The 144,179-nt window shown below is 31.8% G+C and overlaps 10 protein-coding genes and 2 pseudogenes across 17 annotated transcripts; 5 read left to right on the top strand and 7 right to left on the bottom strand.

Annotated features, from left to right (window-relative positions):
• Nucleotides 1–22,857: 22,857 nt before the first annotated feature.
• LOC114400465 (zinc finger protein WIP2-like) lies at nt 22,858–25,826 on the bottom strand. The gene is made up of 2 exons (XM_028362921.1): nt 25,079–25,826; nt 22,858–23,610 (listed from the first exon to the last, which is right to left on the bottom strand). The coding sequence occupies exons 1-2, from the start codon at nt 25,685–25,687 to the stop codon at nt 23,170–23,172; spliced, it is 1,050 nt and encodes a 349-aa protein (XP_028218722.1). The 5' UTR covers nt 25,688–25,826; the 3' UTR covers nt 22,858–23,169.
• Nucleotides 25,827–37,129: 11,303 nt separating this feature from the next.
• On the bottom strand, nt 37,130–47,671 carry LOC114400464 (1-acyl-sn-glycerol-3-phosphate acyltransferase 2-like). Its single transcript, XM_028362920.1, has 11 exons — nt 47,373–47,671; nt 46,985–47,107; nt 44,473–44,512; nt 44,237–44,310; nt 43,897–43,956; nt 43,178–43,255; nt 42,818–42,976; nt 40,976–41,101; nt 38,149–38,241; nt 37,806–37,892; nt 37,130–37,651 (listed from the first exon to the last, which is right to left on the bottom strand). The coding sequence occupies exons 1-11, from the start codon at nt 47,451–47,453 to the stop codon at nt 37,409–37,411; spliced, it is 1,164 nt and encodes a 387-aa protein (XP_028218721.1). The 5' UTR covers nt 47,454–47,671; the 3' UTR covers nt 37,130–37,408.
• Nucleotides 47,672–53,608: 5,937 nt separating this feature from the next.
• On the top strand, nt 53,609–56,758 carry LOC114400232 (adenylosuccinate synthetase 2, chloroplastic). The gene is made up of 4 exons (XM_028362571.1): nt 53,609–53,994; nt 54,748–55,440; nt 55,695–56,006; nt 56,210–56,758. Exons 1-4 carry the CDS (start codon nt 53,713–53,715, stop codon nt 56,378–56,380), a joined length of 1,458 nt encoding a protein of 485 aa, XP_028218372.1. The 5' UTR covers nt 53,609–53,712; the 3' UTR covers nt 56,381–56,758.
• Nucleotides 56,759–57,582: 824 nt separating this feature from the next.
• Nucleotides 57,583–60,570, top strand: LOC114399948 (annotated as a pseudogene).
• Nucleotides 60,571–61,893: 1,323 nt separating this feature from the next.
• On the top strand, nt 61,894–70,237 carry LOC114399949 (DNA-binding protein SMUBP-2-like). 3 transcript variants are annotated; one of them, XR_003663871.1, is made up of 16 exons: nt 61,894–62,091; nt 62,200–62,304; nt 62,583–62,651; nt 62,916–63,005; nt 63,134–63,217; nt 63,536–63,700; nt 64,522–64,709; nt 65,093–65,165; nt 65,764–65,817; nt 66,019–66,276; nt 66,912–67,118; nt 67,292–67,395; nt 67,555–67,610; nt 67,716–67,860; nt 68,015–68,149; nt 68,241–68,671. XR_003663871.1 is itself a non-coding variant. In XM_028362179.1 (16 exons), exons 1-15 carry the CDS (start codon nt 61,999–62,001, stop codon nt 68,415–68,417), a joined length of 1,947 nt encoding a protein of 648 aa, XP_028217980.1. In that variant the 5' UTR covers nt 61,898–61,998; the 3' UTR covers nt 68,418–68,431; nt 70,102–70,237. The 3 variants fall into 3 exon arrangements, 2 of the variants coding, with proteins under 2 accessions (XP_028217980.1, XP_028217979.1); XM_028362179.1 differs by lacking the exon at nt 67,555–67,610 and adding an exon at nt 70,102–70,237 and having other exon boundaries at nt 61,898–62,091; nt 68,241–68,431; XM_028362178.1 differs by lacking the exon at nt 67,555–67,610 and having other exon boundaries at nt 61,898–62,091.
• LOC114399951 (dehydration-responsive element-binding protein 2F-like) lies at nt 69,968–71,391 on the bottom strand. The gene has a single exon (XM_028362180.1). It carries the CDS (start codon nt 71,036–71,038, stop codon nt 70,190–70,192), a length of 849 nt encoding a protein of 282 aa, XP_028217981.1. The 5' UTR covers nt 71,039–71,391; the 3' UTR covers nt 69,968–70,189.
• Nucleotides 71,392–80,871: 9,480 nt separating this feature from the next.
• On the bottom strand, nt 80,872–93,643 carry LOC114400323. Of its 2 annotated transcripts, none has more exons than XM_028362733.1 (23): nt 93,260–93,642; nt 92,959–93,166; nt 92,749–92,830; nt 92,017–92,296; nt 91,326–91,428; nt 91,084–91,232; nt 90,238–90,414; nt 89,023–89,225; nt 88,770–88,913; nt 88,608–88,696; nt 87,874–88,018; nt 87,668–87,714; nt 86,747–86,802; nt 85,619–85,782; nt 84,353–84,540; nt 83,660–83,720; nt 83,501–83,573; nt 83,017–83,118; nt 82,801–82,897; nt 82,600–82,719; nt 82,271–82,497; nt 81,818–81,958; nt 80,872–81,325 (listed from the first exon to the last, which is right to left on the bottom strand). In XM_028362733.1, the coding sequence occupies exons 1-23, from the start codon at nt 93,524–93,526 to the stop codon at nt 81,143–81,145; spliced, it is 3,306 nt and encodes a 1,101-aa protein (XP_028218534.1). In that variant the 5' UTR covers nt 93,527–93,642; the 3' UTR covers nt 80,872–81,142. The 2 variants fall into 2 exon arrangements, with proteins under 2 accessions (XP_028218534.1, XP_028218535.1); XM_028362734.1 differs by having other exon boundaries at nt 81,114–81,325; nt 83,660–83,714; nt 93,260–93,643.
• Nucleotides 93,644–95,466: 1,823 nt separating this feature from the next.
• LOC114399320 (putative pentatricopeptide repeat-containing protein At5g52630) lies at nt 95,467–97,555 on the top strand. The gene has a single exon (XM_028361496.1). The coding sequence runs from the start codon at nt 95,519–95,521 to the stop codon at nt 97,265–97,267; it is 1,749 nt and encodes a 582-aa protein (XP_028217297.1). The 5' UTR covers nt 95,467–95,518; the 3' UTR covers nt 97,268–97,555.
• Nucleotides 97,556–106,202: 8,647 nt separating this feature from the next.
• LOC114398980 (zinc finger CCCH domain-containing protein 30-like) lies at nt 106,203–109,257 on the bottom strand. 3 transcript variants are annotated; one of them, XM_028361077.1, is made up of 2 exons: nt 109,130–109,257; nt 106,203–108,856 (listed from the first exon to the last, which is right to left on the bottom strand). In XM_028361077.1, exon 2 carries the CDS (start codon nt 108,833–108,835, stop codon nt 106,832–106,834), a length of 2,004 nt encoding a protein of 667 aa, XP_028216878.1. In that variant the 5' UTR covers nt 108,836–108,856; nt 109,130–109,257; the 3' UTR covers nt 106,203–106,831. The 3 variants fall into 3 exon arrangements, with proteins under 3 accessions (XP_028216878.1, XP_028216876.1, XP_028216877.1); XM_028361075.1 differs by lacking the exon at nt 109,130–109,257 and adding an exon at nt 108,936–109,088; XM_028361076.1 differs by lacking the exon at nt 109,130–109,257 and adding an exon at nt 108,936–109,065 and having other exon boundaries at nt 106,203–108,859.
• Nucleotides 109,258–113,651: 4,394 nt separating this feature from the next.
• LOC114398832 (pyruvate dehydrogenase E1 component subunit alpha-2, mitochondrial-like) lies at nt 113,652–120,223 on the bottom strand. The gene is made up of 3 exons (XM_028360956.1): nt 119,933–120,223; nt 119,715–119,867; nt 113,652–113,870 (listed from the first exon to the last, which is right to left on the bottom strand). Exons 1-3 carry the CDS (start codon nt 120,221–120,223, stop codon nt 113,652–113,654), a joined length of 663 nt encoding a protein of 220 aa, XP_028216757.1.
• An 872-nt stretch (nt 120,224–121,095) lies between these two features.
• On the top strand, nt 121,096–125,031 carry LOC114400865 (annotated as a pseudogene).
• Nucleotides 125,032–138,467: 13,436 nt separating this feature from the next.
• LOC114400199 (guanylate kinase 2-like) lies at nt 138,468–142,464 on the bottom strand. 3 transcript variants are annotated; one of them, XM_028362532.1, is made up of 11 exons: nt 142,249–142,464; nt 141,627–141,668; nt 141,401–141,508; nt 141,202–141,275; nt 141,001–141,127; nt 140,496–140,858; nt 140,262–140,383; nt 140,040–140,175; nt 139,906–139,951; nt 139,709–139,811; nt 138,468–139,629 (listed from the first exon to the last, which is right to left on the bottom strand). In XM_028362532.1, the coding sequence occupies exons 2-11, from the start codon at nt 141,627–141,629 to the stop codon at nt 139,512–139,514; spliced, it is 1,200 nt and encodes a 399-aa protein (XP_028218333.1). In that variant the 5' UTR covers nt 141,630–141,668; nt 142,249–142,464; the 3' UTR covers nt 138,468–139,511. The 3 variants fall into 3 exon arrangements, with proteins under 3 accessions (XP_028218333.1, XP_028218334.1, XP_028218335.1); XM_028362533.1 differs by lacking the exon at nt 142,249–142,464 and adding an exon at nt 142,210–142,228; XM_028362534.1 differs by lacking the exon at nt 141,202–141,275 and having other exon boundaries at nt 142,249–142,463.
• Between the last annotated feature and the right edge of the window lie 1,715 nt (nt 142,465–144,179).

Genomic DNA, 144,179 nt, shown 5'->3' with positions numbered 1-144,179 from the left:
TAACTATTCTAATTAAATTGAGCAATGTGTAAAACGAAAATATAAAGATATAATATGCATCATTGATTTAAAAAGAAATTTACGAGATAATTTAATCAAGGTAAATAATTTTTTTCCTTTAATCGACTATTCAGGAATCATATGTCCAAATTGAAAACTTCTCTTAATTGATTCAACAAAATTTATGAGTTATTATAAATTTTTTATTCTTTCAATGAAAAAAAAATTGACAACTTCTGCAGACAGAGTTTAAGAAATCCAATCTTAGCTGGTGTATCATAAATGTTGGGTGCCAGATTTCTCCTGAAACTGTAACGTAAGAAGCTCATTGAGGACACAATACCACCTTGCATCGACTAGCTTTAATTAGTCTAGTGGGGACTCAAAAGCCTTAATCTAAACGACATCATAGTAATCGAGAATGGTTAATGATTTAATGTACCACTTACCAACTTGACACAGATGGCCTTTTTTAACATATACCTAATACCCCTAACAAGTTCTATATATATAAACTCAACTCTTGACTGTGTCATTGAACAACTCAAAATTCCAAACCAGTTCAATCCTTTTCAGTCATCTCTTTGGTCACGTTTTCACAGTAACATAACATATTCTGTGGAAATATGGCAAAACTTGGAGACTGTGCAGCTCATTTTTTTATTGCAGCAATGGTTTTGAGCACGTTTTACGTGACCAAAACTGTGGCACAATCAGAAATTGCACCCACATCGCAAATGGAGACTGGTGCAGGGTTTGCTTTGTCTGTTTCTGGGGTGACCTTATGTTCTTCTGTGTTGGTTTCTATTGTGGCATTTATGATGCAGTGAATTGCAAGGCATATTGGCTCCTATTCATGTTTGATTGGTCTTATCATGTACGTGTTGAAATTATATTTTATGATGAATTTAAAGGGTTGTTTTTGTTTCTTTACTATGCTTGCTTCTTGAACACGGTCCTGTCGTTTTTGGCATTGTAACCTAGTACTAGCTTTATGATGAGTTACATGTTTGTAATTTTCGCCAAGTACTTAACTGGTGCATGTGAATAGATATGTTGTAATTATATATTTTGATTCCATTATCTATCAAAATAAATAAAGATTTTTTCTTTGTTTTTATTAAATTCTTGAATATATGGATTGACTTCTACATTGTTGTGCTGCTTCGAAGAATAGTCCATTGTAACTAAATTTAGTTAATTAGTTAACTTTGAAACGGTAGTTCATGGTAAAAATTAAATTATCATGGCGCCTATCAGGATTAACGATACAAATGGTTGTTGACTGAATTAATGCATGGTTATTATTGGTCATAGAGTGAATCACATTTGCCATAATTTCATTCAAAATGACTTGTATAATGCTGCCTTTACAACTCAAATGTTTATCTTATGAAAGGAAGCAATTTGTTGTCCTACGTTAGAATGTTTAGTTGTTGTTCTACTGTTATTTTCGACATTTCACCATATTTTCCTCTCATCGTGCCCTCGTGTTTAGACCTGACTAACATCTACTCTAGAGATTGAGGCGTTTTTTTTGGTCTATAAAGAATGAGATTTGAACAATAAATCTTTAGCTTATAAAAAAAGAAAAAAGAATGAGATGCTTGAACAAATCAAAATGGCCTTGCTCTGATTCACTAAGTACGACTTTTGCAAAGTTAATTTTAGAATTTACTACCTCCGGTGTTTTTTTATTGTTTTTTTATAAGAAATAAGTTTTAGTGTAAAATACACTAAAATTTATTTCTTTTAAAAAGGACTGAAATAGTATTATGAAATTCACATTGAAAAAGGAAATAGACGTTTTCCCTAAGAAATTAGAATAATTTTTTTTCCGTAAAATCTAAAATTATCTTTTAGAAATTTAATTGTAGAAATGTTTATTTTTAATCATGTAATTAGGATATTGGTGAGATTTTGAGGTACTCTCTCAAGCTTCAATCTTCAAAGCCAGCTATGGAATTAAACTTCCATCCAAGACTTTATCACATTTAAAACTTTTATAAGCAGTTTACAAATTATTCTAAAATGTATTAAACTGTCTTTTGGAATTTTAATTTGAGAAATGATTTACTTATTAAATTTCTCAAAGAAAATATGAAAATCACTTTCAAAATAAAAATTAGGAAGAGTTAATTTCGAAAAAAATCTAGTCTAAATAAAAGTTATTTTAAACTACCTATTAAAAAAAAGAGGATGATGTACAGAGCAACCACCAAGAAACATTCATGCCCCACCCTGATCTTAATTGGGCCTATCTGTTAGCAAAGCATTTTTTAGGGTCCACGAAAAAATCATTCCTAACCTATTCAGTCTAGTCTTGAAAAAAATGAAGAGGAATGAAACTTAGACGAAAATAAAAATGGATCTTTTACGGTCTCAGCTCAAAAACAATAATAATAAAAAATGCTATCACAAACATTTGACACCTCTACACAAACATGTTACAAATTGTTATTAGCGATAATAAAAAAATGCTTAGGAGTTGAAGTTTCTAACTAAACCACATGCTAATTAAGGGAATTACTTGATCCATTCTTATGTGACAATTATCAAATGGCTCACTTCATTTTCTCATATTAACTAGTCTCTTGCTTTAATTATCAAATGCCTCACCTCATTTTTAACGTAAATATAATTCTGTTGTACAATTTTAACAATACAATTATAATTTTGTTAAAAGGGTATTTTTGGAATATATTTTTTTGACACATGTGGGGGATGAAAATAACAATTGAGAGGTGAGAATAACAATTCCTGACAATTAAAAGAACAATTTTCTTCATTCAGCCAACCAACACTTGGGTCCAGCCATACATGCATTTTTGTTAAAATGAATACTCACCTACTTCATGTCTGCAGATGAAGAGAAAAATCCTGGTAGTAGTTTTCGGCACCTTAAAATCACTTTATGTACCTTTTTTACCTTCTTGATTAGCTAATTTGAAATGTAAAATTACATTTTGAATTGATTACACCTTTTACATTTTACATTTCGGATTGGCCAATCGGAAAGGTAAAAATAAAACATTCTGGATTTGTGTAGGAAGCAAATTTTGAGGTGCAGGAAGCAACTCCTGAAAATCCTTTACATAAAATGATACGGCCCAACCGCAGGGAATAAACTTCTATAACCAAGAAGACGATGCAACTGGTGCAATGCAAACCCATTCAGATAATACCACGACACAAGCATCAAAGTGGGGACACATGTTTTCCATTACCAACAAAGGGAATAACCCACACTCACTGAACTATTATGCAATATCTTAATTCACTGTAGAAAAAAAATTGTTTCCAACAATGACTTTATACAAGTCTAATTCAATTGGTTGAATAAAAATGAGTTATGACATTCCTTTATTGGCTTTTATTCTTATCTATAAAAAAAAACAATGACTTTAAACTCTCCCAAAATCCACCATGCACGTGATATTCGGGGCTCACATGCACTGATTTGATTTGGCCATAGCCCATCATGTGCCTTGTACATGTCAATTAAATTCAATTGAAATCTAGGAGAGGATGGTTGTGAGATGTGACCAACAAATTGACTCCAATCTGCAACCCCCCCAATGCCAAGCTATTTGAGGCAAGAGATCCCCCATTTCCTAAATTTGCATTTATGATTGTCATTAAAGTTGGCACATAAATTCCCTAGACATCCCCACTGAAAATCAGTTGATGTAGTCACGGATGGTGATTGAAACAACATCAACAACTAGCTATCCATGCATGCGTCAAAGAGAATGTCAGTTTAAATGGGTTTGGGATTACAATGTGAAAATTAGTATTTATGTCTAGTAAATATCATAAACTTGTCGAAGTCATTCAATTGGGAACTAAAGCTGTATCTATGTTAAATCTGCTTTCCCTCATAAGGGGAAAAAAAAGGAGAGGTTTTGATTGGTGCTCGAAGATCTATTGATAGGGTATGGAAAAAGAGGGGAGATAAAGATACCTTCAGTTACGGAGCGAGCAAGAGAAAGCAAAAGACCGAGAAAAAAAAAGGGGTGCATCCACTCAACAGCCCAGAGCATTGGACAGAGCGGCAAAGAAAGAAAATCAAGCAAAGTTTGTTGTACCTCTGTTATCGTATCTAGCATAGCAAAAGGAATAGATCCTTGTATAAAGCACATGCTGTATATGAAGATGGTACCATAGTACACATACTTTGTTGCTACATAATCATATAGGTGGGGATGCCTTGCCTTTTTCAATATACTACTATCATTCAATATAACAAAATTGAGGATGCATCTTAAAAAAGAAATTGTAAATTACATAATTATTAATAAAAAATCAATAAGATAAATTATATATACATGTAAAGTGATTAAGTTTCAGATCGAGGATTAATTTCATAATTAACTCAAAGGACTGAAACATGTAAAATATTTCGAAATCTTACTAGAAAATTAAAAATTCTAATTACAGTGATTGAATCAAATGTATATATATATATATATATATATATATATATATATATATGTAAAGTAATATGTATGTATTTATTTTATCTAAAATATAAATATGAGAATTGAACCGAAACCATAGCTAGCTTGAATGGAAGACTCTTTAAATGTGTCAATTGTTATTAGAATAGTTGCTTTAGTGTGTCTTTGGGTAGCAACATCGTGAAAAAAAATATGACCATCCCAATATATAATTGCTTCTCAAAATTTATGGTGACACCATGATTTTTTTGTCCGAAAATTGATTGTGTCATGTCTAAACACACACTTTAGTGACATAATTACTAGCACAAGGCAGGCACCCAATATATTGATCAAGCAAAAGAAATACTGTAGTAAAATGAAATCCAAATGATGGCAATGCCACTTTAATCAGTTTATTGGGAAGAGGAGGAACTCCCTAGCAGCTAGTCTACCTTGTTGATAAATACTCCTAACTAACCTAATCAAAGTGTTGGATCTGAATGCTCAGAATTCACATCAAGAGGGGGTATCTGAAAATCACCCGACATAGCACTGACCAAGTGAGGAATAATATGAGGTAGGGGAGATTGAGTTGTGTTGAGGAGTGATGGCAAGGCATGGGTATGGTGCTGAAAATGTTAAGAAAAATTGAGGACCCGCATCACAGCTCAAATTTCAAAGAAAAAGACAAGGTATAGATAGAGAGAGATACTCCTACTTTGTGTTGTGCACCAGAATTTCTTTCTTACATATGTGGTACGAATAGGTTGGCTTTCCCTAAACAATGCATGAAAAACATCCCATACATACGGCACACACCACTTTTGGATAAGGTACAACTTGGTCTCTTATCCTTCTTGCTTTGTGTTACTCAAGGGGCTCACTGTCTTTCTATTCCGTCACTTCAATAAAGTAAAAGGCCATTGTAACTTTGTTTATGTATATACCTTTAATTTGGCTCAATATTAGTACTATATCAGTAAACTAATTATAGGTTCTTTATACATTTGTAATGATTTTCTAAAGAAATCTAATTGCTATATTTTATGATTACCAAGACCTTAATTGTTGACTTAAAAAAAACCCTTAATTGTGCATAGTTAAATACATTATATATTCTCTTAAATATAAATATGTTAATATTTTGTGATAAGAACAATATGTAAATAAAATACTAGTAATGTAAAGTATGAATGACTATAAAATTTCATAACTTATTAACTTATAACTTGTTTTAGTATATGAAAAATATCTCTAAATTGATCTGGTTAATAATACTTACCTAATTTGAAAACTCCCAATACTTAGTCTTATTTTTCATTAATAATATTTTGTATACATTATTCACACATCTCATTATATTTATATAGTTTTATTTAATTATATTTTAAGTCTCTACAAATATGTTATATTTAGTTTTAACAATTTAACTAAAATACAATTATATTATCATTCAATTATATATTTTCATACATAATTTTATAATAATTATTTAAAAAAATTATCTAGAATGTTTTCATAAATTTAATATAATTAATTAAACTATTTATTTTTTCATGCTTATACTTTATTTTTGCCACATCATGTATATGCCAGGAAAAGTACTTGCTAAAAGATGCATATTAAGTTTATTTATTGGTTACGTAGTGGACATTTTGGTTGTAGTGGCCAAATGCACTTATCGTACAGATGACTTTCGCGTACCAATCATTATTAGATGCGTTTCTTTGTTAAAAATAAAGCTCTTAACTGTGATTTGTACATACTCCCACCGTACTTCTTATACTTTTTAATTATTCTGTCTCTTAAAAAAATAAATAATTTAATTAATTATATTAAATTTATTAATTATTTATCCTATTATTTTATAATTATTATTTATATTTTTTATTCACTTAATTGTTTCTCATTAATATTTGAAGAGAGAATAATTAAATAAAAATATATAAAAAATAATTAATACATCTAAAAATGAGAAAAAAATATTATAAAAATCAAACAATTTTTTTTAAAATCATATAATTAAAAAAAAGAAAGGAGTATTAATTAATTAAGAATGAGACATGTATTACTTGATGAGTACTCACTTACTAAGTAGGCTAGTTGGCCTTAGTTATAAATTATAAAATACTTCAAGCTTAATAGAAAAGATTATCTTTTCTTTTCTATTTTACTCTCTTTTTCATTATTAGAATTTTATGAAAACTATGATATTTTTCTTCCTAAACTTGAACATAACGTATATTATTTATCTAGTTATTTACTTTAAAGCGGGGCATCTTATGTTGCAAGTACAACAAGGGAGTGCCCACCGAAAAAAACGCTCACAAAAAGAAGTACAACATGGGAGCGTTTTCTGAATGGACATTTTTGCAGCTAAGAAACTTACTTTTCTAGAAAATTATTTCTAAAAACACAAAATTATACTTGAGAATAATTTTACACCAATTATTCAATCTCGTAATCTCGTTCTTAAATCTTACACAGAAAAGCAGGATAACAATATTTGTCATTGGATAAAGATGGACATGGTTTGACATCCTTAAAGGGTATATACCCATGGAGAAAAGGAAAGAGATTAAAAAAGCCTGAGTAAAAGTAATACATGTGATGGAAAATCAAGAGAAAGATAAAGAGGGATGTAAAGTGAGTAACAAAATTGGTTTATGAAAAAGTGAGGTTGCATTGTTTTTATCATAAACACATAAACATAAAATATTTATGTCTTAGGTGGCTCAAAAATAAACTATTAATCATACAGTGATGGTTCATGATTGTGTAGATAGAGTTATTATTTTGAGGGGCAATACTTTTGCTGCAAAAGGGGCAACCGAGTGGGGGAATGAGCAAGGAAATTGCTAAAAATAGAAAATGGCTCATTAATAATTAGGAAATTGATAGCTGACTAATGTGCAAAGACATTAACTTTGGTTCACTGATGCAAGACTTGTGGGATATTGTCCTTTTTGCCAACTAAGAGAAGCTTAATGAAATGAATGACTTATGGCCATTGGTTTAACCAGAGGAGAGAAGCACCTATTGACACCACTTTGTTGTTGCTTACCCTCATTTTGTTCCCTTATTTATGATCCTATGTTTTTGTAGGGTCTTGTAGGCATGTGTTTCTGCCCTCTGATTCAATCTCTACAATAACCATACGTACATGAATATTAGTGCTATGTTTCTGTGTAGACTAAAAATCCTATCCAAGTTCTCATTATGCAGACAAAATCAACTGGGTGTGTGGGGACTCCATGTGTCAGCTTGAGACTGTGGCCTTTATTCTATTTGTCTGGAAGATCATTTGAAAGAGTTAATTCATGGACCAAATCAGAAAAGATTTTGTTACTGTATAATTTATGTGTACACTTGTGTGTCTATATATATATATAAATAACGTGTGTTTGAATACGCAATATGATAAAAGTAAAATTGACTTCTTTTTTTACGGTTACATTATAGTAACCTTTTGTTGTTTTTGATTTTTTACTGTCTCACCATAATTTTGACTTCAAGAATCGATAGAAGGATATTCAAACACACAAGTGGTTAAGTGTTGTATTTTCATTAGAATAATTCTTGATAGAAAAAAAAGTGAATAAAAACTTCTCTTGAATATTGATTTATTAATTATATATATACAATGAAAGTGATCTCCTTTTTATTTGGCAAGACGGCACATTACTTAGAATGTTATGAGAAAGAGTGCATAACATACACATCAATCACATATAACCAGTGAATCAACAAGAGGAATTGCTACGGTTTAAAGATGTTTAATGTGTTTGCACGTTTTTCGCACACATTAGTCATTTCAATATGAAAGGGGCAGCTTTCCCTCACACTTTAATAGAGCCAGACATATTGATTAATTAATTTATTTAGCTTTCTCCAAACCTGATTAAAATGAAATTTCAGTATATAACATATACAAAGCGTGTTGACAATCAACACTTGATATTGATAAATTCTTCTTGCCATTAAAGTTACTAAAGATCATACCTCTATCAACGGGATATTTACCATAATTAGATCATACAATTCTCCCAAATTACATTGTTTCTATAGATTGTATGATATGTAATTGCATGCTTAGTCAACTCTTACATATGGACTGTTGGGAAAATATATTTCAAACTTAAGTAAAGCATTTTGTTCAAATTAGACTGTCCAAAGCTGAAATAATAATGCTGCCTAACATTGCCTGGTTGGCATGATCTGTGTCTTCTATCTTGCTATTTTTTTCCACCTCAGAACACATCATTGTTCAAGTAACTAAAAACCCAAGATACAAACAAACTTCCAATGTGTAAAGTAGGGAGCTATAATAAGTAATCTGACGCACATAATCACCTAGCAACCTAGGAAGAAAACCAAACAAACAATAAACTAAACAACCAAACATTACATGTTTGATCCTACACCCCTAGATTATGTCACTGCATTGAGAAAATTTTACTCAGCTATAAAATTAGGTTAGTTGAGTGATTACTTCAAACACCTAATTAATTGGGTGAAATCCAGCCTTGATGAATCTCTTTCCAAACCATAGTTTCCACACCATAAATGTTCCATTGAGAATTGGAGATAAAGAAAATTGCATTCATTGAAATAAAGATCATCAGGCCCACCGACTGAACTACCATAATTGATTTCCGACAATATTCTTTGAGGAGGCAAGATGATCACATGATCTCTGCAAACTTGTGTGTTTATGGACATAGGGTTTCAAGATCTATCTAGGGGACAGACACATAGTCAAGATGATAATTAATATTAGATCTGTCAAATAAATAAATAAATAAATTTGAGACTGAATCAGATTACAATTACAATAGGAAAGAAAAGGAAACCGACAACACAAAATATATGGCAGCTTCAAATTGCAAACCATAAGAAGCTAATTACCTCTAAAAAAAACCTGCAATCTTACAGGAGATGATACGCAAAACCTTCGGTTAATTAGCTTATTAAGCATTTCTGAATAGCCCCATATTAATATTGAATACACTCTAATCCTATACTCAAAATGAATTAGACTTAATTCTAAAAATTAGTTCATAGACCTAATTGGTACCATAACAACAACAATTTTTATAGTTTCTAATAGTGTTAGAACATCTATAAAGAAAGTTGCTTAATAGTTTGTTTTAAAAAAAATATTATTTTTGTGGGTTACATATGACTTCAAATTATTTAAAATTGGAAAGTAATTGTTGCTCATAATTATTTAACTTTTTATTAAATAAAAGAGAGTGAAATAAAATATTTGTGAATTAAACAATTTATTAATTAAAATATTCATTGGAGAGAAAATTAATTAAGTTACTTAAATTTAAAATTGAGGTTGTATAAATTGAGGTGTTTATGTGCACATCGTTAGAATTCCTTGGTAGAGAACGCTCAATGCTTTTATTTCATTTTTTAATTTAAATTATTCTTGCTACCTCACCGTTTTTGAAAAGTATACGTTTTAGTTATTCCTTACATATGCATAGTGAGAGACCAAAGTTTAGGGTTTGAATGTATGTCAATTCACTTTAATTACGCAATTACTTCAAACACCAAACGTTTTTGTCCCAACTGTCAAAGTACATTTTGAAGTAGCCACTGTTGTTTATGGAACACATACGTATCAAATAAAAATTATTGATTTATTTATTAACTGACGGTGATCCAAGAAGGAAGTTTGTGACGTTACTTGCCCCCATAACCCTTCCTTCCCCACCCCCATTCAAATTTTATTTTTGCACGTTTCATGTCCACTCCTCCATTTCATAGTTACTATATATCATGTTAGTTTAAAATAACTTAGCATTAACATATTGATTTAAGTGAAACTGAGCTTAATTTCTTTAAATAAAATCTTAAATTTAAGTTTTACAAAAAATGCAATTGAGAAGTGTGACTAATAATGATTAATCAAATTTTTAATAAAGATTATTTAATGTGCTATTTGAACCCGTGTTTAATATGAAAAAGGGAAAAAAAGTAATGAAACAAAGGGATTTCATCCGTTGTTTGATATTAATTATGAGATGAAAAGAAAAAGAAAAGAAGCTTTCCTGCCTTGTATAGAATGGTCCAGTTGTTTCATCCGTTGTTTCAAATGGTCCAGTTTTTTCATCCATATAGAATGGCGTAGTAAACCCACCTTGAGTATTATTTTGGTCAATTAAGGATTTTTTTAATCAGCAAAAAAAATTCATTAAATTGGAACCTCATAATAAGACTTAATTTATCATCATATTTTCGAGAATAATTGATAATACAAAAATACATAATTTTTTACTCCAAAGAATCGTCATATATAGTACCTTTTAAATACATTATGTATATTTTAGTTCTAGAACAAAATAATGTAGTTTTGCTTTGTAGAGAAGATTCCTGTTAAGTTTTAAAGGATGAAGATCTTTAACACCATTTTTATTATGTTTTAGGTCTACTCTAGATATCCTACTTATACAGAGGATTTAAAAATTCTAGCAGATTTTGATCATTCTAGACTCTTGTGATGATTTAGGGATTTCTATACTTTTCTTTTTCTTTGTTTATGTACTCCCATGACTAATGAGTTAAACTTTTCTTTTAGTTAAAGGGTAAAATTAAAGTCATGTTTCGTCAAGGATTGTGAAGTTTAAATGTTTTCTATCTCCTTTTCTTTTTATGTATTTATATTTTTATCGTTCTTCACATCAAACATTATTCTATTAATTGTGCAAGTGACCAATTGTTCAATTTATGAAATTTAGTGTGAAGAACAAAAAGAGATCAAAGTTTTTTAGACCTCACAATCCTTGAGAAATCATAACCATTTTGTGCTTTGATTATCCTTGAACCAGAAAGATTTTTTTTTTAACACCTCATGCATGAAAGTCATGGGAGCACATGCGAGAGCAAAGAGAAGAAAAAAAAAATGTAGAAAATCCTAGTCGTCACAAGGATGACTATTAACTCATTGACAAATACATCAATTTATCTCAAGAGATAAAATATTCAGAAAGTCCAAATGTCGAATTCAATTTGCAAGCAAGAGATAAGTAAATGAGATAAGAAATTTAAATGTAAAATTTAAAGAAGGTAAGAGACAAGAAGGATAAGAAATTTAAAATAGAAGATTAGGAAATAAGATAAAAATTTAAAGAGATAAGAGATTAAAGTAAAAGATAAGAAATATAGAAGATAAAAATAATGATGCTTAAAGATAAATTCAGAATTTCAATATGTTGGGGTCTAATATGTCAAAACTACTTGTGATGCAATGTGAATCATTCTCTCTGTCTAATGATATCCTAGTTTTCACTCACATCTATTATGATACTCTATCTTTGGTTTTCTGCATGAAGAGCCTAATTTATCTATTCTTATCTTCCAAATTTATTTGCAAACGCATTAAGATTAGATATGTACAAAATGAGCTAAACGAATATCAATCTATTTCTAACAATGATTTCATTTAGATACTCTTTTCCAATTCTTTGAAAAATAATCATTTTTCAATGCATTATCCCTTAAACACTACATGGATGACCAGACTATAATAAACAATTAAGCACAGAAAAGAGCAATAAAAATAGAATTACATTAAATAGATAATAAGGAAGAGTTACATTATAAAAGTTGGTCTGTCAAGTTCCCAACAATGTGATTTAGCCTCTCGTTGCCACGAAAGTCTTTACATTTTAGGAGCTGATGTGGATAGAAGAACGGAAGGGATGGATAAAGGAAGAAAAAGAAATAATGGACATCGAAAGAGGGTTTCCCCTATTTGAGATACTCGAACTTTCACACTAAGCGCGCCTTTGGGCTTATTCATGGGTCTTCTTTGCGCTAAGCGTGAGCTGGCTACTCAGCGAGGAGAGGCACTAGACTTGTCTTGTGTGCTAAGCGAGCGATCTCAATCTTCAACTTTTCTTCAAGGTTTTTTCTTCTTGTTTTTGTATCAATTTTTCTCCAAAATACTTAAAATCTTCTTCTTTAAATTTCTGTTGATAAAAAATTACAAAAATATTAATTTATTCATTATTTCATTAAAAACAACAGTAAAATAAAGAAATTGTAATCATTTTTAATCAAAATTGACTATCAAATTAATTCAAATTTCACAGTTATCAATGACTAAAGTAACAAAAATTTCTTATTTTTAAATCCTTATTATTAGTAGGTTTCTAAAGTGAACTTAAAACATAAAAAAAAGGTTAAAAGAAGACCAAAAGACAAAATTGATGTTAAATATTTTCTTGATGTTCCATTATGTTGTGCCATTTTAAAATCTTTCTTATTTTAATTCCTTAATTAATCCAATCAAGTCTTGCTCCAATAGTCGAACACGAATTTTTCCTTTTCATGCAAAAAAAATAATAAATAGTGAAATGAATTAAAAATAAAAATAATTAATTTTCTAAGAATTTTTTAAAATGTCCTAGAACTAATTATAAAAAAATATTCCTAAAGAAATGCAAAAAAATTGTTAGTAAACTACGATTAAAATGCAATAATGCATCACTTACGTAACTTTGGAGGCGTTTTTTAATAGAAAAATTATAATATATAATAGAACAGTCTTTTGTTATTATCAAAATTGAAATATCTAAGATTCAATTGAAAATTAAACCCAATAATTAATTAATTATTGGCCGATGTTTGGAGTGTTGACAAACATAAAAGAAGTTAATTATGAAGGGATTCTAACTCAATTAATATTAATTGAGCGTAAGAAATCTCTAGTACATGCTTTTGATTCTTATAGATAAAAAAATATATAAAAGAAGTTGCTAAATTTGAGGTTATTTGGGTTCTATAATCATTTTTTTATAGCATTAGAAAATAAGGTTACATATGTAGTATTTTTTTTTTCTTCAAGAAATTTGTATTACCATCAGATAGCTGAGATATCGAATCTGTAGATATCTTCTTCTTTTTTAGTAGTTTTATACACAACATGTTTCCAACAATTTTGAATGTAATCCTCAACTTTAGCCTATGATCACGACGTGAGCTGCTGGGAGTAAGTACTTCTAATATTACCTATGTAAATCACAAAAGAAAAGAGACTTTTTTGTTATGCATGCAGCAGTGGTGATGTTTACCTTTCGTTTTTTAATTTGTTCCTCTTCTTTTCATTTTTCGTTTCAGGTAAACATCTAAGGATAGGATCCTTCTCGGAAGCTGGTGAAAGTTCTCTTTTTGAAAGGAAAAGTTCCCCCTTTAAATTTTCTTGTTGTATTTCTGAGAAAGATATGATGAATATGCATGCATGGCCCCGCCGCGGGTAACATTTTCAGTTTTTAAAGAATGAGACTTACCCCACCAACCCAGAGCATTCATCCAACAAATCAATGCAATTAATTAAGCAGTCAAAACTTGATCCTATCCAAAGCCTTAATCATAATCATACTTTCTTTTCAATTAATTATGTGTCGCCACCCCATACGCCAATTTATCAAGTGGCATAATAACACTTTAATTAATTTCTGTACTGATGAATATAATATGGTTATTTAACTTACTTCAAATAAAATTGGAGTTAAATAATCCTATTCAAAAAATTTGGGATTAAGTTAGACAATCCCATATAAAATGTGTAGATTTTATTTTACTCTTTTTTTAAAAAAATTTACAAGTACTTTTCACAACAAGATAATTTTATTTAAATTATTGCCGTTGAATATTAAATGTGAGTATCTTTTTCGTGAAGAATTAAAAATCGCTTTATTTGAATTATTTTAATCATTCTGTAAAAGATAATCGTGTATATCATTTTATTTGAGTTGTATTAATTTCTGTTGGACATAATTCTCTTTGGTGAAGAATTTTATTAGGAATGATTATAATGTTGGTAAAATTAGGTGAAAACTGAAAAATTAGTTAAAATTTAAAAAATTAATTTATAAAATTATAAGTATTCAATAAAGTTAACTATTAAAGTAATTAAAAAGTGTAAAATGATAAAAAATAATAAAATCATAATTTATTTAAAAAAATATTCAAGAAATTTAATAAATATATTAAGAATAAAAATATAAAAAATTAAAAATTAATATTTTAAAAAATCCTACCTGAAATGAAACTTTTTAAAATACTAAAAACTAAAAAAAATTATTTACCGAACAGTTAACTAAATAATAAAAAATATTTGAAACTAATTGAAATGTTTTTGCCCAACATTACAAAAAAAACCCTCAGGAGCTAGATATTTTATTAATTTAACACGAATGTTATATTAACCGAGTGATATGTTGTCTTTGAAGTAAAGAAAATAGTGAATTATTCTATAGAAAGATACTGAACAGAAGCTTTCACATAATGACGCATCTCCTGCAATAATTTTCTTTTTTCCGTTTGAGTCTCTGTACAAACAATAACTACAAATTAAAGTAGTTCCCCAAATCAAAGAGGAAGGAAAATTCTAAATAACTGCGTAGAAGTTTAGACAAAATGCCAACATTGAATAATGATGCCAACTGGTTTGGACTTTAATAACCTTATTATCAGCTGAGATCATTGACATATATGTGATATACACATGCATGTCATTCCGAAAGTAGAATAACAAGCTATACTTGCCCATTAAGTATAGTCATATCAAGATAGAGACAGATCATATACAATGTAATGACATTCTCACTTAGATTTCTATCTAGCTAGCTAAAGAATAACTAAACTAATTAGTTTTTTTTCTTTTTTGTTTGTAATGTTTTGACAATTGATCCTGTTTAATTTATATAAGATTTTACTGCCAAACTGAAAGAGAAACATAAGAATAAGGATGTTTATGATCCTATATATATATGATGCTTTTCAAGTTTGGAAGTACTTCTCAAAGGTTGTTCGAGTGGGTTGAACTCATGAGTGCCCTTGCTGCGGCTTTCTTTAACTTTTGTTTGTTTATCTCAAATAGGATCTTCATCAGCAACTAGACCTAATTGATCACACCCCCATGTTCCAAATAAAATAAAATAAAAGATATATAATTTACACCTATCTGATTCGATGGGCATGAACTGATGAACGTCAAATGCAACCTTTAATCACTCCAAACCTTGAGAAAAAAGGAAAAGGAACCTGCTCTCAAAAATCTCTCTCAGACGCACGTATGGTGACAAGTGCTTGTGTGTGTGTTTTGTCGAAGCATGGTCTCTTACTTCTGCTTGAAGTTTTTTCTACATATTCCCCAAACAAAAAATGCCCTATACCCACAACTTGGGGAATCCCAAGCATCAAAGAGAAAAGAAAATGGTCAAAGCAGCAAAGCATTTGTCATTTGGATAACGCAATTGAGAAAATAAATAAAAAAGAATGGAAATAAGAAAGTAAACTTAGTTCTCTAGGGTACAATCCAAAAGAAGGATTTTTGGTGTTTCCTTTTGTGCTTTGTATATATATTTAAATAAATTCATTTTTAATTTTTATATATTATATAGAAGTGTATATATATATTCCTTTCAAAGTTATCGTGATTATGGGTCAAAATTATTTCTGCCTTTTTCCCTTTTCCTTTTATTGATTTGGGCCTCGCTAACAAAGTTGTCTCATCTACTTTGAGGATCAAAAGTACCTCAAATTAGCCGTCTTAGAGTGGTCCATTTATTTAAAAGATCATATATTGTGTTCCTACCCGAAGGCATGGTAATCATTTCATTTAAAAACAAATATAATTCACAAAACATGAAGATATAGTTTTTATGGATTATGACGTTCATGCATTGCCTTTTGATCTCATTCTGATTGGTTGCATATTTAAAGGAATCAATAAGGTAAAGTTACTTAGTTAGTCCTTTTTTTTTTACAAAAAAGAGTTCATTGTTGTACGTAATACGCATTTTGCAATATGTTAACCCGAAGTTTTTCCATCCCTATTGTCATATCTGCTCTAGGAAGTGTTTCTAATAGTAAATATTTAGTTAAAGGCAAAATTGCATTTTTGTCTTCCACTTTAGCTCCAATTTCACATTTGATTCATCGGTAATTTAATTCACAAATTTGATCCCCTATTTTATAAAATCCTGCGATATTGGTCCCAGACGTCTCAATTGGACATTGACCGTTAAACAACGACGTTGACTGCCACATGTCAACGTTTGAGAGACATCTTGAAACTGCTTGCATTTTTTTACCCATCTATGGTAAAAAAAAATTACGCTGAAAAAACCCTTAAGCCAATTTATTTACAAAACCCTAACCCTAAAACCAATTTTTTAGAAATCCCTAACCCTAAAGCTTGGTTTTTGGAAGCACAAACTGCAACAACAATGGAGGAGAATTGAAAACCAGGGTGTGGTAATTTGCGTGGTTGCTGTAGTTCAAAGCCCAAAGGGCATGAACAACAACAACAATGGAGGAGAATTAAAAACTAGCAACAGGGCCATGATAGCGTTGTGCCAAGGCTCAAACCACCAGAAACTGTGCCACGAGGTTCTATCATCTTTGAACAGCACAAACCCAATGGAGTACATCGCAACAGTGGTGAGAACCTCGATGGACAGCATGATCAAAGCGTTTAGCATGAGCGACAGGCTGACGGTGGAACACGGCAATAGTAGCGCCGGAATGAAGATGGCTCTAGAGGATTGCAAGGACTTGTTGTAGTCTGCCATCCACAACCTAGAGGCCTTAGGCGTGTTGGTCAAAGAGAGCAGCCTACAAGACGTTCACCAGCGCACCGCCGAGCTCAGGAACTGGTTGGCTGCCATTGTTGCCTACCAGTAATCGTGCCTTGACGACTTCGACATCGACGTCAAGAAGAAGGTGCAGGAGCAGTTGCAATCTAGGAGCTTGGACAACGTTGGGAGCTTGGACAATCTGGTAGCTACATCGGAAGGTTTTGGAGCTGAGGCGGTAGAAGGAGTTGCAGCGACAACAACACCAACAATTGATGAGTCAAAGTTCAATTTTGCACCAGCTTAGGGTTAGGGATTTCTAAAATTGTGCTTTTAGGGTTTTTTAGAGTAAAAAAAAATTACCACACATGGGTAAATAAAACGCAAGCTATTTCAAGGTGTCTCTCAGACGTTGACACGTGGCAGTCAACGTCATTACTTAACGGTCAACGTCCAATTGAGGTGTCCGGGATCAACATTACAAAATTTTATAAAACAGGATGATTAAATTTATGAATTAAATTACCGGGGGACCAAATACGAAATTAGAACTAAAGTAAGAGACCAAAAATATAATTTTACCTTAGTTAAATTATTTATCCCATCTTGCCTTTATATGTGTCATTGATATTTCTTATGAGCAAAATTTTATCATTAATAAATATAGTACAAGGAATATATACTCTAACTCTTCTACATACCACTAACAAGAAGCATAATTAAGAACAATGTTGTATATAAATAAGAAGATCGATCAATTCATCAATATGAAAAAGAAAGCAAATTCCTTTAATCCCTTCTATCTCTCTAGAAAAGAAACTACATGTCAAATAATATATAAGACCCGCAATATTTCTGACCCAAAATCAAGCTCCCATCTTGAAAATAATGATCACTACTTCACAACCACAAAATGGAAGAACTGTAGAAGTTGCAAACCAAACATTATATCTCACTCCACCCCTCTCTCTTTACATACACACTTGAAATTAATGAAAACATTCATTAAATATATGTTTGTTCTAACGTGTTGATTGGAGCGGAGAAGTTCAAACTCCTCAAGTAGGAACGGACCGACAAAAGTAAAGTTTTATTATATACAATCATCTTATACTATTCAAACAAAAAAACCTCTTGTAAAAGTATAGCCGTAGTATTTTTAAAAAAAGTCAAAGATACGCGCTAGTTATTTACAGTAAAGTTTTGTTTTGGTCTTTGATTTGTATGTTTCCTATCCTGCAATTATGTTTAGATTATTTTTTTTGGTGAACTTAAATGATGATTAGATTGATAAAAAAAATTACATAGCGGAAGGAATGAAATAGAATTATACCAAGTTCAATTATTTAGGTAGTTTATAAACATATTGAAGTGTCCCCATTGAAATACATTTTATTTCATTTTAATTATCTAATAATCTTTCTTCCCCTCCCCTTCCAAGGTAGAATGGAGTATTTAAATAATAGCGTGGTATTGTTCCTTTCCATTTTACTCTCAAGCATGTTGTTCCATCGCATTTTATTTTACTCGAGATTTGACCTTAGTATTTGAACTATATATTGCATATGAAAAATATTATTGCAAAGGGTATCACCTTTGACACCTAGCCATATTGTGAGAGATTATTAATATCATCTTTATCGGCTGAAAAGATTGTGAGAAGCTAAAAAAACATGTCTGCAGCAAATACTTTGTTTTTCATTGGATGCAAATCTATCTAATTCGACAAACTAGGGTGCCGTATGTATAAGCATGCACCTAAAAATTTGAAAACATTGTCCTTTAAGAATACAATATGGTATATAGTTATCTTGTAATTTTTTCATTAATTGGGAGTTGATAAATAATATTAATAATAATAATTAATATAATGAGATAATCGTTCTTTTAGAAAATATTTTCTTTCAGTGTAAGTGCAGAATTCAAAAGGAATAATGATAACTATTTTTTTTTTGCTGAATGAATAATGTTAATTAATAAAACCTCATAGTTAGACATTACTATTTTTTTTAAAATAGTACTATTTTATTTTTATTAGCGCCAAATGATCCTTTCTATAGCTTGAATTACTCACTTATGCGTGTATACAAGAACCATCAGTCGCTCTTAAGGTGGGGATTTTTTTATGCTCTTATGAAAGGGAAAATTCTCGTCTCCATTATAGTTTGAGCAACTTTTATATATAAAATAAAGAGCTAGTTATTCGAGCCAAGGGAGACAAAGATGTCCCTACTGTATTGGAATATGAATGCAAAAGGAGAATACACCATATAACATATCCTTGCGTGTTGGGTTGTTTGGTCTCCTTTACATGGTCATGGCACGGTATATCATGGAGCTGCAAAACTAGCTCCCCAACACTGTTCACATTAAATCAATTATTAATTCTAATATTTTATTGGTAGAAGAGATTTGATGAACAATTTAAATATTTTCATACTTTTTTCTCATTCTTCTTTCATTTTTATTAATTATTCTTTCGGCCCCTCTTTATCTTTTGTATCAGTTTATCGTGTTTTATTTATTTATTTATAGAATCACTCATGGCTTTTATTAATTACTTCTCTGTATTCTCTTCCTCTATTTCTCTCTTTCTCTTATTCAACTAGGTATAAAAAATCATTTTTTCCTAATTACTTAATTCATTTTAAATTATTTAATTTTTTATGTTAATGCACGTCAATTAAAATATTTAGTTAATGTACAACATTATCATCCTTTAACTAAAATATCCTTATTAATTAATTAGTTGTAGTAAAGAGAAAAATGAATTATTAATAAAAAGAGATCATAAGTGAAAAGGAGAGGCAATCCGAGACACATAATCATTGAAAATATGGTTGGCATATTATTTTTTTACTAAATTTTAAATTTCTAAAAGTAGAAGTTTTTGTTTATTTTTTAAAACGAAAGAAAGTCTGAAGCAACAATGATTTTAAATATAAAAAGTAACTAAAGAAAACATTATAGATATATGGGTACAGTGCATGTAAATTGACAAATAAGGTCCAATAGTTGTTCTTTGATCTAAAATATTAAATGATGCATGTACATGCATGGATTTATACATACGTTACGTACTTATTATCTATTTCAGCTCTTTAGTGTTAACATTTTATTTATTCTACGTTCTTTTCAAAAAAATAAATTGAAGTCATGATTATTGTCGATCGCTCGTTTGTGACCTTGTTTCGTAATCACACTGCAGGGCATATTGGGGGGTATGGGTGGTTTTAGGATAGGGACTTCCCATAAAAGCACAAATGCCACGCAAAAAAGATGATGGTGAGAGATACACACCACACTCTAGAGAGAGAAAGAGAATGAGAGAGATAATCTGATGGAGCTAGGAGAGTCTCAACAGGTCGATATAGTGGTAGGGTTGGTCTCCACAACAAAAGGGTGGGAAATTGATGGTCAATAAATGCTTTAATTACAGTTTGCTGTTGAGTTCATCTATTCCCTGCATTTCTTACCCTCACAAAAGAGTTTGTAACACCACATGCTTGTCGTCTAACATGGGACAGTCGGTTAGTTTTGAGAAATAATTCTTCAATATACTCAAAATGTATATTCACAAAAAAGGTATCTAGTCTAATTAATATAGGCGCTAATCTCATAAATATGTACATCAATTTATAATTACAATAAATAAAATAAAATAGTATTAGACAAACTTTAGTACAATACTAACATTCTTATCGTATTAAAACAGCATTTCATCTCAATAATTGCTACATACTTTATTTACAAAACAAATTATATATTTTGATTAAGACAAGTTTTGTCCTACTTAAGAATCGAAACAAATTTACATGTTTACAAAAAAATATGAGGAATACCTTGCATAAAACTGCATTTTGGACTATATAATAAATAATTTTATACCACTAAATGTGTTTCATCTTACTCATGATGTTAAATATTTGGTGAAAAATTATTGTTTATAATAACTATACACAATATTTAATAAAATATTAAAATATATTAATAACATTTATTTATTTATATTTGATGATATTTTTTTAAATGTTATAAAAAAATATTTAATAACTTTTTTTACTAAGTGTTAGATAAAAAAATTATTAAAAATAATGTAATTTTATCCAATTTGATTATTGGCTTGTCTCCTATAAAGAATACACATGTCCTCTTAAAAAAATAAATAATTTTGTTAGAAAGAGAAAGACAAAAACAATTAATATCATCTTAATTAACCGTACGACCCAATAATTATAATTTTTCTTCTCTAACATAACAATGTACTGTGTCTCAAGCAAAGAGAGGATCCGTATCGAACGAAATTAATTATTAAGGCCATTCGTTGCTGTGAAGACAGAAGAGAAGGTATATATAATTCGATCGATCAGGTAGTGAAAGAAGCAGCCATGCAGCTAGCGCAGAAGAGAAGTTTGATTTCATTTCACATTGCTGCTGTGAATGAATTGTACATCACGGTATACATGTACGTACCATGTGGATGGAAGACTGCACCTCAATTAGAGCAGAGAAAAAGAGGTCAAAATTTGCTGAAAGGTCGTTTCAGTGTACAGTTTGTTAATTTATCCATCAGATGGAAGAGAGGTGTGTGTGTATGCACTGTAGGGGGCATCAGTATATGTTGCCAACCAGCACAACTTGGGCTCCACACTCTTGCAGTTTTCATCTCTCTTTCTCTCTCTAACCAAAGCTGCAAATGAGATCCACTTCATTTCCTTGCAAACTTCACTGGACCATTATGATATCACCCATCCTACCTATATATCTTCTGATATATCCTTTCTTTATAATAATATGTATTTTTCCTCTTAAAAAGCTAATCATTTGCTTTTGAATTTTCCAAGCAATCTAGCTAGGGTGAATCTCAAATGGTATATGTTCCATCTATCAATAAACACGTACGCATATATATATCTTCTCCACTACCAAAGCAAACAAAAATAAAATAAAAAGGGCATCATATTAATTATCACCACCCCAACAAAAAGCTGACGTATATTTCAGTTTCACAGCGTGAAAAGGCTATCTAATCACCTAATACAATTAGCCATAACATATACTCTCTCTTCGTTTCCTTGGGGAAAATAGAGGTTAAACCCTCACCCTTTTATTTGCTTTCCACTCATAAGCTACCTTCACTTTATTTGTCTTTCCCGCAGACAAATATTGGATTAATTATATTGGGGAATACGTACCCAAGACCATCTTGAGAGAAGAAAGCAAGTTATCGATGCCATAATACCTGTCAAATGCCCCACAGGTATATTTTGTTCATGCACATGCATCATGTCCCCCAAAGTTTAATTTGAAGGGGCTTATATATAGTTTTGTATTTGAGAAAGGGGGAAAAAGGAGAGGCTTTTTCTTCATCTTGACCACTTTTCCAATGGATTACGGTTATGGTCATGGTTGGGTAGTGATTACTAAAATTGCCAGTAAATGTAACCAATGTAGCCGCAATTATAATTGTGATATGATTTTAGAGATTTAAGAAATTGTGAATAGATCATAATTTAAAACAATAGATGAATAATAAATTGAAAAAAAAAATAATACAGTGTACAATAATGCACCTTGTATACCTACAGAATATATAATACAATATGTAGATATAAAGAAAACACACGTAAATTAATATCTAGTGACTCTAGCTGTTGATAGCTCGGCAAAACGAACCCACACTGTATAAAAAAACATAAAATAAATTAATTTAAATAGAGCTTTAGAGGCGCTACTTTATCATTAGGCTCTAATCAATGAGCTTAAGCTATGCTTTTGCTAAAGATAGAAATCAAATAAGAATAATACTAAGCATCTTAACAAGAGAAGAGAAAGATGTCTTATACACTAGAACAAATTGAAAAGAAGTTGGATATATATTTCTAGCATTACCAGCTATGTGTTCAGTATCCAGTCTCTCCTAGTCCTAGCCAAAATTGCCAACAGAAGAAAAAAAAAATTAAACATATTGGCTTTCCATTTAAACCTGGTGCTTATATATAGTGCTGAAATAGCTAGCTACGAAGCCAAATTAAACTTTATATATATTCATCCCCAATCATTCCACAAAATAACTAGGATAATTCACATTAATTTATAATTAAAACCCATGCAGTATCATTCATTAATCACTGGGTGGAATCATCATTATCTTGCTCTACTTCGGAAGCTGGCTCATCTTCTTCTTCGAATCCATCGATGCCATAAGCTGCATGGCCACTCCCAAAGGCTTTAATGTGGTCTTTAAGGGACCTCTTGTGCTTGAAATCGGACCCACAAATACAGTACCAAAGCTTGCCACAGTTCTTCTCATGAGTTCTCCAATCTCCCCTCACAGCAAAGGCCTTGCCGCATTTCCTGCACATGAAGGGCTTGATCCCATGCTTCCTCTTGTAATGCGTTTGGAGTGTTCTAAAGTCTTTGAGAGGCTTTGCTCTTGGATGGTCAATGTTGTTTCTGCACCCTGGGGCACAACAATAGCAAGGAAGCCTCAACATGCCTGTTGGTTGGGTTCCCCTCAGAGATTCAGGTCCTTTTCTGTACTGTGATCCATGCCCCCACATATGCATCTGAAACCCCCCAACCCAAAAAAAAAAAAAAAATTATGGACACCCCATAAAAATTAAAGGTTACGAGCAAACAATTTAAGCTATTATACACCGAGTTAAAAGGTTGACATGAAAGAAGAAGAGACGAGAATGAAAGAATAGAGAGACGAGAAATCGTGAGTTTAAATCTTAAAAATTTGACAACTAAAATTTGCTGGAAAAAAAGCATTAAACACAAGCTTGAAAAAAATTAGCTAGCTTCACTTAATTAATCTCAAGGACTTGTATCATACTGAATTTGTAGCATAATAATAAGATATAACATTAAGGTGGTAAGGTTTAATTTAAAGAATAGGATTTTTTTTTCAAATTAAAGAAGACTACATATTTATGAATCATGAAGCATTTATGCTGGAGCTGACATTTATATACTTAGATAGCACGACCTTTTCAAGGAACACAAAAAGGCCATCTTCGTAAAGAGAAAAATTAATAAAATTTAGAGGAGTGGTGGTTCTTTCATAGTTTTGTTTGCAATGGAAAAATAAGGAGGACAAACGAAAAGGGGAAAGAGAAAAGTAGAAGTAGGCTAGCTATGTCCCATGTATGGGGATTTTCAGGACCAAAGAAAGGACCACAAAGAGAAACGAAATTGGTGTAATTATCTGAGCGAGTTGGAAGAAACACTGCAAGATTTTCAGTTTCTACCAAAATATATAAGGAGCACAGACTTCAATGCACTGAAGACACAAGGAACATGGCTTGAGTTGTTTAATCAACGAAGAGGAAAGGTAGTAAGGTACTGATCCCAGTCTCAGTCTGAATCAGGAAACCAGTTGTTCATTATTTAACCAAATTATATGTATCAACTCGCTTCACCATGCAAAAAAAAACAACCCAAATTAAACATTTTAAAAAAATCAAATAAAATTCTGATTGGAGGAGAATAATATCATAATTTATAACCCTGGGAAAAAGGGGTAAAATAAATTATAAATAGAAAAATAAAAGAAAAGAAAAGAGAGGAAGGGAAAAGCAGAAGACAAGAAGTAGCATAGATTACTAGCCAAGCTTTCCCTCTATCCATCGAAGCATCAAGGAACCGTTAGCGGTTCAAATCAAGGAAAGAAAGTTATAGAGACAGAAAGGGAGAAGCAAAAACAAAGCAAAAATTCTTTTATTTTCTTCTTTTGGGACCTTGAATCAGAAAGGAAGTAGTGGAAGACGAGCTTATGAAAAAAAAAAGTAGTGGAAGAAGAAAGGGATACAAGAATTAGGAAGGGTGATGGTGGTGTGTCAAGATTTTAAAAAACAATCTACAACCACAATATCAAAGATTTTTGGAGTGTCGGTGACCGCAACTAAGGTTGCATCGGTCGTATCTCTCAGTAATTTCTCATAATATCAAAGAACGCGATGAAACTGAGACTGTGGTCACAATTTAAAACCTTGTGTGATAGGTACTCTTTGGTGTGTGTAATATATATACCTGCATGTTGTTGTATCTATTGAAAGTTTTGCAGCAAACAGGGCAAGAGAACTGGGTAGGACCAATGAGAATCTGGGAAGGGGTAGGGATCCAGTACTGACCCTTGTTGAGTCTGAAGCCGCCAGCAGAAGAATGATCCTCAGCAGCACCATCTCCATGTTGGTCTTTGTCAGTGATCTCAGAGGAAGAAGAGAGGACAGAAGCCATCTCAGCAGCACTAGGGCTTGGCAAACCTATGTGGAGTGCAACAGTGACATTAGTAGTGCCATCTTCATCATCTTCTTCCTCTTTAAGGTGGATCCTCTCTTCCACATCCATGGCTGCTCCAGTGCAATTAGACAGGTCCTCTTCCTCCTCCTCTTGCTTTGTAGGACTCAGCCTCAAGAGGGGTAGTTCTTCTCTCAAAGGAGGTGAAGGTGGCAAAGAAGAAAAAGTAGTAGTAGTTTGGTGGTAGTGGAAAAAGGTGGGGGTGGTGTCGTTGGTTTTGGTGTGGTTGATGAAGTTGCGGTGGTGTTGTGGAGAAGGGTTTGAAGAAGGGAAATATTGGTTGTGGTTGAAACGGAAGAAGGGTGAGGAAGAAGAGAAGAAATTGGAGTAGGGGTCAGCCATGGGTGGAAAAAGAAAGAAAGATGTGTGTGTGTTTGAGGAGAGAGTGGGAACAGTTTATGGCTAGTTGCCTTTGCTTTTATAGAGAGATAGAGAGAGTACAAGATGGCTGAAGGGAGTGGACGGTGGAGAGAGAGAGAATGTGAAAGAGATTGCGATATCAGACATGAGGAAAGTGGGAGAAGGAAAATAGATGATAGGAATAATAATTGAGTTTAATGTGTATACCCAATCCTACAAAATAGTTTTATAATATTATTTAATTATAAATTCTTATTTTAAGATAATTATTTTAAAAATTAATAAACTTAAATTGTTTTTTATTAAATAATTGTATAAATTTTATACACTATTAATACATTTTTTTTCTCATAATAGTTTATGAAAGAAAAAAACACTGTCGTTTTAATTAAACTTTGAATTTGATAAATATAAAAAGGATTTAATCACGTAAAAGTATGCATGTAGGAATTTAATGAGCATTTTCAGACAAAAATAGAAAATACAGAATACGTAAATTCTGTAGAACGCCATTACCGGCAGTTTACGGTTAAAGGCTACCATACTACTACGTAAATTTAGTAATACCCATACTATATGTTATTCAATTAATTTTTCATTTGTTTCATTGCCAAGAGTCAGCGATCTCCCTCGCGACTGGCGAATATTGTCACTTCGAATCACTTATTCAATAAATGAAGTGCTTATTTTGTCCAAAAGTAAATAAATAGAAGTGCTTATATATATATATATATATATATATATATATATATATATATATATATATATATTTTTTTTTTTTTTACTGCTGATAGAAGTGCTTATTGGTAGGTTGAAAATTAGGTTTTTTTATATTTTGTTAAAATTATTCTAAGCTGGCTTTTTCTTTTGTTTTTTTTTAGAATATCTTCTAACCAAATAAGTAAAGAAATTAATCTCTTGAAATATCATCAAATTTTAAAATAATTTTTTAATAATACTTTTTATACACGTCAATTTTGAAATTAAGTTTAGGATTATATATACATCTGAATGTATAGATTAACTCTCTCTTTTTTTTTTTTTATTGTTGAGAGCGCATGTGTAGATGGAAGGCAACTAGCCATGACACAACAACAGTGTAGATAAAAGTTAAAATTATAAAAGAATCTAAATCTATATAAGTGGTACTTAATTAGTCGTAAAAAAATTAAAAGACAAAATATATTTTTAAAAGAAACTTTAACTTTGAGTAAGGAAAAAAGTTGGATATTAAGTTAAATGATTGAATTTGTCTACTTAATACAAAGTTTAGCTTCTAACTAAGTTTTGTCTCTGGAATTTTTTAGCTTCCAATTTTTAATCCTTCAATTTCTTTATCATAACTTTTAGTCTTTTATTAATTTTTTTGTCATCACTTTTAGTCCTTCTAAATTTTGTTTATTTTTAATCCCTCATTTATTTTTATTATTCAAAATTACTCTCAAATATAAAATAAATAAGGGACTAAAAATAGATAAAACATGAATTAATTTTAAGAAATAAAAATACATAAGGGACTAAAAATAGAAAAAAAATTAGAGGAACTAAAAATACTAAGAAAAATTGAGGAAGGACTCAAAATTACCCAAAAAAACTTAAAGGACAAAAAATTAAAATTTGAAAAATTTGAGGGACTAAAATCCTAATTAATCCAACTTTGTTTTTTTCTTTTCATCACTTGTCAGGGAGGAGAGGTTATAGAAACTTCAATCCATCTTTGAACGTTGAAGACTCTTAGGGTCTTTATAAAAGTTGAAATTTTTAAGTGCAAACTTTTAATTTAAGAATTTATAGCAAAAAATAGTAATTAATAAATAAATGAGAAGAAGATATAAGGTTGATTAGGTGGTTATGAAAAAAGAAAAACAAAGAAGGATCAAGTCTTCCATTAACAAATTAACGGTTAACATTTGTTGATAAAAAAATAATTAAAAAAAATTAATTTTTATTCTATAATTTATTCTCTATCTCCAATATTTTCTTTTTGTTGCATCTCTATCTTCATGTATGAAAATACAGTATATATATACACACTTATATACCTCTAAGCATTAATTCAATCAAAGCATTTGTTTAATTCAACAATGATGAATTGGAGGGAAAGTAAATTATAACTTCAAAACAAAATTTATCTATTTGCATTCAGTAACCGAAACTTTAACGAGAATTAAATCTATCAAACTGTGTCACTCTAACTTTAAGAATTAATTATTTTTCATAACTTATTTTTTTAAAAAATCAATTTATTATTAAAATTTCCTTTTTCCCCTCAAATCTCATTTTTAATTAATTTTAATTTTTTTATACATTAAGCTTTTCTTATTCCGTCAAATTTTAGTTACTCATTATCAAGTATTTTTTTTCTTTTTTAACTTTATTTTCCCCTAAATTTTAACTATTTATACTTTTACTTATATATATATATATATATATATATATATATATATATATATATATAATAAGAATATATTATATACATATATTAGATATATCTAAGATAAGGATATAGAAATTATGAATGTATGAGAAATAATCTTGATTAGCCCAAAATTAAGTTGTTTTCCTATGTTGATATTGCTTCTCTTTCTCCAAAATGCCATCCATTTCATGTATATGATTCACTTTTTTTTTTAATGAAATTGAGAATATATAAAAAGTTACTTTTCATTCTAACTATTGATATTCTTGAAATGTAACCGTTAAAATTAAGTACACATTACAAGTATTAAATTTCAAGAAATTCAATAATTAAAGTAAAATATAATTATTAAAAAAATATTCTTTAAGTTGATTTATATATATAATAAAAATTAACCATAAATGTAGATTATTAAATCATATATAAATGATTAAATTTTTTAAAAATATACAACTTTTTTAAATGGTCAGTGACTCCAACAAGAAGAGATCAAGAAACTTGTCTTGACACATATATGGGTGAGCATGGCTTATTAATTATTATAGAATCTCAATATATTTATTTCAAAACTGAAATGATATGATTCTTCAACAGGGATTTATCCAGTAATCAAATACACATCCTCTTCATAAGAAAAGCAGCTCGTTTCCTAATCAATTACACCGCTCCAAACAGGTTGTTTGATTTAAACAGATGAAATTCACGTGGGACACGATATAGCTAGCTTAATAATACTAATAATGAGTAATGACAAAATTGCTATAATAATTAATGCTACTAGTTTTAACTAATGATTTTAAATCGTAGTTCGCAATCATAATTGCGATTGTAATATCAAAGATGTTTTGACATTTCACAATTACAATTATAATTATAGTTATATTTTTTCATAATTATTCACAATGTAAAGATTTTTTAGTTCACTGCAATACAACTACAATCATCATCGCAATCGCAGTTAAAATCATGTTGTAGCTCAATTTTACATCTCCACTCTCCTCCCCATGCAGCAGAAAAAGTACAAACAAAAGAAATTACAGACTAGTCATCCCTCTGCTCCAATATCGTTGTGTTTTCTTTATTGAGAGATAGCTGTGACAAATAACAATGTTATATCCTGGCCCTCAACCTCTCCTTTTCCCTCTGATGCAATTTGTTACTGGCAACATTAATCAATTATGCTTGTTAACTTCACCTATTGGCCCACTCCTAAATGCAGTAGTTGGAGATTTAAAAGCACTCTTAGCTATAATTAGGAACCGAAAATTAATAATAGGCCAATGCAAGAGTTTTCTTTTCACATGCCTCATTTTTTTTTTGGTATTCAAGGATATTTTTCAATTAAGAGCCAAAAATTAATCTCTCAGAGTATGGAAAACTATTTATAAGGCTGATCACATGACTAAGAAGTATGGTTATCGACCAGCATTTCCTGCAGTTAAAAAGCAATGTGTCATGTATCATCCAAAGTTGCACAATTTTTTATGGTTATTATTTAATTTTAATTGGTAGAATTTGATGAACACCTTTTATGATTTCATCCACACTACATGGTTATCAGTCAACCATATTAATATTCTTTCTATTTATAAGATCCAATTTTTTAAATTTACTTATTCTTTTATATAGGACTCTAATCCATATTATTTAATGCATTAATTATTTTTAGATTAAAAATATTCTTAATCAAATAAAAGAAATATTATATTAACATACATTTAAAAGAGAGAGAAGCATTAATGATAATAATATTTTTAAAAAATATATAAATTTAGGAAAAATTTATTACTATAAATTAAATTAATTATTTTTCTTAATTTTAATGAATTAGGTAAATTAATTAATTTGGTCTTATAAATAAGAAAGGAAGTAGTATAAAACATGTTAAATTTTCCACATGGCTATTGCAGCTACATTAATGCCTTTTGTCCTTGAGAGTAGAATTAATATTGCCACGCAAATTTAGTTCTATGATGAAAATATTATGTACATATAGCACAGTGTTTCATGATATGATTAGTTAGTGTCATTAGCATATTGATTAAAAAAAATTAAAAAAAAAGAAATATTTATTAGGAAAAGCATAAAAAATATAAAAGTAAATATGGACAGTTAATTTTACATATCTTAATAAAAAAAATTTAAATTTTTTTTAAGCAATGTCTTAAAAATACTGATTAATATTTGTCTTAAAGAACATAATTTAGTCATGAATTATTGATTAATTTAAAGAAATTTCACTCATCCCATTCAAACCAACACAAGAGCATCAAACTAGAATCTGTTTCTAAAGAGATGACAGAAACCAGAGCACATGATACAATCTTGTGAATTTGTAAGGACAAGAAACAAACCAAGTTATGCGCCCAACATTTCCATTAGTGTGCGCACACTGGTCGGCCAAGTTACCTATGAGTTCATACCCTTGCCTAATTATAATACTACTATTAAATTAATATTATGAGTTTTTAATGGACTAATATTAAGTAACTAATTTAAGGGGAGTAATTAATAAATTATTCAATGCATTAAAAATTTAAAATATTTTGTTTTTATTTAATATTGTTTACTTTTTAACAATATTATCCCTAGGACGGCTTTTCCTACAGAATTATTCGTTTGTGAGCCAGCTCGTAAGATAGTAGTAATAGAATAAACAAGTATGTAAACTGTAAAGGCATTGGGATTACATATTGTTAATTTAGTAGGGGGAAATTTTCATCTGATTTAAATAAATTGACATCAATTTCATAAGCGCGGGAATATACACACACTTACATGACTAAACCTTATGTACGTGTATAACTAAGTTATTGAATGTTGCCATCACAGTTTAACAATCTCATAGCTAGATGTTTGCTGTAAACATGCGTGGAAGAGTAAAAGCAGATCTGCTTGTGAAAGAGAATGATCATTATTTGATTGCAGCTAAGGACATATTGTGTGACATTATTGGTACGTTTCTGAGTCATGAGCTGGGTCTACTGTGTATTGACATGGAGTAGTTGGAAGGTAAGAAGGCATGCATGTAAGATGGGTGGTGTAATATGATTTACAAATGTACATATTCTTATTTTTTTTAGTATGAATGCATTAGAAAAGTTATATCATTGATATATTTTAAGTTAAGATATTATGATAAGAGATCAAATTATTTCAAAAGTAATTTTATAAGAATTATTTTTTATTTAAACTATTTATTTTCTTAAAATCTAATAGTTAAGATTAATTAGTTTTTATAATCATTAGGTTTTAAAAAATAATTAAGATAAAGAGTTACAGTTTAAATAACTTAATCTCTCCTATATATATTTCTCAATTAATACATTTTTTTCTCTCTTGTTTTTGAGCGACAATAGGATAATTCAAAATACATTTTCTCTCTAATTAATTACTTGGCGATCTGGATATGGCCTGGGGAATAGTTGGTTACAATAATATTACTCCAAAAGTCTAGGCTTTATTCATATTAATCTTTCTGTTCACTTGGGGTGGACAATCCTCACAATCTTATGCAACATTGGATATCAGGACCACAATTCATCTTCTCTTTCTTTTTTTGGTTTTCATCTTTTTTTCAAAAATATTCTTCATAACTATGTGTTCAATTTAAAATGCTCAAGTTTTTTTTAATACAATGCCAACAAAAACGAAGATCAAACCTAAATTTTGGTACATCTACGGTACCCTAATCATCCTCCCTGCCACTAGGCCAACCCTAATAATAATTAAAGATGCTTAAGTTGGGATTATATTATGTTTTCTTCTATTTTACATGTCCAATTAATAATAATTAATAAACATAACGATTCAACCAAAAAAGACTAATTAATTATACTTTTTGTCCCACATTTTTTACATTTTTACAAATTTTACTACTAAATTATGAAATTTGTATATTTTTGTCGATCAATTTTCAAAATTTTGCACATTTTGTTAACAACTTTTTTTCACATTTTACCACCTAATTTTCAAAACAAAAAATCTTATTTATAATATATGGGAGCAAAATGTGTAAAATTTAAAAAAATTAATTGCAAAATGTGCAAAATTTTAAAAGTCTGAGTGATAAAAAGTGTAAAAAAAATGAAGCTACAAAATTTTGAAATTTAGATGATAAAATATGTAAATTTCATAATTTGATGGTAAAATTGATGAAAACATAAAAGATGAGTGATAAAAAGTGCAACTAAAGAAAAAAAAATTTCAAAACGAAATTATTTCTTTCATTCTCTCTTTTTTTTAAAACAATTTATTTCTACCATTCTCTAATACTATTAACTTATATTATATGTGGTACACAATTAATCTTATATATATTGTAGAAAAGGGTAAATTATCGTTTATATCTTTAAGTTTGTCCAACAATAAAAGATTATAGTTGATGTCCTGTGTATGTTTTTAATTAACCTTAACTTGTGACACTCCAAACCTACGGTTGAATTTATATTTAGCCATGTCAAAGCGTAGTACATCAAATAATAATAAATGTGATTATTTTCGAACAAAAAAAAACTATATTCAGTTATTTTCAATCAAACACGATTACTACTAGTATATATATATATATATATATATATATATATATATCTGAAATTATATTTCTAAAAAAAACTTGTTTGACTAAGGCAAAGAGTGCTAAAATTATTGTTCATTAATTAATATGTGGCAGCTGTACTAATAGCTACAGTCCACCATTAATAACTCCCATAGCATACTACTAGCTAGCTAGTATATCTTAGTACGTACATGCATGTAATATACTTATTCTTACCAAACAAAAGCACTTAATCAACTTATGGTACTCTTTGTGCCTTTATATTAATATACATACACCAATTTGCTGATTAAAGAAAAATAATTCATTGATATACAAACCGGAGTATAATTGTACAATCTTCAGAGAAAGCTCTGTAGCATTTACGGTGCCTATGGTTCTAGTTATATTAATATTACTCGAATATGCTATCTTCACCTTGTCCATTATTAACTTCTCATCACACAAAAAAATTAAGAGGGAGGGGGACTAAGCAGATATTATTGAACAAACCTATAAATTAAACTCATTTTTTTCCATCTCGGTCTAACTGAGTCATGAGAAGATATATAGCTTGACGATACTCAAAGTTGGCCCCTTGAAAATCTTTTCCAAATGTGAAAACATCTACTAGCAGTTTTTTGAGCAAATACATCATGTGAACACAAATTCGTTCTTTGAGAACATGCATAGACTGGGGGAAACACTATATGCATAGGTTTGTCATTCCAGCAAAAAAAAAAAAAAAACATTGCAAATTTTCTTACTATTGTTTTGAATATGTTTGAAGAGATTTAATGATTTATGGACTCTAGCGTGGTTTTGTTGCATTTAACAAAAAGATAGAGGTAAATTTTGTGCGGGTAAAAGGGGACACAATTTAAACAATTTTAGCACAAAAAGAGTATGTGTTGACCTCATCGAGATCCCATGCATATTTCATCCTTTATATTTCCAAGACAGCTCGAGTGAGTTTGCATTGTAAAATGAGTATCAGTAATTAACTAAACATCATTCTCTGTTTCCATGCCCATGTCTTCTGAAAACTTCCAATATCTATGCCCTAGCCTGCAATTGTCAATCCCTATAATCACCATGAAGAATAAATAAGTAGTGGAGTACTATTCATATTTTAAAAGCTTGGTAATTGAAAGAAAAAAAAATACTATTTAATGCTTATTTTAAAATATAAAATAAACTATATTAAAATAATATTATATTTTTTGTAATTATTAATAAATATTAAAAAATATTAAAAAATATTTTGTATCATATTATTAGTTTCTCAATTTCTCCCTATTCTTGTAAGTTCCACTGAACTGATAGGAACTTATAGTATTAATATTATTTTGTAAGGCCTGCATAATTTTTTTAAACCATATATATATACACGGTGCCTACATAGTTAATCAAAAACTTAAGATAATATTAAGATAACTTTAACATTGACTTCACTACAGACTTTATTATGATTTTAATGCATTTGAGCTTTGAATCGGTTATAACACTCTGTTTGTGCAAAAATTTGCAAAAAAAATTAAGAAACTTCCCTAAAATTAAATACTTTAACACTAATATAACTAATATGGGCACCTCCACGTTAGAGATTAGTTTATCCAATGTGGTTTGACTGCAATACAAAGTAAACTGTATTATCAGACAAACTTCATTTACAGTGTCAAGGATTCAAATTCTTGAGTTATTACTCTTGGGAGGACTTTACTAATTAACCACCAGTACTTTGGGCTCAATTAAGTGTTAGTTTCAATGTAATGCATGTGAAGAGATACTTGGTAAAAAATAGAGATCAATTAGAATTGATATGTGCCATTCAAATTTAATGATAATTGCTTAAGACTAAAAATTATATACAAATAGAAAGTTCTTATAGTTGGTTAAATAATATGGATGTTGGAATTTTTACTAACCAAAAGTACGGAATATGTGGTAATAAACAGTACTAAAGCATCAGTAATAAGATGTTATAGCTCCTTAATGATTTCATTTTGATAAAATGCTCTATTTTAATTTTAAAACAAAGTCTTTTTCTTGCAATGATAGTCACTTGATCACTTCCCTTGATGTCCAATAATTTTCTATAATATATTCATCTGACTCTAACTGCTATTAATGATTATTCTGACATAAACTACACAATATATGAAATGAAAGAATAAATAAAGTGAAGAATGGACTCGACCCTAATGTACAGTCTGGAGAGTCTAAAATTAGGACAGTTGGTGGCACTTAATCTTGGAAGAGAGACGGCAGTTAAATATTGCAAGCATGATGCATGATTGAGAGTCACTGTTCGTACAAAGTTGTGACATCATTTTCTCTCTCTCTCCATGTTTAATTGAGTTCACTGTGCATGATGGTGAAAGATAAATCTATCAGGCATGCATCACACAACTTATACACAGGGCCTGTTTGAAGATTGAACATCAATCTCTGAGTTTTTCAGCACACAACATTATTACTTTTTTGTCCATTCATGGATGAACGGATTAACACTGAATTGATGTTTGGTCAAGTTGACAATACAATCCAGATTAGTCTCTATTAATAATGATTTCCATTCCACCCTACAAATACAATAATAAGTCTTTATAAAATGAATTGAAATATATGCAAAATTCAAATTTCCATTCATAATTCGCATATTCTGTTTTGAAGCTGAATATATATACTTTATTAGTACTTACAAAACTTCGATAAAAAAATAAATAATAAAAAAAAGTTTCTGGGGGCAGGGGGAGATAACAGCAATATTCAGTCATCAATGAGCCTCAGGAAAGTCCAAAAAAGATGTCACTTTCATCAGTTGCTTTGAGCTTTTGATGGAGACCACAAAGTATTAAGCATTCTGAGATCATAATTGAGATATTGTCACTTTGTGTTGTTGTGTCCTTTAAATATATTGGCAGCTACAAGATGCACATAAAGCTGAATTTAAATGTATTCACTTTCCTATGCTGATTTGGAGATTGATAGGAATGAGTTGGATAAGGACTAAGTTGCTGGGAAGTGGGCCTATGGTCCAATCTTTATATGGGTCTTTCAACAAACTTTCTGAATCATCTCTTTACGGCGCAAAACAATACGAAAGAAGCAAGAGAGGAAGACACTGGGCAAATACAATTTTCTTGTTTAATAGTGGAATCATAAGGAAACTTCTTTTGTTTCCGATTGCCAAGTACCACATATATTCTAGTGTCTTAAGTAGTAAGTACCCATGATTAGTAGATAATCTCTGTAAATTTCCCTTAGTCATCACAGTATTGATTTTACTCACTTGGCCCCTTCAAAAAATTGAGTTATGTAATCATTAACGCAGTATATTATTTTAACAATAAGATGATAATAACATTACATCCTTTACTCACTGCTACTACTTGGGTTTCAAATATTAATCTGCAGAATGTTGATTTTGAATCCGATTGTAAGCTGGTTGTTAACAGGTTCAATGCAGTCAACTATTGGATGTTCTCAAAACTCAGAATTCGAGATCGTTATTCAACAAAGCAAAATGAACCTCAATCTTATCTAATATTCAATTAGTTTCATTCGAAGGCAAACCAACTAAGTTACTCATCGTTTAGCATGGGAATCTAGGTTTTATGTTAGTCATCATTTATTTTTTATTTCAATCCAAGTTGTATTCACACTATTTACTCATCATTAAGACGGTTGTCCATTTTGCATAAACAATCACAATATATCGTACAGTCAAGACTAATGTAATTTCTCATTATATACATCCATGTGAGTGGGCGTGTGTTAAAATATATCCTCTAAACAAATTCTAAAAAATAAAAACACTTATTTACGATTAACTTAATAGCATTGAATACTTTCTTTATTTTGAAGACAATGCATAAGTTTTTCAATCAGTAATATTGATACATAAATCACTCAATTTTAAACACCTCATCAACATCTATTATTTCTCCCATCTTATCACATCATAAACTCTATCATTCCTATATTTTCTCTCTTTTTTTACTCTCTAGGTTTTAGATAACATATTGGGTGTTCACCAAATATTTTCCAAATTATTATTATTATCCATTCCTTAATCTTAAGGTGCATTTTAACAAACTTATACAACAGAAATAACACATATTACAATGATAGTTACACACTAGGGTGTCAAAGTGTCATTAACATCAAAAACCGCAGTGGTCTAGAGGCTAGAGCTGAGGAAAATAATGATAACGCCACATTTCCTGCTTATGCCTTAAATTAAGGTACCATGTTACCATCCTCAATTGAAGAACTAGACAACCCCAGCTATTGGATAATAACAACCTGTGTAGGGTTTTTTTTTGTGTGTATAATGGCAACAACAAAATTAGAACCTAAGACTTAGGCCAAACTACCCAAACCTCCTATCATTAAGATGACCCAAGTGGGTAACTGTGTAGGTTATCCAGTAATAAACCTCAAGTGCATGAATAGCCAAGAGTAAAATAAAAGAGGCGGTTGAATTTTTCTAGGCCATCCTAGATTGTCGATACAAAAGATATCCTAATTAATTTAAAAACAATGAATCGATAAGCATTCACAATACTACATATATAGAATAGAAACATACCATGATAAGATTTTGAAAGCAAAATAATGAGCATTACATGAGTCACTCATCACACATAAATGCAACTTTAAGTTCGCCAAAATATGATCGTAGATGAAGACCCTATCTTTGTATAGAAAACTTTTGGGGTCTGGGAATCAAGTGAGTAATCTACTGTTGTTTGTCATTCCTAGCCTCTAGTTGTCCCCCCTTGTTTTTTGACTTTGCCCGGGCGATCTTGGCAGGGTTTGAACGCTCTGACTGTGAGAATTGAATCAGAATTTGCATAAGTGCAGTAACAACTGCCAAACCAAAAGCTGAAAATGCAACACCCTTCCAGGAAGAGAGTAGCGAAGACCGTTGTAGGAACTTTACAGACCCCGCAACAACCAGACAAACCCAAGATATAACTACCTGCTCCCAACATGAAATTCATGGTTCGTTAGGAAAACATCCATAGATTGACCGAAAAAAATGAAAAACATCCATAGGCAAATGGGATACGGAAGAAAAGAAGGTATGATAAATAAGAATTTAAAGGATTAGTCATGTTGAGAAAGTATCTCACCAGAAGAGACTTTATTGGTCGACCAGTATCCTGCAAATCTTGATCACTAAAAGAGTCCTCAGCTATATGTTTGTCTAACAAAACATCCTAGTTTGCCAACAGGTAAAAAATAAAATAAAATGAGTGATATTGTTAAACAAAACACAATAAGATATAGAGAAAATCAACTGTGCAAGTAGAACATTGTGCACAATTTTTTCAAAATCTACTACCATTAATGATAGATCTACATATAGAAAAAAGAAACAATTAACTCACACCACATTAACCAATATGTGGATCCTGTGATGAAAAAAAAATAGAGATAATAATAGAACAGTAAAAAAGTTCTTTCAACATGCACCTTGGCCACAAATATATCTCGACACCATTGAGCAACAGCCTCATCTGTTTCTGGCAATTCCTTCATTAAATGCCTCTTGATATGAACATGCACCTGTGGAAGGAAATATTACAGATCCTCTTCATGAAGTCAATCAAATTAAAGCATAAAATTAACATAATAGAGCCATCCAATCCCTTCAGCATCAACAAAATAGAAAACCTCAAATATTCCAAAAGCCAAACATGAAAGAGACATTTAAAATCATCCAGCACTCAAGTATCTGAATAGAAAACTAAAGATCTTTAAAAGAACTAGTGTTTTTCAAACTCATGCCCAGAGAGTGCCAAGTCACATCTCTTAACTCTTATTTTCCTCAAGCAACAACAGTGCCTAGAAATGCTGTGGCTTAACATAGAAATCAAAAAACAAGAAACATATTCCAAATTCTTCTGATAGAACTGGATCGAGATAGAATAAAAAGCAAATCGTAAAGCATAAACCAATCTGATCAGTACCAGTTTGATAGAAAACCAGTAATTCAGAATGATACAGTGGGAACTCTCTCCCTCTCTCTTAACTCCCTGGAATTCAAGAGACCTCATTCTCTTCCTTCCAATTTCCTTCTCACAACTCTCAACTGACTTTAATTAAATCCCCAATCTACTTTTCTTACCAAATACTAGCTACTCTGTTATTAATAGAATTGGCCCAATTGGGTCCCAATCCCCTACTAACCCCCCCATATTCTAACTAACCTACCCTTTTAACCCTAGAGTCCCTTGTCTTGATGTGCTTTTCATGGCCTCCATTTGCCCAAAGCAGTTATAGAAATATGTAAGTATTAAGACCACTATACAAGTGTCAAAATCAACCAAAAAACTAGTACTAAATATTAAGCACAAATAAAGGCACGCACTGACCAAGGAAATCATTCCTTTCAACCTATCTGAAATTCCAATTTCTAATCCAATAAGTGTTAATTTCAGAAGTTACTTTCACCGTCGACAAATTACTTAATCAGAGAATAGTGTAACACAATAAACTTACTGAAAGCATAGGGACTATTGAGTTTAAAAAAAGGAAAGTCAATCAAATCACAAATGTGCTATTTGTTGGAAAAAATATCCAACACCAGGAAAACCACAACAACTGTGCCCGATATGTAGGAAAATAGGTCGAAATAACTATAATTGTTGAAGGATAAGGGTTATTTGGTTAGGATTAGGATAAGTTTGTTTAATCATTATGTTTCTGCTGTTTATCCTTAGGATTAGGACAAGGTTGTATTATCATTATGTTCCATTTTTGTTATATGAATTAAGTTATCTTTTTTTTTCTCTTTCTCTGTCTATATTTTATAACATGCTTCTGCTGAAATAATGATAAAAAATTATCATTATTTCCCCCCACTTTCTATTTGGTATCAGAGCTCTGGAGCATACCTAAGCCATGGAGAAAATGGGTGTGTCAGGAGCCAATCCTGGCTCAAGTTCTTCTGGACAGACAGGGTACATCATTTCTACCACTACTCCAGCAGCTGGAGATGATGTCCAGTCCTCAACAGGATCTACTTCCATTCAATTCAGTGTTCATAAATTGAATGGCAATAATTATCTAGTGAGCACAAACGGTTAAGCTGGTAGTGGAAGAAAAAGGAAAGCTTGGGCATCTTGCTGGTTAAGTAAAAAAACCATAAAAAGATGATCCTAAGTTAATGGTATGGAAATCAGCAAAGTCCATGGTGATTGAGTGGTTGATTAATTCTATGGAATCTGCAATAGGAAAGCCTTTCCTATTCCTACCAATAGCCAAGGAAGTGTGGGACTGCGTCAAAGAAACTAACTCTGACATTGAGATCTAACCGCTTACTACAACGAAATGCTGACACTGAGGCAAGAGCTCGACCTCTCTTATGAGGACAAATAGGAATGCCCTGCAGATAGTGCAAAACATCTAAAGAGTGAGGAAAATCAAAGGATCTAATGCTTCGTGCGGGTGTAAATAAAGAGTTAGATGAGGTAAAGGGTGGAATTCCAGACCATAAACTCCCTCCCAATATGGAAGAAGTGTTCTGAGAATTCAGAAGAGAGGAGGCAAGACACAACATTATGCTGAAGAGTGAAGAAGCAAGAAACTGCATCTCATTAACAGATAGAGAACTCAGCCCTTGTATCTAGAGGATCAGAACCAAATGGAGATAAGATGAAAAAACTGTGGTGCGAACACTGCAAACCATGGCACACTAGTGAGACTCGCTGGAAACTACTAGGTAAGCCACCAAATTGCAAGGGAAAAGGACAAGCATTTCAAGCCATAAAATGAAGTCCGAGGCCAGCAATCTTCTCCTGGAGACCTTTCATTCACAAAGGAATAAATAGACACACTGGTGAAACTTCTACAGTCCTCAAATCCATCTGTAAAACCACCTTCTTGCTCCTTAGCCCAATCAGGTAACTATCTACATGCTGCCCTTGTTAACAACAATTTCCTGGATTTTAGACTCTGGTTCTACAGACTCATGACTGGATCTGCCAATCTGTTTGTTTTATCATTATGTTTCTGGCTGTTTATCCTTAGGATTAGGATAAGATTGTATTTATCTAATATCTATCATTATGTTCCAGTTATATTATATGAGGAGTTGAGATAAGTTAGGGGAAACTTTATCACTTTTTTTTCCTCTCTCCTCTCAATCTATATTTTGTAATATGTTTCTGATGAACTAATGAGAAAAAATATCATTATTCTCCCTACTTTCTATTATAATATTCAATGACACTCACATAATATGGGCAGAGAAAAAATTGATGGAGTTATTTCTAAATCTTGATTTTGATTGCCTTACCACTGAAGGTTGTCCCTTGAAGAGTCTTAGCATTGTAGGAGCAGGGGAACTCTTAGGGATAGCTACTGTTATATCATAAATGGCAGGAACAAATGAGCGCATATGACTTACTGCAGAAACAAAACCCTGAAAGAAACACAACAGTAAATATTACACTATAAATATTACAGAGTAAAAATAGAATTACTTTCCTAATTCTTGTAGCATAAGTTAATACATGAGAGCTAACAAACAGTTTTACATATGTAGAAGACTTTGTTCTGGGGTAAGTAACAATGTGGGCCTTTTAAAAGCAGAATTTAATATTGTCACATTTATGGGTGACAAATATCCTTATATCCATTCCTAATCTGTATGGATCCAAATTCTGAAACTGTTCTCAAGCCAACAGTTGTAATGCTTTCTGTTAGAAACAGTGTAAATAGGATAGTTATGGTATGATTTTATATTTTATATATATTATTATCTAATTACGGTAATTAGGGTAATTGTATAGTAAAGCCTTGTATTATCACTACTACTATTTATTACTTAGTGTAATATAAATAGTATCCACCGGTCAGTAATTGGCATACAAATTCCATCATATGTCTCCTGGGTTCTTTTTCCCTCTCAACATTTCCTTTTTGATAGATTATAAGATAAATGAAATTGCACCGCTCTTGATTTTGTGAAGCAAAGAAACCCTAGATGTAATTCCTAGGTTTCTCTAGTTCTCTTCTAGTTCTGTTTGATTTCCTACACCACCCTAACAAGTTTTCCTCTCAACATTTTCTTTTTGACAGATTATAATATAAATGAAATTGCATTGCTGTTGCTTGTGTGAAGCAAACAAACCCAAGATGTAATTCCTAAGTCACTCTAGTTCTGTGTGATTTTCTACACCATCCTTATCTGTTTTCCTCAAAAGGAAATTAGAATAATTCAACCCAACAAAAACCAAATAGTTTCTTTCCTGAATTTTCTCGGATGCCCATCTAAATCAAGACTGTATTCCCGAAGGTGCTGTTCAAAGCAGGGACGGTAGGTAGAGCAAAATAGGGGCAGCCACCCCCTTGAAAGAACAGAACCTTAATATCTACAGTTGAAAAACGAAAGCATTTGCCTCCGCTACATAGGCATATTACCTTTGATATTTGAGGTAGTATTTCAGTCTTGGTGGTCAAATTGAAGTTTTTAATCATTTAGGCATATGATATTTTATTTTTCATTAGACTAAATTTTATATGTTAAATTTCCGCCCCTTGTAACAATTTTTTCTGGTTCCATCCCTGGTTAAAAGCACCTACCTAGAGGGCCACCCAAAAAAATCTAACCTTGAGCCAATAAAACCATAATCCTTATCCTGTCTTCCATTTTGTTAGCCATAATCTACAGGAGACCAAAAGACACAGCAACCAATTATACAAGATGTTCAGAGATCAAACAGAAACACTAATTAAATTTAGAAAACTAAGGAGCTCATATATACCATTCTAATTCTTATAGGTCAAAATCTATCGAATTTAGATATCTTGTCTTTGACTACATCTCTTGGTCAATTTCTGTATAGTCCTCAAAACATTTCTCAAATCAATTAATCATGTCCACATGAACCTAGAGTGACCAATTTGAATTAACCTTTTTACATACCCATACCAGCTAGAGTGATATCAACCTATTACAAGAAGTGGAAGTGTAATATAATTTCATCAGCGGTACTGCTAAGATTTGCAAGTCTATAGTAGCTGCTAACACAGAATAATTGAGACTAATACCTAGACCAGAATGATTAATACAGTGTAGCTTCCAATCCATGGAAGGAAAAGCAAGGTAAAGAGGGCAGAAAAAATTATATTTCACCTTAGTTCTTGGAATCAAAACATTTCTGGGAACAGACAATCCAGTGGAAGTTGCATATTCCTGAGCAGCTAATAGTTTGGCCTGTGTAAAGCGTGTTCCTTCTACAAAGAGAGCCAACCAAAAGGGAAGAGGGAAATCACTCAGTTGCTGGATGCCTGACTGCAGATATGGTAACAAAACATTCAAATGAGATTCCCAAATGAAATCAAACAGCTAATGCACCGAGAGAGAAAATTTACAGCCATTGAATGTATTGCTGCATAAGTAAGAAAAAAGACATCAGTTTGACAAACACAAGCATGTATCCCTTATCTTATGAGCATAAAACATATAAATTAATTATATTTTAGCATGTCATACCTTTAATGTGCTTTCATCCTTGGCCCAACTTCTCTCCAGAAAAAGATACTCAGAAAACCACATTGACCAGCCAATGACCTGCAAATGTAGAACTTAGCCTCTATCCTAATTTGAAGGTAAAATAATTGGGATTATAAGTAGAAAATTATACTTGTAATGTTCAACTCATGATAAGATATGAAAGAAAAAGAACTGAATATAATTCTGTTTTAGGGTTTAGGCAGCGGCCACGACAGACTGAGCAGTGGCATCGGAAACATAGTCCCCAGAGATCAGAAGCTATGATACCAACTTTAAAGAAAAATAACTGAAATATATTTTTGTGTGTTTGCAATACAAGCTCCATTCCCTTTTTGTAGGCTAAAAGGATAAACCTATTAAAGGAAATAGGAAAACTACCCATAAAAAAGGGAAATAGGAAAAGTAAAAAAGAAAATAAATCTATCCAATAATAACAAATATACGGCAAGATTTTATTCTATTTACAAGAATAAGTATAAGCCAAAATTATTCCTAAGAGAGATTAAAAAAACGAGTATGAATTTATATTAGAAAGCTTACAATTGATGTTATGAAAATGAGAGAAAGTGGAATAAAAGAGAATCCGGTGTTACTGTTTCCCCAAATTAAGATCCTCTACAGTGCAGGGTGCACTTTTGGTGATTTATTCATAATGACTGAATAAATTCATTTTGAAACTATAAGTCAGAAGCATATACCGGCAGAAACTTTGAAGATTTCTTCATCACAGCTAGAGTGCTGCCAAGACAACCTGAACGCTGTTGAATGATATTGAATAACCAATCAGCATTTGAAGCAAAAAACAAACAAATATGTCACAAGAAATAGAAGATAAAATCAAAGAGTAGCATATTTTATTATATATAATAATAACACATGCATAAGTAACCCTTAATATGTGTCCTTTTGTCCTCACATAATATCAAACATTCCAAACTTACGAATAAAATAAATTACTTGTATTAATACACAAATGAATTTGTGCTAATTTGCTTTCATTGAAGATGTGGAAAATATCAGACCAACTAAGACAATCACCTGAGCTGAAACCCATCCAACAAGCCAATCAATATCACTTCTGTGATTGCTTATCACAAGTGCATGCTCTTTACCTGATAATACAAAACAGAACCAAATTATTATATGTAAGCAAATGTTGTCCCAAGAACCTCCCCCCTTTTCCTTTCTAGAAGATAAGAATACATGTACAACACACGAAAGAATGGAGGGAGTAAAGTGCTTAGTGCTAAATCATAGGCTAACAAAAGACTTACCCATTAAATGAAAGGTTTCATGATCTGTGAATATTTGGACCTAGAGCCAGAAAGTTCCAAATGTAAGAATAAATTATACAAAATGCAACAGAATAAACCATTAAATTACAGTTCATAAATTACGATTTTCAAATAACCAATTTTCTTTCTTTGATAACATCGTGCTTTTTGAAAGTACAAAACAACTGATCTCAAGAGAATATATTTCTCAAATTCCATGTGTCATGGTAGCAATCCACCAACCAACTAACTCAATAGCATCCTTTTAAAAGGAACTGATTTCAAAAGGAGCTCTTTGAGCTCAGGCCAGGCTAGGCTTTTTAAGAAAATAAACCAGGCCAAGGCTTTTATCAAAGCCTATCTAGTTAAAAAGGTCAGGCTCTGGGCTATTTAAAAAGCCTTTTAGACCTAACAGGTCATCCCATTTAAATAAACAAAAATAAATATTTCTTGTTAGTATTACTATTATTATATTATATTTTTTATAATGTATTAAAATCTTACATTTATTTATCCTTTTAAATGTTAAGCATGTTGACTTACATAAATAATCAAACTTAAGCTTACAAGTTTATTGAAATTTGAAAGATAAATTTTATGTCCTAATTAGAGTTCTTATTGCAAAATATGTTTTCAAATAAGTTATCATGAATGTCAGCTTAAACCTTAAAAATATGTTTATATCATAAAAACAAATTAGACTTGATTCCGATAAAGCCTAACATATTTGTTTCACTTGTAAGTTGGGCCAAGCCTTTAAAAAAAACCTATGACAAGGAAACAAGTTAGGCTCAGGCCATGTATTTTTAACCAAACTCAGGCTCAAGTCTAACCTGGTGTAACCTATTTCCACCACTACTTGTGATACAAAAAATAGAAAAAGGCATTATCTCCTTCAACTAAAATTCAATTAAAGTCAAGAAAATTGTAAGCAAGAAAAAGGCTTCATTTCGCAAGAAAAAGTTATGTCTAGGAATAACAAATAATAAAAACCTATATTGAACATAGAGAAAAATGTAAATCTATACGCTAAATTAAATCATGTTTTGTAAGTAGTAATATTCAGTATCTCTCTAAATCTCTACGTCTTCCATAATTTCTCCTTTTTTATCCAGCTAGGCTCGTAGAAAAGGGGGGAAGTTTAATCAAGAAAAGGGGATGGGGGTATTGGAACAGTAATAAGGAAGATAACAAATCCTCCCAATCCTAACCAATCATATGGATTAAAGAGCTATATAGTATCACGTAACCATAGGATCTTCCCTCTACTTTTTCAGCCAAAATTTAAAAGATCCTAGAGTTTCAATGCACAGAACCACTGATGATTAAATGAACTAAACATCCATACCAATCATTCCAAGCCCAAGAGAAACCTAAGAATTAACCAAATAGGCAATTATGCCCAAAAACTTCAAAATTTCTAACTTTGATCAATTAGATTGCTAGTATAAAATAAAAACCTGCTAGAGTAGCTTGATTGAGTTGGAAGTCTATTCAAGTCAAACATTTTTTGTTTAAGCTTAAAAAGAAGTGACTCTAAGACATGCTTGTTTTCAGAACCTTTTTCTTCAGAAGCTACTATTTTTAGCTTTGGAGAAACACACTAAAACAACTATATTTGAGGTCTTCGCTATTTTTTTCATAAATATAAAACATTTTAATTGAAAGGTAGAAAAGGCACAAACAAAGTGACCCTAATTCTGAAATTTGATTCACTTTTAGTACTGCAAAGTAAAAACAATGAATGCAGTTTTATCTCCCATTGAAATATTTGGGACTAATTATGCAACATTGTAAAGCCCATACGTAGCATATCGTTCATTGTAAGTCACACATGCACAAGGTAGCCAGATTGCCCAGGTTTGATTTTACAACACCACCCATCCAAGGAGAGGGAAGAGATGCACTATGAGAATAATGTAAAAAACCCAATTCCATATCTCTAGAATACCACATAGAGCAAGCAAATTGCAAAACAAACTACGCACTGGTGGATAACTGCCTAAATTTGAAGACAACAATAAACACCTGGATAAATCTTCTCAATAAGCACTTATACCACCAGACAAAAGAAAATAATAAGGTAAAATGAATTAAACATCTCCCATAAGTCAAAATTAGCTTACAGAGAAGTTAAAATCAGTTGCGGAGAAGATAAATGAGAGTTCTTCTATAAATTAGGTTATGCATAAGGTAATTTTAACTTACGGGAGAAACTTAATTCATTTTATCTTATTATTTTTTTCTCCTATGAGAGGGCGAGCCCTGGTGCAGCGGTAAAGTTGTGCCTTGGTGACTTGTTGGTCATGGGTTCGAATCCGGAAACAGCCTTTTTGCATATGCAAGGGTAAGGCTGCGTACAACATCCCCTCCCCCATACCTTCGCATAGCGAAGAGCCTCCGGGCAATGGGGTACGAAGTTTTTATTTTTTTCTCCTATGAGTGTTGATCGAGAACTTTATCCAAACAGAACGAAAGAAAATTAGAAAAAAGTTGGATCATAGTTAAACACCTTAACTCCTGCCCACCAATCAATAAGCCATACAAGTTCCAGCCACAAGAGTTCCGCCACTACCCGGTTGATCCGTCTGTACAAATTCTTGGACACCGGCCTTACCACGACATAGCATATTGCCTGAGACAATGAATCAAAAGGTCAAAGTCAAGCAAATTAATGGAAGCTAGCTACTCAAGATATTTCTTAGTTTCTTTTATCATTTGTGGCATGAAACCAAAAAATGTGAAAAAACTTACTACGCACTCCATATCCATCAGTAGAAAACTAAATCTAGTTGTTATACGGTGAACGGAGAGTAATTAAATGCTGCTATGATTGTATTAATGAAGAAAGAGTTCCCATTTGCATGTTGATGAGCGGTTAGAAAGGGGAAGAGAGAAACCTGAATGAGATTAACAAGGAGGCCGGAGGCGAAGAAGAGCAGGCCCAATGGCACCACCACAGCCGCTGCTGCAATAGCCATGGCCAGGCCCAAAGGAGCAGAACGCAACACAGAGAAAGTGAACAAATGAAATGATTTATGAATAGTAGTACTACTATTGAGATTTGATTTGGGAACTGAGAGCACACACAGCAGCACCCAATGGAATCGAATTGTCGTTAACAGAGAGAACAACGTTCTTTTCCCTCTTTTGGATTTTCCGCAAACGGAACCACACACTCTGCCTTTCCGGTTCTCACTTGCCACCAATTTATTATACCTCTCTATTCTTTTCTTTTCTTTTTCCTCTCTAATTAAAGATAAAAAGTTTGCCATAGGCGCTTAATTATAATTTATCTTATTTAAAATTGTTTTGCAATATCGATACATAAGTATTAAATTCATAAATAAATATTTTACTGAACAAAATAATACTACTATAATTTTCTTAATCTTTATAATTATTTTTATTTTTTAATCCTTGGAAAATTCTTTTGATCATTTTAGTTCGTGAAATCTTTTGTAATTTTTTTTATCTTCATCATTAAAGAAGTTTCATTAAAAGATGGTTTAAAAAACAAAATTTCATATCATATCATGCGTCGCTCACATATGCAAATATGATATGTTATCATGGCAATGTGTTGTTCATATAGACATAAGAATTAAGATTATGTTTAACTAGTTGAAAGCTCAAAAAGTATTTGACAATTATAAACTGAAAAATTAACTTTTTAAATTATAAATATTTAATAAAATTAATTGATAAAATAACTAAAAAGTGTAAAAAAAATAAAGTCATAATTTATTTAAAAAAGATTATCAAAAAACTTGATAAATATAATAACAATAAAAAGGAAAAAAAAAATAAAAGGTAGCAACTAAAACGTTACTTTGACTTAGCATTTTCAAAAAATGTTGAAGCTAATAAAGGAAGTTTGTTTATTGAACAACCAAGCAAATGTTATATGAGATAAAATTAACTGAAAATAACTTATTAAAATTATAAGTGTTTGATAAAACTAGTTGATGGAGTAATTGAAACGTGTAAAATAACACAAATAATAAAATCATGATTTATTTTTAAAAAAATAATCAAAAATTTGAATAAATATATTGAGAATAACAACAACAACAACAACAACAACGCCTTATCCCACTAGGTGGGGTCGGCTACATGGATCAACTTTCGCCATAATGTTCTATCAAGTACCATACTTCTATCCAAACCATTAATTTCGAGATCCTTTTTTATAACCTCTCTTATAGTCTTTTTGGGTCTTCCTCTGCCTCGAATAGTTTGTCTTCTCTCCATCTGGTCTACTCTCCTCACTACAGAGTCTACCGATCTTCTCTCTACATGCCCAAACCACCTAAGTCTATTTTCCACCATCTTCTCTACAATAGGCGCTACTCCAACCCTCTCTCTAATAGCTTCGTTTCTAATTTTATCCTGTCGAGTCTTACCACACATCCACCGCAACATCCTCATCTCCGCTACACCTACTTTATTCTCATGTTGGCTCTTGACCGCCCAACACTCTGTTCCGTACAAAATCGCCGGTCTTACCGCAGTCCGATAAAACTTTCCCTTTAGCTTGATCGGTACCTTTGCATCACATAACACCCCCGATGCTTTTCTCCATTTCATCCATCCTGCTTGAATGCGATGATTCACATCCCCTTCAATTTCCCCATCATCCTGTATTACAGACCCAAGATATTTAAACCGTGTGACTTGAGGGATAATATGGTCTCCTATTTTCACCTCTGAGTTAGAAACCCTCCTTCTTTTGTTGAACTTACATTCCATATACTCCGATTTGCTTCTGCTTAGGCGAAAGCCATGTGTTTCTAGAGCTCGTCTCCAAGTTTCCAACCTCTCATTCAACTCCTCCCTCGACTCTCCAAGGAGGACTATGTCATCTGCAAAAAGCATGCATCTCGGCGCTATCTCTTGGATTTGTTCCGTGAGGACATCCAGAATTAAGGTAAAAAGGTAGGGGCTAAGGGTTGACCCTTGATGTAAACCAATTGTGATGGGAAAATCGTCTGACTCTCCATCCTGTGTCCTAACACTAGTCGATACCCTATCATACATATCTTGGATAGCTCGAATATATGCAACCCTAACCCCTTTCTTCTCTAGAGCTTTCCACAAAATCTCTCTAGGCACTCTATCATACGCTTTCTCCAAGTCAATAAAAATCAAGTGCAAGTCTTGTTGGGCCATGCGATATTGCTCCATCACCCGCCGTAATAAATAAATCGCTTCCATGGTCGACCTTCCCGGCATGAAACCAAATTGATTCTCAGTAACTTGAGTCTCCTTTCTTAATCTCCGTTCGATCACTCTTTCCCATAATTTCATGGTATGACTCATGAGCTTGATTCCCCTATAAAAAGTTAGAAATTAACATTTAATAGTGTTTTAAAAAATGTTATAAACTACTAAAAAAGTTTGTTTGTTGAACCATCAAACAAGCTTTTTCATTTTTATTATTTAAATGTTAAATTAAATATTTGAAATAATATGTTTAATAACTTAGACTATTTTATTTTAAATATTTTTAATTTATATTTTAAAGGCTGTTATCTATATTTTAAACCATTTATACGCATATGTTAATAATATATTTTTAACATAAATTTTTTGCCATCAGTCTATATTTAAAAAATTCAATATTTATTATATAGCAAGTTGTTTGTGGAAAAAATTAATTAATATTAAAATAAATTAATAATTGAAACGCAATATTAATTAATTTTCATAAAATATCAGTTAGGAAAATTTACCCTTATATCATAGTTTTGAAATCTCGTCATTGAGAGTAATTTTAAAAGTTACTAGCTTAGCTTAGTTTCTCGAGTTTTACATATGTATTAAATTCATATTTTATAATTTATAAAAGTAACTTTTATATTATTTAAATTTTTAATATATTTTATTTAGTTTAAATTTTATTAAATGTTTATTAGTAGATATGCTAATTAGTATTTAAATATATTTTATATATACACTCTAAATATATAAATACCAGATTGAAGATGTAAATTAATTTCAATAAGTTTTGGTCTAATTTCCTCTTCTTTTCTTAAAAAAATATATATATTTTAGTCTGTCCTGATTGTCCAAGATAAATTTTGAAGTTCTATCAGATATAACTAAATTTCCAGCTTAAAGAAAATATTGTGCAATAAACTTAACAACATACTGGTGTGGATGTATGATGAGGAAGTGATTCCTACTTTATTTATTGCATTATTTGCTACTTGATTTTAGGGAGAAACATATTCATGAAGTTGAAGTGATTGCACACAATTTAATTTGACTTCATCGAATGCCTACTACTATAAGATTATATTTTAACAGTTTTACTTTTTGGTCTACCTACGTTGAGACTATTAGCACGTACCAGTTTGTTAATGAAAACTAATTTTTTAAAATTAAAAAAAAACTACCAATTTTTTAATTAAATCTTTTCATTATTTTTAAATTTTAAAATCTATCTGTTTAATAATTAGAAATTTTCTTTTTAGGTTTTCAACTTACTGATTTTTTTTCCAGTTTTTAAACAACTTTTTAAAATAATTTGCCTCCCTTTAAAATAAATAAAGCGAGTTAAGTTTTAATTGCGTTATTTTTTTTTAAAAAAAAGGAGAGCAACAAAATAACTAATTTCTGTTTTGCTTCTTTTTACTTATCATTTTCATCTACTGAAATTTAAAACTACCCATATTGTTAATTTTAAAAATCTACAACTTTATTAGTTAGAACTTTCCATTTTTTGTTTTCAACTTGCTTAATTTTTTTTCATTTTTAATTATTTGTCTCCCTTAAAAAGTAAAGGTGAGTAACAAAGATAAATGTTAGGGAACTTTAAAAAATTAAATTTGATTTATAAATGATAATTTGTGACTTTTTAAAATTCAATTTGAACGGGATAAGAGAAAAATAAAACTAAAAGGATAAAAGACAAAAGCACCAAAAATAAATGATGGAAAAGAAACTATGAAACTAATTTCATGTTTATAAAGAGTTGAGGTATAAGAAATAAAATAATTGCATATATAAATGTAGATGTATTTAGAAAATAGATTAAACTAAAATTAATAAATACATTAACTCATAATAAGATAAATTTATGATTTATTAAATTTAGCGTAATAAAAATGCAAACACACAAACATCATAATAATTTTTTAAATTTATTTTCATTTTCATTAAGTCACATATTTTATTTTAATCTTGTATGTTGAATATTTATTTTTTTCTTTTAAATATGTTTCTTATTTTTAATTCCAAGTTTAATTTGATTTAACAATTAGACTAATTATTTTTCTGAACTATCTCAACCCATTATCTTTTATCTTTATCAATATACTTAATTTTCTTAACTATTTATTTTCAAAATATCTTTTCTCTTTTGAAATTATATAAGATTAAATTTTATTTGTGTAACTACATTACTGTAAAATATGCTCTTTTCTCTTTTGAAATATCATTATCATATCTTATTTACACGACAAATAAGGAATGGATTAACATCGAATAAGATAGTTACTATCCTATCCACCAAACGACCTTAAATACACAACATTCCATTTGTTTCACAATTATCATAACTTTTTTACACAAACAAAGATGAACTAATAAATATAATAAAAATAATACTTTCTAGTCTTTGGCACTTTAAACATATCACACGTACCAATAAAAATAATTAATTTTATCGATTTTCAAATGTTACTAATGTAACAAATTTGCTTGTATTAATAATCATTATCTTGGTATAATTGATGTGAAAATATTAATGTTTAAAATTATACATTATTATCAATAAAAAACATAAATAATTAAAGTATTTAATAAAGATAACCAGTGAAAAAAATTAAGTAATTCATAAAAATTGTAAAATACTTCATTAATTTCCATTATAATTGTTATCTTAAATTATTTTATAAAATAAAATACTGTTTAGTATGAATAAAAATCCATCTTCTAAAAAAAAATGACAAAAATTCGTACAAAACACACGAATGACATGAGAACTTTATTTCTAGGATATGATTTTAATTCCAAAACGTAATGCGGTCTTCCTTTATAAGCCTTCACTTCAAAAGTCTCCTCCTGAATTGTTAGATTGTGTTTGGTTAATTTACATTTGAATTCATGTGAAATGAAAATTTTAAAAATTAACGTAAATTTTACACCACAACGTTATATTTTAATCAAATATTTAATTATTATTATATTTTTTATCTAAATTTACTTTCACACTTTTTTCACTTTTTAAAACTAAAGACAGCCTTAATATCAGGACATCAAAGGTGCCACCATACAAATCGAAGATAAGTATGTTTTTGTTGAGTTTTGGTGAACCTTCTTGTCCAACCCATTATTTCTTCTTTTTTATTAAAAAAAAGCCTCAATTGCTGATTGTGGTCAAACCCATTAGCCATATATAGCAACCTGTAAGCCTTCTTGTGTTGCTAGCCAAACACGTCCATGATTTGATTTTCCGTGGAACAATTGTTATTTGGATTTTGTTGAGCTAATTTCCAGGATTAACGGAACGAGGGATCTATTTCAGTTTTATTTATTTTTCTTTTAACATTTTAATTTAATTTCTTTATAAAATAATTTCACCTGATCTGTTTTCAAATTTTCGTTCATTTCGTGCTCTAAGATTTCGTATCATATAGCAGAACTATTCTACAAATACCAAGAAAGAGTATTTTATAAAAAGGAAATAATTTTACAAAATTATTGTTTATCATCGTTAATTCATTTATAATTTCTATTGTCATTATTATCATTATGGTTATAAAAAGAAAATAATTAACGCTACGTTAAAAAGATAAATTAATACTTATTTTATTATTACTTGGAATCCATTTATTTGTTAACATAAATGTTTATTTTAATAAAGTAAATAACTTTTTATTTCTTTGTCTAATTTTTTTAATTAAAAAATAATTTTTAAATTAAGAAATAAATCTTATCTTCTTCTTAAAAAAAATATATGAAAATTATTTAATTTAAAATTAAACAAACCCGTCCATAATTTATCTTGTTATAATACGAAATTTAGTATAAGAAGAAGAAGAAGGGAATAATATCTTACTGTTGCTCGCGGTAGAATCCATGACTTAGAAGTATCCTTGTCAAAAAAATAAAATAAAAAAAAGTTGGGCTGATTGAAGTGTAAAAACACAACACAACGCAGCCTTTGTGTTCGCGTCTTTCACTTTCTCTCTCTTGTCTCTTTGTATCGTGCGTGTGTGTTTAGCATTCACAATGAACAGCATCTCATCACTGACCCTTGATTCTCACGCAATATGCAACACTCAGCGCCCCATCTCCCTCCGCCAAGTTCGCCCCACTCGAAACGTCGTCGTATGCTCCGCGAAGCCCGTCGCGCCTCCCCCCACCAAGCTCGCTGCTGCCGACACCTCCGGCAGCCGCATCGGGGCGCTGAGCCAGGTCTCCGGCGTGCTAGGTTGCCAGTGGGGCGACGAGGGCAAAGGGAAACTCGTCGACATATTGGCCCAGCACTTCGAAATCGTTGCTCGCTGCCAGGTACTGCCAAAGTTCTCTTCTTTTTCAATTTTCATGGCTTTTGTCTTTGTTTCAAATCGTGGGTTGTTCGGAAAGTCGATGGAATTAGTGTGTGTGTGTGTGTGTGAGTGAGTGTTTTGGTGGCAGTGTTGTGTTAAGGTTGATTGCTCTGCGGTTTAACTGAATCAGTGTATTTTGTTTGTTTGTTTTTTTTTTTTTAAGGTTTTTGATATTTTAATTTATTATGAGAAGAACACTAGATTGAACCTGGAATTGGGAGGCCTGTCAATTTTATGCCTGAGATTACAGAGATGTCGTTTTTGTTTCTTTCATTATCGAATAATGTTTTATTTTAGCTCTTCCATGTTAGCAAAGGGTAGTGGTTTGACACTTTGACTTTTGAGTCCCTGATGTTGCAAAAATAAGGATTAAAATGAGGGAAATGTTTGCAATATTCTCTAACACATTCTTTTGAACACACTTTTTACTCTTGGTTGGAATTTATTGGTTGGAAATCATAAAACTTTTGGGTCTGGCTTCTTATTTAATGAGTACTACACATGATTTTATAGTTTCAAATAAATTTTAACGGAGTCCATTAGAGAGTGTTTTCTCTTGAAATGATTGACCCTTGGTAATTTCAAGGGCTATAGTGGCAATTTTGTAATTTCGGATAGCAATGCTATTTAGTTTAGTGATTATTTTGGTGTATTGTGATAGGGTTTTTCAATTGTTATTTTGCACTGGTAATTTGTGATTATTATGTGTTCTCAGGGTGGAGCTAATGCTGGGCATACTATCTATAATGCAGAAGGGAAAAAGTTTGCCCTACATCTTGTTCCTTCTGGTATTCTCAATGAGGATACTCTCTGTGTTATTGGGAATGGGGTTGTAGTGCACCTGCCGGGGTTGTTTAAAGAGATTGACGGTCTTGAATCAAATGGGGTCTCTTGCAAGGGAAGGATATTGATATCTGATCGCGCTCACCTGTTGTTTGATTTTCATCAAGTAGTGGATGGGCTAAGAGAAGCCGAGCTTGCTAAATCTTTCATTGGCACCACCAAGAGAGGCATTGGACCCTGCTACTCCAGCAAGGTTAACCGTAATGGCATCCGAGTGGGTGATTTGAGGCACATGGATACTTTCCCTCAGAAGCTTGATCTTATATTGTCAGATGCAGCATTGAGGTTCAAAGATTTTAACTATGGTCCAGATGTGCTCAGGGAAGAAGTTGAAAAATACAAGAGGTATGCCGAGAGGTTGGAGCCCTTTATTGCTGATACTGTGCTTGTCATGAATGATGCCATAGAACAAAAGAAGAAGATTTTGGTTGAAGGAGGACAAGCTACCATGTTGGACATTGATTTCGGAACTTATCCCTTTGTTACTTCTTCTAGCCCATCAGCAGGCGGGATATGCACTGGTCTTGGTATTGCTCCAAGGGTAGTTGGTGATTTAATAGGAGTGGTACGTGGATATTTTTCTATTTTTTTTTTATTGTTTATTGGAGTTGTTGGTAATCTTTTTTGAATTTTGTCTGAACTGTGTTACCCGAAAAGAAGTCTGTGTTTCTTATCAGTAATTGTTCCTTACTGCTAAACTTTTAGCTCAGGAACTTCAAGCTGTTTCTGTGCTTTTGTATTAAAAAAAATATAATGTCAACGAATTAAGCATAATTAACACAGGAAGAATGGTTTATTAATTTTATTTTGGTTGTACAGGTGAAGGCGTACACAACAAGAGTTGGTTCTGGTCCTTTTCCAACTGAAATTTTGGGTTCAGGAGGTGATCTCCTCAGATTTGCTGGGCAGGAGTTTGGCACAACTACTGGCCGTCCTCGACGGTGTGGCTGGCTCGATATAGTTGCTCTGAAATACTCATGTCAGATCAATGGTTTCTCATCGTTGAATCTTACCAAGCTGGATGTTTTATCAGATCTTGAAGAAATACAGTTGGGTGTCTCTTACAAACTTGCTGATGGCACCCCAATCAAATCATTCCCTTCAGATCTCCGTCTTCTTGAGCAACTGAAGGTAACTTTTCTATCTTTCCCATCTACACCATTATTCCTCCACCTTCACTCTAGTTTTGGATCACATGACCAAATGCTTCTATTTAATATATGACTAATATAAACCAACATGGGAATTAACAGGGTTTTCAAGGAAGGTAAAGGTCCTTAATTTTTGGGAATTTGCGTTGCATTCTCTTACGGCTATTTGTTTTCATGTTTTAGGTGGAATATGAAGTACTTCCTGGATGGAAATATGATATTTCTTCCATAAGAAACTATTCTGACCTTCCAAAAGCTGCTAGGCTGTATGTGGAAAGGATAGAAGAACTTGTGGGGGTCCCTATTCACTACATTGGTATTGGGCCAGGACGTGATGCTCTCATATACAAATGAGTTCACATTGGATTTGCATGCCTCTGTAGGTAAGTTGAGGCTTTTTGCGGTAGAGGTGTCGATTCCCGCTAAGTTTCAGTTTTTTTGGGATATAAACACATTTTTAGTGACTAGTGAGGATCAGCTACATGATGTATTATTATGTTGTTAGCCATCATCATTGGCATTTTGGGTTTTTATATGAATTTGATACAAGGTGTTTGCAGTCTAGTTATGCAATACTTGTCGGAATGATGAGTATGAATTAGATGTATGATGCTAACATCTGCCCTTGTCGTGGTGGTATTCATGTAGCGGAAAATAATGTTGTACTAGTAACCCACCCAAATGCTTTTAGCTTTCAACTATCTACAAAATTGCATCATGGTTTTGTTGCTCTATGCAATCTTTATTCTCGCTTATCATTGCTTCGTGGAGAAATGGTAAGTTATTTTTGGCTTTTTATTTTTTAAATGAAATGAATACATCGCCGCTGGAAAGGAAAGGAAATGGAGAAGAAATATTGACCAAAGTAGTATGGTAAAAGTGAGACTCGCTAATATTCAAAATTTTCTCTTTCTTTCCACTCCATTTCTTCTTTACGGAACCAAGCCTAAGTGATTGGTGAATGTAACAACATTGGAGGCTAAGAATCTAGAATCAAGTGCCCAAGGATTTTTCTCTTTTTTTTGACAAAAAGTGCCCGAATCTTAATTTATCTCTCTATTATGTCACTGGTCATGAGTGTTTTTGGCCTGATTTATGATGGGGATAATGTTAAAGCAGCGGGGGGTCCAATGAAAAGGAATTCCAACACAATTATTGCGATTCAACTAGTTAACTTAAGCTATAACATGCAATTTTTTATTTTTTTGTAGAATAATATGCGAAATTCTAATCCATTAGTATTATTGAATTATAAAGTGTCACTCAAATCAAATAAATATCTTAAAATGAATCCTAAATAAATGCGTTTTCTCATCATGCATCAGTTTTATAATTTTCAGAAAAACCAATCAAAACCCGTGATTAGGTGCTGTTTGTCTTTTTGGCAGAGTAAACTTTATTTAATCATAATTCATTGTCTTTACATGACCGCCGCACATAAAAAATAAACTCATTTTAATTAATAACTTTTAAAAAATGTATTGATCCATCTTCTTTTTAAGAAGAGAAACCCAAAAAATCCACTACCTACTTTTCTTGCCACATTAGCTGAATAGTGATGTTGACTTTTTCCAATTATTATATTTGTCATGAAAAAATTGAATTAAGTTGAAGAATGAATTCTGCTGTCAATTATTATATTGCGGCCGGCGTGACAAGTATTTTGATACAGACTAGAGATATGCCGGGGCAGGGACGCCATACTAGCTTGAAGTCACAAACCAATCATGTAATACCATCTCCAAGTCCATACATACACTATGCATGGATATTTATTATTTATTGTCTATGTTATTGTTAAATAAAGATTTGAATGAATCTCACAACAAATGGCTCAAAATGAAATGAGCATAACATAACCATTCCAACATGTAAAGGCATGCTGTATTGTACTAGAAAGTTTCAAGTTTCTCTATCTGTTCTGCAACTGCAATCCTTACATAGCAGCCAGCAATGGAGACACGGGCCAGTAATAAGAAAGCATCACATCTCCCTTTGCAGCAATTCATTTCTGTTACCACCCCTCTTCTTGATTTGGAAAAGGTATCTACTTTGACTCTCCCTCTCTCCTATGGTCTATTAATGATATCAGTTGCTTTTCATGTATGTTACTGTCTAGTGCCACTTGAATTAGAAGAGTGATGATAAAGGTCATAGGTTGGAAAGAGTGGTTTATGGGATTTTTTGTTTCTGGGTTAGGAAGCTGAGGTATCAAGCTCAGGAGTGTCTCAAGAGAGGGTGGTCATAGAAGATGCTGAGAAAGATGAATTCAAAGTCAATGACTGTCCCATAGAGCAAGTAAGGCTAACAGTTCCAATCACTGATGATCCTACTCAGCCAGCACTGACATTCCGGACATGTGTTCTGGGGTTGGCATCATGTGTACTACTTGCCTTTGTAAACCAATTTTTGCCTACAGAACCAACCCTTTGAAAATCTCTTCGGTCTCGCGCCGATTATTACCCTCCCACTTGGGAAACTCATGGCTGCAACCCTTTCCACCAGACCAGTCCGAGTGCCATTCACAAAAGGGTCTTTTTTGTTGAATCCAGGGCCATTCTCTTTGAAGGAACATGTGCTGATCACCATCTTTGCTACCTCTGGATCTAGCGGTGTTTATGCAATTAACATCATCACAATTGTTAAGGCTTTTTATCATAGGAGCATCCATCCAGTAGCAGCTTATTTGTTAGCACTATCAACCCAAAGCTTGGGTATGGATGGGCTGGGATTTTTAGAAGATTCCTTGTTGACTCCCCTTATTTGTGCAGGTGTCTCTATTCAGGGCATTTCATGAAAAAGAAAAAAGGCCTAAAGGAGGAAACACTAGGCTGCAATTCTTTTTCCTAGTCTTTGTAGTGAGCTTTGCCTATTACACTATTCCAGGGTACTTTTTCCAAGCAATATCAACTATCTCATTTATTTGCTAGATTTGGAAAGATTCCATCACTGCTCCATAGATTGGTTCAGGCATGAACAGCCTTGGCATCAGCTCATTTGGCCTCGATTGGAACACTGTTGCCGGCTTCTTAGGCAGTCCTTTAGCTATACCTGGCTTTGCCATCATCAACTTGTTGATTGGATTTGTGCTGGATATCTATGTGGTGATTCCTGTTGCTAATTGGAGCAATTTATATGATGCCAAAAAGTTTCCCCTCATTAGTTCTCACACGTTTGACTCTACTGGTGCAATATATAATGTTACTCGGATTCTAAATCCCATAACTTTTGAAATTGATTTGAATAGTTATAACAATTACAGCAAGATCTATCTTAGTAATGCATTTGTATTTGAGTATGGATTGGGCTTTGCAACTTTGATTGCCACTATTTCGCATGTTGCCCTCTTCCACGGGGAGATGATTCTTCAGGTGTGGAGGAAGACAACAAGAACACTAAAAGAACAACTTGGAGATGTCCATACAAGAATCATGAAGAAAAACTATGAATAAGTTCCTGAATGGTGGTTTGTCACCATTTTGATTCTTATGGTTGTTATGGCTTTGGTTGCTTGTGAAGGCTTTGGCAAGCAACTCCAACTGCCATGGTGGGGAATTTTACTTTCTCTAACAATTGCATTAGTCTTCAGCTTGCCAATTGGGGTTATTCAAGCCACAACAAACATACAAACGGGACTCAATGTGATTGCAGAGTTAATAATTGGATTTATTTACCCAGGAAAGCCCCTTGCTAATGTAGCCTTCAAGATTTATGGACATGTCAGCATGTTACAAATTAGGCCACTATATGAAAATTCCTCCTAAAACTATGTTCATAGTGCAGCTGGTAGGCACAGTTGTTGCTTCATCTGTCCACTTTGCCACGGCTTGGTGGCTTCTCACGTCTATTGAGAACATTTGTGATGAAGCATTGTTGCCAAAGGGTAGTCCATGGACATGCCCTGGTGATGATGTGTTCTATAATGCTTCAATCATATGGGGAGTAGTAGGACCAAAGAGAATGTTCTCCAAGGATGGTGTTTATCCAGGGATGAATTGGTTTTTCCTTAATGGTCTACTAGCACCCCTTCCAGCGTGGTTGCTTTCTCGCAAATTCCCCAACCACAAGTGGATTCAACTCATCAACTTTCCCATCATCACTGCATGTGCATCCAATATCCCACCATTCAGATCTGAGTTATATTACATGGGGAATTGTTGGAATCTTCTTCAATTTTTATGTTTATAGAAAGTTCAAGGCATCGTGGGCTAGTCTAAATATTACTTTCTGTCTCTGCTGATTGTAAAGTCTAATGGAATGTTGAATAAGATACACAGGTTGAGAGCAGAAACGAACTAAGAATCTGTTTTACTTTGATTTATTTGTATTTAAACTATCACTATCAGTACTGATTTATTTGTATCTTATTTCAATCTTCCATGCCTCAATAGGCAAGTTGAAACTTGAAGTACTGATTTCAGAGTTTTGGGATGAAAATGAATTTGTAGTGATTAGTGAGGATTACTACTTATTATGTTGTTATCCATCACAAATGACACTTTGGGCTTCTGAAGAAATTCAATACAGGATATTTTTCGCTTTAATTTTGGGTAAACATAAATCATATTTACAGTGATAACAGCTGCCCTTGTTTTGTTACTCAGCAGAAATAATAATGTTGTGCTTGTAGTAATGATCTATAAGCTTTCGCTTTCTCTAAAATTGTTGTCTTTTGTTGCTCTTAGTTCTCACTCATACCATCAATTTTACTTGCTTCAGCTCATATTAAATGGCGTCTAATCATTGACATTCAAATTGATTAGTAGCATGCTCCCTTCTTGGCTTCTTACTGCTTCCCTGAGGAAATGGTTTGTTTGTATCTACTACTATTGCTTAAGATGAAGGTTTTAAATTGCAGCTGTGGTCACAGTTTTGGCACAATTTTTAAAATTGGGAGAAATTGTGGTTATGGTTTTGTTGCGATCCTTAATTTTGTGAGAAATTACGAATATATGTAGTCACAGTTTTAAGGTAATCTTTGACATTCTGAGAAATTGCGGATAAATGCAACTAGGATTGTGGAGAGCAAAAAAATTCTTAACATCACAGCCAGAATCACATATATCAGACTATTTTTAAAAACCTTGCTTAAGATTAAAGGGGGAGGGTGGTTGTTGATTAGGATTTGGATGGTTATCAAGTTGCAAAGCCATGACAAAATGTTCACCAAGACAAAATTAATTGTGCCAAGATCAGCCGAGATTCTCATAAAGTTTGCTTGTGAAATGAAGAATTAGAGCAACTTTAATGGAGCAACAACAACTCTTCTTATTTAATTTATAAGAGTCAAAAGAGAATTAATAAAAATCAATGTCAAATTGAAGACGTGTAGTGGGGAAAACAATTTTATTGAGCTTTTTACATCCAGTTATCTGAAGAGAAAAACAATCACATTTTAAATAAGATTTTACAAATTTTGATATGGCTATTTATTCAATGTCTTTGTAAGTCCATAGAACAAACATTTATTTTATTAAAATAAGGTCCAACAAGCATATTTAATATTAAATTTGTGACGTTAAAATATTTTAGTTATCAATTTATTTTCATATTAAATAGTACGATGGTATTCCAATTGTTTTTTGTTCAACTAGCAAGATTAGATATTCCACCATCCCATTCAGATAGGTTATAAGTTTTAGTACTTAATTTTTTTTCAAAATTTAATTTTTAGTTTCTAAATTTTATTCGATCGGTTAAAATTTCTTAACTTTTTTCTATTAAAATTTTTATTCTTTAAATTTTTATTTGAATGGTGAAGATCCTTAAATTCTTAAAAATTTTAATTTATTATTTTAATTTATTTATAAAATTTGGATTTTCGACTACTAAGAACCAAAATTCGAAAAAGTTTAGGAATAACAACTTGGTTAACTCAATTGAAATATTAGGCATGTGTATTGCCAATGCTTACTTGTGTGGTGCATTTGAGTAACGATAGATAGCACTTAGCATTGACACTGAGTGTGAGAATGGCAACGGGAACGGGAAGTAAGAAGAAGCCATCACCTCTCTCTTTGGAGCAATTCATCTCAATTACCGCTCCTCTTCTTGATTTGGAAAAGGTACTCTTTCTTCTTCTCTTTTTCTATTATCATCTCAATTGTTACAACCATGAAATCGATCATAACTTTCAAAAAATGGTTTTTTCTTTTTTTAATCCTTTGGCTTAGGAAGCTGAGATTTCAAGCTCAATCGCCACTGGCGCGTCCCGGAATTTGGATACTGCTCAAAAGAGGGGTTCCACAATCCTCAACTTGAAGTGTGTCGATGTCCAGGTTACCTTTTTTCTTTTATATATTCCTGCTCCTATAATTCCTCTTTTGTTATGAACTGCCATATAATTTGTATTTCAAAAATATCAAAATATTAGATAAAGTGGAATTTTATGTTTATCTTATTTCATTAATGTTGAGATTTCAACAGTATCAAGGAAATGGAGCTAGCTAGCTTAGTGTACAGTTGATTTTTCTTGTTTTCCTGTGCATTTAAGTAGTACTTGGAGCTTCAATTGATCAATTCATATGTTGTGTTCCCTTCTTTATTCTGAAAATAGACAGGGCTTATGGGGAAGTCTCTGATCGAGTTCCAGTCAACAAAAGGAGATGTTCTTCCTGCACACAAGGTAAAGGATATGGATTCACTTTCTTTTATCTGTTCACTATCAAACTGGCTATACTGGTTGATCAACCCAACTTTAAAGTTGTGCATTTTAGTCTTGTCTTGTATGAACCTACTTTTATTGTATTTTTCTCCCTCCTCCTCCCTCTTGATATTCAGTACAAGTACTTACCTAAAAAACATCTTGTATTACTGATAGGACTTTCTCTATTTATTCAATGCATATTGTATTACAGTTCAGGTGTTAATGCAGTTTTCTTTTTTGCAGTTTGGTACTCATGATGTTGTTGTTTTAAAACTCAACAAGGCTGATTTAGGTTCTCCTGCTCTTGGACAAGGTGTTGTTTACAGATTAAAGGTACCTACCTTATTGATTCAATTTGTGAAAAGAAAATAAAATTGCTCATGCTGTTGGCTAAAGATGATGGTCCCTGGACACCTTTTGGATATTACTTTGACTTACTGGTTTGATACAATTACTAACAGGACTCATCAATAACTGTTGCTTTCGATGATATACCAGAAGATGGTTTAAACAGTCCCCTAAGACTGGAAAAAGTAGCAAATGAGGTATGCTGCTGATAAGTTCATAAATAGGTGCTTTTTATTTCTTGTATAAAATAGTTATGCAGGTTGATTATAAATAATTCAATGAATACTGTGATGTTCTATGAATTTTGCTGGAATTTAATTTTAGATTTGCATAAATACTGATATGCACTGAGAGGACCCTAATATGTAGCTTTTGCTCTCCTTTTGGTTAGTTAGCTTGTTGTTTTCTGTTGTGTAGAAGTAATAATAACATGTAGCTTGGCATTTTTACCTTTTTTTTAATCAATTTCTGGCTCCTAGGTTCTTATGTGCTGCAAATATTTGTTGCTCATGTAGGTGACATATCGCAGGATGAAAGACGCATTGATACAGTTGAGTAAAGGAGTGCACAAGGGTCCTGCCTCTGATCTGATTCCTGTCTTGTTTGGGGAGAGGCCACCAGCAGTGTCCAAGAAGGATGTATCCTTCACTCCCTTTAATAAAAATCTTGATCACTCTCAGGTGTGTAACCAAATTTCTTGCTCAGTCACTTTATTTGTTATTTTTTTTATATTTTTTTCCATTTAGTTTTATACTTTCTGTAATCTATTTTCATTCAATGTATCATTTCATCTATGGTTGCTTGTTCCTTTATAATTAACATAAAGCTTTTTTTTTGGGTACAGAAAGTACATTTCTGTATTAGTTCCACTATTTTATGCCTATTGCTGTCAATAGGTCTTTTTCTTTAGGGAAACTAAAAGAATTGTGATTTAGGGACTCCAAGCAAAATTATTTTCAGTTTAGGAACATTAACCACTCTACTGATTATTAATGTTCAGAAAAAGAATTGGAAATATTTACTTCATTAATCACTTGAGTACTCAACCATTCTAGATATTTTTTGTTCAAGCATTCTAAATCATGATTCTAAAAAATATTTCATAATAATTATTTTGCATTTTGGCACCATTCTCAATTTTTGAAATTTCCTATTATTTTTAAGGTCTTAACTGGATTACTTTAAAACCTATGACAAACATCACAGGAATTAACAGAATATAACTTTAAGGTTCTATTTGTTGTGTAATCATAACTAAAAGAACTCACAATTTTGATCCTGAAGTTACATGAATTTTATTTATTACCACCATATAAATAAGCTAGAATATTACAGATTTCTAGGGCATGCTCTATATAACTATATTATAGTCAAATTCGAGTGGCTTGGGGTTGTATCAAATCAATTAACCAATGCAGAATATACAAGTAGGTCATCTTTTTCTGCTTTGCACTTCTGCCTCGTGCTCACAAAATTATGTATTTCTGTTTTATCTCCAAAGAAAGAAGCAGTTTCGAAAGCTCTATCATCGAAGAACGTGTTCTTGCTGCATGGACCACCTGGAACAGGAAAAACTACAACAGTTGTAGAAATTATATTACAAGAAGTGAAGCGTGGATCTAAGATTCTTGCTTGTGCTGCCTCAAATATTGCTGTTGACAACATTGTTGAGCGGCTAGTTCCACATAGGTAAAATATTTTATTATCTGTTTGACCCTATAATAATTGACTGGTTTTAATCAGATTGAAGCACTGTGACTTGCTATAGTAGCTTCAACATCTGACAGCGTAGATAAACAATGTTTTGTATTGTAAAACATTTGTCCATAGAACCAGTAATTTAGAAGAAAAGGAATACGTTCTTACAAAATTCACCCTCTTCAGAAAGTAATATGTCTTGTGAAGTTTATAATTTGGAAACTATTTTTTTAATGTTCCTGTTCTTATTTACTTTTTGTTGTTTTTGCCCACTCTGTGGTGAGATGTGCTTTCTCCTTTTGGTATGGTTTCATCAGGTGTGTAAAATCATTTGTTGATACTTGATACTCATTCATGATGACGTTTTCTGCTAGAGTTAAGCTGGTGAGACTGGGTCATCCTGCACGTTTATTGCCTCAAGTACTGGACAGTGCACTGGATGCTCAGGTACATTGTGACAACTTATTTAAACACTAAACTATTTCTATCCCATATTTTTATTACCATTCCACAATAACATCAGTAAAATGTCCAAATTTATGTCAGTGTTATATACATATTCTCTAAACAAGGCAAAATTGTCATCTCAAAAGAGCTCTGCAATCTCTCTAGAGATCCATGATAGAAAACCCCCATTAATAACCATGGTCCAATCACATAATAAGCAAGAAAACAACTCTGTCCCACACTAGATGAGAAGGGGGGGAAATCTGGTTAAATTTTTTGGCAGTTTCCTTGCACAAATGCCAAATTCCCTACATCCAAAACACAATGCCAAAGAACATTACATTCCTTGCCACAAAGCCCTCTAATGAGAAAATAATAAAAAAACCCAAAGACTCTGGACAGATAAATTGCTCTCTGGAAATGATAGCCAATTTCACAACTACCAAGCAGCTTAAAAATGCAAAAAGTTTTCTTTAAGCAAAATTCTGCACAAAGTGTCAGATGATGGATCGAGTTACTTAGTATTTGGCATTCTTCAAATTTATGTCATAGATCACACTTGTTTTCACCATTCCATATTGAATTTCTCTGATATTAGGTACTACGAGGAGATAATAGTGGTCTTGCAAACGACATTCGGAAAGAAATGAAGGTAAGTTTTAGAACAAAAGTTACAGATCTGAATCTTAACTTTCATTTTATACCATTTACCAGCATTGTTAATTTCATCTAGCTGATGTTTCGGAGACTGTTACTTCAGATGCTAGCATTGATGTCAGCATTACTTCATGTTAGCTTAATAATATAATTATCCAATGTTACTTTTCACATGATATAGCCTATTTTTTTTCAGGCATTGAATGGAAAGCTACTGAAAACCAAAGACAGAAATACGAGAAAGGACATACAAAGGGAACTTAGGACTCTATCCAAAGAAGAACGTAAAAGGCAGCAGCTTGCTGTAACAGATGTACTTAAAAGTGCAGATGTAATATTAACTACTTTGATTGGGGCTTTCTCTAAGAAACTAGACAGCACTTCATTTGATTTGGTGATTATTGATGAAGCTGCTCAAGCACTTGAGATAGCATGCTGGATACCTCTGCTGAAGGTAGTGTGAAAAAGAATATAAGACTAGTGCATTCAGATTTCAGACTTCTTTTTATCTTATGATTACAAGCAAATGTCATGTTTTATTGCTGTTTGAACACTTCATATTACCACCAGTGTGGTAGGTGGGAGAGGGAGGGAAAATGAAGAAGTGATATTGTTAGGAACCCCTAAAAGATATTGAAATAAAAACAAGGTTGGTTATTTAAGACAATAAAATCGCACCAGAATTTGAAAACTAAAAATATATTTAGTTTTATTGCATCAAGTACTATTACTGATCCTGAACTGATTTTTCCTTTGATGATGATTATAAGAGAAATAGTGTTTTCCAACAGTATCCTCCATTTCTCCAATAGTGTCGTATATGTATAGTGTCCTGGACTCAACACAACAGAATGTATAAAATATATAAATCAAATATCAAACTGAACTGAATTAAATTGAAAGTTTTATAAGGAAAGTTAAATACCAAAATGTACTATCTTTTACAAAAGAGAAGTTGCTCTGGAATGGAAAAACTTAAAGCTTGGTACTACATCTGGGTTTGATTCAGCATTAAAATATATATCCTTCTAATCATTACATGATGTTGTTTTGATTATAATGAATTAAATGAAGAGTTCATTGTTTTAGGGTTCAAGATGTGTACTTGCAGGGGACCATCTTCAACTTCCTCCAACCATTCAAAGTGTTGAAGCCGAGAAGAAAGGCTTAGGAAGAACGCTCTTTGAACGACTTGCAGAAGTGTATGGAGATGAAATCACATCGATGCTTACTGTCCAGTACCGTATGCATGAACTTATCATGGATTGGTCTTCTAAAGAGCTTTACAACAGTAAGGTACTCCCAGTTTTTAAAGTGTGTCTCAAGATTGCATTCATTGTAAAGCAATCTTTATATGCCACTACAAAGCATAATTTATCAATCCTGAACTGCAAAATTCTATTATGTTGGGGGGGTGGGGGGTGTAAACATTTTATTTGATCATTATGCTTGGCATTTTGTGATAACAGATCAAGGCTCATCCTAGTGTTACTGCACATATGTTATATGATCTTGAGGGTGTGAAGCGGACAACTTCAACTGAACCAACCCTCCTTCTCATAGACACAGCTGGGTATGTTGGATTATATCCTTGTTGAAAATTCTATCTTCTCAGAACTGCTTGATTAGGAGGGACATGTGGAATGAAGGCATGCCATTCTCTTCCTAATGAAAATTGATATACCATCATTTCGTTTATAATGTTTTGGTGTTTTGAATCATCTATATTCAGAGATGGGTATACTGGTTTCTTCTATCTAATCAAGAATTTAGCATATGACCAAACTGGTATGAGGAAGCTTAAGAGAAAGAGTTCATTATATTTCATATGAATTTAATATAGATGGTTTGATATTCAAATGTGATCAAACTGCTTATGTTGATGAGATTCAGATGTGACATGGAAGAAAAGAAAGATGAAGAAGATAGCACCTTTAATGAAGGTGAAGCTGAGGTTACTGTGGCTCATGCAAAGAGACTAGTGCAAAGTGGGGTGATTCCTTCTGATATTGGAATTATTACTCCATATGCTGCCCAGGTATGAAATTGTTCTATGTATGAAATTGTTCTATGTGAAGTGTGAACCTTTTTTATAATTGATCTGCAGGCCCAAGCTCTTTATTCTAGTGTTTTTTATGAAGGATGGCAATATGGTAAATGTTTTTCCTAACTCCTGGTTACTAGTATGGCAGGTTGTTTTACTCAAGATGTTGAAAAACAAGGAGGACCGGCTGAAGGATGTTGAAATCTCAACAGTTGATGGTTTCCAGGGAAGGGAGAAGGAAGCCATTATTATATCAATGGTTCGATCAAATTCAAAAAAAGAGGTATTTCTAACAAGCCTGTTATATATGCCTTATGTGGCTGATTTTGGTAGCATGCTGTGAAGAATAAGAGAGATTTGGAAATATGTTTCAGGTTGGCTTTCTGAGTGATCACCGGCGAATGAATGTGGCTGTGACACGGTCCAGAAGGCAATGCTGTCTTGTCAGTGACACAGAGACAGTCAGTGGTGATGGATTTCTAAAGCGATTGATTGAGTATTTTGAGGAGCATGGTGAATATCTGAGTGCATCTGAGTACCAGAATGAGTAGGCCAGATTCACAAGGTTAAGATTTCTATTGTTGCACTCGCATGTGATCAATTAGTTGATTTTGCTAGTAGATCTGTGAAGGTTTCTAAAATCTTTCCTGAGCTATTTGGAATGGAAAAAAGATAATTTTTATAGAACCATTTTATGTAGAAGAAAAAAATTATTGGTATCTAGTAATGTTATTACTTTGATTTTGTTAACAAACAATATAACTTTCAGAATAAGGTGGAGATGGATTTGAGTCCCTTCTCTTTACGTTTCTTTTTTATATGTAGTATATGATATGATACTTGTAACCATGCCAGTTTTAATTTAAAATACTTCATCGAAACTTATATTATCAGGGAAATAGATTGCATGATTTTTAATCTTACGAAGCAGAGGGGGACTAAAGACATTATTAAAAGGGATATCATGGAGAATAATATCCTTAAAAAAATGGTTTTTTTACTGAACCCAATTGCGTCTAGCCAACTTTACCAAGTTGGATACGATTATTATTATTAAAAGAGTAATAGGAATACATTCTCTATTGAGATATTTTTATTTGGTTAGAATTTATTAAAAATTATAAAATTAAGAGAGAAAAATATTAAATAAGATGTGAGATCCATTAAATTTTATGATTTTCAATAAGTTTCAAATCAATGTGATATACTAAGCTATCGATTTGAGCTACGGGTCATTATATTTTTGGGTCAGTAATTATTTAGCCTAACTCTGTCCTTTACGGGTTGTGGGTCAAACTGGCTGGCTGAACCACCATGATGGGCCATCATATTTTTGGGCCTTTACTTGTTTGCAAGTAATTTCTGATGGCCACTGCTTCTTGCACTTCCCATTTGCTTCCTGCACTCACTTTTTATCTTCCGGGATCAACTTTCTTTTTTGGCTTCTGGAATGACCAATCAAGAAAGGAGAAAAACATTCCTGAAAGAGTGCAGTAAGCAACTTGGGAAGTGCAGGAAGCAACAATCATTGTTTAGTTAACTCAACCTTTACGGGTTTGGGGCCGAATAAGGTTAGCCATGGGTCCATGTTTTTTGTTTTTTGAAATTCACTTGTTAATTTCTTAACAACATAAATGATATTGTTTATGTACAATGATCATTTTTTAAATACATTATACTATTTTAATAACTAACGATAACATTATCATACTTTTAAATTAATCCATTAAATATAGTTATTCAATACGTAATATATTCACAGGTCGCAACTTGATGAATTTCATTAAAAAAATCAGAGCTCAATATAATAAAAAATTAGAAACTCATTACAAAATAACGTAGGAGTTTATGATATCACAAAAAGTATAGAACATCACAAATAAATAAAAGCTCAATTTTTATTTTTAATTTTTCTAATCAGTGTCAGGCTACCAGGTTGGGATGGGTTGTGCCAAAATGTTTTTGAGCTTAAATTTTTTTAGTCCAACTTGTATTTTATATTGGGTTAATCGAGTCAGTCTATTGCGTTTGAGCCATTTTGACACCCCTATGATAACAAAGCATAAGGAGGAGGTAACAGAAGAAAGCTAAAAGTTAACAATTCCCTAAATTGCTAATAATACGCAGACTGATATTATTTTCTCCATTTGCTGTCACAACTACTGAAATAAGCTCCTTTCTCACTAGTAGTCTTCTATTCTAGCTACTTTCTTACTCTTACAGTGCTGCCGACAGATTGAAATGCTGCAGACATATACAGGACTAGAGTAGTTGGATAACCAAAACCTTGTGATCTATTGCTTAGGCTTATATGCTAAGTTTCTTAAAAGTTCCAAATGGAAGTTGAGAAAGTTAGATCATCATTTGGCTCATATGCTTCAAGCTGAGTGACTTCTGATTCCTGAATACCTGCAAGTCCATGCATCTCAATCAATGCCTCCCAGTTAACACTCTTGTCAGAAAACACTCCCAAATGATCACAGTCATCTGTCAACACAGCTTCACGCACTGTTGAACTTCCTGAGCTATCAGTTCTTTCTGACTGTCTTTCTTCTTTAAGTATTCCCATCTGTTGAAGAAACTCATGGAGGTCTATCTGGGGTTTCTCCTGAAGATCTCCAAGCACCTCCTCTGATGATGTTTGAACATCTTTTGGAGGATTTTCATCTTCTCCGTGATTTTTGCTGTCTACATTCTGAATTTCTGCCTTTGGATCATTGGATGAACTAGATGAGGATTGACTCACAACTGAATTTCGCTTAAGCTCTTGCAGCCTCTGATGGATTAAATGAACACTAGGTTGAGCATTTACATTGAGTAATCCACAGGAAGGAAACATTGAAATGAAGTTCTTGGAAGGGAACCATTTGAACTTTCCTGACGTGATAGTTGAAGTGGACCTGGGTTGCAGGTGGGGGAGATTAAGGTATGCATCTGGACCATAGAGTCTCCTAGCAGCCTCATCATAAGCCATGGCAGCTTCTTCAGCTGTGGCAAAAGAACCAAGCCAGAGCCTGGTTCTCTTCTTTGGCTCTCTTATCTCAGCAACCCATTTGCCCCAAGTTCGCTGCCGAACGCCTCGGTACTCGCAGGAGGCGTTCTGGGGCCCGCCTTTCCCCCTTGTTGGCCCTTTCTTCCATGGCTTCAAAGGGGACTTCTTGCAAGTATCCATGGTTCGTCGATATTGGGATAGTTGAACTTTGAACACTTGAAAGTGGTGCTGTGAGTACTGAGTATGAGTATCACACTGCTTGGTTTGGTGATACTTGGAACTGCATGTAAGGCGCGGGATATGTAGGAGCAAGGAGTGTAGGTTGGTGTAAATGTTTTCACGTTTAGAGAAGTAGCAAAGCGCATGTGACCGTTATTGACTGTGTACTCGGTGTGATTGTTTCAAATCCTGTTTTTCTTTTTTAATTACTTATCAATATTTTTTTTGGTCGTCTTCTTTTATGTTAAAGCCTTGGTACTGCCACCACCGGTTGATGTGTATTAGTGTATATGCATGCATGGTCTTAACATGTGGTAGTAATTCTAACTTTTGTTGACTAAAAGGGGAATGTTAAGCGAGCATTTTGTTCCTTAGAAAGCCAAAAGGATTCAATGGAGGGTGATGAATCTTGATAAGCATGTAATATAAATTTATTTGATGGTCGACTAAACCTTTACTTTTTTATTTTTAACTCTTTGATTCATTATGAAAAAGAGATTATGATTGATCCAGAGTTCGATCAGGACATAAATAAAAATTGATCAATAATTATTTCTAATAAAAATCAAATTTAAGTATTGCTCAAATAATTTAATCTTAAGCCCATGCAAGATATTATACACTTATGACTACTTTTGAGTTAATGCATTACCTTCTAATCATACTTGATAGCCCATGCAAGATAATTTAATTAATGCCATACTTGATAAGCCCTTAAACGTTGTCTTTCATTGATTAGCCATTTTATTTTACATATCCTTTTTTATTTTTGTTAGCCACTCACGGGTCAAAATTTATCTGGAGCTAGGTGCATGGATGATCCATTGAATACTACTTATTACTCAATTAAGACAAAGAAATAAATATAAATATGTACCTCTTACTATGAGGATAATGATTTATGCAAATCTTCAAAGCTTAATTGACCAATGATTCTGAATTGAATGATTAGTGGGATCAAGTTTAAGAGGATTTGGAGTAATAGTAGTACGCCTCGACGTTGACAATGCCTAGCGCAGGAGAATGTCCTTGAACTATAAAATGACAATCCTATTGCGTCCAAGGGTTTGGTACTTCCGTACCTACCCCAGTTGGCATGATTGTTACACAACAAAGCTCCTATTTGGCACCACAATAACCTTATTCTATGTTTTTATATAGATGTAGATTAAAGACAGTGATTCTGATGATACAAGAGATGGGAGAGAGAAAAAAAAAGTATTGAATTAATTAATGTTGTTGAGGTGGCGACTAGAATATTTGCAAGACTTATTTTCCAAGTGATACAGTGATTGTCTTGAATGAACTCTGACACTCATCCTTGGATTCCATATACAATAGAGTTGAATAATTTGTCCTTGAGGAGAAGTGTTTTAAATAAGATCCACCTCAACTCAACAACACTATGCAATTCACGAACTATATTTCACATGTTGTCCTGCCATACACGGCCTGATTCTCGAGACTTAGGTCACCTTTATCCCATGCTTGCTCTCTAATCTCTAATTGCATGCCATCGTGATTATCACTCATGCCCCCCAGAATGTCCATATCATATACCGAATGATAACATTAACATGGTTACATTGTGATGAGTGATAGCCATAGCGGCTAACTAAAAATATTAATGTGAGTGATAAATGATGATGCAGTTATATGCTTAGAAGACAACATTAATGATTATGACATAGTTATCCTTATGACAAAGAAACCAGCTGGCAATTAAAGGAGTGGAGAAAATATCAGAATATAAGCTTAACATTGGTGACGAAATATCATAATTAAGGAATACGTGATCAACAATCTTACAAAAGCAACCAAACCTACATATTGTACTAATCATTTGAATATTATGTAAAGGTAAAACCACAATAGGATGCTCAATTTTGTAAAGGTAATACCTTAAGCTAATTAAAATGAACTGAGGATACAATCAAATGTACATGAAGTTTGAGGGTGTTTTGTCTCCTCCTAAAAGAAAGGATAAAAGACTGCAAGCAGCACATTAATTCATTTTATCTTCTTGCCTTCTTTCTTTACAAGTGTTTATGGAGAAATTTATTTCAACAGAGTCCGAGATGAATGAGATAATCTTCCCCAGAGAGCCTTTTTAAATACATTGGGGATACCATTGATATGCACACACTAGCTTGGTTCTTTTGCCACAGCTGAAGAAGCTGCATGGCTTATAAGTTACAGACCCAGAAATTTTATATTATGGGAGCAATATTTATATTATGGATTGATTTTTTAAACTATATTTCAAATTATGAGAGCAATTTGTAAGTATAAATATATACTATATTGAAAAGAAATTAAACACTAGTGGGAACAATTTCCCCCAAACACTACTAAGTAGATTCATCCCTGCTTATCGTGTTGAGAGGGATGATATGCACACACCTCAAGTCCTGATATAAAAAATAAACAAAAGAATGTGCCTGGTCCATAGAATAGGCTGCATATAATGTTCAATGTCATCATTGGTTACATTCAATGTTGTATTTTAGCAACGTTCAGCTCCATATGTATGTTGAGGCATCGTGCTGATTGTGATTGACATATATACTATTGAAATTCTGGATTTATTGAGTTTGAGGGCACTGGGTCAGCACGTTAGCTTGATTCATGATCGTAGGCCCAAATCCACTAGAGAGGGGTTAAGAACACATTTCATGCTTGTATCTAAGGGTGGGAATAGGTCAGGCCAGACCAGGCTTTAAAAGGTCTGAGCCTAGCCTACGATTAATTTTTGAGGCCTGAGCCTGGCCTATAGCCTATCAAAGGCTTTTATTTTGACTCGGTCTGACCTTTTTAAAAGCCTAGCCTGACCTGGTAGCCTATTTAAAAACCTATTTAAAAATCTTCTTCACATTAAATCTTTAATATTCTTAGTTGTTTTTATCAAAAAAAAAATAACACACCTTCTATGATAGGCTAAACAAGGCCTTAATATATAATTTGCCTTAATTTTTAATCTAACGTTAATTTAGTTGGTAGTCCTAAAAATATATTAATAATATAAACAGAAATCACCAAATGATATCAAATAATCTAAAACGAAAGAAAACCTCATACATGATATGATAGGATATGATTTTTGTATGGGAACGTAATAAGATATGGTATGATTTTTATTTGTTCTAGAATACAGGAACGTAATCACAGAAAAAGAAAACCTAATAGGAATAGAAAAAGGAACTGTTAATAAGAAAACTAATAAAAATAATGAGAAATATAAAGGAATACATGACTCACACCTTGTAATTATAGGAATGGAATCTACTAGTTTTTTTTAAAAAATATTTAATTGTATCCAAAAAATAATATATATATATATATATATATATATAGACCGGCCTATCAGGCTTATAAGGCTTTTTAATAAGCCTAAGCCTGACCTATTTAATTTAATAGGCTTTTAAAAAAACCTGAGCCTAGCCTTTTAATTGAATAGGCCAGGCCAGACCAAGCTTTATGTAGGCCAGGTCGTAGGTCCTTATAGGTCGACCTAGCCTATTCTCACCCCTACTTGTATCCCATGAGATACTCTTCACTTGATTTCAGCGACAGCCCAACACATTCGTAAGCCTAAAGTGAGTTTCAAAATAGGATTTTTTTGTTATGTTTCTGATTTTTTTTTCTTTTTAGTCATTTATATTTTAAAATTTTCATTTTTTCTTTATGTTTACGAATAAACTCAAAATGATCCTTCATCTATTAGATGATGATGCCACATTAATTTTATTATGAATAGTACTATTTAGTATGAAGTCCATTTTGTGAAAACAATATCAATGCATTTTTTTTTATAAAAATCTATTTTATATTTTTTTTACTTTTTACTTTTTATTGTTTTAAAAAAGGGTTAACCGTCCACACATCTATTCATATGATTCGTGCAAAAATAAAAAAATTGTACTCAATAGCAGTGCTCTTTATTATTATTATTATTATTATTATTATTATTATTATTATTATTTTATTGCATTTTCTTACCGTTTAAAACCGTCAAAAAAATTGCTTATCTGAATTATTTGATATGGGTATTAAATAATTTAATTTTATATGGGGTATTACATTTTATAGGCATTCAATGGCTGAAACTAATACCTTGACGTTAGTAAAATATATTAGCATAGGGACTAAACTTATGGATATTTAATACTTTAAGAACCATTAATATAATTTCATTATTTTAAGCACTACAGATGAGAGGAGAGGAGAGGAGAGGAGGCCGTGTACAGATATTTTATGATGTAAGACGAAAATGTTAAATAGTCTTTTTTTTTAAAAGAATTTTAAAGAAACTTAGTATATTATATAAAATATTAATTTTTATATTAATTTTTTAGTTTTTTTAGCTACAAAATCACTTATCAGAGTTTTATAATCAAGCAATTCTAACACTTCACTTTCAATAGATAAAATAACTAATTCATTAAATCTATCTTGTAATATTGTTGATTTTAGATATGATTTAAAAAAATTTAATTTTAAAAAATTTCTTTCATCAATAACAACTAATTTAGAAATTGTCAATAAAATTCTATAAACTTTATTTTTAAAAATGAATCAAGAGTTTTTCAATTTATTTTCATCTGATTTTTTTTAATTTTTAGAAATCAAATAAAAAATTGAACATGATTTCATATTTGAAAATGTATTTAAATTGACTTTCAATTAAACATGTACATTTAAATGCGGAATGATTGATACAAATAGAATTTTTGTTAAATGTATGATCTTGACATCAACATTTACACCAAATATTTTTTTTCTTCACATATATCAATTATAGATTCATTCATTAAATTTAAACTCTATATTAATTTCAATAATATATTTGTATAGAGGAAAGAGGTAGGATGCAAAATAGATATAAAATAATTTGCTTAATTTTTTTAAATAAATAAAAAAATATACTTAAATTATTTATAATAATACTTACATCTATATTTAATATTTGTGGTCTTATTAATAAAAATAATACCAAATAATATATCATACTATAACTTAATTTATCATTTAATAATTAAAATTAATGACAAATATTTCTTTAAAAAATGCATAAAAATATTGAGATCCTAAAAAATTAGAGGCCCAAGACCGATGCCCCAGTGGCCTAATGGCTTACACGGCCTTGTAGGAGAGAACATAATTTCTGAAAAAAAAAAAAAAGAGAACATAATACTTAGAAACGAAATTGATATTTTATATATTAATAGTATTCATAAATTTTTTTGAAATAAATTATTTTTATATAATAATACTAATTAAAATAAGAATACTTCATTTTTTAAAAAATATTCATTATATTATATTATACCTTTATTTCAGTTTGAGATGAGATAAAAATATATTTTTATATTATTTTTACAATTACTTTTTACAAATAGTAATAATAATAGTAATAGTTAAACTTTTATATACTGTCATCATTAAGAAAATTATTATTAACTAATTATTAATTATTCTAAAGATGATTTTTAAAGTACTGTTATTATAAAGCCCAATCATCTTATTGTAGATGTTAATCTATTATTATAGGACAATATAAAAATCTTTTACAATACATTTAAATTAAATTCTAATAAAAATTCTTAAAAACATATTTTATTTATATAATAATTTTTTATATAAATACATTATTCCAACAGCATAATTAAACTAGTTATATTATTTTCATTTTGTAAAAAAATGTAAATTCTTAAACAAAATTATTATATATAATGTTGGTTTTTTTGTATTTTTTATGAGTAAAATATGTTTGAGATTCTTGTAAAATTTGAAAAGATTTAATTACTCACTTAGTCTCTATAATTTTTAAATTTATCCATTTTAATCTTTGTAGTTAATAAGTGAATGTTGTAGTTTTTGAAGTTTAATAAGTGAATTTTTTAGTTTTTAAAATTTATATTTTAATTTTTAAAAGGTTTTTATAGTTATTTTTTTTAATTTTATTAGTTAATGAATTTTAACGACAAAGACCTTTTAAGAATTAAAAGATAGACTTCAGAAATTAAAAAATTCACTTAAATGATTAAAAGAAATAAGTGTAAAAACTATAAGAATTAAATGAATAATTAAATCATTTGAAAAATATTAATTTTATTTTTATAATTTTTTTTATTAATTTGATTCATATAAAAATAAAACATAAGTAATCTTCATAAGTTATTAGTCACCTTAGAAGACTGTCTAAGGAAATTATCACTTAAGACATTAAAAAAATGTTTTATTTGTATATAAACTAAATTAATAAAAAATTATAAGAATACAATTAATATTTTTAAAATTTTATGATACTCCATACATATTTTCTTTTTATTTTATGTTATGTTAAATCATTAATAACTCCCACCCGTAAGAATTGTAATAATCATAGAAGGACGAGGGCGAAGAGTGGGGAATATGGCAACCTGCAATCCGTTGTCATCAGCAACAATGTCACTGCATCAGCAACATTAAAATAGGTATTACTTTTGTTTACTTCTAATTAAAATAAGAATATCTTAATGTTTGGCTTTGCGAAGATGTCCCATCTGCCACATCTTCCCTGTGACCCTACTTCTCATCACCAAATTTTGTATTAATGAGTCAATAATGACACTAGGACACTAGGACCCTACTTCTCAGCATAATTAGGATATGATTTAAGGTGGCTAAAGATCAAACAAATAATTTCTTGATGAGAAAGTAAATTAATTAATCTTAGAAAAGTCAGCTTCATTATCCTAATATTCACACACACACACACACACACAGAAAAATCATTATCGTAACAACATACTACTTACATTTGCTACGCAATTGGTTGGTTTCCGTCAGTTTGTTGAAATAGTGGTAAGTAACAACAAACCGGTGTACGACTCAACTAACATGTTTGAATTGGATTTTAGTAAATGCATGATTCAACTCAATTAATTTTCAACAAATTACTTTAATTAATTTTTTAAGAAAAAAAATTAAATCTAGCTCAAATCAATTAGTTTACAAACCATTTGGATTGGATTGGATTGTTTGAATTGGATTTTAGTAAATGCATGATTCAACTCAATTAATTTTCAAAAAATTACTTTAATTAATTTTTTAAGAAAAAAAAATTTAAATCTAGCTCAAATCAATTAGTTTACAAATGATTTGAATTGGATTGGATTGAAGGGTCAAAACATTTAAATTTATATATTATTTTTAAAATTTAATATTTTTATAAGCTAACATTTTTATTAAATAAAATATTAAATATATTATTTATAATTGTTACATGTAATTAAATAATTTTTAAAAAAATACATGAAGAAATTGTATTATTATTAATATCATCATATAGACTAACATATTATGTTAAATATGATTTACAAATTAAAATATAATAAACAAGTATCACATTCACAAAGTCAAAGATCTAAAAACTAAAATTATTATATTATAATTTTTCACAATTCCAATATTCTTAAATAGATAAATTAGTAATTTCAACTAACAGCCATTCATGGTTTAGAATTTATGAAACTGTTTTGAGTTTTTTTTTTCCTGCTTTTAGTGGGAAAAGAATCTAACTAACCACTCTTATTGCTCCAATCATTTTTTTTTTTATTTCAACAAGATTTAATTTAGGTACCTTAAGGAATTCAAGTTAAATTTTATCCACAGCAATAACTTGTTGGTATACTGTTTAAGTTCGATCAGATTGCAGAAAAAAAATGGTTTTAGATAATTTAAAATTTACAGAATTAATTTTAGTTTAAATTAGTTAAATTAAAATGATTTTTTTTTATCAAAGTTCCTATCTCAAAAACAAAAGTTATAATAAAACTTAAGATTAATAATGAGATTAACATGCAAGTTACATTTTTCAGTTTTAATTTAACGTGTGTGATCTTACGACCAAACTTGGTTTTGATACAATGCTGCAACTAACCCAAAAACTTAAAAGCCATTGGCCCTCGACGTGCCACACATGCACCAGCCACCGTCCAACAGGAGAAAAGTCATGTAGAAAAGACCAACCACACATCAAAACCAAATAGTCAAAGGAAACCCCACAGGAGAAAAACACAGATATTCTCCCAACTAACCCATTGTAATCCTAGCTGAAATGGAAGTCATCAATGTAAAAACTAAAATCTAAAATGCATTTAATTCTTCAAACAGAAATTATATTTATATAATATTTTCATTTAAAAATGTATACAATACAAAGATAAAGAGAAGAACATAAATAAGGGATAAGATAGTTAGAAAAAAGTGTTGCATAAGTTGTACTCCTCGTGATATAACTTTTCTTCGATACCAAAGAATTAGATAAGCATTGGCATTCGGATATACATAGTTTATGCATGGAAACGTATAAAAGATTTTTACAATATCAATTTTTTTTATATAGAACACATTTTTACAGAAGATCATCTTACTTCAGTAGAATTATTATAAATAATAAAATTCTCTTATAATATATTTAACACAATTCCGTAGTTGGTGGTTTCACTATATCATATAATTGCAAATTATTATGTGTTTATGATAAAATTTTATAACGTTTACAGTAATTACTCACAATTCATCACAACGAGATGATTTCTTATGAATTTAACTGTATTTTTTTAATCAATACTGCAATTTTCCTTGTCAGCATGTCTTTTCGCTTACGACAATCGAAAATTTGATTGGAGCTCGTCTCAGTAAATCCTATGGAGCGAAATTGCAGTTGGCTCAAACCACAACAATCAAAAACCCAAATTATTCAGCGATGCAATTCAAAAACACAATATTAACCAAGCCAATAAGGGAGAATATCTAACAAGTTAATGATTTTTATTCTTTATTCATCAATCAATCACGTCATGGCAGCAACAAATTGTTACACAGCAAACCCCTAAAGTTTCAAATTCTTTTTGGATCCAATCAAAGAGAGAGAAAAAAGAACAGAGAGAGAGAGGATGTGATCTACCAGGTTACGTGGATGATGGAGTTGAAGATGCGAGAGATGGCGAGTCTGATGCGAAGAAAAGGGCGAAAGGAGAAGAGAGAGAAATCTTGCAGAAAGATCTGGAGGGTGTGGACGAAGAGGTTGAAACTGCGTATGGGAGGAATATACAAAGTGAGAGGCAAAGCAGAGAAGGCCACAGCGAACGCCAGTTGCAGCATTATTATTTTTCTTGTTTTGGATTTTGGTGAGAGTGAGAGAGCGAGGAATAATGTTGGATTTGGATTATGATGAATCAATTATTTCGTTAATGAAGATGATGGAATCTATATTGCTAATAAAATAATATCACGTCATTTTGGATACATAGGCAAAGCAATTGTTTTCTGATAAATCATAAATGGTTTTTTATTCGTAAATGAAGACATTTTTATATTAAAGAGGATATAATATATATTAACCATTAAATCTTATCATGCATGATTAAGATTAAAATACGCTCTATTCATGTGAATTTTTAAAGTCATGAGACTTTTATTTTTTAATGATCGTGTGACTTTGAAAAGCTTTTAATCTTCATCATCCATATAATTATATTGCCAAAATTTATTTCTTACATTCTCATATAAAATGTCTTTCTCACTAAATATACCCCATCAATCCTCAGAAAAATAGTGTGACAATTTCTTGTCTTTTTCTTCCATACCACACTCTTCATAAAACCTTGTTTTTCCATAAGAAAACTATTGGCAAGTTGAACTCTTGCATAATGCTGCGATGTAGCTTTTCATTTCATCTTAAATGTTTCATTTTCAAAAAGGAGCAACAGGACAGTAATACACGATATAAAAGAAATAATATAGTCTGTACCAAAAAAATAAAAATATGGATGTGTACATATCCCTGAATTTGACATTAAACTGATATTAACAGCTATTGTATACAACATGATCATGGGAATGCATACTTCCTATGACTATTCAAGTATGCAATGAAACCTATCTCAAAAATATTTTATCTGCACATACAAAAGTGAACTATGTACACTGAACAAATAAATAAAAAAAGGGGAGAAGAGTGATACCACAACTAAATGAGATCTTTTGTAATAAACTTGAAAAAAAGTTTGTTGCAACTCACGGAGAAGATATGCATGCTAGCAACTTGCAGCATAGCTGTTGTAACTCAGGTGAAGGATCTGACGAAGATATGGTTGAGAGTACAGACCTTGCTTGTAATAGTCCAACTGATATGTTTTCCAAAATCATATCTTCACTGGCCATAAGTGATGCTATTAGCTTTGCACCTGCCATCCTTTCCTGTTGAACATTAAAAATGCATCAACATTGTACGACATTTTCTCACACGTCAAGAGAAAATAATATGGCTCCACTCAGAAGAAAGCCATATCAGCTTATATATTTGTCCACTTTTTACCAAGCTGTCATCCATAACCTTTCTCCCAACATTTGGATTGCCTTAATTCTATTGGTTACCTTCTTTTTAATTTAAAGAAATATTCTCCATATTTTCCACGAAGTCACTACATATATAGGAATAGAATAACAGAAACTTATTAAATGTTCAGATAAACGTTATTGCACAAGGTCAGTGAAAATCTTATTAAATGACCTGGTAATTAGTTTCATGCCACAATCCAGACAGACAGACAGACAGTCACCACCAATATGTTCAATACAAGGACCCCAAGATCTAGCAAGTAACATACATAAGAGACTTGTGCAAAATTGTTTATTCTGATAACTTTACATATATGGTATTATTAATGTAGAGGAGCAAAGGTAATTTACCTTGTCTGACTCCTTCCTCAGGGCTTTTAGTGCCATTCTGAGAAGGTCAGATGCATAAGGAAGAACTGCAGATCTTAGATGATAGACGGCAGAAAATAGGACCTGGGTGCATGCTGCTCTAATCTCTGACTTCGTTTCAAACTGTTGACCAAATATAGTTAGTTTCATAACTGTTGAAATAGGAGAAAACAAAGGGATAATTGACTGAAAACTGTGTTTGAATACCCAGCGGATGCGGGTTTATATAGGTTTGGTTACATTAATTATACATAAATAGAGGATGTTTTGTTTCCTCTAAATCGAAGATTATGTGCCTATAAACCGCTATTATTAATAAATCAGAATATCATATTCTGATTTTCAACAATAACCAAGCAACATTGAAGTTTCAAGAACTAAAACTCTATTAAACTCATGCTATCAGGCAATCTAGATCTAAATATGTGCTGGTACCTCAAGAGAATGAAGGAGAAAAGGAATAACTTGTGCTGCAAAGGGCTTCTTGCAAGATTCTGATATCTTCTGGCAAGTGCTAATGAGAACATTACCCATACACAGACAAAAAGAAAGAGAAACAGCAGCAACAAATTCTGAGTTTTCATCCCCAAACTCTGGAGTTGAAGTTTGTTCATTCTTGTTATTAAAGAACTGATTGATCACATAGGTGACAACGGAATTCCCTGCAGCAGCAGACTCAACAGATTTGAGATGAAGCCACATTCAACTACCCAGTAGTATCATGCATTCATGCTTATATTCAGGAAAACACACATCAATAATACCTTTCTTCCCAAGAGCCCTTACTGTGTCTGGAATGGAATTGTTTATTGATTCCTTAGCTTGTAGCTCAGCACATATCATCAATGCTAGACAATCAATGCACCCATGTTGTGCTTTAGAAACTGAGAAAAAGTAATGTCCATCACAATTAGTTTTGGTTTAAATTAAACTGAAAGAAACATAGAAACTAAATACTTATGGACCTGAATCAGCGTTCAGACAAGGCCATAACAGTACTGTTTCAATCATCTTTCTAATCGAATACATTGAAGGATGAGAAAGTGACTCCCAGCCTCTGACCTATAAATCCAAAAAACCCACCTTACTGGAAGCCAAATTGAAACAGATAATGCCAGAAACTGAAACAGACTTCTAAAAAGCAGCACACAATTTAAATAATGATGGAGAAAAACATTTACCATAAGAGATGTGCAGATTGAAAATAAACAGGCCTTTATCTTCAGTACATTCTTAGAATCAACAGCCCTCTCTAACAGGGAGCAAACAAATGGGAGTAGAACCTAAAGAATCAGAAAGCGTAGAAAGGTTAAAGTAATAGTGCTATAAATAAACTCCCAATAATAGGTAACAACTAATAAGGTTAACTGTGGTGCCAGATTCAGATTGGATGTCTGCCATAAAGAGAAACAAGTTTAATATAAGGATTTATACATTTTACGATGTAATAATAATTATAACCAATTATCGAAAACTGACAGAATTAAGAACTCCATCAAAACAAAAATTCATACAAGGATTGAGTAATTGCATCTAAAAGTTTTCAATCATGTTGTAATGTTGTATACAAAACAATGTCAAAAAATCTCTCAAACTGAAATGTAAATAAAACCAAGGTTGTGCTTGTGGATGTCTTTCCAGAAAATTCATAAAAGAAAAAATTACTTGTGGATGAATGCGTCCACACAGCTCAGCAGAAAGCTTCCGAACTTCTTCAAATTCAAACTCACAAAAGGCCCTGAAAATAATGAATACCATGACATGCATCAGGTTCCTGTAATGTTTAGTAGAAGGAGACAAAGGCTATGTTCTTTAAGGGTGAACCTGTTTAGAAGGAAAGCAGCGATACAATCATAATCAATATCAGTGTCCCTGCTTCCTGCATCTACCTCGCAATGAAAAAATATATGCATAGCTTGTAATAACTTCAGAAGAAAAATATAATAATTAAATGAAAAAGGACGTAATTTCTAGACTGATAGAGACATGCAGTAGTCTATGCACAATACTCAAGAACCTGAGATTATATATAGGATTGAAGTCCACAGTCATGACTTCATATAACTAAGAAAGAGAGAACTTAAAAATTTCAATGTGGCTGTGCTGTCTCTGTTCAATCATCTTTCTTTAAACTACAAGTCTACCAAGTGTAGGTCCAGTAGGGGATATATTTATTTAAACAATTTAGCAGAATATCCATAAAATGTAAAAGCATAGTCCACGAGCTTTATAAAAAAGAATCACATAGTTGGTACCTTTCTATCCAACTTTTACAAAATTTCAATTCAGTGGGCTAGCAACCAAATTTGGGCCGTGCCAAATTCATGAGCATATAGAAACAGGGACAAAGCCCTGATTCCACGAGCTTTTAATTCACACATCAGAAGATTGGATAAACAGACTTTAATACCAGGTAAAACTGACAGTATAACTATTAACAAAAACAAAAATAATGAACTCAAAGCAAAGGTTTAAAAGACCATCAGACAGGCAGATACACAAGACAGGAATATATACCCTGGATTATATTTTGACTGAGATGTCCATACATAATTGATGAATTGAGGTCATTGAAAGTTTTCAGGGGAAGAATCTTAATTATGAGCAAAGGGCATAAATGCTCAAACAGAGACTGCTGCATTTCTTCAAACTCATCACAGGTGTAGGTTCTTTGCTCCCATCTTGATAAGAAACTTTCATCAATCCTGCAACAGAATAGAGAATGTATCAGGAAAGAAACTACCACCAACAAATTAAATAATTATGCAAGCCTTTGCTCACACAATTACTTTACATTTAGTGTTTACTCATCAATTTTTGATTTAATCAACACATGAATTTCTCCCACTTTTGAGACATATAGACACACTCACTGATGACAGAATATATGGACAAAAAGATTTTAGTATTGCAATAATCCAAACGAACACACTCTATGATTATGAGTGAGATTAATACTACCTCCATCCTTATATATAAGACCCTTTCAACTAATTCAAACCCTTTAAGAAAAGTGGTTAATTTAGTTAATCACATTAAATTTGTCAATTATTTATAGTGCTCTTCCAAAATTACCCTTCATTTCTCTTACCACTTAAATTGCTTCCCACCAAGGAATAATTAATGTTTGGAGAGAGAATACTGTAATTATTTAAGTGTATTATAGGATAAAAATAATTAATGCACCAAACTTTTAAAAGAGGGTCTTATAAAAAGGGACAATCAATAAAGTGAAAAGAGTCTTATATATAGGGACATAGGTAGTATATCTCATTTGACTTTAAAAAAAAAAAACTTTACAAATGCATCCTAATTTACCAATGACAGACAGACTATTCTGATAAGAATGAAAAGAGCATACAATAACAGCACAAATTTTCATTTTGCTTTTCATACATTCACAGCTTTGCTAATAAGATCATAAATTTTTTAGAGATCACTTAGGTCTCAAGAGTTCTATTATTCTATAACACCAACCAACCAAGCCACATCAAAGAATTATGTAAGCCCCCATGCCCATCAGCTCTATAAAGTACAGCACAATTTGAATATCTTCTTTGACCTCAATCAATGTGGAGTGCATCAGGTTTCTTTATCATCCATTGGCTTTTCAAATCTAGATTTCTTATAATATTTGACACCAACATACAGCTCTTTGTTTTTACAGTTAAAGCTTTTGAGCTCATAATTATAGATAAGAGGAAAATATAACAGCTATACTGTTTATTTTAAAAGATTTAAGACAGCATTTGATCTTTAAAAAAATGTACTAGAAATACTCACTTCTTCTGTTCTTTAACGTGTAGCAGAACATGATGCAATACAAGATCAGCAACATTTGCCAGGTTTTCACTTATATAACTCAAAAATTTGACAATAGTTGCATTTGATGGATCTCCAAACATCTTGTCAACCAGTGGTCCAATTAATAAGTTCCAGTCTTGAACCTGATTGGAATTAACAAATTAAAATACTTTTGCTAATATGAATTCCTGTATCATGGTCAAGCCACAGGTAAACAAGGGGAAATAGATATATCAAAGGTAGTGAACAGTCATCAATCAAGAAAAAGAGTGTCAAACCTCAACTCCAAAAACTGAGTTTAGTTAGAGAAAGAAAGAAACCATTTTGGACCTGTACCCAAGAGCTTAAGCTTCGGCATGATTTGGTTCTTAACATGGGCAAGGGCAACTTCTACCAAACAGCTAAGAGTTTCATTGTAACCTCCCCAAGTTTCATAATCAAATTAAACTTTAACTAGGTCAGGAAGGCTAGTGCTATGTCATTGTCCATGCTTTGAGAACAAAGGGTTTTCATGTAAGGGGGGCAGATCAGAGATAAACAATCATTCTTAGGTGTACACCAAACAGATCATACTTTTGGGATTATTTGGGTTTTAGACAGATTAAAGAGGAATCTAGTAACACAACATTGCTTTAGCAAATTAGCAGGCTTAAAATGTTGAAATAATCTGTTAGTATTTATCACTATTATGAAGTCTTAAAAGTCTACAATTTCAATTAACCAACTCGACCATTTTACTTTTCAACTTAAAAAATATATCAGTCATCTATTTCTTGATGAGATTTCCACATTGACAAAAAACAAAGGAGAGAAAAAGAAAAAAGAATCATGTCCATAACTGTTGATTGGGAAGTATAAAGTTATGATGTGAGACATGCACTCTAAAGGGTAAAGTACATAATAGTTATAGACGTTGATTGGAAAGTCAATGGTCATAATTGTGATAGAGTACATGCACATGTATAACAAATTATGTAGTTAAAATCTCAATTGATGATTCTCCAATCAACAGCTATAACCCCATACATTTATTCTGAACTTTAAAGTGAGCCAAATCCCACAACCATACACATAATGGATGCAACCATGCTCAATCTATCATCTTACACTTTTAGACCATACTGGAACCAGTTTGAGTACTTGGTCAGCATCCAACTTTGACCCTGACATCAAATAAAAAACAAATGAGAACATAATGGATGCAGTATTTTTAACTAATAAGAATATAAAACAGAAGTGCATAACTGAGAAACTGATATTACAAGTTGCTCAATATTATAGTCACAGTTGTGAATAAGAAAAATAATAAGAAATTATCACAATTTGAAGTGAACAGTATTGAGTGTGTGTGTGTGTGCATCTTGAAAATATAACACATTGAAGTGACATGTACTCGTACAGTTTTATACATCCTTATATAAGCCAGTATTGAGAAAAACTCAAATCCCACATCGGTTAGAGATAGTGTCAAGATAGAGTATATAAGTGAGGGCAACCCTCACCCTATGAGCTAGATTTTGGGATTGAGTTAAGCCTAAACCCACATTCGAAGAGCCAGTTAAAATCAGTTAGCACCAATAAAAATTTGGCAATCTTACACGATTATTTAAAATGCAGAATGTGATTTTCATATCTATGACTTCTGGATAGCAACAAGTGGATGATCTTGCACTATTTCAAAGGGAGAAACTAAGAAAGCATTACTTTCCACAACAAACTGTGTTCAAAAACTTGATGAACTTTAGCTTTAGAAGATACAGCCATAAAAAAACTGCTTGAAATTGGTATGGAATTTTACAAAAAAAAAAAAAAAGATCTACAAATCAATGGCATCCAACTAACAGGAGATTTTCATGAAAATGCATCCTTGAGAAGTTATTAAACAGTATAAAACTAACCTACTATTACACGTGTCAATAAATGCTCAACCTACCTTCTATAAATGTTGATATAGAAAATAGAATTAGCAAAGCAATGAAATGCATAGTCTGTCAAATTGTGATGTTGGAAGTAGGAAAAAAATAATACCTTTATCTCCAGTAGACTGTGTAAGGTCTAGGCTTTTACTCATGTTGCTGGAAGGATAAGGAAGCCAAAGTTTTAGTCAAGCAGTGATATCTAAACGTATCAAAATATTCTTAGTTTTTAAACTCCAGCTCTAGAAACAGTTTCTATAAGTTCAGCTCCAAACTTAAAAACCCAGTAGAAGGAGGAGCATAGAAAAGGAAACATACCTAAGACAGTCAAGAAGCAAGAATATTATTTCAATTCTCTGGTTGTGATGTTTGAGGACCCCAATGATGGCATCACTAGCAGATGATTGGCTCTCATCTGGAGAGTAGACAAGACCAACCAGTGCAGGCAAGTACAATGGAGGGTCTGCAAAAGTAATTCAGCAATGAAAATGTGTCACAAGCATTTGCATAGGCTAGTCCAATTCCAAACATTTTTGTTACAATATATTTTCAGGATCACCATAATGTGGTACGGAATTCATGCGAAAACATTACTGCTTAAATACATATATGTAAGTCAAAGTAAAAGAGAGGAGCACAACAAATAATGACAATGAATGAATCATTTGAAAGAGGAAATAAAGGAAGAGAGAGAAGTAAAAGAAAAATGCAAAGAAGCAATCAACCTAAAAGCTTAAGCTATTAGATGCAAGCTTGGAAATTGTTTTTAATCACACATGTTAAACACACCTTGTCACCTCCTTAAATGAAAACTCTTTAGACTTGAGGTGTGAATAAAGCATGTGCCCACCAATATCTTTTGGTTCAAATTAAATTTTAAAACAAATAAGATGGTGCTTAATCATTTGGTCGAATGTCCAACACCATGTCAAGAACCAATCATCCCTAAAGCTCCAGCCAATACAAGACCCAATAATACTTGATAATTTATGTAACCTATAAGAAATATTAAAAAAAAACATTACACCTTATATTTCAGTTTTAATGCTAACCTATCATTGGAAGTAATTTGGATGCCTGCTCACGAATCTTAGTTTCTTCATCTCCAAGCCGCTCTAGCAATTTGTTGGCCATATCTTGCCTAAAATACACATTTCAACAAATAAACATACAAACAACTAAAAAATACGGTATAACAACATAAGCAATCATACCAAGCAGAAGAAGGCATTAAATTTTGTGACTTTGATGATATATGCAAGACTTCTGATATAACATCCATAGCATTTCTTCTCTGTGAAATGTTTCCAGAAGCAAGGCGCTTTAGAACTTCCATAAGGCACTGATCACCTTCGCTCCTGGAGGATCATCACACATATCAGTTCTAAATTTAAAAGGAAAATATTTCAGACTTAAAAGTGCTCCTACTTAGTATCATAAGACTAAGAGAAAGAATTAAATGACTACATTGAGCAGTATTCTGCTATCAGCATAACAACAGCTTTAGCTGTACCATCCTGCTCATCTAGAAGGTGAAGCAGAAAAGGTATCACACTATTTGCCTGCCTATTGTCAGTAAGTGCATCTTCTTGTGAGTAATCTGGCCTCAGAATGATAGCCTTGAATATTGAAACTACCCCAACTATCACATCTTCATCAGTGCAATTAAGCTACAGAAAAAAAAGGGAAAAGTAAAAGCTAAGTGGTCACTCTGATAAGAGAATCTATACCCAAACTACTAAACACAGTTTCATTAGTAACTGACTTCTAAATGCATCATAACTAAAAAATAGCTACATAACAAGCAACTCATATAGTTCTATATCAATATGCAGAATAAAAGCCCAATTGCACATAGCAGATGGCAATGTCTGTATCATCCATCAAGGAAACCAGAGGGTGCTGAACCTAGACAGACTCCCAGGAAGTATGAACAATTGCATGACACCATGTGACAATGAAATAATTTTCTTTTGTTTTCTTTTCCTCAACATCAAATGATCAAATTACAGCATAGCAAACTTAAACAAAACAAGTTCTTTGGCATTAAGATCAGTACACTACTTAATCTTATGTTGTCTTAAAGGTGTGCTGGGTAGCTACTATAGAATTCAAAGAAATTCCCATTCCATTCCAACCAGGATAAATTCAATTACTAATATACCCTTTGTCTTCCATCTCAAACTACTTTATCTATCTATCAACTATGTGAACTTAAATTTATCGAATGTCAGGTAGTTCAAGACTCTAGACTTTGTAAAATTAAGAAATAGTACTCTGCTTTGACAGTGCATCATAGGCAAAGCAACAATGTTAATTATACTATGGAATGGTTTGACAAAATGTCAGTTTCTACAGACAGTTACTACTCAAAATTACAGCATTGATTTTTCTATCAAATGCTAAGGGCATTATTATTAATGCATTGAAGGCACTGCCAACACCATGTAATACAAGTTCAGAACTAAGAACGGACTATAGTAAAAATAGTATAGATGGTATCCTTATTCTAAGTTTCTAATGATAACAATTGAGTGCTAAACCTGATCCATGGGAAAGTATATGCTAAATTTTTAGGGAGAAAAAACATAACACATTCATTTGCAGGACTAAATGGTTATGTAATGGTTTTGTTTAAGAATATATCTGCAATATATTCCCCAAGACCTCAAGAAGAGGTACCTGTGGTACTAGAATGCATGAAATATTCATCCCAAATTCTGACACCATGCTTTCAAATCTCTTGCTGTCCAGACGTCCCAGCAGTAAGCATAAACAATTCAAAAAGAATTTTCTGGTCTCCAACCCACCATCATTGTTGTCAGTATAGCCACCACCAGTGTGGTTGTCCATATAATGCTGCAATTTTTCATGGATATCAGCAACAAAACAATTCCATCACACAGAATCGCATGAAGCCACAAAGAATTGAGTTATTATGTCATCATATCAAATATTATTATCACCTAGTGACCTATTTCTGATCCACTTGAACTAATGTAGCTCTAGCCAGTAACAATTACAAATTCACCATATAAAATGCTCAAAACTAAAGAAAACACACACCACAAATTTGGTGGAGAACAGAGATATCAAAAGAACAATATTACCTTGTTAAGCATCACCTTAAACTCCCAGCTTAAGAACAGTATATGATCGGTCAATATATTTTACAGAGGTAACATGAGACTGCTACTTCATAAAATGCTAAATGAAATGTATGCCACTAACACTCATACTCACAATAAGACTGCCAAAAATTGCACGAGAGACTATTGAGAGACACATTCCCTTCGATATATGCAGTAAATGAATTAAAGCCTAAACATCTATATAATATAAAGTGAAGTCAGTCAGCATATATTTCTATTTGCAGACAAAATAAACAAGTCAAGAATAATTTATCTCCCTTGACAAACATCAACATCAAACAGAGAAACCTTGCCATACAATATCAATCGGGACATAAGGTGATTGCTCAAATTACTTCAATACATCATTACAGCTACTCTCTATATTGCATATAACCTGAATGCCAGACATATACTGGTTCAACAGTTCCTTGTAATGCTGAGAGAACTTCTTATCTTCCAGGTGTAGGAGCATGCTATAATGCTTCCAGCAAGAAGAGAGCAGTAAATCCCCAGTCTTGAGAACATTAGAATCTGTCTTCAATGCTGCAGACAAAAGAAAAATTATGATCCATAGAAGGCTACTACGTGAAAGAATTGAATATCAAGTAGACTATAAAAATGCATTGATTCCAGAACCTGCTTCATGTTGAAAGGACCCATAGTGATCCTTTATCTCCTCCAGCCATTTAAGAACTTGCCCCAAGCCTTTGGCATGTAAAAAACGACTTTTCTTGCTCCACTGCAATATAGAGTTGAATATTGAACAACTGAATAAGTTCAGTGCAAAGTTCAACAGAAAGCAACAGGAAGAAGTTATTGCTTGAACCATGTTTTTTACATTCTTATTTCATATGTATGTTCATGTTAGTAATTTTGTATGCCATTTAGAATTCAGTTTCAAGTTTGATGCTGATAATACTTTCTGCAGAAGCAGATGAGTACCCATCACAATATCTGAGGTAGTTTTAAATTAGTTTCCCCTCTGACAAGGAATGTGAAAAAAGAGCTCAATTATTTTCATTCCATTTATTCAGAATGCAGATCCATTTGATCTCAAGGATGCAATAACTAGGCTTGTAAATAATCATGAACCTAATATCAGAACAGGCTTTTTTTTTATCAAATTCAAGATAACAGAAAATGTTCCCACGGCTGACCTTCTAAAGTCTTCTTCATACTGTGTAGTTAAATAACTCCATCACTTTCTAATGTTTGCTTATTCAATATGATTTTCCTTATTGGATATCATAAATTGCATAATACGAATATATGAAACGTAGTCTAAAACATGGATGATTCAAACAAGAATTAAGAGTGTATAACTTACAGAAAGGAGTCTTTGCACCAAACAAATAATGTCATCTAAATGATGCCACAGAGTATAGTCCCTTTCAATCTTTGACATCAACAAAGATTTTGATTCCAAGTTCACTTTCTTGTCAATAGTAGGAGACTGTACAAAAGTAATTTCCTGATCTTTTGCTCTTGTATTTAATTTTGACTTCTTACTCTCGGCCACTTTCGTTAATGCTCCCGAAAGGGACAAAAAACAATCAGCGGCAGACACTCCAAGGCGAGATGGCAACTCAAAACCATCTTGCAAAGTGCTGAAGAGCCAGTGATCAGATAACGAAAATTGATGGTATAATCAGTGAATTAATAAAAGAACATTATAAAGATGCTATCATAAAAAGGGCAAATGGGAGAGATATGGAGTTGACATTATTGGAAAAATAAATGGGTAGCATACTACAACAAGAAACACTAAATTTATGAAGAGGAACATCTGTGTACAATTGAGTTTATTATTGAATATTGAACACATCAATAATCAGTCAAATGCTTCTAGGCAACAGAATATTATCTCCTGAAAGTATCTGATGAATGCTTGAATACATGATGCAAGACATGTGTGCTTACATAATATAATATACAAGAAAATAAAAGGCAAATATCTTGATAAATGAACCACTATTGGATATCATAAGTAAAATGAACCACTAAACAACATGAACCACCATTTACATTAACGAAAGATATTCATGAGAAATGACATTACCTTCCTTTACTCACAATGCCAGCCAAATCCGGAAGGCAGGTGGAGAGTATCTTCAACAAATCGCCATACCTCCCCCTTATTCCTAGCAAACACAAGTTAATTAATCACACCAATTGAAATTGAAACAAAAGCTTTCCTATTCTCTAAACTTGTTCTCCGTGAATACACTACAAACAGGTGAAACAGTGAGAGCGAAAATCGGAAACTCACCACCAAACATGGACTGATGAGCTGAATTCTCGAACTCAACAAGATTCCGGAGAAGGAGACACCAACCAAGCAACAAGTAGCGATCGTGCACGTGCTTTCTGGAGACAATGCTAGCAAGAGCCTCAGCAACGGGCTGAAAAAGAAGCTCGTCCTGGAAGAGCCAGCTCAGCAGAATCATCGCTTGGTCACCATGCTTCGACTTCAACGCCTGCCAATCAAAAATGAAGAAACACACAACAACGTTACGAAAAGAGAAGAAAATTCAAATTAAACAAATTAAGCGGAAGGAGAAATTGAATACGTTGTCGATGACGGGAAGAAGAACTTCATCGAGGGAAGAGTTGTTGGTTCTAGAATCGGTTACGAAGCTGAGGAAGAACCAGAGAGAGTCTTCGAGGGAAGCGAGTGAAGTGTGCGAGCGTGAATGTGAGGAGAGACGATGAATAGAGTCGTGAAGCTTCTTTGGGCGGGAAGTGAGAAGAGAAGTTATCGCACGTGCGAGCGAGACAGAGACTATGGATTCGCGTTGAGGCTCAGATTTCCATAGCAACTCTTCTTCTCCCTCCATTCTTCCTTCTCCTTCTCTTCAACGTACTCTCCTCTCGATAGAAAAGGGCTTCGTTTCTCGTTTCTTGTTTCCGGCGATTACTGGACTCACTGGAACGACGTCGTACTGTGTGATGTGATGACAGGTTTTTATTTTTAGTTTAGTTACGCTTTTTGTCTTTATACTTGTAAAACCTTTTTTTTCTATTTCCTATAATTTAAAATTTCTCATTCGGATTTCATGGTTACAATTTTATAACCCTTTTGATTTTCACCTATCTAACACCATTACATAATTTTCGATCTTATATTACCAATTTCAATTTTACATATGTTTGAAAGGATTTAAATATAACGATATTATTAGCCAACTTTAAACAATAAGAATTAAAAGAAGTTAACTATAAAGACCTTTTTGTGGGCAAATATTAGCAAATAATATGTTATGTTAATTTATATAGATAAAAATGAAATATTTTAAAGTGTAAACAGTCCCTTGTGTAGTTCGTTGTATTTTTAAAAGATGAAAATACAAAATTTAGTTTTCGAAAGTGTAAAAAGTGTTATAAATATATCTCACCGTTAACTTCCATCCGTCAGCGTTAATAAAATAACCTACGTGACACAAAGGAAAAAATTTGTCATTGAAATTATTGTCGATGTAATCATCTCTAATTGTCACCATAAACTAATATTTGTCCTATAATATTTTTTAACTTTTTGTCTTCCTACTTCACTGACAAATAGGTTCATAAAAATACAAAATCTAGTCTCCAAAGGGTAAGAAGTGTGACAAAATATATCTAAACGTTAAAAGTAGATTGTGACTAATTATTATAATTTGAAAAAAATTATAATGATTGCAACAATTTTTTTTTGACAAACTGGTAAATTAAATTGAGTCTAAAAGAAAAAAGAATACTCTTTTATAAACTATAAATAATTATTTTACCCTCTCATGCTTGATGAAAGGTTCAAGTAAAAAAAATAATTATTATAAAACATTATAGTTAAATTAGATGCATTAATAATTTTTAGGAAAAATTGTAATTTTAATGACACTTTTAATTTGTAAAAAGCAATAATCTCCTTTGGAATGATTTTTTTAAAGGTTATATTTTTTAAATGATCAGTCAATAAAAAATAATTGTGTATGATTTTAAAAAATAATTTAAAAATTAACAAACTTTTACTATTATAATTTGTAATTTGATGTCATTGTATATACTAATAGACATTCATATTTTATTATGAAAAAATTATAAAAAAAAATTAAATAAATAGTTTTTTATTAAAAAGAAATAATGATTTTCTTATTGTTTTATAGTAAAATTTCTTTCTTTTTTCTGTGTTTATTTCATTTATTCAAAAATTAACAACCAAATTATTGATTTTTTTTTAGTTGAAGAAAAGTAAGAAGAATTCGTCAAAACAATAAAAATTCAGCCTCATTGATAATATTTTATGCATATCTCAAGAGTTGATGAAACTTGAAAATGATATGACGAAAACAAACACTTACTAGTGTGATATAGTTCTCCCAAAATTTTACCGCAATCATTATAATTTGTCATAATCTATTGTTAATGTCTAGATATATTTGTCGTATTGTTTACACCGATGACTAAATTTTGTATGTTTATCTTTCAGACATTTGTCAATAGAGTGGAAAGACGAAAAATCAATAAAATATTATATAACAAATATGCATGACAATTAGATATAATCACGTTGACAATAACAAATTCGTCTATTTATGTCACATAGGCTATTGTATTAACGAACAGAAATTAATGATCAGTTATATTTATCGCATTTTTTACATTTTTTAAAACTAAATTTTATATTTTTATTTTTCAGGACACCCTTCATGACAAAATATCTATTTAGCCTATTTTAAATTATAAGATTAGAAGAGAAAGTTGTTTAATTAGAGAGAATAAAAACCTTGGCCTAAGATAAGGCCCAAAAGAAGAATAAGATGTGACGCGGGTAAGTTTGAAATTTGAGTCCCATGGTTGTTCTGAGCGACTGCAGAGACATTTGCAAGGTGCTGGTGTGGTTCACACACACAAGGTCCCTCCGGAAGGGTCTCCAACTCCATGGGCAAGTTATCAAATTAGGGTTCGAAGCCATTCCATTGGTGTGCCACCACTTGATCAACTTCTACTCCAAAACCAACCTCCCTCACTCTTCGCTCAAACTCTTCGATTCTTTTCCCCACAAATCCGCCACCACATGGAGCTCCGTCATCTCCTCCTTCGCCCAGAACGACCTCCCCCTCCCTGCTCTCCGCTTCTTCCGCCGCATGCTCCGCCACGGCCTCCTCCCCGACGATCACACACTCCCCACCGCCGCCAAGTCCGTCGCTGCCCTCTCCTCCCTCCCCCTCGCCCTCTCCCTCCACGCCCTCTCCCTCAAAACCGCCCACCACCACGACGTCTTCGTCGGAAGCTCCCTCGTCGACACGTACGCTAAATGCGGCGACGTCAACCTCGCGCGCAAGGTGTTCGACGAAATGCCTCACAAAAACGTCGTCTCCTGGAGCGGTATGATATACGGATATTCTCAGATGGGTCTCGACGAGGAGGCTTTGAACCTGTTTAAACGTGCTCTGGAGCAGGATTATGATATAAGGGTTAATGATTTTACGCTTTCTAGTGTTTTGAGGGTGTGTAGTGCTTCCACGTTGTTTGAGCTGGGGAAGCAAGTGCATGGACTGTGCTTTAAAACAAGTTTTGATTCTTCATGCTTTGTGGCTAGCTCGTTGATCTCGTTGTACTCTAAGTGCGGGGTTGTAGAAGGAGGTTACAAGGTTTTTGAGGAGGTGAAAGTTAGGAACCTTGGCATGTGGAACGCAATGTTGATTGCGTGTGCTCAGCATGCACATACAGGGAGAACATTTGAGCTGTTTGAAGAGATGGAGCGTGTTGGGGTGAAGCCTAACTTCATCACATTTTTGTGTCTGCTTTATGCGTGCAGCCATGCAGGGTTGGTGGAGAAGGGGGAACACTGCTTTGGGTTGATGAAGGAGCATGGTATTGAACCGGGGTCGCAGCATTATGCTACATTGGTGGATTTGCTTGGTCGTGCTGGGAAGTTGGAGGAAGCGGTTCTGGTTATCAAGGAAATGCCAATGCAGCCCACAGAATCTGTTTGGGGGGCTTTGTTGACAGGGTGTAGGATTCATGGAAACACTGAATTGGCTTCCTTTGTGGCTGATAAGGTTTTTGAGATGGGTGCTGTGAGTTCTGGGATTCAGGTTTTGTTGTCTAATGCTTATGCTGCTGCTGGAAGATGGGAGGAAGCGGCAAGGGCGAGGAAGATGATGAGGGATCAAGGAATAAAGAAGGAAACTGGGTTGAGTTGGGTGGAGGAGGGGAATAGGGTTCATACATTTGCTGCTGGGGATAGGTCTCATGGGAAAACCAGGGAAATTTATGAGAAGTTGGAGGAGTTGGGAGAGGAAATGGCGAAAGCCGGTTATGTTGCAGACACTTCTTTTGTGTTGAAAGAAGTGGATGGGGATGAGAAAAGTCAAACTATAAGGTATCATAGTGAAAGGTTGGCCATTGCGTTTGGACTTATTACTTTCCCTCCAGAATGGCCTATCAGGGTAATGAAGAACTTGCGAGTTTGTGGTGATTGCCACACTGCCATCAAGTTTATTAGCAAGTGTACTGGAAGGGTGATTATTGTGAGGGACAATAACCGGTTCCACCGATTTGAGGATGGGAAATGCACTTGTGGAGATTATTGGTGATGATGATAAGGTGCTGCATGACATGAGACTGATGAGAATCACTGAAAAAAATCATCTCACGACTTGTTTTTGCTATCTCACCACGTACAAAATCGTGGTAATTTTGACACTTTTTGTCATTTATTTATTTTTTGATATTACTGCTAACATGATCCGAGGAAAAATAGGAAGCCTATAGTACTGTACTCAAAGAAGAACTTCAAAAGAAAATTCTTAAGACTAGCTATTATTTCATTTATAAAATCAAGTGTGTCATTTGCCAACCTAATCTGCATTTTTGTTGATATTGGAGGGATAATGTTGATAAATATTTGTGTTTTAATTTAAAATTTATAAATATATATTAATTCTATTTTATAAAATAGAATATTTATTTTAGATTTTCTTAAGATTTTATTTTAATAAGTTAATTAGTTTGTTATGTTTGTTGTAACAACTGTAGGTTGGTTTTCCAACAGTCATATTTCTAACGGTCATATTTTGTTGTTGCAAAATGCCTATGTATATCTCTGTCCTCTTTTCTAGAAATGACAGGCTGAGAGCTCTGGTTTCTTTCTCCCAAAAATTTGTCTCTTTCTTTTCTTATAAAAAACTTATTTTTTGTGAGAGCAAGAGCATTGGTGTTCATAAGATTCGGGGATCCTTTCGCTACACACGATTGGAACCAACGGGTTGTCGTATCTTGGGAGAGGAGCGCAATCAAATTTTCCTACCAGTGCAATGGGGCGTTTTCTCTTTAAGGATAGTGTTTACGCGCTTCAACCCAGGCTATTTAATTCTTTCCCTTAATTTAATTTTCCTTGTGCTCATTGTATGATATAATGCATTATTTATGTGTTGTCAATTAAATTTATTTTGCTACTGTTATTTTGTTATTTAATTCAAGACTGTGCATCTTCTTCGTATTTTATTTTTCTTCATTTTTTATTTTATTTTCCAACAGTCTTAGAAAAAAAACCGTTATCACTTTCTTCTTGCATAGTCTTTTCTACAGTAACATTTTGTTTTATCTAAAATGTTTGTCGTCAATATGATTGAGTTCTTTTCTAGTAAGCATGAAAAATTAATGGATGAAAACACAATTCTTTAACTTGATGGATGAAAACACAATGCATTATGTTCCATTAAAAATGTTTTTATTATATTATGTATTTCCTGAAATTTTAAATTAGTATGAAATTGTTGAAAAATATTTTCTTTGTCAATTGTATTTTTGTTTAAGATAAAATGCTTTTAGAATTAGTTTATGTGAAAAACTAAAAACATCTCACTATTTTCATTCCTGCCTCAGGAAGTTATCTTTTACTTGGTCAAATGATCCTGAGAACACAAGTCTTTAAAATCAGGACGTTTTTTGTTTGGTTTTTTAATTTCTATTGTTTAACGTTATTATTATTACTGCAAGTATTTTGTTGCTGCATGTTGACTGATTGTCTCTTTATATATAACTCATTGATAAAAATAAGTCTGTGAAAATATAACACACAAAAATAATAAAATAAACACTTTGGTGAAACTTTATATTTTGCATGTCGTATTCTTAAAAGAGTATCTTATAAACAAAAAAAAATCTTTATGAGTTATGGAGAAAAAGAGAACCAAATCTGAAATATCTTAAAGTGTGGGGGTGTGTAGTAAATGTTAATATCTCTATTAATAAGAAAAGGAAAATTGAAAAAAAAATATTAATTATATTTTGTTGGATATTTTTTACATAATACTACTTATAGATTCTTAGTTATTAATTCAGAAGTATCTGAAATTTCTAATGGTACTATTATGGAGTCTAGAGATGTGACTTTCTTTGAAAATATTTTTTCTTGAAAAATAAATTGTTAAATCTTTGTATGGTTTGAAACAAGCTCCAAAGCATTGACACAAAAGTTTGGTTAAGTTATTCTTTTGTATGATTTTCAAATTAATGATAGTGATAAATGTGTGTATGTGAAACAATTTGATAATAATGGACGTGTCATTTTATGTTTGTATCTGAATGACATATTGATATTTGGTAGTAATATGCATTTCATAAATGATGTGAAGTTTTTCTTGTCTATAAATTTTGATATGAAAGACCTTAGTTGTGTAGATGTGATTTTGGGTATTAAGCTTATAGAGAAAAATGATGGTATGATTTTTTATTTCTTCCAATCTTGGTATGTTGAAAAGCTATATATTAAAGAAGTTTAATCATTTTGATGTGAAACATGTTTCTGCTCCTTATGACTCATCTATTGAGTTAAAGAAAAGTTTGAGTAAACTAATTTTTTTTTACATGAATATTCTCAAATTATTGGTTCTATGTTACATTTGACAAACTTCTTTAGGTCTGACATTGCATATGCAGTTGGTAGATTAGGAAGGTATACTAATAATCGTGATCATTCTCATTGGATTGCATTAGAAAGAGTTTTTAGATACTTAAAAGGAACCATCAATTATGACATTCATTATACATGTTTTCCTGCAGTAATTAAGGGGTTTAGTGATGCAAATTGGATTTCTGATGAAACAAAATCAACAAGTGGTTATGTTTTTACTTTAGCTGGTGGTGCAGTATCATGAAAATCTACTAGACAAATTATTATTTCACATGAAAGCAAAAATTATTGTTTTAAATACTGCTACTAGTGAGACTAAATTTCTTTAAAATGTATTATGCAATGTATACCTCCAATGCCAATGCACTATGATAGTCAAGTTGTTATATCTAAAGTTACTAGCAAAAATTTTAATGAAAATAGAAGACACTTAAGAGTGAGACATAAGTCTATCAGAAATTTGATTTCTCATGGTGTCATTTCTCTTGACTTTGTCAGGTCAGAAAATAATATTGCGGATCCGCTTACAAAAAGGTTGACATGTCAACAAGTATTTGAGTCGTCGAGGGGAATGAGATTAAAGCCCATTATTTAGTTACAACAATGGACACCCATCTCCGTGTGATTGGTGATCCCATGAATGGAGTTCAACGGGTAACAATGAAATTGTTTGTTGACTAAAGTACACCAAAATAAAATTTGGCGGAGTTGTTCCGTTTCTCATTCCTATGACGAGGTGTATTATAAATTGTGACAATATTAAGGTTGAGGTATTTATATATGTGTATTTTTGGTGGGAAAAAAATACCTCTTAATGAATCCGATGACAATTATTGTAGGGGTGGGGATCACAACCCACTCTTGGAGGATTCACCTAGTGAGTGTGGTGGTGGGGCCGCCATTGTGAGATATGGGCTAATCTCTAAGTGACACTCACGAAACAAGATACAAGCGCAAGGCCGTGTAACGCGCTACCACTGATTAGAACCTAATTGAACGCCAATATTGTAGGGGTTGTGTACTAAAGTCCGGTTAAAGAATATGTAGTTCAAGACAATCAAGTCACTACGTTTTTCTCGGATGGAAGTTCATAAACACTAGGTATAAGGCTCAAACCCAGAAGGTTCCTTATACCGAAATACAATATCACATGCTCTTTCTTTTATATTTTTATACAAATTATCTTTCAGAAAATATATTTTAAATTTTTAAATTATGTGGGGGAATGTTGATAAATATTTGTGTTTTAATTTAAAATTTATAAATATATATTAATTCTATTTTATAAAATAGAATATTTATTTTAGATTTTCTTAAGATTTTGTTTTAATAAGTCAACTAGTTTGTTATGTTTGTTGTAACAACTGTAGGTTGGTTTTCCAACGGTCATATTTTGTTGTTGCAAAATGCCTATATATAGCTCTGGTTTCTTTCTCCCAAAAATTTGTCTCTTTCTTTTCCTATAAAAAACTTATTTTTTGTGAGAGCAAGAGCATTGGTGTTCATAAGATTCGGGGATCCTTTCGCTGCACACGATTGGAACCAACGGGTTGTCGTATCTTGGGAGAGAAGCGCAATCAAATTTTCCTACCAGAGTGCAGTGGAGCGTTTTCTCTCTAAGGATAGCGTTTACGCGCTTCAACCCAGGCTATTTAATTCTTTACCTTAATTTAATTTTCCTTGTGCTCATTATATGATATAATGCATTATTTATGTGTTGTCAATTAAATTTATTTTGCTACTTATAGTTTGTTATTTAATTCAAGACTGTACATCTTCTTCGTATTTTATTTTCCTTCATTTTTTATTTTATTTTCCAAACATACCATACCACAACGTTCAAATTTAAACATATAGATATAGAGAAGATGGAGACACGAATATAAGAACTAGCAATTTTGATGGCTTCTGATTGGGAAGTAGTAACAGCTAGAACAGCACGTATTCAGACAAGGACAGCAGGGACGATTCAGCGCATATTTGTTTCTACGTGACTACAGGTTCGTTGGGTAGAGTGGAAAAAAAATAGAATGAAAGTGAATTGAAATGAAAATTTTGAATTAAAGTTTGTTTGTAAAAGTAAGAATCCTACCTCATTATTTTGTTCATTTTCCTTCTTTTCCGGTCTTTCACTGCAAATAAACGAACCCTAAATCTGATTAACAATGGACACGAACGTTAGGGTAGATGTTTAATTTTACTTCCTTGATCTGTTTTCCTCTGTGATTTACGTTAATTTTAATGTAAAAGTAACTATAAATGTGTGTTTGTTTCAAGTCTCCAACATACGTATGTGGAAATTTTCACGTAAAAAAATTAAAAGAACGTAGAAACTAAACCTGTTTTGCTTCTGACTTGACGTGAATCATCTTTGGTCAAAGCTAAACCAGATATGCTATACATTGTGTTGGGTCATAGGTGATGCATGTCCAGCTTGTGTACTGGATACTCAAACACACAGTAACTTTTAAAAGTTGAAGGAGCAATCTGAATCTTATTAACATTGTTTTGTGTCACACTTCTAAGGACTATTTTAAACTCTCTTTATGGAAGCTAAACTCTCTCTTTATGGACGTCACACTTCTAAGGACTATTTTAAATTTTTTAAATAAGATAAAATATTAAAATAAACTTTTTAACATAGGGGTTACTGAACAAAATAAATAAGATAAATAATCAAAAATGACATTTTGTTCTTATTTTTTCGATAAATAATTGTGAAAGAGTTTATTCATACATAACACAATTCTTTTTTGTTTTGTCTTTTTTAAAAATAATTTACATAACACAAATCATTAGGTGCATGAAGTATTTCATGGAGCGCAGAAAGCAATTGCCTTCCTTTAATACCTATCTAGTGAATTGTATGTGACCCAAAAGAACATTCATTCATTTTTTTCTTCCCCGTCGACCACGACAACTTAAATGACCATAAATGATTTTTTATTTAAAACAAATTAAAATTAAAAAATAAGCAAAAGTGTATGAGAAAATTATTTCTCTGTATATAGATAAATAAATGAGAAAAGTCTCAAGGGTCCATCCCATCCATGATTGGGGGTCCAAAATCCAAATCTGCACATATAATTTAGTGTATGCTTGGTTTGTAGTAGAAAATACTACGCCGCCTATTCTAATACAAATCAAATTGATAAAAACAAACTAAAGCAAAAGTAAAAATCTTGATTCATTAGTAAAATTACTTTTGCCTCTGTACCTAGAGGGACACAACCCTCACAAGGGTATGGTTGAGAACCCCTTTTGTGTTAGTCAAGCATTCTGATGCTTAAATCATAACTCTTTTCAATATGATAAATAAGAGAAATAAATGCTAATGAATGATGTATCTTATATTAAAAATCTCACTATTTAATATTTATATACATATTTTAATGGATCCTTGGTTCATGGGTTTTACTTCCCATGGCTAATGATCCCACTAACATGGAGTTAGTTACCTAATGATGTTAATAAGGTGATTTGTCTTTTCTTTGTTTTGACTTAGGCAATAGATCAAAACATTATAAAGTACCATTCGGCAAAGATTGAATACCCAAATAACTTAAATCCGCATAAGGGCCTAACACTCTTAACCTTGTACGAAAGGATCATGACAGAGATTAAAACAAAGAGAAGACAAATCACCTTATGAACATCATTAGGCAACTAACTCCATGTTAGTGGGATCATTAACCATGGGAAGTAAAACCCATGAACCAAGAATCCATTAAAATATGTATATAAATATTAAATAGTGAGATTTTTAATATAGCATTTATTTTTCTTATTTATCATATTGAAAAGAGTTATGATTCAAGCATCAGAATGTCTTTGTAGGTACCCTCACTCACGACAAAAAAAATGAATAATCACCATATTAGAATAAGGAGAAATTACTTCTAATATCTCACTGCAGATACAACCCCAAACATAATTTTCCAATGGATTTCCAAACATACTCTTAGTATACTTGAATCAGGATCCGTGATTCATGCTAACCTTCAAATTTATGTCCAAAGCAAGAAAATGATATAGAAGCAAAGTTGAGTTGTTTCCGCTGACGGTAACAAACATGTTACCAAGCACACGTATATGTTTTGGATAAGTAGTTTGCTTGCCGTTGTATAATTGTATAATCACATATTCACATTAGATATCCTCGTTTTTTCCTACAATCCTCTCATTTTACATCTTAAAGAAAAAAAAACTACAGAAGCTCTACGTTTTTGGGCAATAAACATTGCTCATATTTCACTTCCTTTTTCTTCTTGAGAAAACGAAAAATACCAAAATTTCCATATTGGATTCTGTTCTGTAAATCACGTAAATATGTTTGTTCTCTCAATTTCCTCTTATTACACTTCCAACTCCAAAATTAGGAGAGAGAAAAAGTTCAACTAATTAATCTACCAAATTAAGAAGAACATTAAGGCATGAAGATATTGATTACTGAATGTTAAATATTTTTGTGAAACTACTCATCAATTGCCTATTTGGATCAAGCACTAATGGCAAAAGCTAATTTATTACATTTGATATGCTCTAGAAAAGAAGAGGCATTAAAATAACGGTGTTACTAGGTGCACCCAACAGTATTACTGGTACACCCAACATTTTTTATTAATGCCCAAAATGCTCCTGACTTGTTGTTCCTTTTAATTTCTGGTTGAGTGGTGATTCGTAAGTAGATTTTTTACATACGGATGAAGTTGATCCGTATGAATTATACGGATGAAGTTGATCCGTAAGTATGAACTTCATCCGTATAAATCATACGGATGAACTTCATCCGTATTGGTTTTTTGTTTTTTCTTTAATTCCTTAATTTTTTTATTTTTTTTAATTATTAATATGTTAAACTACTCATTTGTGCATTAATTTTTTTTACTATTACAAAATTTAATATATATTAAATTTTGTAATAGTAAATATTTTTTATTTATAAAAAAATATATGGATTAAATAATTCGTATGAGTTATATCAAAATTAATTATCACAAAATTTATTATTTAAATTTATATGCGCATTAAATATATATTAGAAATTTTATTGTTATGTATAACAACATAATTTATTTTATAATGTAATTAACTCATTAGCTCAATTGGTTAAAACGTTGTTCTAATAATATGAAAGTCACATGTTTAATTCTTGCTTTGACCATTAATTTTAAATTAATTTATTACAAATATTTTTCAAAAAAAATTAAAACCTTCAATATGGGTGCGTCTTATTTGTTGTTAAATTTAAGTCAGGGACATTTTTATCAGTTCATGTAATATGTTGGGTACATCTAGTAACACTCCTAAAGCAAAATAGAAAATGACACGTGTAAGATCCTTATCAACAAAAAGAATTTTCGTATGTGACAATGTTACAGCTACCAATTACTCTTCATCAGAATAAGAATAGAGGAGAATACAAATGTTCCTTAAAAGAGAAGGTCGGTTATATCATGTTTATAGAATATGAATGCGTGGTGAAGCATTATTATTCCTTCTGCAAAAGTTGGAAGAAAAGGCGAGAACAAATCAAGAGTATATCAATACAAAAAATTGTCCATAAGGAGGTGATGCTGATATGGTAGTAAAAGTAAAACTGTTTACATTAATTCCTTAGCGATTTGTTTTATTCAGGGGAATTTTATCTAACTTTAGTGATATATTTATATCGATTTGGTTATGGAGGTCAACTCAATTCCAACTTAGAAAAGCATATAATGACACACACTGGCTATCAAAAGCACCGGTGATAGTGAAAGATTAATGCCGACAGTGAAGCCATTAAAAACATTTTATGTTTACAATTTTGTTCTCTTTCTCTCTATTATATTTTAAATTCATAAGATATTATACTAAAAAAATTCAATATTCTAAGTTATCGAACAATCATAAAACTTCTAAAACATTTTTAAATGAATAAATTATTTTTAAAGAAAAATAGACCTTAATCAAGCATGCCATACTCCTTTGTTAAACTATTGATCGACTCCTAAAAAAACGACTAACAGAATTGGGAGATATAGTGTATTCCATTAACATACGTCAAATAAGTCCACCATAACAAGAGGCTCAATTAAAAATATATAAACTCAAAGTGACCAGAAGCGTGTTTCATTGGATTTCTAATTGCTTGTTGAGTAGGACAGCACAAAGTACACAATTTCATAGGTCCATATATGATCCATGGGGGTTAACTATGTCCTACACATCAAATATGTACAATGGTGTTTCATCTACTTTATAAAGACTAAGAATGCATAAAAATGGCATTTTAGTTCGTGCACAATCTACGGTAACTACTCCACAACAGAATTTGACGCTCAGATAGCTCAGTTATTAATACAATGCAAATAAAAACTACAAACACTGCGATACAATATAGTATATGATCACCAGGGGGTAACTAGTCCTAGACATCAAATATGTAATATGGTGCCTCATCTATTGCCAAAAAAGACTAAGAATCCATATAAATGACATTTTAGTTCCTGCACAATCTACAGCACCTACTCCATAAACAGGATTTGATGCTACAATACAACTCAGTAATTTATACAACGCAAATAGAAACTACTAACACTGAGATAGTGCAGTAATGTAGTATCATTTTGAGAATAGAGACATAGGTATTAAAAACAATATAGCAATAAACTTCAATTGAATGTTACATGCCCAAAGGATCAATGTTCAAATATTCCTAATTTACCCACTCCCTGGCATCGACAATTATTGATTCCAGATTACAAAAGAAATACCATATACTATCCAGCAACCTGTGTTTTCATCCCCAAAATTGGAACAAAATAGAGACACAAGGAATTACTCCAATGACCCTTCTGTAACTTTGGTTTCTACCCCAAAATATAAAGAAACAAAATCAAAAGATAGATCAAACTTAGGAATAGGACTTCATTGTGATACAACATTTGCTCCTCAAGGAAGGAAAAATTGACAGGAATGTGGACCTAAAATTTGAAGAGATAGGCAGCCAAAAAACCCTTCACTGGCATTAATTCTGTGAACGCCACCCAGTGGTTTCCTGACCCTTCTAAGTTACTTTTGCAACACTAAACCTCAAAATGAATTTTGCTCAGTGATGTGGTTCTTTTTCTTAGTACTGCTTCCTTTCTTAGTTACTGTAACCTTCTTCCATCAACAAAATTCATAAACGAATATATATGATTATTATTTACTGAAACATTTCTGTTGTTAACTACCTCAGGGTCAGCAGAAACTCATTTCAGTTTTGCTGAGCCACAAGATGATCAAGCTGCATCTGTTCAAGCCATGCTCCCAGTACAGCATGATCAACAACAGACTCCATTTGCGTGCTAATGTTTGATCCCTCACTGGAGGATCCAGCAGCTGCTGCTGCAACATATGAGACAGTGGTTGCCAATTTATCTTTAACTTCAGCTGGTGATTCCTTAACAAGTGACTGCACCCAAGATAAATCAGGCTCCTCACCATTGTTCCCAAGCTCAAATGATGATGACCTTCTTAGCTTACCAACTTCACCAGCACCAACTGGCCAATCCAATTTAACATTAGGTGATCCCCATTTTGACCAAGAATCGGCAGAGGCAGCAGCAGAGTTGGAGCCGAGTTCTTGGAAGCTTAAGCTGCGAAATTGTTGCTTCTCGCGCTGAGCTAGCATAGAAATCCTAGAACCCATTGGAGAAATAGGTTCGACATTTCGCGGAGACATTCCCAACGAGGCCTGCAATAAAGGATGCTCAAAATTTTTAGAGGCAAAATTAGTATTCAGGGGTGCCAACATGCTTTGCTGGTGCTGAAATTGATTGAAGACAGCTGATTTGTGAGTTGGAGAAAATACAGCTGAAGCCAATGCTGGATCAGCATATCTAGGAGAAGAACTCTCAGCTGAAAACAGATCATCAAGATTTGAAGGAGTCAAGGGTTTCATTCGACCAGAGCGGTTCATGGTATTACAATTCATAGCATGTGGAGATAGGCATGATAACTCATTAAGGAACTGTTGCTGCTGCTGCTGCTGATGATGATGATGATCATAATCAGGTAATAACAAATCAAAATCATCCACAGAAAAATCTCTAGCATTGAGTGAAGATCTCAATCTACTGGAATGAAAATTACTTCCTGGAAGATGCAATGCTGGGATGTTAGGCTGAGGCCAAGCAATTGAAGCACTGGAAGGCGACATGGGCGGAGTGAACGGCGAGGGAGACATGACCGACATAGAGGAAGGAGAGATGGCTGCAACAAAATCCATAGCAGAGGAGGCACTGGAACGGGGAGAAGGAACAGCAGAACCGGTTGAAACATAGAGCGGTCTAAGCTCTTCATTGGTGTGGGCAAAGAAGCAAACTCTTCTTGCACAATTAGTCCCATCCTTGCAAAGCCGGGTTCTATATTGTGCAGGGTGCAGCCAGCACTCAAAAACCCCATGAGCATACTCACACATATCCCCTCTCCTGCAAGCACCCTTTCGAAATTCAGGACAAGGTACACAACTATAATGGAACTTTCTCGGGTCCCTTCTTCGGGCATTTTCCCCTGGATGAACAAAGGGGCATTCAGTCCAATCGTGTGAATAAGCCCTCGAACAAGGTCGAACCTTGAACGAGTACATTCGAAACTCATCGCTTGAGTATATGCTGTTCTTTATGTCCGGAAGGGACAGATCAACAGGGTACTCTTTCTTCTCACTCACTTCATTTGTCTTCATCTTCAAATCTTCCGCTGAACACCCATTGCATGTGCTCCTCATCACCCTAAGGAGACTCCAATCATCGCTTCCAAGAAGCTCTTCCAGACTCTTCTTCACATAATCAAGCTTCGGTGGAGAAACAATAACATCCCCGGGTCGGCGACCATTGGCATCAACAGAATTCCGATCAGCGCCTGCTTCTAGAAGCAGTTTCACAGCATCGACGGCGTTTTCAGACCCACCTGAAGCTGCACAGTGAAGTGCAGTGCTTTTGTCAAGGCCAGATGATCGGTTCACATCAGCTTCTGATAGAGAAAGAATCAACGTCATGACATCAATGCTACCGTAGGTGGCAGCAACCATCAAAGGAGTTCTTTGCTCGTTGACCATCTTCTTTGACTCTTTGTGGCGGCCATACCACAACCCAACCTCGTCTATGGAGGAAGGTTCACACTCGATTAATCTTTTGAAACCCGAAACATCGTTGTTGGCTGCAAGCTCCAGCAGCAAGCTTGCAAGAGAATCTTCAGTGTCAAGAGATAAGTGATTCATCTCATGGCTTCAAGTCTTCAACTGCTAAACAAAATAGTAAAATTTACATTCAAGAACATATGCACTACAACAAACATCCAAAAGCATTAAAAACACATACCTTAGTCTCTTATTGAATTTAAACACACACACGCACCAGATACATACTAAAGCCAACTATCTATGTGTATCACATTAAAGAAGAAAAAAAAATCCAACTTTTATTATTATTTTTATATATACATCCAATATTCCATTTCATGCATGAAAATTGAAAACATCACTATTTTAGTAAAAAGGAAATAAAGAAATTACGGGTTTGATTGATTATTCTTCTGCGATCGCCTTTTTTGTTTCCCAATCACATTCCGCCTCGGACTCGATCGTCGTTTTCGGAAAAGTCTAGGGGTAGAATGGTGATTTCGCTGATTTTTATTCTTGGAACGAGTTACGACAAAGGCTCCTCCTTGTAATAGTTTAACACTTTCCCCAGTTGTCGTTCGCTGAAATTTTCTGGAAATTCACCTCACATGCGATAAAAACGAGGATCTAGTGCACACGTGGCGGGGATTTATTGGAACTGTATATAAAGCTTTCTCTGAAACCGGTTCGAGATTTTCGTCAGCTCAGCTAATCATGGGGTGACACGTGTGCCACTGATTGTTCTTTTATGCGAAAGTACTACATTGATGGAGGGAAACCGGCCGTGGAGGTCAAAACTGAAAAGCCGGGTGATTTCACCGGTTAGGTGAATCAGCAGAGTGCGGTGACCGGATCCAACCGGTTGCATTGAAGTGCATTGGAATGAGGTGTTGGAATCCGGGTGTACCGTACGGACGCGGATTTCAGACACTGGTCAATTGTGGTTTAATGGTGGAACGGGAGTGAGTCAAATCATGGAGAAATAAAAAATAAAAAAAGGAAAAAGAAAGAGAAAAGACATGCTGCATACAACAACACTCATGAAATAGGGATTTATATTCAGGATCCATGCTATTATGTTTTCTATAAAAAAATAAAGCAAGGAGAATAAATTTAGAAAAGGGAAATACATAATTGATAAGATAAAAAGCATGGTATCACAATCTTCCTTTATTGTTACTACTGTTTTAGCATAATTTCCTTTATGTGATGGCTTTTAGAATATTTTAGGTTTTTCAATGTTGTATATGCATTTCGATGGAAAAAAAATGTTGTATATGTCATTTTAATTTTTTTTATTCTTTTAGCTTTCTCTTGATAATTTTTTAGTCATTTTTTTGTCATTTATTTCTGTCATCTGTCATTATTAAGATATTTGTCTTATTTATTTACTTGAATTTTTAATTTATTTTTTTGATTGTAATTAAAAACTATCAAGTCGATCGATATCAACTATACTTTAAAAAATATATGATTTCCTTGTCAATTGTACTTTTCCTAAATGCAAGTTATTATATGAATACAAATTAAGAAAAATTGACCAAAAACCTTTTTTAGCATTTCTTCCTTCCTTCTTTTATTGGAGAATCTTTAATTTTCACTATTGTTTTTTTTTCTATCACACTCTTTTTAACTCAAAATTCATAAAAACAAATAAAGCGGAAGGAATAGTATATGGTTTAACCTATTTTAAATCTAAGTCGGACCAAGTTTATTAATTAACAAATTAGTTTAAGATGTTTTAAAAATCTGTTTAGTTAAATATAATAGGTTTTATGTGACCTAAAGAGTTTTTAACCTTAACATTTTAACCAACAAGAACAATAATGTTCTTATATTATATAAAAAATATCATTAGATTTTTTTAATTTTTTAGTTGCTCATGAACTTATTTTTCATGCAAATTTTATTTTTTTACATCTTTTTTTGTTTGAATATTAATTGGGTCATAGTTTTCATATTGGCGATTTTAATGGGATAAGTTAAAAATCTTTAATTACTAAAAAAATATTAAAATTGTGCCCCAAAATTAAAAATAATCATTATTTTAAAAGAGTAATATTTGAGAAATATAAGATCAGAATAAATCTTTTAAAAGATAAAAGAATAAAACAAATTTTAATAAAAAGATTAGAGACTAAAAATATGTGTTTAGCTCTTTTTTTTGGATGAAATCATATTAGTTAGAAAAATATCATTGAGTCAATTATTTTACTCAGCCTAGAAAGACAAAAACTTTGGCAAGTAGTTTGTTCATACAATCAAATCTATATGTGGAACTTACGAATATCGCTACTCCAATATCCCAGCTCCAAATTAGACAATGAACGATTACCCACAATTAAACATGCAAATTATTTGTAACACTTAAAAATATCAGTAAATACCCTAATCCAAATCTCATTAGCTAGTTAATTTATGATACATCCCGTCTGTTATTGTTTCAAATTAACACAACAAATTTAGTTAACTCATTTAAGAGAAAAGAATTCAACTATGATTGCATGTCATCAGAGACTAAATCAGAGTTGTTAAAAATCTAAAACCAACAAATTTCTTCATCACGCGCTTGACCATTTGATGTTACGTACTATTTGATAACACACCTTCCAAGACGAAAACGAAACATTAAGTTGGTTTGTTTAATTTTTAAAAAAAATTAAAAATAATACTTTTTATATAAGTATTTTTTGAAAAAATAAATAGGATTTGTTTCTTAAAAGAATATAAAATTATTTATTTTATTTTTATAAAATAAATTTAAACAAAATTAGTCCATTGTGTAATAAACCACTAAACTATATGTCACGGATAATTCCTTGTATTTTTTTCCTCGATATATTGACCCATGCATAGCGTGTTATCTAGAACGTGCTTTGTTCTCTCAGGGATTATCCATTTTACGAATGATTAATTATTGTTATTTTTTTAAAATATTATTGAAATTTAATTTAAAATAAACATAAAATATAATAGATTAAATGGGATAAGTAGTTAAGAAAAAATTGACTAGTTAGTTATAAACATAATTGTTATGTTATTTTTTAATTTTTTGTTATCAGTTAAAAAATTTGTTTGACTATTCAATAAATAAATTTTTAATCGCTTTTTTAATATTTTTTTAAGTATTATTTAAAATAACATTTTATAAATTCTAATTTTTTATATTTTATATTATTTTTATTTTTAATATATTAATCAAATTTTATGATTAATTAGTATTTTTAAATAAATTATAATTTTATGATTTTTTTATCATTTTATAATTTTCAACTGTTAATCTTATAATTTAATAAGTTATTTTTAACTAATTTTTTAGCTTTCAATTAACTTAATTTTATTGTCAATGAAATACACATTCAAATAAAATAAATAAATATTAGAGATGTCTCTTATGCTACATAAATGAATTTGTATTTGGAAAATTGAACGCCCAAACCAAGCCCACTGTTTTTGTTTTGAGTTTCCCTCTCTCTCTCATTTTCAAAGGTGGGGACCGCAGATAAGATGGACAGGAGACCGCACAAGTGCTGTATGTGCAAAACTGCAAATGCATTCATGCAATTGCATGTATTAAAAATTAAAGTAAGACCCAATAAATAAAACTTTATAATTGGTGCACCAAATGGTAGGCTAAGATATGCCCTTTTTTTTCTCAATTTTGCCTTTTAAAATTGGCCAAGTAATCCAAAAATGGGGAAGTAAGAATAATTTAAAAGCATATATATATATATATATATATAGGGCAAGAAAGTAACCTTTTCTCACTTTGATTTTGTGGTGGGGACAAGGTGATGAATAGAGACAGTCTTATCTTTCATGGAAATTTGGCCGGCTACCATGGCTCCCTATCATGGGTCCAAATGCCACCTGCCTCGTTGCTTAGCGGACACTTGTCCTACACTCACTGCATTGACGGATTCTATCGCCACCAAGTGGTTCCTTGCTTCATTCTCAAATCTCAACTTGCTCCAAAACAATTCTTTTTTTTTATATATATAAAAAATTGTCGTTTTCTATAACTTGCGCGTTGTGCATGACGAAACCAAAGCTGAATTTTATGTTGTTGCATTTGGTTAATTTGAGAATTAATGTTGACAGTAATGGGTAATGAGTTAGTCTTGACTGAACAATTTTATGTGGCTATTACTTTCTATAATAGCGCGGACACTTCAGTTCCTTATCGTGTTTAGTGTTCGACATACATCAACACCCATATTACATTCATATTATATTACAGATGTCCACATGTCCGTGTCGTGTCCGGTATATGTGTTTTATATTTATAGATTACTTCTCAATCCATGTGTTTGATTCCGCTAAAGCAATCTTTACACAAGCTCTAATGCGTAACTACTGATAAATTGGTTATAAGCTGTTTAAGATAAAAAAAAATACTCACAAATTCACGTAACTGCATCCATTATAGGTGACAAGAAATAACAAATTACACTTACTTCTCTTCTGACACTAGTATCCCCTCATTATTTTATCCCTACAAAAACTTCTAATTTCTTCCTCCTTAAACCTTCCTTCCCCACAATATCCATCATCAATCTCATCAAAACTTCTCAAATTAACAACTCACAAACACTCGCAGTGGAAGAAAGAAACAACACTTGATTCAAAGGGAGGAGATGAAAATTGCAATCGATACAAGTGAAAATTGGAGGCGGTGCAAATTATTTTGTTTGGCTTGATTTTAATTTTTACTGACAATAATTAATCTTATAATTATATTCAACTTTCTCCAACAAGGAATCATATTCAAACAAGAATCATAAAAACAAATACACATGACAGAACCAAAACTCAGATCAGAGTTGAGAAATGAGAATAGAAAAAAAAATATCGCAAAAGCAAAACTATGTGTGACGCTGACGCGGAGGTGTGGTGTTCGTGCCAAGCGTCATTCTCATTGGTTCGACGTAGTTTCAACGCAGCCTGGTGCGGTTCTCGACGCGACCTGGTGGCCCTCCAAGTCTGCGACGACAATGCAATCTCGCTGATTTGACTGGGATGCAACCTCCGTGTGCGGCGGCGCGTTGGTCGCTGATCTCCCACAAAAGGACCCTCGGACGGCATTGCCGAAACTAACACCAGAGGGCGATGCCACCCACACAACCCATACGCACTGTAGAACACGCCCCACGATCCCTAGGATACTCTATCGCAGGGCATAGCAGCGTCGCACGAGCACAATTCTATGAAAATACCCTCAATTTTCAGACTACAACATAGGAGCACGAGTTTGGGAGCAAACCCTAGCACAACAATTTGGGTATTTCAAATTTCAGGGAGCTTACACAGTTTAAGAGACCTTACACGGGTCTTAAGTAACGAGGGTTATTTTGAAATTAACAAGGGTTATTTTGAAATTTTAAAAAAAATTAACATAGTTAATAAAGTGATGTATGAGGAGAGGTTAAAGTGATGACATTTTTGGGAGGGATACAAACAAGTGTATTAAATGTTAGACCAAAGAGAGACAAGTATAATTTGCTATAAAAAAAAAAAATAAAGGACTAAGCCACCTCATATCCATATTACCTGTTGTGAAGGCTATTAGTGTAGAAGAAAAAAAGGGACTATCAACATGATCATCTCCACATTTTTGGAACAACTCAAATTCAAATTTAGCAATTACATTAGTTTGTTGAAATATATAAAAATAAAGACTTTTATCAGAATCATCATCTTATATAAAAATAAAAATTATTAATTTTAATTAAAAAATTTAAATAAAAAATTTAGATTGAAAATATTTAAATTAAAATATTATGTAACTATCAAATTTTTAAAAAATTTATCGAACAAAATATTAAATATCTAATTTATCACATTCAAATATTTTTTTAACCTATCATCACCATTATAAATTCATGATCACTATTGTCATGATTTTTATTGGGGTCGTGACCAACATGCATTACTCTTATCATGACTGTTGTCATGACTACCACCACAATCATTATCATGCGTCTATGCTAACATGATTGTTGATGTTGCTATAACGAGAATTTAATTTTGGAAAGTAATTTGTAAAACACTTTCTAATTTAATTTTGTAAATAAGGATTTAATACATTTTGAAGTTAAAATTTTAAAAGTAATGGAGAAAGGAATAGTGTGAATTCTAAAAAAGTGTTATGAAAAAATTAGGTTTAATTACTATTTTAGTCCTGTAATTTATTTTTTAGATTTAATTTGATTTTCTTCTTATTAAAAGATTTAATTAAGTTCTTTAACTTAAAAAATGGTTGAGTTTGGTCATATTTTTTCTTTTATTTGCTCCCTAATTTTTGAAAAATAGGATTGAGTTTCATTTATAATAGGATCCAATTGAATCCATTTTAAAAAATAAGGATCATAATTGAAACTTTTAAAAAGAAAAGATCTAATTAAATTATTTTTAAAAATTATAGACCTAATTGAATATTTTAATATTAAGAGAACTAAATTTAACTTAAAAATTAAATTAGATGACCAAAATTAAAATTAAATAAAAAAATTATGCTTTGAGAGCCGTTCAAAGTCCAAACCAAAAAATTGGAACACAAAAAAGAATAATTTGATTTAATTATTAGTTTGGACCTTGGACTAAGAGAAACAAGTTTTCATTATGGATTTTGTATACAGTTATATAATGAAAACGTATTTCCATGTAAATGACATTTTTGGAAAAAGAAATTCCAACCACTTAATAGGAGTCATTAATAATATTGTTGGGTCAATAGTAACTCCCAGTAATGCTAGCCTGGGTCTGGGCTTAAGGGTTTACAAACCAAAATTAAGCATACAAAAACTTCCAATGGAACCACAAGATCTTACAAAAAAATAACAGCAGCATATCAGAAACTTTACCCAAGCCAATAGGATATGATCACGGGGACTTTCTTCATAAACTTTGTAGTAGTTTGTAAGGTTATCAGCATGTTTCTCAAAATCAGTAATCTCAAAATAAATGGGAGAGGTTTAATCGATTAATCTGAATTCAATATTCTCAACTTGGATGGAGTAACAATTCAAAGCACCCCTTGTGATGAATGATATGATATTATTCCAAATTGCCCACCTTTCATTTATGTTTTTCCAAAATGCTCCATTTTCCATTTCACCATTAGAAACTCGGTAACTTTGAAACTAAAGTTACTGGTCAAAAAAAGAAAATCAACTGACTTCTCAATTAATTTCTTTTAGAATAGTTGATGAGAAGTTGATTATATTTAAACCAGTTTTTTAGGACAATATCACATTATAAGTTGTTAATGATTTTTTTTAATTCATAGAAATAAAAAATGTATATCATGAGTTTATAATAATTCATGCATCCCTATCAACAATTAAGCTAAATTCATTGAAGGTTGTTAATAATTTATAAAGGTGATTGGGGTGTAATTATTTTGCTTAAATCTTTCATATTCCAAATTCACTTGATTTTAGATTCAACTCTAGTAAAAAAAAAATATTTAAAAAAAACACAAAACTTCTCATAAATTTATGATTTTAACTAATTTTCACGTAACATATATTTGAGATTATTAATTGATAAGAAACAATTCATAACTCATAAGATTTGATTATGTTTGATATAAAGACCGATCACAACCATAATAAACTTATATGGTATATCTTGTGCAAGATGGTGCAACATTTTGCATGGTTATTGATATTGATGACTGATTATATTACACAAACCAAATATTGAAGATTATCAATATGTCATATTTTGTTGTTTCTCTTTCTCTTTAAATTCTTCTTTTTCTTTTTTACATGTATCTAATTGAGTATTGTTAGAGAATGAAATGTGAAAGGCATTAATGATAGAGATAGAACATAAATAATTACTATAACTACACGCACCAGCTAGCTATCTCGAACTGTCGTTTTAGTAGGACTAATTTGAAAAACACAATAATTATCATTATTGGAAAACTATAAATTAATATGATATATACACTAAGTTGTAAATTAATTTATGATTTTTTTTTTCATATTTTGTATGAACAATTGAGATTTTTTTATAGTGAACTTCACTGTTAAAAAAGTCAAATTCCATAAACACAACCATGCTATAATATCCAAGAGTGGTCCACTTTTTAAATCTTTTCTTTAACAATTGATATTTCTTTAACATATTAATTATACTAACAACTAACATGATCGAGTTTGTTAAAGAAAAGTTTTAAATATTTTAAACTGCAATACAAATGCTGATCCACTTTTTTTTTTTTTCCACTCTCTCTCTGGTAGGTTCACTCCTTAGAAGTGTGCAAAGGGTCACCCCTAGTTTAGAGTAGTAGTTGAAAAAGAAAACTGATTAAGAATTAAAATCTCCTGTTCCAATAATATTAAATATGGGAGTTTTTAGTATATAAGTATAATTTGAAGTAAACTATTTAGTACTAAACCTAACATGATCGAGTTTGTTAAGAAAAATTAAAATATATGATATACCACCTTTTGTAATTGAATTATTATATCAATTTAATTTAATTTGATCACCTAAGTTACTTTTTCTTCAATTAAACTTACAACAAAAATAGCTCTATTCACATAAATGATATGAACATGAGAGAAATAAATTTTAATTATTTTACGAATTTAAATAATCACTTAAAATATAAATATAAAATTTTCAGTTTGATAACAATCACCTGGGACATCCTTCTCACACAATAAATGAATCAGAAAATTTTAAATTGATATATTAAACTTACTTCACGGTATTGTATGGTAGAAAAGCAACATGCACACGTTGTTATCATATAGTATAACAAATATGTTTATGCGGATCTTGACAGGACAAAACTTTTAATCAAATGCATTTCCCCTTCCTTCCATACATTCTCCAATTTAAGGAAATTGTTTCTTCAGTAGAAAATTCGATGCAATAGCTTACAGAACAATAAATTAGTGAAAGGAACATGTGAGAAAATTATAGGAATGAAGAGTGCTACAGGAAAATTAAAACCTTTTCACCAAGTATCATATCCCATTTGCATTTTTGCATTATAAATTTGAGCCTTTTTTAAATAATTTTTTATGTGAGTTGTTTTGTTTCTTATTAAGTCACACATACATTATATATATATATATATATATATATATATATATATATATATATATATATTACTTTTCATTTATTTTAAATATTATTGCTTAAATTTAATTAATCTCGAGTTAAATTTGATTTGAATTGATTTTTTTTTAATCTGGACGCTCCGTATATAGCAAGTTCAATAAGTAGTTTGTAAGATAAATCATCAAAATAAAAAAACTCACCTACTCGTAAGAATCTTTAATTCCCTGTGAAAACATTCCTTAAATTTTTTATTTTTATTACTAACGAGATGAATTTTAACTATTCCTAAAAATCATAATACCACAAATTCATAATTTATAGAAATCAAGATTCCTTCATATTATCAAATTCTAACGTCCTATACCATGTAAATTTTTTTTAACTAGATGAATCTTTAATTCCTTGTGTTAACATTCCTTAATTATATATTTCTCTTACAATATTATTTTATTATCAAATTCTAACGTAATATACTATGTAAAAAATAAAATAAATTTGTTCATCGATATTGCTGTATCTTCCGTCCATGTTTTTTCCACCAATTCTAGCCAAGCACCTCATCACAATTTTTTTGTCTGTCTTATTAGTTTTATATATGAGCAAATTAAACTTAGATAATAAAACAAGAACTTGAGTCACGGGCTTTAGTTGTTGAACTGCTGAAAGGGTAATTATATATGCTATGCCCCATTTCCTCGTTGCCCCCCACTTTATATTCCAGGAAAGGATAACTTCTACACAAGATTTGGAACTATTTATATGTCACTTAAGATACCACATAAAACTTTATTATTTATTCCCATACGAAAATTTGAATAAGTTTTTTAGTGGGTCCATTTTATAAATGAGTATTCAAGGAAGGGAAAGGGTCACTTTATTATTACATTGCATTCAGTTTGCACCCAACGAGTGCTTTTCAAACATAATTTAAAATTTTTGTAATCTTTTGATAAAAGATGAAGTGGAGTGGAGAGATCAAAAGAGAATCTCCCTTCTTTTCTTTGATTTTGTATAACCAAAAGATTCTAGTATCATTGTTTGTTCTACACATAAAATTATATTTTCCTCTTGTTAATTATTTAAAAGGTGACTTCTAGTTCTAACCCTTCTATGAGAATAACTAGGTTTCTCTACCCAACTCCGTAGGTTTAATTTGTTTTATATGATTTTGGAATTGGAACAGAACCTTAATTTGATGTTCTACCACTTTCTTTTATCTTGTGTTAAAGATGGTAAAATAAATCGACTCGAACTATTAGATCAAACATAAAAAATGGATTGGATAAGATGAATCCAAATTTTATAAGGGTTTATTTTTTGTGGTCTAACTAGGTTTGGTGGCTCATTAGATTGGACCAAATTGATCCACTTTATCTTTTTTATGCTAAAGCTAAAAGGAAAAAATAATAATTAAAAGAATACTAATCAAAATAGATCTAGTTGGATTCAAATTTGTTTTTCTTAAGTTTAACCTGATTTGATGGATCAATAGGTTAATCTAAATTGATTTTAATTTATTTGACTCAATATTTTTTAAGTTAAGTTGACATTATTTTGTGCATATATATATGATTTTTTGATGATAAAGAAGATTGACCAAATACAACAGGATTGTGTGTAATTTTTTTGAGAACGAAACAAAATATTTAAATGACTTTTTTTTATTTATCAAAATGAGTATTTTTTTTTATGTAGGAATTGTTTTTGAATTATTTACCTAAAGAAGATAGGTCCTAACATGTGTTATTACTTTAATTTTTTATTTTTGTTAATTAAAGTAGTAAAATTATTTACAACTTTATTATAATTTTTTTTTATTTTACCGTACCATTTAAAAAAAATAAATTGAAATCATAAAATTGTTTATGATTTCAGTCTGATTATTCTGGCAGACCAAAATAGCAGGAAGATCCCAAAGTGCAGCAATGTTAAGCGCCTCCTCAAAGAGCTGTCCCTGATTGGCAGCACCATCTCCATACATAGCAAAAGTGACACTCTCATCCTTGGAGTACTTCTGCGCAAACGCCAACCCACACCGCAACGGAACCTGCGCCCCAACAATCCCATGCCCACCGTAGAACCCACTCTCCTTGTAAAAATCAATGGAACCACCCTTCCCCTTCGAGCACCCATCCCTGCAGCCCATGAGCTCGGCGAAGACCTCGGGGAGCGTGCCGCCGCGGCCGAGGAAGGTGCAGTGGTCGCAGTAGGCGGTGATGATGGAGTCCATTTTTGTGAAGCGGCCTCCATGCCGACGGCGACGGCCTCCTGGCCGTCGTAGAGGTGGCAAAAGCCGCGGATGAGCTTGGCCTTGTAGAGGGAGTCCGCGGCAATCTTCATGCGCCGCATCAGGGCCATATCACGGAAGAAGGTGAGGAGCTCCGAGGAGAAGGTGCGCGGCATCATGCGACTTTGGAGTAGTAATATTAAAAAAAAAACTTTTGTAAAATAAAAAAAATTACACTCTAGTCATAAATAATTTTATTTACGCTTTAGTTAAAAAAAATAAAATTATAACAGATGTTGTGATTTTGTTCTTGCCAGAGAGCTTCATTGCTTTGTTCCGGGTGATGTAATTCTTGTGATCAAGGGTTTGAGATGTGAGAACAAGGCCAAGTCCATCTGAATGATGAAGGTGAAGAGGGTTAGTTGGATCTTGAGTTGGATCGGTGGTTGATTTAGCCATTAAAACCAGCAGAATCAAATCAAGAATATGATGGAAGGAAGAACATGTTGGATGGATGTGAGAGTAGATTATTCTAATATTGATACCATATTGAATCTTATGATGAAAGGAAAACATTAGGAGAAAGAACTCTATTATTAAAAATGAGTAAATCAGCTAGTTAACGGCAGAAAAGACTCTATGAAGGTTTACACACAAATAAAATGTTTACCAGAAAATAATTAACAAACTAATTATAATCCCCTGTAATTAATTATCCCAATGTAAATAATTCAAAAACAATCTCCATTTAAAAAAAACGAAAAATACCTTTTTTTTTATTTATTTATAAAAAAGCCTATTTAAATAGACTTAAACGAAATATTTATCAAGTATAAAAAAGTGCAAAAGTATATAAAAAAATTAAATATTAATAATTAATCTTGATATTAATTTTTTATTTTTTTAGTAATCAAGTAATTCTAACATTTTAGTTTAGAGAAATTTTAAGAGAAAAGAATGCGATAAATAAGATAATTTGAAATAGAAACATAAAATTTTATAATATATATTGAAAGAAAATAAAAAACTATTTTATTCTCCATTAACAACTAATTATTATTCATCTTCATTTCTTTTCTTCTTCTTCAACGTACTCTGCCCCTCTCTGCTCAGATATCATTTTCCCTTCTGCTCCTATTCTCACTCATACTGATACTACTCTTCCCTTTCTGCCCCATTTTCGCTCACTTCTACCCACACCATTTAGTAACTCATGCTCTTTAACTTCATGTTCCTACCCAACAAGTTAACCACTTAACAAGTGTGTTGTTTCTTTCTCATTGTTCAGGTCCCTCTCTTTAGCTCACTTCCTTTTCAACCAAGTTGTTGGTTTCTAAGTAAAGGAGGAAAATAAAGGTAGAAAATTTTCATCCGGGTCATGAGATTTTGTGCATTCAAATTTTGCATTCCCCAATTCTAAGCTCAAGCTTTTCCACTGTGTTTGATTTGTTCAGATCTCTCTCACTCTTTTTAACCCAGAAAATGCCAATCTAAACTCTTTTCGGCTATCAGAAACATTGTGCAAATTTTCTCTTTTTCATTCTTTTGTGGGGTTGGCCTCATCTCATGGTCTTGTTATTGGAACCAATTGCGACATTCAAGGTTGCCCTTCTGCGATACCATTCTTTTGTTTCTTAAAAGTCTGAACCTTGAAAAATTGCGTTTTACGAAATGGGCTCTTCTTTAGTCTAATTTGGGTTCCATCTCTGTCTAAAGTTCCAATTTTTAAAACTCAAACCCATCTTTTCCTGTTATTTTCCACATGAATGAAAAGGGCTTTTACCGTAAGATCTCCTATCTGTCTTCCTTTTGCAGCTATTAGTCTTGCATGCTTCTCAACACTGTCCAATTTGAAGTTGCTTTGACAAGTTTATGGTGCTACATTACCAATGATGCTCATGGTAGCAGTGTGTATTTGCTGATTGAGGTTCTGAGCTTTGGACTATTCTTTAAGGTACCAAACGTGTGCATTTTCTTCCTCCTTTGAATCATTTTGAAAATTTCTTCCTAGCCACCAAATTTGGCATTGTTCACTACCTAATATTCCTAGAAATTTGTGATTTTGAGCTTTTATCATTTCACTGCTGAAAAACTATTTGGCCTTGACTAAAACTTGGCATTGTTTCTGAGCTCTTTGGCCAAGTTGGAATTCAACATCCTTCACTTGTAAATGTGACTTGGGCAATTGGGTTCATTTGTATATCTCTTAATTTTGTCCCTTTCATCGTATGTAAATATGCTTGAACAGGAGTGTCTTTTTAGACCACCATTTTTGCTGTGTATTTTGGTTGGCTTCTTGTTACATCCTGTTGTGTCAACTGTGATACCATTGAATTCCAAACTTTCTATGGTTGACAATAACTGTTGGGTTTCCTCCAATGGTGATTTTTCATTTGGGTTCTTTAACATTTCAGATGAACCTAACCAGTTTAGTGCTGGCATTCGTTTCAATTCGAAGTCTATACCATATGACCAACAAACAGTGGTCCGGGTTGCTGGAGCTCATGATAAAGTGAGTAACATGTCATATTTCCAACTTACTCCCGAAGGGGAACTGATCCTGTTGATTCCTTAAAAGGATTCATTGCATGGAGGAGAGGAACTGGCAACAGAGCTGTTGCTTCAGCCACTCTTCGTGATAATGGCAATCTTGTTCTGATAGACACAGAACAAAACATCATTTGGCAAAGTTTTGATACTCCATCTGATACACTCCTTCCCGGACAGAGTTTATCTGTTTATGAGACACTTCGGGCTATGACCAAGAACCCCATGTCTAGTACCTACACTCTTTACATGAATCCTTCCAGTCAATTGCAGCTTCAGTGGGATAGTCATATTATTTATTGGACAAGTGAAAGCCCTTCTTCTGCTTCAAATCTGACTGCATTTCTTACAGCTGGTGGAGCTTTGCAACTTCAAGACCCAAGTTTGAAAGCTGTTTGGAGTGTGTTTGGAGAAGGCCATAATGATTATGTGAACTACAGATTTCTTAGGCTAGACGTGGATGGCAATCTCTGCTTGTATTCGTGGATTGAAGCTTCACAATCATGGAGATCAGTCTGGCAAGCTGTTGAGGATCAGTGCAAAGTCTTTGCAACATGTGGCCAGCGTGGTGTCTGCGTCTTCACTGCTTCAGGCTCTACTGATTGCAGGTGCCCTTTTGAGGTAACTGAGTCTAACCAATGTTTGGTTCCTTATGATCAGGAGTGTGAATCTGGATCCAATATGCTTACATACAAGAACACATATCTGTATGGAATTTATCCTCCTGATGATTCAGTTGTCATAAGTACTTTGCAGCAATGTGAGCAGTTATGTCTGAATGATACGCAGTGTACGGTTGCAACCTTTTCCAACAATGGTAGACCACAATGCTCCATAAAGAAAACTAAATATGTTACTGGCCATGCAGATCCATCTCTAAGCTCAATATCTTTTATTAAAAGATGTTCAGGTCCATTTGCTGTAAATCCTGGTCTCACAAAGTCACCTCCACCAAAACTGCCTCCTAGGCTTTGTGTTCCTTGTCTAATGGGGGCAGTCTCAGGAACGTTTTTGATCTTTGCTAACCCCCCAGCTTGGAATTATTTTCATCATCTTCAGAAGAAAAAACTCTACTATGCAAAATGTTGCTTTAGCTTTCACAAGCCCAAATCCAAAGGGCTTAAATGTGTTCTCCTTCTCAGAAATCAAGAGCCTCACCAGGGATCTCAAGGATCGAATTGGGCCAAATATGTTCAAGGGTGTGCTACCAAAAAATCACCTGATTGCGGTTAAAGACCTAAATGCATCCATAGAAGAAAGGAAGTTCCAGACTCCGGAGTGCTGTTATGAAGTTGGGCAACATCCACCACAAGAACCTTGTGAAGCTGGAAGGTTGTTGTTGTGAGTTTAACCTTAGATTTTTGGTGTATGAATATGCCAAAAATGGTTCACTGCATAAATATATAGGTGATGGTACCCTTTGCAAGAGGCTAACTTGGAGAAAGAGAGTTGAAATATGCTCAAGTGTGGCAAAGGCCATTTGTTATATGCACACTGGTTGTAGGGAGTTTGGGAGCCATGGGAACTTAAAATGTGAGAATGTCATGTTGGATGAAAACTCAGTGGCCAAGGTGTGTGAATATGGGTTTGCAATAGAGGATGGTGAGGCCACATATTGTGGCTTTTCAGCTGAGAAGGATGTGGGGGATTTTGGAAAGTTGGTATTAACCTTGCTAACAGGGTGTCAAGATCATGAACAACTTTGTGAGTGGGCTTATACTGAATGGATGGAAGGGAGGGCAGTTAATGTGGTTGATAAAAGAATTGATGGTGTTGTCAATGCAGAGGAACTTGAACGAGCGTTAAGAATCTCATTCTGGTGGTGCCTTCAAATGGATGAACGTAGAAGACCTTCTATGGAGGAGGTAGTGAGAGTACTAGATGGTACATTGAATGTTGATCCACCACCGCAACCATGTCTTGCACAGGCCGTTACACGAAGACGATTCACAAGAAAATGGTCCAGAATAAGTGATTTTAGTAGTGTTTATGCCTGCTCAATTTTTAGGGACTTGTTTTCATTTGTTTCACTTTTTCAGTCACCTTCGTGTTCAACTTGTATAGTAGAATAGGACTAAAATTAGCCATGCGCAACATTTTTTACCCCTCAACTCAACCTATATGGTGCTGTGAGCCAGTGGTGACTGTAAACTTTGAAGACTGAAAACATGTTTGGGAACATTTGGAGAAGAAAAAATTTGTGTCATTGACATTCAATGCATGTTTAGGTGTATCCCAACGGCTTTCCAAACAGGCTATATAAGTTGTTCATTTGAAATTCGCGGCATTGGCGTGAATTTAAGTCCATTTGAGCACACATACTAAATAACTGAGTAGTGTCTTTTAATTTTTATGTTTTGGTTAAGTGTGAATATTAGTTATTGTGGATTTGTCACTACAAAGACAAAATAGATTAAGATAGAAATTCAGTTTCCAATTGTCTGATGAATTTCTGTTCTAGTTGGTCTTTCTTATAAGAGTAATGATAATTGCAAGAACACCATATTTACATGTTGAATACGTATGCACCATAGATTACTAGATAAGAGAATAATGTTGCTGTCACTAACTTGAAATGTTTCTAACACATCTTGAAATGATAAACTGCAATTTGCCTTGTTGCAATGGTGGCTACGGTACGGTACCACAGTAACTCGCCAAGAAAATCTGATTCAAACCAGTTTTGTAAGCAGAATGAATATGTTTCCGGGAATTGCTATTCACACTGTTACTCTTTACACCTTTTTTTTGGACTTTTTCAAATACTCAAACTACTCTTCTCTCTCACCTTCACCTTCCTCCCCCTCACTGCAACCTCGTTGCTGCACCCCCCTCTCCTTGGTTGCTACACCTCCTTCCTCTCATTTTTTCTCCTCTCTAAAAGTCATATTGGTCTTTCGTTATTTATTTTTTTGGCTTATCACAGATCCTACAGAAACTAGATTTCGTACAGAAATTACTTTATGTAAAGTTAATTTGTATGTTTTAATAGATTATGAAACTAGTTCCGTAATGTGTTAAAATATATAAATAAATACATTATGGAAATTAGTTTCTATAATGTATTTAAGTTTTAATATATTTTCTTAAACGTTGAAATCAAACTCAAATATGAAGAGGTTCACAGTAACCGTGGTTATGTTTTTTTTTTGTCTGACTATTATATTGTTAATTAGATTACAGAAACTACTTTTCTAAGAATAGTGAGCCAAGGTTTCCTTAATTAATGAGCCCGTTGTAGTAGGCCCAAATAGTTTTGCGCAATGTAAAATAGAGGTGGCGATAGGTTTTGTTTTTCTGATTACGATCTTCGAGAGTTACAAAAGTTTATGATGACTCTAAAGAACATCAAGGAGTGCAATGAGCATTTTTTTTTTTTAATCTTTAGTAATGAGCATTGTACCGAAGAGCATATAGCGACTTTTTCTAAGTTTGTCACCATTGGCGCGTGGTTATAATATCGGAGAAGTTTAATTTTCTTTTTCAGAATGAGTAATTCTAGATAGTTCTGTGTAGATAGCAGATGTGAAAAAAATAAAAGAGTCTTCACTTTGAACCGTCACAAATACAGCTGAAGGGTGCCAAATACCACCAAGTCTCAAATGGACAAGTGATCCTTTGATAGAAAAAAAATGAAGACAATTGATTATTATTACACCATACCTTCTTACAACTAGACATATTCTTGTGTAATCATAATGTACACCAATTCAATAATCAGGGGTGGCGGAGCCCGGATTTTTATATAAAGGGGCCAGCACAAAAAAATTATGACTTAATAAAAATATTTAAAATTTTACATGCAAATATTTATAAGAAATTTTCTTAGAATCTTAGAAATTTGAATTTAAGTTAGTATATAATTTTACAATGTATATTTTAATTTGGGTTTATGTTTAATCAAGGTGAGACTTACGTTTTTTTCCAAGAAATTCAATTCTTAAATGTAATTGGTGATGAATAAGAAAAGAAAAAAAAAATATTACAATGGATATAGAAAAAGTACGGAAATTGAAATGTGCATAAATTAACTTTTTTCTCAAGAAACTAAAGTTGTTTTTTATAGATAGACGTGGATAATGATTCTCACGAGAACATGCAATCATACATGAATAATTAATATTAAAATTTTTGAAATTAACTATTAAATTTACCTTTTAAGTAAAAGGTTAAAGAAAAATTTTGGAATGACTTTTTAAAATAATCATATGACCACTAACTTATAATGTTTTCCTAAAAAAAACTTATAATCTTGATTATTTATATATGAATGTATGGTAACTATTAAATTTACCTTTTAAGTAAAAGGTTAAAGAAAAATTTTGGAATGACTTTTTAAAATAATCATATGACCACTAACTTATAATGTTTTCCTAAAAAAAACTTATAATCTTGATTATTTATATATGAATGTATGGTACATGTTTTTGTTCTCATTTTTTATGATAGCACCCGTATGTTTTTTATTACTTATAATCTCGCAAGAGTTGCTCTCACCCGCGTCATGAAATTATTTAAAGATTAATAACACCCTAAAATTTAGGGTGCAATTTTTGCATTCTTAAAACTTGTTCATTGATTGCCATACTTATGAAGAATTTAATTAGAATATATTGATAGTATATTTTTTTAATAAAAGAACATTTTTTATAATAAGATTACTGATTTTTTATAATAATTATTCTCTTCGTTCAAGATTATATGATATTTTAGAAAAAAATTGTTCTAAAATAGATTCATTTTTATAAAACCTATGTTGTGTTAAATATTTTTTTTTTCAAAACTATCCTTAATTAATATTTAGTGAGAGTAGTGTATATGAATGATAAATAAGTGATTAATGAGAGAGATAAAAGATATATTAGAAAATTATTTGATGTTTTATAAAATTCAATAAATTAATTATATTGTTAATATATGTGTTAAAATCTTAAACGACATATAATCAGAATATTACTATAAATTTCATATCTAAAATGATTTTCAACAGCGTAAACTTCTTTACTTAAACTCGTTTTTAAAAGGCAAATCTAAAAGTTTATTCCAAAATTTCTCTTTAATCTTGTACTTAAAAGGCTCGGTTGGTTAAAAAGAAAAGAGAAAATATTTTTTTAAAAGCTTTATCTTTCCTTGTCTGCGGCTTCTCCAACTTTTGCTTGCATTGTTAACTTTTTCATTAAAAGTTTTATTATTTAGTTAAGTACTAATCATTTTACACGCTCTCGTTAACTTAATTACTCCCATAAATAATGTACTATTAAGTGGGGGATCATGCCTTATATAACCTTGAGCAAAAAGGTGGGACTCCAGTTCATATATAGCAGGCTCAGGTGAGCTTCAAGAGAGTATTCCATCTTATCAGCATTATTTGGAGCACTTGCAATAAAATTAAGTTAATTAATTTCCTAGTGGTAGTAGTTTTGCCTCGTAGTAGTTTAGGATTTCATATTATATAAGCAATTTTTATCCCTAATTTTTTAATTTTTGTGAATTTTATTCCTAATAAATTAATTTAACGTCTTTTATCTTTAATTTTTAAGAAATTTGTGAATTTTATCCTTATTATTTATCCATTAATGAGCACAAAAATTTAAGATAAAATTTACAAAAAATAATAAATTTAGGGGTGAAAATTCGGCAAAAAAAAAGTCAGGTACAAAATTTTCCAAAAATAAAAAAATTGAGAGTAAAAAATGTAATTATGTTAGAAGTAAAATGATATAGAATGAATTTCATAAATTTTTTAACAGCTTGAGATAAAATGCATCAAATTAATTTGCTGGTGATAAAGTTTTAAAAATTAAAAAGTTTGGAATAAAAAGTAAAATTAATTAAACATATTATATATTTGATACTTCTCTGTGTCGTCGAGTAAAAAACATTGTCCCAAAAATCAAAATAATTATTATTTTAACTTTTCAATGTGATATTATTTATTTATTTTTACTTATATTTTTTATAATATTAATGAAATGAGTTAAAAAATTAAAATAATAATAATAAAATTAATATTATAAAATTACTATTCTCTTTCATCTGTTTATTAATTTTTTTCTTAATAAAAAATATCTTACGAAAACAATTATAATAAAATCGATGGAGTATATATTATGGCAAAGGAAGGAACTTTTCAACCTCTCAGTATGCTTTAAAAATTCCTTCATATGCTTCTCATAGCAAGAATATTTGCTGCTGAGTGGTCGGTCTATGGTTTGTCTCATTCTGTTTCAACAAACACTGAGTTTTAGTTCTAGCATGAACCGAAAAATGTAAGGGTCTTATTTCGTGTCCACTTTAGATATGCAAAACTGAGTTTTTCCACTAACTTTTGTGCAAGTATTTTAGCGTGGACCCCTTTAAGATGGCGTCAACCTCTACTACAAGAACTCGAATCAAGTGGCAAAAGCTTAAGGAAACAAAGCAGCAAACATCAATGACAAGGCCATGCGAGCATGCTACTCCTTCTTCTTCAAGCTCCAAAGAACAAGGTATTAAGTATGTTGAGGAAGAGAGTATTAATGAAGAAGATGTTTGTTCAAGTGGTTGTGCTACACCGAAGGCTAAAAGGTTCAGAATACCAGAGGTGCAAACATGTCCACCAGCTCCTAAGAAGAGAAGGGTAGTGCCCAATTGCTCGTCAAAAAGATCCCCAATAGCATTTTTTGCTTCACCGGATATAGAGTTGTTCTTCTTTTCTGCACTCAGAAATGTTTCGGCTTGATGCTTCTTCAACTTTAGTTCCAAAAGAGTATGAAGTTCGGTTCAGTTCAGTAGGTGACTTATCCAAATTGCTGATCCTTGGAAGAGACAGAGTTTATGACTATATTGAAGTCTGTTGTGTGCACTTACGTACTCTTATTGTTAGGCATGACTTTTTATATTCTTATAATGTTTTTCAGGTTTTGGTTTTGGTTTGGCTAGTGTGTGGTGCAATTAGTCTAAATTTCTAAACCATGAAGGTCCTTAGTCCTTACATTTGCAACTATGTAAATTTGATTTATCTAATATCTCTACCCTTCACTGGGTACATGAACTTCTAGAAGGGCATGTAGTTTCAATTTGTATCATATAACTTTGACGTCATTCTGGAAATTATATATATTACCGCCAAAGAATTTAATTGTGTTTTGGCTATATCAATATTTTTTTTATAAGCAAATATTAATTTTGTTAGTAGAGCGGATTAAACTTGTCATCTTTTCTCTCTTTCCTTTTTCTTTTAATCATTCAATTCACTTTATATCTTATGGTTACATCAAAATATATATATATATATATATATATATATATATATATATATATATATAAAATTTGTATTATTAGATTTAAGTTGATTAATTAATACTGTATATACTTTGCTTGGTGAGCATGTGTTGATACATATGATCTTTCTAAAGTTATTAAACTTGCTAATGTTACTTTTCTTTTGCTAGTGCCATCTCCACACAATATGTATAAAAAAGAGAGGGAGAAAAAAACAACTTTTGAATGTGGAAGTGAATGCTTTTGATTTGAATATTCCTTCATCTGGTGTCCTTAAATCTCTCTTTTCATGCTTCTTTTTGTCATCACTATGATGCTGATGAAATGCACTCCACAGATAATGCAGCTATAATCTTTCTTATGGGATGTCTAATTCTGTCTTTACCATGTACATATTCTTTATGCGCTGCATGTACTCAGAAGCGTCCAGTCTACTTTATATGATTAAAGTTGCATATCTATTAGAAAGATTAAACATGAGCGGTAAATTAAAATGTTGCCTATCATTATCATTGTCATCCTTACCTTTGACAGTGCTAAAAAAAGAATAGAAAATGAATGTAAAAGTACAGCATCTGCAGCAGCAAAATGAGAATCCAAAGATGGATTGCTTTGTGATGGAATATGTAACCAAAAAGTGATATAGTGAATAAATTATGCTAGTTTTGGGTTTATTATATGATGAGTTGATGACCGGAATGGTGTCCTTCTCATATGAGGTAACAAATTAACACACATACACAGGAAGTGAAAGAGAAGGTACATAGCCAAGGAGAATCCAATGAAGAAGCTGGTGTTCTGGTGGCGATCATTTTAAAATGTGATTATGTACACAAATGTAAGGGGGATTTCCAGGACAACCTCATGAAAAATTAATTACCAACAATGTAACATTTGAACATCCTCGAATAAGCACCCCATTCGAACAATGTAAAATCTTGTTAAAGTTATTCCATTTAATAGCTCATTGTAGTTAAATTTTAAATAAGTAGTTGATATGAGTGATATTCAACCTTGTTTCCTTAAACAAGGTTTTAAGTTTGAGTCGTGTGAAGGGAAAAAATATGATTAAAAGAAAAATCTTATTAAATATGACCTTTCACTCAAGTAAAAATTAGTAATTAAAAAATAAAGGTAAAATTGATAAGAGTAATTAATGTAATTTTAAACTTTACAAATGATAGACAAATAAAATCAAACATTCTTAAAAAATATGACAATTAAAAAGGAATAGAAGGAATATCATTTATCATAATTGTATAATATTTTTTAAAATTAATACTTACTATATTTCAACCTTTAAAACAATATGATTTCTTTTTTAAATATATGTTTATCAATGCGAGTATTACCATATTTTATCATAATTGCATAATATTTTTAAAATTGATTTATAATAAGTTTTTAACCTTTAAAATGTTATTTCCTTTTTAAATTATAAAAAAAATCATTAGTATTTTAATAACTGCTATGTATAGGTATATTTTGGGATTAAATCATGTAAAAATTATTAATTTTTTCCTCTTATTTCTTTTTTTTTTGTGTGTGAATAATTAGAATTTTAACATCATTTAAGTTTTTATGCAAAAAGTGTTAAAAGTTTGTGAATTTATAGTACTTGGTGAACAATTGGTGCAGAAAAACAAAGTAAAACCCAAATAAGCAAAATTAAAGATCTAAAGTTGCTCGCTTAGCGCATCTCAGGCACCCAGTGCGACGTAGTCGCTTAGTGGGCCACACACGCTTAGCGCCAGGAAGTATGGAAAAGTTTGGATCGTGAAGAGGCGATTAGCGCGAGTCACGCGCTAAACACGAGATTACCATCACACTTGCTAACTGCGACAATCGTGTTTGGTGCAAAGGTTGTGTAAAAACCAAGTTGAACTGCACCTATAAAAGAAAGAGAGAAAAGAATGAACAACTACACACAAAAAATTCAAAAGAATACAAATCCTTATAGAAGACAAAGGCCAGAAGCAGGAGAAACAATCATTAGGAGTCGTTCCTTCCATCCATTCCCTTTCTTATCTACTCCTTTCCTACTCATTATCCCCTTGCAATTGTAAAACTTCCTATGATAACGAAAGGCTAAAACCTTTTTTGTTAGGATATTAGCAACCAACTGCTCTTGATATAATTTTTCTTCCTATCTATTTATGAATATTACTTTTTCAGTATCCTTTTTTGTGCTTAATTTTATTGTTTATGGCTTGATCACCCATTTGCATGGTAAGTTTTAAGGGTAGTATTGAGAAGTGTTATTCTCTAATAGAACTGAGAAAGGATATCTAAATAAGTCACCACTAAGGATAGGTTGATTTTGTTTAGCGTGTTATACATCTCTATTCTTAATGCAATTTAACTGTTTTATCTATTAAAGGGATTTGAGAGAGAAAATATATAAATTAGGTATTAACATTACATCAAGAGTGGTTTTGGTAGGCAAGCCCCCTAACATTCTCATCTTCTGAATTAACTTCTGCAGTAATATCGACTTCTCTCATGTTTTCTATTTTAATTAATTAATTTAGTTTTATGTTTGTTTCCTCTCTTGTTTAATTTAAATTAATTTTATTCCAATTTATTTAAGTGTTCTTTTCACAATCTTTTAAACCAATTTATTTATTGCTTAAAAATTATATATTCACCCACATAAGTACAAATAAAGGCCCTGTGACTTGGTACTCGGACTTCTGCTTTACTTTACTACTTGGGATAATTTGGTGCACTTGCCAATCAATCTAACATATTCTTTCTTGGATTTTATACATTACATTATATCACTTTTAAAAAAAATTGTCAAAAATATCTGTTTCAAAAAAATTAAATTTTGGTAAAAGGTAGATGTTTTGAATTTTAGTTTTGAGGATGTATTTAATACATTCTAAAATTTAATATCCAAAAACATTAAAAAGTTGAGCTTAAAATGCTCACTTGAAACTAAATGGTTGGACGCAAGTGGTTAATATATTGAAGTTAAGATTGAATCGTTTGAGTATTATCCGAGTTTGATCCTTGTTAGAAATAATTCCTTGTCATACTTTACTTATCTCCCAACCAAACTTTTGATTGGTTAAGGTTTCTTTCCCCTGATAAACCAAACGGTTAAGACCATAAAATAAAATAAAATGCTCACTTGAGATCTTAAAATTTGCATCGAAAATTGAGCAAGTTAGGAAGAGAGAAAATGACACTAATACACTATTTGGCAGAGAGATCAAAATAAAAGAAAAATATTTGAATTAAAATAAAATGTTAGAGATGTGAAACCTATACTATTTTCTCCTCTATTTCGCCCACCAAACGGAGGTTAAATTGAAAACTAAGTTTGGGGGATGCAACAGAGTTGTGAAAAGGTAGAGTGGGGGCATTTTGTGTTTTTATTAAAATTTGGGGGAGTGGGGGGGGGGGGGGGGGGGGAGGTTTAAATAGTATATTGGGTGTCACTAGTAGTGACATAAAAATAAAATTAAAATGTTGTAAATTTTATGACAATTAGGCGGCAATTGCTTTGTGCATCCAACAATTTTAATAAAGTGACCAAAATGTCCTTCATTTAAAAATTTAAAAGCTCATTCTTCTCCTCTCCCTCACCCTACCTCGTTGCTGGTGTGCCCCTTTCTTCTTCGTTTGCGCTTCCTCTTCTTCCGCTGTCAATACTCTACTATCGGTGCCTCTGATCGTTGCCGCCACTCTTCGCCACCGCTATCGCCATCGTCGTGAGCCCCATTATTGTTGTTTTTTTTTCTTTCCAATTTATGTTGTGTGTGATTGCTGCATTTTAAGGATTGGAATGTCGTATATTACATATGGATTAACAATTCTATATGGAATGTCAATCCATATGGATTATACAGATTGTCAATCCGTATAATTTTTTATTTATTTTTAATTTAATATCTAATAAAATAATAATTGAATAAATTATTATTAATTAAAAATAAATTAATATTTTTGTTGTTAAAATATTTTCTTAATAAATAAATATTGTTGTATATTTTTTATGTGTTTTTATTTAATTAATTATATTTGTTTTTTGAAATTGGTTTTTAATAAATAATTTATTCAATAAGTAACTAATTTAATAACTTTGTTTATTTAAAAATGAATGTATAAATATTATTTTTATTTATTTATTTTTTAAATATAAGTAATTTAATTATATTTTCTATTTAAAATAGATTTTTTTATAAATTTTTTAAATATCATCAATTCCAAATTTTTATTAGTATATATTTCTGAATTTAGTTTAACAAGAAAATCTAAATTTTTAAATTACAATTATTTTATTGATATAGTCGTATATATATTATTACATCAATAGTATTAAATATTTATATAAATAGTGTTTGGAGGTATAAAATTAAAATTTCTTCATTTGTTTATATATATTTAAAAGTATTCAAATACTAATTTTTAAAAAATGAAATAGTCATTTATTATAAATAAAAAACAAAATTGTACTTAGATTTTGGTCATCAATTTAAGTTTACTAGAATTAGTGATGTGAAGTCTATAAATTTTAAAAAAAGAATTTCTATATTCATTTATGAATATATATAGAAGTATTAAAAAAGTTATTTAAAAAATAATAAAATATTTATTTATGAATTATTAAATAGTAATTAATTCAAGTATTATTTGAATGATGCCATTAATTTTTATTATTGTTTAAATGTGTAAACTATGGTTAGAACAAGATGACTACGTCGGACTTTAGGCGAAGTTATATGAAGAATCTTAGGGACAAAAGTTAGTGGTGATGCAGATGAAGCCTCTCAGCGGCGAAGGCTGACAACATCTCCATATAGACAACGGGAAGCTACACCTGTTGTTAAGGATATTGAGTACGTGGATTGACAGTCTGTATGTTTCTTACGGATTGACAATACGTAAGAACCATCGTAACCAATGCATCTCGACCAAAACGGACACAACAACCAAGGACTACCTCTTCCGTGAATGAATGAATGCAAAGAAGAAAACAACAAAATGAATGGTGCATGAAGAAGGGAAAAGGAAGAAGAAAAAGTTACAAGGGTATTTCCAGAATTTCAAAAAATTGATGAGTGCACAAGAAGAATGTTCGTGCACAAAACAAAGCCCCAGTTAGGCGCAAGAACACATGAATGGGTCGGACCAAAGAAGAGAAGTGAACATGGGCTAGAACTGTATTCACAAGACACGGATTGGGCAGGACATCTGCACATCCCTTTTAACTACACGAATTGGGCTAGCAAAAATAAAAGTAAAGCAACCAAAGCAATTACTTCCTGCACCTCCCTAATTTCTTCTTGAACCCATTCCGAAATGTAAAAATTTGCATTCCAAAAAGACTATTCTAGAATGTAATTTTAGATTCGTGTTCTGAGAGCTTAAAAAGGTGCAGGAATCAATTGTCACCATCAAATTAATATAAGTCTGACTCTCTGGGCATAGGCTGGACACTTTGCTGCCGTTTCAAAGTTCAATTGGAAGAAAGAAAGAAAATAACCAACCTTTCACACATGAAAATAGTGAACGAAACTTATTAATACAAAGTACAGTTAAATTAATTTAAATTCGCTATTTTCTATAAAAAAAATTTGTTTTCTGATATTAAAAAATTTCACAACTTAAAAATCTAAATTTCTTTGAAATTAAAATTTTTACTTTTAACAATTAAATTCCACACTTCAATGTTAATAAAAAAAACATGTAGTGAATATTCCTATTATGTTGTGAATACTTTTTACTGGCATATTCATATCATGTAGTAAAAAAACAAGATAGTAAAAGGCATAGAATAAAATAAAGAGGGAGATTTCAATTCCAAAACAAGTAAAAGAAATAATTTTAACCATATTGTAATTCACATGAGTGTGAAGGGTCCTCTTTTACAAGTAACCCACCACCCAGCATAATTGTTTTAGAGGGGAAAAGGACAATTGTGGCGTGTGTGCCCAACTTGGTCCCATGGAGCTCTTTCAAATTTCAAGGTCCCCACAGGCAAAAAGTTGGGTTTAGAGATGGCAAGTTGCACCACCACCCAACTGTGGTGTGATGTTTGTTAGTGTCCCTAGGAACCTTCCTCAGTCATTCCCACCTTCCACATTCGTCGAAACTTTCAAGGCCACACAACCCAAAAATAAAAAATATGTATATTATAGTCATCATAATATGTGGAAAAATGATGACCTGTTATTAGAGGCTTTGTTAACCCAAAACCCAATCCTTCCATAAGTGACACATCACCTCGGCAAGACACAAGCACACTTGTGTGTTATGTCGGTATCTCAACCCATTTCATTGAGTTCTTAGTCAAACTTGTCGATGTGACACCACTTTTCCTTGTTGTGGGTGGCTTCACAACCCTCTCAACTGAAAACTGTATTAACGGCCTTTGCCAATTGTTCTCTTCTCTCGATCCCCAAGTTGTATAAACAAAAAAAGAAAATGACTTTTTTCACATTTCGTAAAATAGAAAAATGAAAAAAAGAAGGAATTTTTTTAAAAAAAGTATAATTATGAAGTAAGAAAAAAAAATAAAGTGCAAAATAGGAATAAAAATTAGAGCATAAAACATATAATTCTAATTTAGGGTGTATTTGTTTCTATATTCAGATTGTCTCAACTAACAAACAAACATTTAATGTGTGAGTGTTTTTGTTTTCTGTTATCTCACTTTTCAATGCACCTGAACATCAATGAGCCAAAATCATGGATTGACAGTCAAGTAGGTTTTAAAGGGAGAAACAAACACACTTTTATACATCTTGATTTGGTTTTCTACAAAAATGTAAAAAGTGAAATGCTTTATATGGAAAAGTAAAATGTTATGGTAGAAAAAGAAATGATTATAAAGTATAAACATAGTGATGTTATTGCTATGAAACAAATGACAAAGGCTCAGTCTATCATGAGTCTAAATATTGAAAAAATCCAAAGGGTTGTACTCAAAGTAGGTCGATGGTCACCCAAAGCTTTAATGAAGTCTAATCTTCGTCTCTTACAACCAAATTAGAGGATTCTCAATACATTTTCATATTTTCAGAGTAAATTATATTAATATTTCTTGAAATTTCTACTAATATTTTCCTTATTTGTTTGAAAAATTATACTAATGCTCCTTAATTATTTGAAAAGTATTATACTTTGTATCGTTATAAGGAAGGTTGTTATAAATGTTAAAAAAAATAAGGAGTTATATAATTTTTTTAAAAATCTTAAGAAATGTTAGTATAATCTAATATATATATATAATATTTTATTTTATGGGATAATACCACGTGACACTCTCATATTCATTACCTCTAAATAATTTAATTAATGTAGATTTTATATTTATTCTATTTTTTAATTTTATATAATAGGTTTAAGAATTATATAAATTAATATAGTATATTTTTTGTTAATCAAAATAAAAATGTGAAAAATATATGATTACATATACATTTTAAAATATAGTAATTTTCGTTAAAACTAAATTCTATGTGAATACAACTATTAAAGAGTTATTTCTCGTGTTTTTTTTTAATGTGCACAAGTAAATTTTAAATCTATTTACATATGTATATTTTATTATTATGAAACATTTACGTGCATAATTTTAGTTGATTGTCCAAAAAAAATATTTAAATTAACATTAATTTATGTTATATATTTACTGAATATGTTATAGTTTTTTTTTTATAAATCCATCACAAAAGTGTGTATATAAAATATATTTAAATATTTATTGACATATCTATCAATATATATTTATTAAAGTTTAAAATATATTAAAAATTCAAATAATATAAAGATTACTCTTATAAATTATAATATGTGAAATTTAATATCATACAAGACACAGGAAACTAAGCTAATTTATTTTATATGTATGTTCTATTGTTTAGCTAAGAAGATTCCCATAGGATACAAAAAATAAAAATAAAAATCACATGGATAAAAGTTTACTCCACAGTTGCATTTAGGTACTACTTAACCCAAATTCATTCTTGTAATTATCCCATCAAGTAGAGTACGAAATGCACACTGTATTTGAATTAACATCCCTACTCCACATCTAGGAATTATCAAGTCCACATGGACGTCAAAGTAATTAATAGTTGCTTCAATGACACAATTTCTACATACGATTTCTCTCTTCCACCTTTGCTTTGGGCCAACCTGTCTCTTGTCATTGACCTGAAGTAGTTCCAGTAGACTTTGAAAATCCTAGAAGACTTGGCTTGATCTATTACATTCATGGTATAGTTTGGTTTGGGTTTCGTCATATTCTAATCACGTGTTGAGACTTCAAAACTACATTTCGAAAGAATTTCTGAAACTATAATTTGCATCCCTTGTCCACTTATTCCGAAATATCTACATAGCCAGCCAAACCTTTAGGCTACTTGACAGTGTCGAAGGTGTCACATGAAGAAAACGTTTTTCTTTTCCTTTTAAATGGTAGACATTATACGATTCCATAAATTAGCTACATCACAACCTCTTCTCTGTGTGACGTATGACTAAGTTTGATTTGATCATTCTTCATTAGGAATGACATTTTGGTATAATGTTTTTTTTATAGCGGTATAATGTTTCAAAATTTTAAAACAAATATTGATAAGAAACAAATATTCATATCTCAAAAAAATGTAAATTCGATTATCATTAATTATGTGAAGATGTTATTGGTGAATAATCTGTAAGAACTTCTATAAACATTCTTTGAACGCCTTAATATCTACCTTATTCCTGATAAACTCTTGAGATCTAACTCACTTAAACTTTTCTTTTATAAGAAAAAAACCATCTTTCCCACATAATTAACTATTTTATACAAAATTTTATCGACAATTTTCTTCTGAGAGCTCAATTCACATAGTATTTAGTAATTTTATATCATCATCATTCCTCAATTATTCGAGCCTGCGTCCAATTATCACAGTATCTTTATCAGTTCTGTTCTGCCCAGACCCTTACGCAATTATAAACTTAAAAATAGTTTCTGGACCACCTAATGGTTGATCAACTTGACAAGGCTCTTGGACTGTCTCAATGCTCAGAGATACGAAATTGATTCGTGTCACAGCCATTATGTGGGGCTGAAAGCACTCCCTACTCCTGAGCCCTTTGGAGGATGTAACACTAATGGTGAGTTAAATGGGGCAAAGCCTCCATAGTGAATATGTCGTTGCCAAAAATAAATGGTTGTTAGCATAACTAACGCCATATAGCTGTTAGAATCTAATGAACATGGTAATGACATAAAACATGTATCCAACAAATTTAATGTGTAAAACATATGGCTTGAATCAATGAATAGCCATGCCTAGTATAACACCTAATATCTGACAGACATCTTTGAATTTGAAGTATTCATGTTGTAGGCCCCCTTCATATTCCCTTACTATAACAGATCTTGGGGTGGGGGGAATAGAGAAACGTACACCATATTTTGCCTTCCTTGACACACAAAAGACACAAGTAATCTCATTGCCTATGTAGGGAATAATAATTTAGCAATTGCCATCTCTCAAGTCAACTCAATAGTCATAATAATCAAAGAATGCTTATAGAAGTTCTTACCGAATGCTTAAAAAAATGTTTAAGAAGTGAATCTAATGCCTTATCAATGTGTCCCATTTCTTCAATACCAAGTTAGTTGGCCAAGTGCATTGAATGTTAGCTAAGTTGATCTATCCCATTCAAGCCATTTGAGAAAGAGCCAATGGCTTGGAAATTTAGGCCTCTTGTCCGTCCAGGTGCACCCCCTTTTAGTGAGGAAACATCCAAAATGACCCTGTCAAAGACAAATACTAAGTCAGTATGATACCTTTTGGTGCAAAATAAGTAACGTGTTCAGACTTCAGAAGGCTTACAAATTCTTTGATTCCTTCTCTCCTGAGGAGATGCAGTTTATGATGATTTTGTTATCAATTTTTGACACTGAATGATCCATTGGTAAATCAATCTCTATAGGGCCTGTTGGATTGACGGATTAAACACATCAATTTATCTTCATGGTTTTAAAATTGTTGTGAAGCTACATATCAGGTTTTACTAGGAAAATCCTTACCTGATATAGGTGGAGCAGTGACAAAACCGTCAAGTCCCAATAGTTTCTGCACCAAATGATACTTAACATCAGGATGATTAATGGTCAAAAAACATCCCAAAGACTCTGGAGGTCTTTGCTTCAGAAGCATTTACCTTAAGTCTCTCATGACACTCCTCAAGATTGTCATTGTATAGGATGAAATCAAATATTTGAGAAGATTTCCCTTGCTCAATCTCAGCATCAGCATTTCGTAGTCGCTTCAGGATCTGTTCCTCAGTCTCTGTCCCCCTGATTTCAAAGCAATGAGGTTATCACAAAAGTCGTGGTCTGATTGAGAAATAAAAAAAAACCATTGCTAAGCAGCAACAGCTCACCGGTCACGAAGGCGCTTCTCCAGCTCCTCCATTGATGGGGGGCAGATAAAGATGAATATAGCTTCAAGCGTACTAGCCCTCACAGATCTTGCACCTTGAACGTCAATATCAAGAATACATCTCTGAAACAATTCAAAAAAAATTATCTCAGATAAGAGAAGTTAAAAATAATATCTGTAGGACGGCAATCTAACAATGTTGAGTTACGACAATAGTTAAGCAGAAGCAACTTACTTTCCCTGCATCTGCTACCAGTTCGACAGCCTCAACACTAGTTCCATACAGATTGCCATGGACAGAAGCAAACTCAAGAAACTTTCCTTCTTTGATCTCTTTCTCCATTATACTCTTCTCAGTAAAATGGTAATGAACCCCATCTTTCTCGATACCTCTTGGAGCACGGGTGGTGTGGCTCACGGAAAAACCAAACATAGATGGAAATTCCTTCATAAGCATTGATATCAGTGTTCCTTTGCCTACTCCAGAAGGACCACTAATAACAACAGGCTTCTCAGCATTGCCTATCACACCTTTACTCCATGCAACTACCTCAGTCCCCAAAATTTTTTGCTGCTGCCTAACATATTGGGTGTCAATCTGCCAATAATGGGAAAATGAGACATTTAGCATCTATTAGATAATTATTAGAAATCTACTATTGTTATAGAGTTTCCATGCATTAATAGTCCTTTGTTATTATACATGAATAGACTAAGGATTGTGTATGCAAAACACCAACCTCCAGGAACCATATCCGATCATCAGGCTTAGAACCCTTCTTAAGAATCAGTATTCGGTCTTCCAAAGGCACTGCTGAGAGGCCATTGCACAACACGGGTTTGGTGCCACGCACAGTGGGACGAACCCTGCAATTTTAAATAGATGTCAGCAGCAAGAGTCTGAGAAAGGCAGCTATGAAGCGGAGAAACCTTAAACTGACCATTCTCCAAGACTACCGTCAAAAATTTGAACTTCAATGGACAAAGTTCCATCATCAGCTCCACCAATGACATACTGTCAAAAAAATGGAGGCCCAGTTTTTGCTTTAGGCAGAAGATTTGACTAGGCACTAATCTAATTATGAGTAACAACATACATAGAGATTATCGTGATATTCGTAGCATATTGCATATACTCACCATCTTATCGCCAACAGTAGCAGTTGTTTTGCAAGTTCCATTTTTCAATTCAAGGCCATTCAGAGCCCCATCCTGCACGTCATCAACAAGCAATGCTGGTGCTTCTCCCTAGTGATCACATCCGAAGAGAAATTAGACACATTAAAGCAAAACCACTTTGATCCACATTTGAACATCATAATCAATTTGCATTTTGTAACCATTAGCAGGGAAAAGGGATGCTTACCATAGAGAAATTAGTGCCAAAAATCCTGGTTTAAGATAAACCCTGAACCAAAAAAACATAAATAGAGATGAGTACCATGTAAATTCCCAAGGGATCCAACAATACATGCAAACTTCCATGTAAAGAAAATAGAGTGCAGAAACTCCATTGAAATTAGAACACATTACAAGTTGGAACATTAAAAATAACAGCCAAAATATCCTAATGAAATTTAAATAGAGACAAACCCGGATATCATCAACATCCAGCAAAACAAGACCTATAGAAAAACATGACAGGAATTCACCACTCTTGTTTTTTTTTATATTATTATTATTATTATTTATCTCTCCCTGATCCCTCAACCTAAAAATTTGGACCACAAATTTTAATATTTTTTAAAAGCAAAAAACCATTCAGAATTTCCAGCAGGTGTAGAAAAAAACCAGCTTGAAAATTCAAACAAAAAAGGCACATAAAAGAAAAATATTTAAAAAACCCAGAGAAGGAGATGAAGCAAAGTCGAAGAAGTGGATCAAACAGAGCAAAACCCAGATCGCAATGCGACAAAATCCGAAATCTGGAACAGCTAGAGACCGACAACCTTAAATAAACCTCGAGAAAGGGAAGAGCAGTTAACAACCTTAAAAAGAAGAGGTGTGTGTTGGGGGCGAGAGGGTTATGTTGTTGTTGTCACGAAATGATGGAAATAGAGGAAGGGTGAGATGAAAAATGAGAGAAGAGGAAGATAAAGTTGGAAGAAAATGTAAGGAAGGTTGTCATATTTGTAGGCGGAAAAGCATAAAGGGGTGGCTTTCGATTATGAGCCAAGCAAGCAGGACCTGTTTTTCGTTTTCTTCTGCGGTGCTTATGAGAACCTTCTTTTTTGTTTCTTTATTCATTTTGGAAATTTTCATTTATTTTCTCTTTTAATTTAAATGTAAATTTTTTAGGCACCCTGCTGTCGACAGAAAGATAATAAGAGAAAAACAGGTATCCTATTCTTCCTAAAATGCCTCACAAATATTATTAGTTACCTTATAATAATAATATGTATTGAAATTATTTTTACAAGTTTTTCTTTCTTAGAATTTTTTTAATGAATGTTTTCATAAGTTTTCTAGAAAAATTTATCTCTTTCCATCTATAATTTTATTTTTACTTAAAAATTTTAAAGAAATTCTCAATAATTAAAAATAACCTTATATTATCACATAAATTATTTATCATAAATTTAAAATATAATTTATATATTTTAAAATACTTTTTTAATTTTAATTATATAAAATAAACATTTACCATATGCATTCTACAAGATAAAATTCTTACATTATATGTAAAAAAAAAAAAGCTAAAATTCTTACATTTTGAACCCCGTTAAGGTCACTCACAAGCACATAAATAAATACTACTATAAATATGTTTGCTCCATACCAATTATTTTGCCATGGTTTAACCATACATCAAGATTAATATCAGCGCATCTAGCAAAAGAAAAATTAATATTAACACAAAATGAAAAATCATTAAAGTAATTTGTTATAAACAAATACTGCAAAATCAAAGTTGGATACAAAAGAATTTTCATGTCTCATCAAATAAAAAATAATTTTAATTATACAATTGATCTCTTAATTAGAATTAATTAAAATTGATCTCTTAATTATAATTAATTAAAATTTAATTAAATCTCTTAATTGTTAAAAAATTCAATAAAAAAATTTAATTATTTAAAACACTACAATTATATCATTTTTATCAACTTTATTAATTTGATCATTTATAAATAAACATTTAATTTGATCCTCCCACCATTAAATTCTATCCTCTATCTTTCTCTCCTTTAACCAAATAGTGTACAGTGATAGAGTTGTTTTGACTTTTTAAATGGTATGTAATGTAGTTAATGACATTTTTATTTTATTTTATTAGACTGATAGAGTTATTTTATTATTATAATTATTAATAAATATAATTAGTCAAAGGTTTAGGCTTAGTTATCATAATAATTTTTAAAATGAATTTACAGGTCTTCCATGCATTTCTAGCTTTTAACAATTAACACTAGCTCACCCCCTAAAATAATTTATTTGTAGCCGGATTCTTTTAAAAAAAAAAATGGATACATCAGTGACATAAATAAATAGCATCTACACTTAAAGGAATGCCATGTCGTTAATCGTAGTTGTATTGGACACATATTTATGTTGAATATATAAATACTTTAAATAGATTTTGTTAGAGTCTTTGTATTTTTTTTATTTTTTAAGAATTTTATGCAATAAAATTGAAATCCTATGATAATCGATACTGTTGGTACTCAATTTTTTGGTTCCCAAAAACATATATTTCTTTAGGAAATACTTAAAATAGAGACAATATTGTTTCAAACATGTCAAATACAAATGTACTTCCTTCTCTCAACAAATATTTAAACATCAGTTCACTTTCTTGGGAGGGGTTACTTACTTGTCCAACTCCTTAAAACATAAATTATCTCTTAGAATTGTTTTTTGTATTAATTCAAGATTTTAATGCACACAATTCATTATCACAATAAAAGTTTTTCTACTG

This window comes from Glycine soja, chromosome 19, assembly GCF_004193775.1.
Source record: "Glycine soja cultivar W05 chromosome 19, ASM419377v2, whole genome shotgun sequence".
NCBI lineage: Eukaryota > Viridiplantae > Streptophyta > Magnoliopsida > Fabales > Fabaceae > Glycine > Glycine soja.
This window is presented reverse-complemented; position numbering and strand designations above follow the sequence as displayed.

Bases quoted from the DNA above. Each gene is read 5' to 3' on its own strand.
- LOC114400465 (XM_028362921.1), bottom strand. From the start codon at position 25,687: ATGGCTGACCCCTACTCCAATTTCTTCTCTTCTTCCTCACCCTTCTTC. The intron at 23,611-25,078 runs GTATATATATTA...GGGGGGTTTCAG, and splicing joins ATAGATACAACAACATGCAG to ATGCATATGTGGGGGCATGG.
- LOC114400464 (XM_028362920.1), bottom strand. From the start codon at position 47,453: ATGGCTATTGCAGCAGCGGCTGTGGTGGTGCCATTGGGCCTGCTCTTC. The intron at 47,108-47,372 runs GTTTCTCTCTTC...TCATTGTCTCAG, and splicing joins TCCTTGTTAATCTCATTCAG to GCAATATGCTATGTCGTGGT. The intron at 42,977-43,177 runs GTATGACATGCT...CCATATCTGCAG, and splicing joins AGGATGAAAGCACATTAAAG to TCAGGCATCCAGCAACTGAG.
- LOC114400232 (XM_028362571.1), top strand. From the start codon at position 53,713: ATGAACAGCATCTCATCACTGACCCTTGATTCTCACGCAATATGCAAC. The intron at 53,995-54,747 runs GTACTGCCAAAG...ATGTGTTCTCAG, and splicing joins AAATCGTTGCTCGCTGCCAG to GGTGGAGCTAATGCTGGGCA. The intron at 55,441-55,694 runs GTACGTGGATAT...TTGGTTGTACAG, and splicing joins TTGGTGATTTAATAGGAGTG to GTGAAGGCGTACACAACAAG.
- LOC114399949 (XM_028362179.1), top strand. From the start codon at position 61,999: ATGGCAACGGGAACGGGAAGTAAGAAGAAGCCATCACCTCTCTCTTTG. The intron at 62,092-62,199 runs GTACTCTTTCTT...CCTTTGGCTTAG, and splicing joins CTCTTCTTGATTTGGAAAAG to GAAGCTGAGATTTCAAGCTC. The intron at 63,218-63,535 runs GTATGCTGCTGA...TTGCTCATGTAG, and splicing joins TGGAAAAAGTAGCAAATGAG to GTGACATATCGCAGGATGAA.
- LOC114399951 (XM_028362180.1), bottom strand. From the start codon at position 71,038: ATGGATACTTGCAAGAAGTCCCCTTTGAAGCCATGGAAGAAAGGGCCA.
- LOC114400323 (XM_028362733.1), bottom strand. From the start codon at position 93,526: ATGGAGGGAGAAGAAGAGTTGCTATGGAAATCTGAGCCTCAACGCGAA. The intron at 86,803-87,667 runs GTATTATTTTTT...ATTTGATGTCAG, and splicing joins ACAGTCTACTGGAGATAAAG to GGTCAAAGTTGGATGCTGAC. The intron at 85,783-86,746 runs GTAAGATGATAG...AATTCCAATCAG, and splicing joins TTCCAGTATGGTCTAAAAGT to GTTCAAGACTGGAACTTATT.
- LOC114399320 (XM_028361496.1), top strand. From the start codon at position 95,519: ATGGTTGTTCTGAGCGACTGCAGAGACATTTGCAAGGTGCTGGTGTGG.
- LOC114398980 (XM_028361077.1), bottom strand. From the start codon at position 108,835: ATGAATCACTTATCTCTTGACACTGAAGATTCTCTTGCAAGCTTGCTG.
- LOC114398832 (XM_028360956.1), bottom strand. From the start codon at position 120,223: ATGCCGCGCACCTTCTCCTCGGAGCTCCTCACCTTCTTCCGTGATATG. The intron at 119,868-119,932 runs GTGGTTCCATTG...GTTGGGGCGCAG, and splicing joins TGGGTGCTCGAAGGGGAAGG to GTTCCGTTGCGGTGTGGGTT. The intron at 113,871-119,714 runs GTCTGCCAGAAT...CGTGTTCTACAG, and splicing joins GGGATCTTCCTGCTATTTTG to TGCGTATGGGTTGTGTGGGT.
- LOC114400199 (XM_028362532.1), bottom strand. The intron at 141,276-141,400 runs GTGAGTATATGC...TTTTTTTGACAG, and splicing joins CTACTGTTGGCGATAAGATG to TATGTCATTGGTGGAGCTGA. The intron at 140,176-140,261 runs GTGAGCTGTTGC...CTTTGAAATCAG, and splicing joins GAGAAGCGCCTTCGTGACCG to GGGGACAGAGACTGAGGAAC.